The sequence below is a fragment of the Nicotiana tabacum genome, chromosome 6 (assembly GCF_000715075.1).
Source record: "Nicotiana tabacum cultivar K326 chromosome 6, ASM71507v2, whole genome shotgun sequence".
Lineage (NCBI taxonomy): Eukaryota > Viridiplantae > Streptophyta > Magnoliopsida > Solanales > Solanaceae > Nicotiana > Nicotiana tabacum.
The window spans coordinates 200,280,092-200,424,270 of NC_134085.1; the positions used below are offsets into that span (position 1 = coordinate 200,280,092).

The 144,179-nt window shown below is 37.8% G+C and overlaps 8 protein-coding genes and 1 non-coding gene across 10 annotated transcripts; 4 read left to right on the forward strand and 5 right to left on the reverse strand.

The window, feature by feature from the left end:
* Positions 1-16,822: 16,822 nt before the first annotated feature.
* TRNAD-GUC (transfer RNA aspartic acid (anticodon GUC)) lies at positions 16,823-16,894 on the reverse strand. Its single transcript has one exon. It is a non-coding gene; the product is annotated as a tRNA-Asp (tRNA).
* A 1,143-nt stretch (positions 16,895-18,037) lies between these two features.
* Positions 18,038-28,480, reverse strand: LOC107824673 (protein CASP). Its single transcript, XM_016651470.2, has 19 exons — positions 28,127-28,480; positions 27,301-27,411; positions 27,012-27,190; positions 26,271-26,420; positions 24,892-24,980; positions 24,679-24,788; positions 24,391-24,485; positions 24,121-24,176; positions 23,454-23,619; positions 22,620-22,712; positions 22,025-22,153; positions 21,707-21,826; positions 21,372-21,452; positions 19,811-19,918; positions 19,535-19,678; positions 19,353-19,454; positions 18,852-18,931; positions 18,368-18,460; positions 18,038-18,245 (listed from the first exon to the last, which is right to left on the reverse strand). The coding sequence occupies exons 1-19, from the start codon at positions 28,215-28,217 to the stop codon at positions 18,185-18,187; spliced, it is 2,058 nt and encodes a 685-aa protein (XP_016506956.1). The 5' UTR covers positions 28,218-28,480; the 3' UTR covers positions 18,038-18,184.
* A 1,482-nt stretch (positions 28,481-29,962) lies between these two features.
* LOC107824674 (uncharacterized) lies at positions 29,963-32,296 on the forward strand. Its single transcript, XM_016651471.2, has 4 exons — positions 29,963-31,244; positions 31,364-31,435; positions 31,579-31,788; positions 31,965-32,296. Exons 1-4 carry the CDS (start codon positions 30,248-30,250, stop codon positions 32,051-32,053), a joined length of 1,368 nt encoding a protein of 455 aa, XP_016506957.1. The 5' UTR covers positions 29,963-30,247; the 3' UTR covers positions 32,054-32,296.
* Positions 32,297-33,387: 1,091 nt separating this feature from the next.
* On the reverse strand, positions 33,388-86,512 carry LOC107772888 (DENN domain and WD repeat-containing protein SCD1). Of its 2 annotated transcripts, none has more exons than XM_075256423.1 (31): positions 86,042-86,512; positions 85,856-85,949; positions 85,130-85,331; positions 84,070-84,211; positions 83,861-83,961; positions 82,814-82,877; positions 82,395-82,508; positions 77,953-78,173; positions 77,763-77,817; positions 77,597-77,680; positions 76,814-77,009; positions 76,577-76,706; positions 76,422-76,485; positions 76,291-76,335; positions 73,518-73,593; positions 73,321-73,394; positions 73,182-73,232; positions 72,597-72,754; positions 71,786-71,833; positions 71,223-71,280; positions 71,013-71,096; positions 69,663-69,924; positions 69,384-69,583; positions 68,761-68,825; positions 68,481-68,604; positions 67,920-68,101; positions 67,301-67,372; positions 67,057-67,217; positions 66,876-66,917; positions 35,147-35,355; positions 33,388-33,718 (listed from the first exon to the last, which is right to left on the reverse strand). In XM_075256423.1, exons 1-31 carry the CDS (start codon positions 86,213-86,215, stop codon positions 33,623-33,625), a joined length of 3,648 nt encoding a protein of 1,215 aa, XP_075112524.1. In that variant the 5' UTR covers positions 86,216-86,512; the 3' UTR covers positions 33,388-33,622. The 2 variants fall into 2 exon arrangements, with proteins under 2 accessions (XP_075112524.1, XP_075112525.1); XM_075256424.1 differs by having other exon boundaries at positions 69,693-69,924; positions 86,042-86,499.
* On the forward strand, positions 41,374-43,201 carry LOC142182260 (uncharacterized). Its single transcript, XM_075256425.1, has 4 exons — positions 41,374-42,212; positions 42,332-42,403; positions 42,547-42,756; positions 42,933-43,201. The coding sequence occupies exons 1-4, from the start codon at positions 41,450-41,452 to the stop codon at positions 43,019-43,021; spliced, it is 1,134 nt and encodes a 377-aa protein (XP_075112526.1). The 5' UTR covers positions 41,374-41,449; the 3' UTR covers positions 43,022-43,201.
* On the forward strand, positions 48,492-50,319 carry LOC142182261 (uncharacterized). Its single transcript, XM_075256426.1, has 4 exons — positions 48,492-49,330; positions 49,450-49,521; positions 49,665-49,874; positions 50,051-50,319. The coding sequence occupies exons 1-4, from the start codon at positions 48,568-48,570 to the stop codon at positions 50,137-50,139; spliced, it is 1,134 nt and encodes a 377-aa protein (XP_075112527.1). The 5' UTR covers positions 48,492-48,567; the 3' UTR covers positions 50,140-50,319.
* A 1,826-nt stretch (positions 86,513-88,338) lies between the features above and the next one.
* On the reverse strand, positions 88,339-93,126 carry LOC107772859 (uncharacterized). Its single transcript, XM_016592324.2, has 12 exons — positions 92,700-93,126; positions 91,922-92,165; positions 91,111-91,223; positions 90,835-90,914; positions 90,542-90,684; positions 90,319-90,398; positions 89,605-89,709; positions 89,339-89,521; positions 89,078-89,170; positions 88,802-88,941; positions 88,652-88,718; positions 88,339-88,566 (listed from the first exon to the last, which is right to left on the reverse strand). The coding sequence occupies exons 1-12, from the start codon at positions 93,096-93,098 to the stop codon at positions 88,462-88,464; spliced, it is 1,752 nt and encodes a 583-aa protein (XP_016447810.2). The 5' UTR covers positions 93,099-93,126; the 3' UTR covers positions 88,339-88,461.
* A 1,663-nt stretch (positions 93,127-94,789) lies between these two features.
* Positions 94,790-100,110, reverse strand: LOC107772911 (aluminum-activated malate transporter 9). Its single transcript, XM_016592373.2, has 6 exons — positions 98,872-100,110; positions 97,590-97,727; positions 97,216-97,485; positions 96,949-97,085; positions 96,716-96,862; positions 94,790-95,964 (listed from the first exon to the last, which is right to left on the reverse strand). The coding sequence occupies exons 1-6, from the start codon at positions 99,374-99,376 to the stop codon at positions 95,224-95,226; spliced, it is 1,938 nt and encodes a 645-aa protein (XP_016447859.1). The 5' UTR covers positions 99,377-100,110; the 3' UTR covers positions 94,790-95,223.
* Positions 100,111-110,029: 9,919 nt separating this feature from the next.
* LOC107772880 (non-specific lipid transfer protein GPI-anchored 10-like) lies at positions 110,030-111,191 on the forward strand. Its single transcript, XM_016592343.2, has 3 exons — positions 110,030-110,502; positions 110,593-110,667; positions 110,766-111,191. Exons 1-3 carry the CDS (start codon positions 110,154-110,156, stop codon positions 110,912-110,914), a joined length of 573 nt encoding a protein of 190 aa, XP_016447829.1. The 5' UTR covers positions 110,030-110,153; the 3' UTR covers positions 110,915-111,191.
* Positions 111,192-144,179: the final 32,988 nt, after the last annotated feature.

Sequence of the window (144,179 nt, forward strand, 5' to 3'; positions counted from 1 at the left end):
GAACTTTCACGGAGTTGGGAGAAACCTACACCGCTTTGTTCCACAAGCTGAGGCAATTGGGTTTGGTTAGTCCTGTCCAGACTCGAGAACCAAATCCCCCACCTCAGAATTTGGATCGATCAATAAGTTGTGAATACTGCTCAGGGATGCTCGGGCATGACACCGAGAAGTGTTGGAAGTTAAGGCATGCCATACAGGATCTTATCGACACCAATAAGATCGAGGTCCAGACACCAGAAGCTCCTAACATCAACCAAAACCCACTGCCAGCGCACCACGAAACTCACATGATTGAGTTGGTGTGTGAGGGAGGAGAGTTGAGAAAACCCTCACAAACAGTGATGATGATCCAAGCCGCCCCGAAAGAAGTCTCGACCAGTGGAAGGACGAGTGTACAGTCGCAGGGAGAAGGCGTCAAGCCGATAGTGATATTGGGAAAGAGCCCGTCCGCCATAACAAGCAAACCCGATCCAAGCAAGTTGGTAATATCAGGAATCCCCCCACACCGATAGTCGTGTTAAAAGGGGTATGTAGAGAACTGGTGACCATAAAGCCTGTGGTCCAGCTGCCGATGATTGACAGCAGGGTTGTGCCTTGGAAATATGAAAAGGCGGTGGTGATGTACAAAGGAAAACAGGTGGAAGAAGTCAGTTATGAAGCGCAAGGGCTGACTCGATCAGGTCGATGTTTTGCTCTGGTGGAGCTAAGAAGAACCAACCCAGTTGCAACCAAGAAACCTGTGTCCGAAGAAGAGGCTGAAGAGTTCCTGAGGAAGATGAAAGTACAAGACTATTTTGTGGTCGAACAGCTGAGAAAAACACCGGCCCAGATCTCACTGTTGTCATTACTGATCCATTCTGAGGAGCATCGTCGGGCCCTGTTGAAGATATTTAACGAAGCTCATGTACCCAGTGAGATTTCTGTAAACCACCTGGAAACCATTGCCAGCAAGATTTTCAAGGTGAACAGGGTAACATTCTCAGATGATGACCTGCCGGTGGAAGGTACGGAGCATAATAAAGCTCTATACCTAGCTGTCAAATGTGAAGACTCGGTGGTAACTCGAGTATTGGTGGATAACGGCTCAAGCGCCAATATTTGCCCACTATCTACCTTGAACCAGTTAAAGATCGACCACGGAAGGATCCACAAGAACAGTATCTGTGTCCGAGGGTTTGACGGAAACAGAACAGCTACTGTAGGGGATGTTGTACTTGAACTGACCATTGGTCCGGTCCTGTTTACCATGGAATTCCAGGTGTTGGACGCCACAGTATCTTATAACCTGCTGTTGGGACGACCCTGGATTCATGCAGCCAAAGCGGTGCCTTCCACCCTACATCAGATGGTGAAGTTCGAGTGAGAAAGACAAGAGGTCGTGTTACACGGCGAGGATACAACGTGCACCATGGGCGGAACCATTGTACCTTTCATAGAGACCGCTGATGACAAAGGTCCTTGGGTCTACCAGATTTTCGATACAGGGTCGGCCAACAAAATTTCTGAAGGAGAAATCATCCCGCACCCTAGGGTAGCTGCCGCAACAGTCATGATGGTCTCATAAATGCTGGGTAATGGATTTGTGCTGGGAAAAGGCCTGGGAGTCGAGCTTCAAGGGATTGTCCAACCTGTCTCCCTTCCTAAAAATCTGGAAACTTTCGGAATGGGGTTCAAACCAACCGCAGCAGATAGGAAGCAAGCGCGAAAAATGAAGAAGAGGGTCTGGTTTCTGCCTAAACCAGTGCCACGCCTCTCAAGGTCTTTTGTCAAAGCAAGTGCTAAGGGGTCACCGGTCCCAAAGATTCTAGGACCTTTGATCGGTATAAATGAAGACCTGAATCAGAGTTTTGAGAAGCTATTTGCGGATGTCAGTATGGTGGAAGCTGGAGAAGGTTCCAGCAGAGCAGAGATACAGTTTGTGGGGCCTGAGGCCAAGACCAACAATTGGACAGTTACTCCTCTTCCTGTCCGAGGGGAGTCTTGGTAGTAGGCTTTGATTTATGTTTTGTGTGTTTTGTTTTGTCCGGATTATTCAAGGGTGTAATCAAAATTTTACTTTCGTTTTTGTAAAAGTGTGAACCCTTTTATCCCGCAAGTTTAATAAAGTTCTTTTCTTTTGTCCCATTTTAATTTTGTTTTGTTCTTTTTCTTTCTGAACAGTTCTCTTTTTACTGGTTCTAATGACATGGCATGCACAGCGGATCTTCGACCTAGTCTAATAAATCAATCTGAATCCGACTCAATGATGCAAGAGGTCGTTTGTGACGATGAATCTGAATGCGACGAAGGGGGAACCTTCGAAGAGATAAACCGAGAACTGTGCCAATTTGAAGAGAAACCCAAGCCTAACCTAAATGACACTGAGGCTATGAATCTAGGAGACGCTGATAACGTCCAAGAGGCCAAAATTAGCATCCACATTGAGCCGAATGTCAGAGAAGAATTGATCAAAACCCTCATGGAATTCAAAGATGTTTTTGCATGGTCATATGACGATATGCCTGGATTAAGCACCAATTTAGTGGTTCACAAATTGCCCACTGACCCAGCATACCCTCCGGTCAAGCAAAAACTAAGGAAATTTAAAACAGAAATGAGTGTAAAGATCAAAGAAGAAGTGATTAAGCAGTTACAAGCGACGGTCATTCGGGTCACTCGATATCCCGAGTGGTTGGCCAATGTGGTACCAGTCCCAAAGAAGGATGGAAAAATCAGGGTGTGCGTCGACTACCGCAACCTCAACAAAGCAAGTCCCAAGGACAATTTTCCGTTACCCAATATTCATATCCTGATCGATAATTGCGCTGGGCGCGAGATCGGATCCTTTGTGGATTGCTATGCGGGTTATCATCAGATCCTAATGGACGAGGAGGATGCTGAGAAGACAGCGTTTATTACGCCATGGGGAACCTACTGCTATCGGGTAATGCCGTTCGGGTTAAAGAACGCCGGGGCAACGTACATGCGAGCAATGACTGCCGTGTTTCATGACATGATACACAAAGAAATCGAGGTGTACGTCGATGATGTGATCATCAAATCTTGGCGTCAGGAGGACCATGTGGCAGACCTAAGGAGATTTTTCCAAAGACTCCGAAGGTATGATATCAAGCTTAACCCGGCCAAATGCGCATTCGGGGTTCCATCAGGAAAGTTGCTAGGATTCATCGTCAGTCGATGGGGGATTGAGTTAGACCCATCCAAAATTGAATCCATCCGAGATTTGCCACTGCCAAGGAACAAAACAGAGGTAATGAGTTTGCTGGGTAGACTCAATTACATCAGCAGGTTCATCGCTCAACTCACAGCAACTTGTGAGCCCATATTTCGGCTGCTGAGAAAGGATGCTGCGGTAGGTTGGACGGCAGAGTGTCAGGAGGCTTTCGACCAAATCAAAGGGTATCTGTCTAATCCACCCGTATTGGTCCCGCCTAAGCCCGGGAAGCCCCTAATTCTTTACCTGACGGTCTTGGAAAATTCATTTGGTTGTGTATTGGGGCAACATGATGACACAGGAAGGAATGAGCAAGCCATCTACTATCTTAGCAAGAAATTCACAGTACATGAGGTCAAGTACACTCAACTCGAGAAAACATGTTGCGCCCTAACTTGGGTAGCTCAGAAGTTGAAACACTACCTGTCTTCGTATACTACTTATCTCATATCCCGTTTGGACCCATTGAAGTATATCTTTCAGAAACCTATGCCCACGGGAAGGTTGGCAAAATGGCAAATTCTGCTCACAGAGTTTGATATCGTCTATGTAACTAGGACGGCCATGAAAGCCCAGGCGCTGGCAGACCATTTGGCAGAGAATCCCGTTGATGAAAAATACGAGCCCTTAAGAACGTATTTTCCTGACGAAGAGGTAATGCATACAAATGAGTTGGAATTGCCTGAGGAACCGGGTTGGAAGCTTTTCTTCGATGGAGCTGCAAACGCGAAAGGGGTTGGAATAGGAGCAGTACTCATTTCTAAAATAGGACGGCATTATCCTGTTACGGCTCAACTACGCTTCTATTGCACCAACAATATGGCCGAGTATGAGGCTTGCATTCTGGGTCTGCGCTTGGCTGCTGACATGGATGTCCAAGACGTCTTGGTCTTGGGAGACTCGGACCTCTTGGTACATCAAATTCAGGGTGAATGGGAAACACGAGATCTAAAGCTCATACCATACCGACAATGCTTGCATGATCTGAGCAAGCAATTTCGATCGGTGAAGTTCAAACACATCCCGAGAGTTCACAATGAGGTTGCGGATGCCTTGGCCACCTTAGCATCAATGCTGCACCACCCTGACAAAATGTATGTTGATCCTCTGTACATCCAGGTCCGCGATCAGCACGCCTACTGCAATGCCATAGAAGAAGAAGCCGATGGCGAACCCTGGTTTCATGATATCAAGGAATACCTTAGAATGGGGATAAATCCAGAACATGCCAATGGAGAACAAAAAAGAGCCCTTCGGCGTTTGTCGAATGGTTTCTTCCTTAGCGGAGGAGTATTGTACAAAAGAACCCCGGATTTGGGATTGTTGAGATGCATAGATGTCAGTTAAGCAACGACGGTTATGGCAGAGGTACATGCTGGAGTTTGTGGGCCACACATGAGCGGATATGTATTGGCAAGAAAGATCCTTCGAACAGGGTGTTATTGGCTCACCATGGAACACGACTGTATCACTTTCGTGAGGAAATGCCATCAGTGCCAGATACATGGAGATTTGATTCATTCTCCGCCAACAGAGTTACATACGATGTCAGCACCCTGGCCGTTTGTGGCATGGGGCATGGATGTCATTGGGCCCATCGAGCCGTCAGCATCCAACGGTCATAGGTTCATTCTAGTGGCCATTGATTACTTCACCAAATGGGTTGAGGCTAAAACCTTCAAATCGGTAACCAAAAAGGCAGTGGTGGACTTTGTTCATTCCCATATCATCTGCAGATTTGGGATCCCAAAAGTGATCATCACGGATAACGGTGCAAATCTTAATAGCAGCTTGATGAGAGAGGTATGCCAACAATTCAAGATTACACACCGCAATTCCACCCCATATCGTCCCAAGGCGAATGGAGCAGTCGAAGCAGCCAATAAGAATATCAAGAAGATACTGCGAAAAATGGTGGAAGGGTCCAGACAATGGCACGAGAGATTACCCTTTGCTTTGTTGGGTTACCGCACTACCGTCCGAACTTCCATAGGCACAACTCCTTATTTGTTGGTGTACGGAACTGAGGCCGTAATACCAGCGGAAGTCAAAATTCCGTCCCTCCGAATTGTCGCTGAAGCCGGGATTAATGATGATGAATGGGTCAAAGCTCGATTGGAACAGTTGAGCCTGATAGATGAGAAAAGATTGGCAGCAGTGTGCCATGGTCAGCTGTACCAGAAGAGAATGACAAGAACATATAATAAGAAGGTGCGCCCCAGGAAGTTTGAAGTAGGGCAGCAGGTATTGAAGAAGATCCTCCCACATCAGGTCGAGGCGAAAGGCAAATTCGCCCCAAATTGGCAAGGGCCTTATATCGTGACCAGAGTATTGTCCAACGGTGCCTTGTATTTGACAGATGTCGAGGGTAGATGTGTCGACATGGCTATCAATTCAGACGCAGTAAAGAGATATTATGCGTAATTTCTTTAATTATGGCAATTTTGGTTTATTTGTTTGTATTTGGCATTTATTGGATAACGAGATGACGGAGGCAATTCTTTCTTCTATCCAAACACTTTTAACCCTTGCTTCCCCCTTTGAGCCTTAAGTTATTCTTTCATACCCTTCTTTTGGAATAACTAATGGAAAAGACATGAAAAAAAATGAGAAAAAGAAAAGAAAAAGAAAATGAAAAGAAGGAAAAGAAAAAAAAAGATAAAATCATAAGAAATACAAAACCGTGGGAACTACGTTTGACCTGATTCCTCAAAGAGGATACGTAGGCGCCTCACGGCTCGGTCATAGTATGCATCATAGTGAATATAGGATGCATAATGTACATAGTGTGCATAATAGGCACAGTGCGCGTAACGCACATAGCGCAACATAAGTGTAAAAAATAAATTCCCCAAGCAAGAAAACTGGGGCAGTAATTATGTTTTAAGTTCCAACAAAGGTTTAATTCCAAAAGTTGTAGCACATCACCCATCAAATTATTTTCATTTTTATAGACTTTCTTTAACCCCACACCAAAACCAACATCAACGTCCAAAAGACCCCCCGATCAATATCCAAGAGATGCCAAGTCAGGCAAATAAGGCCGAGAATAATACACCGATCCACAGCAAAGAAGAGATCATAAGACCGGGATTGAATTGATGGTCAAAGGGGTCTCCAGAAGAGAGGGTCGTATCGATAACACCCCGATTCTTCAATAAAGAAATAAAATGAGAGAGTCTTATCGGTGAAAACCTTCACAGGCACCGAAAGGCGACGTAAGATGAGAGATATGAAATGAGAGAGTCTTATTGGTGAAAACTTTCACAGGCACCATAAGGCGCCGGGAGATGAGAGAAAAGAGAGAGTCTCATTGGTGAAAACCCCTCGAAGGGCACTGTGAGGCGACAAGACAGATCAACAAAAAGCGACCACATTCGCAACGAAGTGGACAGTCATTTATCATCCCCAGCAAGTCAGACCATCGGGCAAATCGATTGATACAAATAGACTGGGTCGGGAATCTATGGTGCACGTCATGATCACGAGGACCAGTCATGTCCTCCAGATAAGTTCTTCTGAGTTTCTTCTCCCACCAAATATTGGTTCAGAAAGATTTTCTCCTTTTCTAGCTTTTATTTCTCTTCCTAAAATTTGTCTTGAAAAGGATTTTTCAAAGCTTACTACCAGAGACCGAAGGGGAGTTCATCCAATACAGAATAACACAAACAGTCTTAAAAGCCGGCCCTAGGCAATGCAATAATCGTGCCTCACAGTTTTGGAGGAAGTAAGCTCCAAAAGGAATGGTTTCGGGAGTAAAAGCAGATTCCCACAGCATGTGCTTAAAGAGAAAGCAGAAAAGGGAACAAATTGAAAACCAGCCCCAGCAGGCTAGAGACCCCCAGCAGGCAATTTTGTCCACTCCCCAATTATGGGGATATAGAGCAAGGAAAAGGGAAGAGAGGAAAAATCATCCGCCGGAAGGGCACCCTCTACCACCACGATTAAAACTAATTAAATCCTTTTGTCTGCTGCAGGAAAACAAAGGATTGATGATGGCAGCAAGATGCAACGCCAGGAAAGTCACCAAAAACCGGGGCAGAAAATTTTCTGCCAATTGTCAAAAAATTTCTCGGAGGAACGAGGGAAACAATTTCAATACGTTTAAGTTCTAGGTCGCCCACCAGTATAATGCAGGAATACATTTAAGTTCTAGGTCGCCCACCAGTATAATGCGGGAATACTTTTAAGTTCTAGGTCACCCACCAGTATAATGCGGGAATACTTTTAAGTTCTAGGTCGCCCACCAGTATAATGCGGGAATACATTTAAGTTCTAGGTCGCCCACCAGTATAATGCGGGAATACGTTTAAGTTCTAGGTCGCCCACCAGTATAATGCGGGAATACATTTAAGTTCTAGGTCGCCCACCAGTATAATGCGGGAATACATTTAAGTTCTAGGTCGCCCACCAGTATAATGCGGGAATACATTTAAGTTCTAGGTCACCCACCAGTATAATGCGGGAATACGTTTAAGTTCTAGGTCGCCCACCAGTATAATGCGGGAATACGTTTAAGTTCTAGGTCGCCCACCAGTATAATGCGGGAATACATTTAAGTTCTAGGTCGCCCACCAGTATAATGCGGGAATACTTTTAAGTTCTAGGTCGCCCACCAGTATAATGCGGGAATACATTTAAGTTCTAGGTCGCCCACCAGTATAATGCGGGAATACTTTTAAGCTCTAGGTCGCCCACCAGTATAATGCGGGAATACTTTTAAGTTCTAGGTCGCCCACCAGTATAATGCGGGAATACATTTAAGTTCTAGGTCGCCCACCAGTATAATGCGGGAATACGTTTAAGTTCTAGGTCGCCCACCAGTATAATGCGGGAATACGTTTAAGTTCTAGGTCGCCCACCAGTATAATGCGGGAATACATTTAAGTTCTAGGTCGCCCACCAGTATAATGCGGGAATACATTTAAGTTCTAGGTCGCCCACCAGTATAATGCGGGAATACATTTAAGTTCTAGGTCGCCCACCAGTATAATGCGAGAATACGTTTAAGTTCTAGGTCGCCCACCAGTATAATGCGGGAATACATTTAAGTTCTAGGTCGCCCACCAGTATAATGCGGGAATACATTTAAGTTCTAGGTCGCCCACCAGTATAATGCGGGAATACATTTAAGTTCTAGGTCGCCCACCAGTATAATGCGGGAATACATTTAAGTTCTAGGTCGCCCACCAGTATAATGCGGGAATACATTTAAGTTCTAGGTTGCCCACCAGTATAATGCGGGAATACATTTAAGTTCTAGGTCGCCCACCAGTATAATGCGGAAATATATTTAAGTTCTAGGTCGCCCACCAGTAAAATACGGGAATACTTTTTAGCTCTAGATTTTGGAATCAGTAACCCCAACTGAAGACGGAAGGTTACAACAGAGATCCTCCAAGCAGGAAACAATAAAATCCCCAGCGCCAAGAAGCAGAAAGCTGCAAAAGCAAGCGCGCGATTCAAAAGGAAGAAGGAACGCGTCTCAGAAGAAGCAGTTTGGGAGCGTTATAGCATGCCCAATATAACAATTTTGATGAAGAAAGCCATCCCACTGAATAAACCATTGAAAGGTTTAAAGAAGAAAGCCATGTTCCCAGCAAATCAAGCAAAGTGATGAAAACCGGCATTCAGAAAAGGCGAAGGACCAGCATCATCTCCCAAATTCACAAAATAAGGGCATCAGAGGAAAGCGTTAGCCGACAAGAAAGCAAGGCAACAAGAACAAGTTGAAGATAGATGAGATCTCATACTCTAACTTAGCTTCTTGTTTTTCCTTTCAAGAACAATATAACAAAGAAATCATGTGAGCGGTAGCATCCTACAGCAGCATGCAACAGCGCACAACAACAGCCAGCATTACAGCCACACGGTAGTCCCAGCTACCAAAGCTTCCCGAACTACATTGACCTGATTCCTGTTCAGCCCAGGATATGTAGGAAACCTCTGAAGCAAAGGTTTGGTCAAATCTTTTTCAAAAAATGCTTCACACGGAGTACTCAGACAAGCAAAAATCGCCCGCTTTGTCTTTGCGCGAAAACCCTTCGTGTCTTCGGGCAAAGAGGGGCAGCTGTAAGCACGTGATTTTTGCTCCACGAGCAATCACTCCAAAAGAAATCAAAAATAATAAATGGCATCGCGGTACAATTTTCACGGGACATGTGCTGCTAGTCATTTGTTGTTCGGCCCGTGTTGCAATTAATCTTACAAAAAACACAAAAAAATAAGAACGCCGTGTGTAATCATGCCGTAGTCCGGTTTTAAGAGAAAATTCACAAAAAATATGCAGCTTTTACTCTAGGCTGTGATTTAACCATTTTTAAAAAAATTCTAATATGTGTGTTTATTGTTGTAGGTGTTACCCAATATGTGTGTAGGTTCATTTTAATCATTTGCATTGTTTTTAGGAATTTTTGGTTAATTTGTTGAAATTAAAAAAAAAGGAAAGGAATCGGTTTGGACCCCAAATGAGGCCCAAAGCCAATGCAAGACCAAGCCCAACCCAGGCTGCCCCAGCAGGACCCCAAACGACATCGTATCAATACCCCTGTTAGAACCGTTGATCTGACTCAAACGAACGGTCCTGATCAGGCCACTCATTCAACCCCAAACGACGTCGTCTTAGGAAATTGATCTGAGCCGTCCAACCCCTTGATCCAACGGACCTAGGCCATTCCCCCTAAACCCGTCAAATTTTGACCCGATCCAGCCTTACCCGGTCTCACCCACTATCAAACCCAAAATGACACCGTCTTCCCTAAGTGAATAGATCCTGGCCATAGATCTCATTTGATCCAACGGCCAGGATCTAAACCCCTAGATCGTATATAAGCTTTCTATCGTACCCCACGCCCCCTATTCGAACCCCCCTCCACTCATCGTCTTCACCAAACACTGAACCCCCCCGCCCCCCCGAACCCTAGCAGCCGCCCTAGTCTCCCTCGCCATTAAAGCCGGCGGCATGAACGCCGGTGACCACCTCCTGAACACCCTAAGACCCCCTCACTCTCCTGAACATGGATCTGTCACCCCCTAGCCTCGAATCACCTTCCTTCGTCTCGAATCTTCATTTGAAGATTCGAGTCGAACCCGGAACTATACCAAACCACCCCATCTTCATACCAGACACTCCCCTGACCCTCCTCGTGACCAAACCAAGCTTGGTTTGGTCCGAATCTACCCACAACTTCTAAAAAACCAGATCTGAAAATCCAGACCTCAGAACACATGCACCTGGGGAATCCGGCCGATGTTGACAGGGGTTTGAGGTCTAATGGACCTTAACCAAGGTGTTCTCGTGTGAGAACACCCTGATTAAAGTTTGTTCGGCCTCAAATGGTCGAAGCTAAGTTGAATTTGGTTCAGTTTAGTTTAAACTTTTTCAGTAAGTTTTCCCTTTCTTTGTTTTAGTTTTTGATTGAGTTGTTAGCATGCTTTGTTGTGACTGTGTGTTATTGTATGATGTTTTTCTTAATTTCTTCCGTCTCTGTCAAAGACCTTTTATTTGGTCGTTTGATTTTCTATGTGTGTTCTGAATGTACTCTGTGATATACATGCTCGTTAATTAGATTAATCGTCAAATAAGTTAACTCATATAGGTTCCCAGTAATTGAACAAAGATATTTGAAGTCATTCGGGACCCTGTATGTGTAGTTTATATGAGCGATTGATTATTACCTATTATAATTAGTATAGTCGACTTGATAAATGTCGTCGATTAACTCCCTACGACTGAATGTTCAGATATGCTAATACGTACAACCTCACATGACTGAACAAACCTGTATTGTGAAATGAATATTGGACATTATCTGTGAATGCTAGTTTGTAACTGCATTGTAAAAACGATTAAAAGAATCAGGCTAGGGCAATTCTGAAATTGAACTTTCAGAAGTTCAAAATGCCCTGATGCTATGATGGGTTTAGGGCAGTAATAATCAGGGTTTAACAGGGGTAGTCTGGGGTTTGAAAAGGACAGAAAAAGCTTAGTTTAAATGAGCTGACAAGTAGGGTACTAAATTAGGATTAAACTAATGCCAATGGGGAACAAGACACAAGAGTATGGGTTTAAAATGAATACTAAAATGAGCCCATAATCCTTGATTAAAGAATAAACCAGGCGTGGGGAACAAATGGCTGGCACCAAAAGATGCTTAGGCATGGGCTTAAAGGGAATGGGCAGTCTGCAAGTGGGGGGATCCAGGCAGCTTAGCTGCACTGGGTCGTTTGGCTTATAAATAGGCCATTTCATAACTTAAAAAAGGGCTAGAAATTTGAGTCTTAAGAGAGGTCTTGTGAGTTTAAAGAAAACTGAAAACATAAGGAAATTTCTAGTAAGTACTGTAATCAAACACTGTCTGAAAGCTACATAAGGGTTCGTATTGGTCAAGCTGTCTTGGCCAAGTTCTGTTGTTTGCACTGATTGAGCTGCTTGTGATTGTTGGACTGCTGGTGTTGCTGCATAGAACACTCTGTTACTTCTGTTTGTTTCATTACTCTTTCTAGGATTACTTGTTTGGTGCTCGACCATCTGCTGTTTTTCTTTGTTCTGGAAATTGTTGCTGGTTGTCTATGGACTGTGGAAAACACTTGTGATTGTTGGTTTGTTGCTGTGTTGTTGCTGTGTATCTGCTGTTGCTGTGTTTACTGCATACTGCCCAGCTGATCATTCCTTTCTTCTTTGTCCTCTATACCAGGTACACAACCAATGCACTATCAAATGTAATTGGAACATTGAGCATGAATGCAAAAAGAAAAGACCTGAAGTTGACTTTCATACATAGATTGTTATATTAGATATCATGTACTGTATGATAATTTTCATTCCTGTGTTGATAATAGAAGCAGCATTGTATGCCCAGTGTATATCAATATAGATTAGCTAAATGGTAGTTTACATATGTATGCTGATAGGTGAAAATATTCTCAATGAAATAGGTTGCATCTCAGACTTAGTTTTACTTTGTAATATGTGCTGTAATGTATGCCAAGCATGAAAACTGTACATCATTGGCTAAGTTCTTCCTCTTCTGATTAATGGTCTCATATAACTAGTAAACCACATGTTAAGACAAAGAACACAAAACTTGCAATCTCAACCTCATGAAGGTCGAGCCCAGGTCAAAACAGACCAAGCAGGCCCGCATCGAACAAGCAGTGGCCCAGGTCTGGCCCATCACGCATGGGCCGGATTTGGGCCCGTGATTATTTGCTCGGCTGACTGTGCACGCATCCTCGTTTCTGAATTTTTTTAAGCATTCTGAATCCTGCTATAAATGACCTGCAAGCATATAATTAACTAGGACTATCTCCGCTTTCAATTGATAGAGACACATGCGACAAGAAACGTAGTTGTTACAGGATATCCTTTTAAAATAAAGACGAGATGAGCCTCGACAAATAAAAACGCACAAGCTACGGGGCCCTCGTTAAATGTATATTATCGAAGCATTCAGTTTCCAGGACGGGTCGTTTAGCAAATCTCACGGCCCTCCCAGAATAATAACGCGATAGTCTCTTTAAGCGCGTACTTAATAATGTTATCTTCTTAAACTCGGGTGCACACTTATGTGACCCAAATCCAAATCTCAACGGAATCGAAATGTGTCTCTAACCACGGGTACATTGATTGTGGCGTGGTCTGAGATGCATTTCCATGACGTTGCAAATTCTTTTCATAAGGAATGAGACGAGCCTCGACAAACAAAGATGTACAAAGTGCGGGGCTCTCTAAATGTATATTAAGCGCGCCTTTAATAATTTATTTTCCTTAACTCGGGTGCACATTTATGTGACCCAAATCCAAATCTCAACCGAGTCGAGATATGTCAACAATCACGTGTACATTGATGTAACGTGATTCGAGGTATGTTTTCACGACGTTGCAATTCCCTGTAAAAAATAATAATAATTATGAAAGCAGTTAAAAGATAAAATTGGCACATAAGTTCATATTTGTATAAAATCAGATAATCAAGTCAAATATAACAGTTGAGCGACCGTGCTAGAACCACGGAACTCGGGAATGCCTAACACCTTCTCCCGGGTTAACAGAATTCCTTATCCGGATTTCTGGTACGCAGACTGTAATATGGAGTCATTCATTTCCTCGATTCGGGATCAAAATTGGTGACTTGGGACACCCTAAACCTCCCAAGTGGCGACTCTGAAATAAATAAACAAATCCCGTTTCGATTGTCCTTTAATTGGAAAAAACTCTCTTGCGCCCTCGCGGGTATGTAAAAAGGAGGTGTGACACACCCCAATTCCTTGTTGGACCAATTTCAGAGACTTAGGCTCTCTTTCTCAAGAAGGACTAAAGTCAACTAAACACAAACTAGTATTTGCAACCACTAATTTAGCGATTAAACATGAAATTAGTTCAAATATCAAACACTCATAGACAATCAAGCATCAAAACACAAAATCCATCAATTACCCATACTAGGGTTGAGCCACAACCCTAGCTTATGGGTCTAGCTACTCATAATTAGAGAAGAAAACAAAGAAATAGATGAAGAAAAACTCATATTAATTAATTGCTAAAATAAACTAGAAGATTCAATGTTGAAATGAAGCTAAAATTTCTCAAAATAGCCAAAACTATCGAAGTCACGAGCGCAACTCAGTACAAAATCTATCTGATGACCTAAAAATGGGAAAAGAAGCTATTTATACTAAGTCGAAAAATCTGGACAAAAATACACATGCGGGGCTAGTGCAGACCGCACAAAATCATGTGTGGTCGTACTAGGGCTCTGAACTTGAAAATCCAACTCTGTGAACTCGGGCAATGCGGACCGCACAGAATAGAGTGCGATCGCGGTGTCTTCTAGTGCGGTCCGCATGAAATGGAGCGCGGACCGCATTGGCTTTAATCTCCAAACTAGCACTTCTCTGATTCTTGGTTCTGCGGACTGCACTAAGTCGAGTGCGGCCGCAATGACTCCAATATGAACCGCATTAAATCTCATGCGGCCGCATTGCCTGCTGGCCTGGAAATCAAACTCTCTGAACCTCACTTGTGCGGACCGCACAAAATGGTGTGCGACTGCATTGGGCCTATTTTGCTTGAGCTTTGTCTTGTCTTGGTACTTGTGCAAGCTTCACTCCTTTTTGAGCTGATCTTTGACATCTTGTCACTTTGTTGATCAAACCTGCAATCAAGCACAACTTGTGAGCCTGTTGGGACTATTTTTACAAATTTCTAATCAAAACATAAGCAAGAAGGAGTATAAAATGTATCAAAATCTCTGGTTATCACGAATTAATGAGATAAAAACAAATTTAAATTTAATAGTAATACAAACATACCTGCGCCTGTGAAAGATCCACAGCACCCGTTGACGATGAGCCATAACTCAGCCGGCGCCCACCATCCACATCTCGGGTCGATCGATCCTCAGCAGCGGTCGATGGGCCTGAAAAGAAATGCTCCCACTCTCCGGTAATGCTCATGCCCGTGATCAACAATTGATCTGACGGGGTCACCTGCAATGCTGCCGCAGTCAGTGCCAGCTGAAGGATGTACGACGACATGTTGTTGGGATGCTCATCTGGCTGAGGGAGGTAACCCGGCAGATCAGCTCCAACATCCTCATCAGGTGGCTCAACAGGTGCCTCAACGCCCCGTTGATGGGGACCACCTCCTCGTCGGCCCCCACGACCCCGTGAGGCACCCCTGCCTCGTGGGACAGCCCTGCCTCTTTGTCCTTTCGGTCGTGGGACAAGCCTACTTCGATAGTAGTGCTCTAGCGCCACATAAGCAGGGACGTGCTCTAAGCGCTCGTCCTCTCTGGCTCAATGCAGTGTCCGGGCAACCACCTTTGTAACCTGACGCCCATACTCTTACAAAGCGACCGCAGGATCGCCGACATGTTGTTGCATCTGCAGTCCCAACTGGTAGACTAAATGTAGACCAATAGCCTGCAAAACATGTAAAATATAAATTACAGAATGCTATATCACAGTTATAAGTAAGAATACCAAATAACATACCAGTGCCTCGTGCCTCCCGGCATATGGAACGTACCGACCGCCAGCTCGGTGAATGGGGTTCCCGATGAAAAGTCGGGTAACGTGCGGTACCAGGGCATATAATCATGCCCAGTATATTATACTGGAGTATTTTTCCAGATTTTGAACAGTGTTTTCGTTCAGATTATCTTTACATGAAAAGTGGCTAAATTTCGATTACTTTTGAAACTGTGGCTATTTTTGAATGACCACTTATAATCTGGTTATTTGTTAATTTCTCCCTCATATTTTACATAATTTAATTGCGAGGGTGAATTAGCTGTTGAATCTTCTAATCAAAAGGAAAGATCACTCTAATTCCAACAACTAGTGGATGAAACTTTTCACTACGTCAATAGTACTGAACCCCTGTCTGGTAAAAGAGCCAAAAAGGAAGGGAAAAAACATGTCCCACGCCCCCACCTACACTACTGTCGTGACGAGTGTCGAGCGCTCTTCCTTATCGACAAATCTGGCACTTTTAAAACCCGTTTGGACATAATAATTTTTTTTATTTTTTTTTTCGAAATTAATATTTGATCATAAAAATTTTAATTTTTTATTTGAAGATGAATTTTGGAATTTTTCGAAAATTTGAAAAACTCAAAAAAATTATTTTTTAAAATTTTCCCTCAAATCACTCATAAAACTTCAAAACAGCCCAAAATTATATTCACCTCCAAATACAAATCTAATTTTTAAATTCCATTTTCACTTGGAATTTGTTCTTACTTTTTTTTTTTTGAATTTTTACCATTCTTATGTCCAACACCCACTTAGTCTAAATTCTCGAGCACTAAATCCTCACCGACAGCAAACCTTTTTCCAACAAATCCAACTAAATCCTCACCGATTCCCTACATAGATATCTAGTTTAATAGGAGTACTATAGAAATTATACCAATATAACTCGAAGAGTTGATGCAATACCAATTCGTAAAAGGGGAAAATGGCAGCTCATGTGAGTGGTGACAGGCATTAAAAATGTGAGAAACGTGATAGGCGGGACTACTCACCACTGTACTACAAACGACTTGGCTGTGAATGGCGTCATACTTTTCGAAAATTTGAAAAACTCAAAAAAATTATTTTTTAAAATTTTCCCTCAAATCACTCATAAAACTTCAAAACAGCCCAAAATTATATTCACCTCCAAATACAAATCTAATTTTTAAATTCCATTTTCACTTGGAATTTGTTCTTACTTTTTTTTTTTTGAATTTTTACCATTCTTATGTCCAACACCCACTTAGTCTAAATTCTCGAGCACTAAATCCTCACCGACAGCAAACCTTTTTCCAACAAATCCAACTAAATCCTCACCGATTCCCTACATAGATATCTAGTTTAATAGGAGTACTATAGAAGTTATACCAATATAACTCGAAGAGTTGATGCAATACCAATTCGTAAAAGGGGAAAATGGCAGCTCCTGTGAGTGGTGACAGGCATTAAAAATGTGAGAAACGTGATAGGCGGGACTACTCACCACTGTACTACAAACGACTTGGCTGTGAACGGCGTCATACTTTGCTGTATCATTCAATTTTATCTGGCATCGCCGTCAAACAAATGTTAAAACCAAAAAAGTAACGCCGTTGCCGGGGATCGAACCCGGGTCACCCGCGTGACAGGCGGGAATACTTACCACTATACTACAACGACTTTGTTTAAAGGATTGTTTAGTCATTGATATTAGACAATGTCTTTACATGATTCCAAACATTCGTGTATGCTCACTTGCCAATTGTGCAGAATGGTGGCAGTAAGAGTTTTGTTTCTTATTTTTCGCTTTTTGTAATTAAGCAGGGGTATACACTAGTACAAGTAGCAGAAACTTTTTGGTAGGCTAGGCTCTCACTCTTCTTAGTTCTTACCTCCTATTTAAGTGACTCGATCCTAAAATAGAGAAATGGCATAGCGCTATCTTATTTTGCCCGACTTTTTTCCCAACATTTGCTCATCTCAGAATGTATGAGTTGAAATAACTTTTTTTTTTTTTTTTGGGTAATTAAGTCGAAATAACTTCTATTACCATTCGATATCCACCTTATATTCATAGTTTTGACCAATTTTAAATTAAGGGTATCGCCGGAAACATCCAAGCTACCACCAAGTTAATTTTTCTCATCCAACCAAATTAATTCAGTATCTACAAGACTACAAAATAGAAAGAAAGAAAGATACCGTTAACACAAGCTTAGCACTTCAATATGATAGCCAGTGAGAAAAAGCGTATCAGATTGGCCCGGAACTGAACTGCTGACCTAAAAGAAGATACTACATATTCCAAACCGTACCCAAGTTGAGATCACGAAATATCAACCACCCAAGCACCGACTATGATAGTTTCTTCACGTTTTGCATGGAAAGCATTTTCCTTAGAAAATTAGTTTCTAATATTAAGTTGGATACAGATTAGGTTAAATATGATAATTGTACAAGCTATAAAGTAAGATACGAGGATAGTCTTTTGCTGATATTTTCAGATACTGATCAGTGTTGGTAACAAAGTATAAATGTTGAATGCAACATGGGAGATTGAATAGAGCAGAAAATTTTTAGTTAAAATAAAAAACTTCCACCCAAAAGTAAGAGGAGCCATTTTCCATTTTAATGAAAACAAATTCCTCAGAAAATATTTTTCAAATTCAAGGCAACTAAACACTTGAAAACATTTTCAGGGTAACATTTTGCAAAATACCAAATTTATTTGCTCCATGTGCCTTTCATTTTTTTTAAATGCACGAGAGTATCACGTGGAAAGAAACAACACTAGAGAGCAAGAAGAAATCCGCTGTACCAGGATTTGGTAGTTTTTTAATGCACAATCAAACTTGAATTAACCAATTAATGTGTAATTTTTAACCTATACATGTTTATACAGAGCTCCTATGTTTCCCACGTGATTGCAAGGACTTAAAAGACTCAAAATTTTGACATATTGAAGAGGACCTATAGGGCATGAGGAAGATTGATAGTCTTGTCTCCAACAAAAGATTCTTCAGATCCATGGCTGCAAAAAAATCAACTCAATCTAATAAACAACCACCTTATGGATCATGAATTACACCACAGAAACAATAATGATATTTCTTTTTTATAATATAGAGAGTGGGGGTGTCCATGAGGTTTTACCTGAGGTTACTCAAAGCTGACATCCTGTATAGGCAGGTGAACACTAAAATGTGCAACCCAATGGTGTAAAAGAATGCAAAGGTACGGGCATATCTGCAACATGAAATTTTGCTTCACTTCATTACATGGCATTCAAATGCTGATTTTAATACAATCACATTTCAACTGTGAATATGGTCTTAAAATATTTCCTCTTTCCCCACTGCTTTAAAACCCACGAAGAGGGGAAAATGGCGTATAATGAAAGTAGTAGTCATATAAAAATTTTGTACACTTTATTCCTGCTGAATCTAAGAACAACACTATTTTATATATTTACCTTTTAAATGATATAAAATGTATGAGACTCAAATCTACTATTAATACCATCCAGGATAAAACCGGTGACAACAATCAACAATGACACCTAACTTTTTCCATAATGCTCATCATAACTTACGAGTGTCGAGCTAACTAAAGAGGAAACATAATAGTGGAAGCTTACTTGTTACCAAGAAGAAAACGTCCACTACTGAGAGTAATCTTGTCTCTCAAACCCAGATCCTTGTATCTCTGGTCTCTTTCCTATTATAGGCAAAAAGATTTGATAAGATGCGGACCAACAACCTCCAATAGCATGAGTAAAATGGGTATGATCATGAACAGATAAAGAAATGGAAACAAGGGACATACAGAAAATTAAAGGGAAGCTATTGCACGGACTAGACAATGTAAATGTTGGGAAAGACAGAAAGATGAGAACATATAGAAACAGTTTAGAAGTTGGAACTTTAAATGTTTGGCAATTTTTGTGATGGGACATTAAAAATAAAACGCAAAGGAAGCTGCTCTCATCAATTTAAATGATTCTGAAAGCTAATTCAGAGGCCTCAAATGAATGGACTTGGCAGATGGAGGCAAGTGGAGCAACTAAGTTTTACTAACACCAGCCTAACCGTGCCCTCTGGAAAAAAGACTTGGAATTCAATTAAGATGTGAAAGAAACCTTCTTTGAGAATGCTGCAAATGGATTAATATCATCCTCATACATCTTCTTGTATTTGGATTCCACATCTGAGCTGAAACCACTTTCTAGGTCTTCTGCATACTGAGAATGAGAAGGCAGCATTTCAGAGAAAAAGAAATTGAAGCAGACTGTGAAATCAACAATAAATCCAGGTAGGTCACCTTCTTTGATCCTCTTGAGATCACTCTCTCAGAATTATAATCCTGAACATAACGGATCTTTCCGTAAAGTTTGACATTATCTGCTTTTGTTTTTTCGAGTTCTGAGGTCAACACCCCTATCGTCTCGTTCAGCCGTCTAATTTCCTAGCAAGATTAAGAATTACAAGCTAATGACTCTTGTAATCATAAAAGATAAAATAATCTGTGGTTTTTGGAAGGTGGGTGGAAAGATAGAAGTAGAAATCATTTCAATAAGAAAGGAAAAAAGAGTGAAACCTCCTCAGTTTCCTGCAAGCGAGTCCGGAAGCGATCTCGTTGGTTGCAAATCACCTTAAGCATAGAGTTTTGATCTTGGTCTGATGAAACATGCCTCTGTTCTGCATTCTATTAAATATATGTTAATATTTTTTTTTTGATAAGTAAATATGTGTCAACTTTTAGAGAGCTCATACTCATAAATTATAGCGTTTTAGAACTTGAAATGCATGAATCAGAAGCATCGACCCTTTGGAAACACAATCTTACACGTCAATAGATAACTCGAGGAAATTATCCTTTGTATGATGGTTATCTATGATACCCAACAAATACTCTTTTCTCCACTCTTTAACAGATTTCATTCGTTTTTGTTGATCACTAACAGATGTCATTCATTTTCATCAATTGGATTCTTATTTCATTTTGTTTTAGATTGGTTTATCATCGCTTGTTCCTCTGCCTAACAGAGGTGGATCTCCAAGGTTACTGCAAGACTACTAATGGAGGTTATGCAATCCTTTGGAGGTAACCATATACAACAACAACAACAACAAAAAACCCAGTAATTTCCCACAAATGGGGTCTAGGGAGGTAAGAAGTATGCAGCCTTACCCCTACCCCTACCCCTGGAAGGGAAGAGAGGCTGTTTCCGAGGGGTAACCATATGCATCAGTCATAAAAAAGCAGGTTTCGTTGTTCGGTGACTAGTTCCCCAAAGGAGTCTCTTAGAGGAAATAGGAGATGTGATGGTAGGAGTTCACAATTTAAAACTTTTATCTGAATCCATATTGATCAATATCATATTCCATTTCTTCAGAAAGTTGGCATAGGGTGGCTTCTTTTGTGGGTCATGTTGGAATGAGAAATCAAACATGCAAAATGTTGGGAGATAGGTCAGCTGTTAAATTAGTAACAGATGTGATACGCAGAACTAGGCCGGAGTTATACTATCCTGCTTTCTCAGGTACCAGAAAGAATACGCATCGACCTATTTTTTGGATTGAAGGGATGTCTTGAACTACTGACATCAAGTTCAATCTTAACCAAGTTGTGTTTTTGTTTTTTAACAGTTTGTCATCTTCTTAAACAGTAATAAATCTGTTCAAATGATACTGTTGATGTAATCTGTTGTGCAGTTCTCAATCCCTTACCATCCGCTTAAAAGATCACTTCAGGGGATCCCTTTAAGGCAGATTTCTCAACCACTACTACATGACTCGCACTCCTTAAGTTAAACAGATAATGTGATTGAGGCCAAGCAATAAGATTAGACTGAAATATTAAACGACAAACTGGTAATTTTAAATTTATAGCAATTTCTGAAAGATCCAAGTACTGGACTGCTGGAGTATGCTATGACATGGCCTTTATTGAAACCTTTAGGCTGAGGGGTAAAAGGGAGAAGATCACCTGCTCAACTATATGAAAGAATTGAACCTTTAGAAAAAGGAAGGTAAGCCACTTGCAGAGAGAGTTGACAAGATGCAGGAGCAAGGCTTAGTTCAAATAGTCTATATATAACCTTTCTTTCTAGGGCAGAGACGAAAAAATAAGGAAGCAAGCAAAGACCAATATTCACCTCAGATGCCTCTTTTCCTCCAGACTCTGACAAATCCCAATCATCAATTAGAGTGTTTTTTCTGTCTTTAGAACTATATCCCTGCAATAGCAACAATAGAGTTCTCTGAAAAATATAATTTACTAAACTACACTCAATTCTTTACAAACTAATAGAAAAGCAAGCAGCAATCACTTGGGCAAATTTAAATCTAAATAAATCCTGTTTCTGGCACATCATGTTCAATCACCAACATGCAAAAGTAACACTATTATATCTACCACAATATATAATGCAATATTTACATCCAACAAACCTGGGTTTGGGAGAATGGGAGGGGAGAAAACTGCACAAACCTTTAGAATATCATCCTCTAACTTCTGTACTAATCGTTGTTGTTCGTTAAGCTTTGCAGTTAATTCTACAATCTTGGCTTCCGAAGAGTCCAATGAAGACGTCCTTTCAGAAAGTTGGAACTGAAATCATAGAAAGAAGTTAAAACAACATGATTCATGATTGATAAATTGACTCCTCAGATACAGACACTATATGATAATCAAATAAACATAATTTATCTCTGAGAGCATTACCATCTAAATACATTCAGATTTTTCCCATAATTATTCATGACAATCAAACATATAGTTGGGGCATAATCACTACTTGCAAGTTACCTTTAACTGTGTCAGCTCATGCTCCATTTTCCGATTCTTATCAAGAAGTAAGGACTCAAGTTTGCTCATCTCTTCTCCACTGGTAGCAACTTCCCAGTCTTCGGCCTCAATTGTATTGTAACCCACTGCCTACTCAAAGCAACAAAAGGATTACAGTGGAGAATGTAGCAATGACATTCTTGAGCTAGGTAGTGAATCATGGAGAGACCCAGTTCCAAACTCAAAGATGAATAGAAGCAAATGAAGCTGGATATAGTGGAGCAAATTGATGTAGTCATGTAACGCAGGGAAGAAAAAGGAAACAGTCTCTCTACTCCTTCGAGGTAGGGGTAAGGTCTGCGTACACACTACCCTCCCCAGACCCCACTAGTGGGATTTTACTGGGTCGTTGTTGTTGTTGTTGTATGTAACACAGGGAAGAAAAAGGAAAATGAAGAAAAGAGAAAAGCAGTCAATATCTTATATGTTGAGAAATGTGTTTAGAGATTTCTTAGGCTATCTTGAGAAGTCGGAAGTTCAACGAAAACCAAAAATTAAAAGGACTTGTAAAACCTACACAAAATCGAGTAACTGAAGCATATTGAGTGAGAATAACCTGTAAGATTTTAACTTTCTTCCTCAAATCATCAATCACCTTTGTTGTTGGCCTTGTTTGAAGTTCCTTCTTCAGTTCCTCAAGAGCAACTTCCTAGGGTAGATTCAAAAGCATGATTAATTGGGGGAAACGAGAAAAAAAGGCCTTAAAAGAGAGATTGACCAACAACACAACTTGATGCCTATTATAATATGTATAATAGAATAGTTGCAGCAACTTATCAAAGTTGAACCCCTGAGCCTTCAGAGTGAAACTCAGCATAAGTGCTCCTAGAGGAGCTGAGTCAATTTGAAAGGCATAAATACCTAGGACTGCTACTAGTACTTTACGCAAGAAATGTGAAGTATATCTCAGAGCACCTAAATTACTAACACAAAAATAGATCAGAGGGGATAAAACATAAAGGAAAAAAGTTTTACACAATATCCAAATATTGACAATGAACGTCTATCTTATTCCCCAATGTGGAAAGTAGGAACATTATTCAAATTGGTCCCACAAAAATTGGTATAAAACAATGAACATGTTCCAATACATTAGGAAGTCAGTTGGAGCATTTTTTTTTTTTTTGATTTTGCACCGGGTGTCCGAGTCTCTAAGAGCCCCGACTAATCCCGGGGGTGCGCAGGCCCTCGGCAAGGAGTTTCCCGCAGGTGCACCACGGTTAATTCAGGTTTTACCCAGTCCGATGGCCCTGAGGAAGGTAACACTATGGTCAAAGAAAAGCAAACCAGTGAGGAAGGTAACACTATGGTCAAAGAAGAGTTGGAATTTTTCTATATCCTCAGTACATTTTTAGTTGACAACTATTACACTAGCACCAAAGGAACATACCTTTTCATTAAGCAGCGCATTCAACCTCTTTATCTCATTCATGTGCTGTTCTCGCTCATTTGATAAGGCGTTCTCCAAATTATGAAGTTCTGTATTTAGCTCAGAAATGATCTTCTCCTTGGCAATCAGAGAAGTCTCAAGAGCACTATTTGCATCCAAATTATCGCTGAAAGTGAAGCGGTGAAGACATTCGACCAGTTACTTTAACCTGTTTACCAATGATAGACATGTTTTGGAAGAAAAAAGAACTACAGAGAAACAAGATGTACTATATAAATGTTTGTCATAGATCATAGTTCACACGTTAATACATTAAAAGGTTTAAGTGTGAAATGATTGCTGTAATTACACTTTTATACACTATTCTTGACTAACCTAGTTTGCTCTAGAGTATGCCATACAAACTCTCACACTTCGCCTTCCTCTTGTTAAACTGCATTGCTCTAGTCAGATATGTAAACGGAGCTTTTAACCATTTTAATTTTCATGAGTAATAAACTTTCTCAGAACCAGTGTAACAAGCTAAGAACATCGTTCACCAGCCACAGATTGATCAACTGGATGTCAAAGCATGTCAGGAGATGGTTTTCGCAAGATATATATTTGCAGTCACATACATATATGGCTGAAGGAGATAAAACAAATTTGTTAAGACAAGGAACTTAACCTGTTCTTGTGATCATTATCTTCAGTTGCCGTCTGTAACTGTGAGCGCAACAATCCCTGAATAAGCCAAAGCATAATATTATTAATCAATCCAAAAAGAAAAAATTCACTACGATTGTGCCGTAAGATCTTATGGTTGAGCTGACTGAGTCTCCGTCGAAACAGAGTGGAAAAGTGTCCACAGCTAAAATGCTTGATATGGAATTTAAAGTGAAGCAATATACCACAAAAAGAAGAAAAATTGAAACCAAAGATAGTTAGATCCTATTACCTTTTCTCTTTCAAGACTAAGAAGGCGAGTCTGAGCCCGTTCAACTTCATCCATTAACAAGCTGACTTCTGATTGCTTTGCTGCCCTCTCTCCCTCTATTTGAGTACAAATGAGTTAGTCCAGCTATTTATTAAGGTATATATTTAGCCAATAAAACGAGGGGAAAAAAAGAGAGCAGTTCCAAATCCTGAAACCGAACTTTGACTAGAAAAAAGAGCTGCACGCTTTCAGATTAGCATAATACAAATCAAAGAAATAAACAGACTTATGGCTAGATGAATATAACACCTGATTGTGCATGGACTTCAAACAACTGGCTCTGCGCAAGTTCATGCAACTTTTGCATGGTCGAAACACTTTCTTGAGCTTGCCGTAATTGATCCTGCAATAGTTGTTCCCTGCATCAAATAGAAGACTGCAAATCATGATATTCCTATTCCAGAAGGAAAGATATGACACCAAATACTTATTCAAAGATAGATGTGAAGCTAAATGTAACACCTTTCTTTTAAAACCTCAAGAGTTTTCTGGTTCTCTTCTGCCAAACTGCGTTGCTTAATTTCCACAACTTCCTTGACTTTCTCCTCCATCTGAACCACAAAAAGGACATATTAAGGATCAAGCCAAATGAAGCTGGCTGCTATGTACTCAGATTCACAACATCAGATGGTACTAAGAAGATGCGCTTTTCTTTATAAGCCAGCACTATAGAGAAAGTCCAACATCGGAAAGTGCAAAATTCTAACTCAAACCACACTCCCCATCCTATGGGAAAAAGACCCAAAAATACAGGAAAGGAAAAGGAAGAGGAAAAGTAATGTGAATTATTACAAAGATAAAAACAGGAAAGTTATGTGCATGAAAATTAAGCAGAAATCATATTCTTAGCTTCACCTTGAATACCACTCTCAAAGGGTGCTGAGAAGCCACACTAACTCTTACTCAGGCTTAGCCTCCTTATTTTTGTCCCCTTAGCTCAAGTTAAACTCAATGGTTAATGAGCTTATTGAGCTGCCTCTATGTTTCATTATTAGATATTTATATGGTGAAATGAACTGACTAGTTTCTCCAATCAACTCACGAAACCTAGCAGACTCCATTTATGTCTCAGCTGCATGTCTCTGGTTACCTCCAGTCTCTCACACATTAAAAAAAAAACTGTCTCTCTGTTACACTCTAACTTGCTTGCAAAACCACTTCATCTCCCCCTTCAAGGCCACTTGCCACAAGCCGCAGTAAACCATCTTCAAGAACGACTCCTGGGCTTCTAATTTAACTGTATTCAATTTCCCAAGTGCTGCAGCACCATCATCATACTCTTGTGACCATTATTAGAAAGCAACTGAAGTTCTCCATTAGACACACCAAATTTGGGACTCTGACTAGTTTCAGATGCCAATGATGGATATTTGGTACTATCAGCAGTTCAAATTTTGAAACAGAATAAAAGGCCTTTCTCTAGGTTTTATTTATTTATTTATTTTTGTGTGGGGATAATCCTTTCTAGAGTTGAATCCTAGCGAAACGTGGAGCTACTTGAGAAGATTTGTGGGTTTGAAAAGTAAAAGCTAGCAAAGCCACAAAGCTTGAGCTTCCTCTTTCTTTTCTTTTCTTTTTCTTTTCCTCTCTCTCAGAGTGAATTTTAAGTAGAAGCTAACGGTGGTTCCACTGATCCACTCAGCATAGTTCAAATCGTGTCATCTCTACTTGTGTGGAACTTTTACAAAGTAGAGAATAAATATAAGCAACAATTCACATGGTAGGGATTGCACATCGAAGTAGTGAACTGGGTGACTGCAGTAATAATCAACAAAATTACTGTCAATATGCAAGTAGCAAACATACGCATGTGTGGCACATATGTATATATAAATACTGGCCTGCTGTTCTAACTGACGGCAACGCTCTTCAAGTCTTCTTATTGTTGCTTGTTGATTTTTCAAGTGAGTTGCCTCCATGCGAAATTCTTCAAGCTCAACCTTCATTTTTCGATTCTCAGATTCTAATTCTGATATCTTTGAATCCTTTTCCTGCATAAAGTTTGAACAATCAGAGAAAACTTAAAAGTAAATAAACTGAAGCATCCCTGAATGCTTTGTGCACAGCACCCTGAAGATTTATTTAATTGAATTGTGTAGCCATCATTTAAGCCATTAAATACTGTTTCTAAAACATTTTTCTGGATAGTGTCAATTCCAGCATTTAAAACTGTTAGCCACCAGAAATACTTCAGTATCCCAAGCCCCACTCGACATGATTGTTATGCCACTGAAAAAGTTTGTGCAATAAGATAGTCGCAAATCCTCTTCCTACACATACTTAGCAGTTACAGTTTAGTTGATCTAAGATGGAAACATATAACCAGCCTACAATTTAGTATTTGAGAATCCAAAATCACGGACCACTAATCCACTCACTGCAAAATGCCATGTGACAATAACTTAAATAATTTTAGCTCAATCTAGCCATTTTTAGTGGCCAGCAGCGAGCACCAGTACAAGCTCTAACAGTATATTGTTTCAAAGATTGATCATCAAACTCTAGGAGTTCTTTCAAGAGCATGAAGTTTTTCATTTGCGCAAGCAAGGGATAAGTGATTATAAATCCAGCATCGTACTTACAGCAATAGAAGCAATAATCGGGTAGGGATCTGGTGCCTCATAAAGTTTCTGATAAATGTTAAGAAAAGCATTTTCCCCATATTTTGCTCTCTTTGTAAGATTGTCAACCTCTTCTTGATAACCCTTGAGCAAAGAGTTAAATAAGCTCAACTTTTCTTCTTTTGAAGCCTTTTTAAAGTCTGCCAAGAGGTGCACGAACATGTTTTACACAAACAAAAAAAGTAAAAGTAATTATAAGGATTTATAATGGTAGTGCAGTATCAGCTCAATGGAAATGCATGTTTAGTACCTCGAGTGCTCTCCGCAAGTTTCCGGCGGTTCTTCTGACTGATATCTTGATTTTCAGCAATTCTAAGACCTTGTTCATCCAGTATACTCCTTTCTTTCTCTAAATCAAAGTCTGTAAAATTTGTTTTTTTGTTGAAAACGAAAACCAATATGCTTAAAATGCATCTTCAACTTTATCTTCTCTTAGACCAAATTAAAAATAGTATGCAATGAATATCATTACACATAACAATACAGCAAAAACTAAGCCTCAGCGCCAAAATAATTGGAGTCATTTGAAAAACTACATCATGGAAATCAGAATGAAACATACAAAAGCAAAGTGAACATTTTGTTTCAATGAATTCACTTCATCACCAGCAATCCAAAATCTAACTAAGCACCTGAGTTTTTCCCCTCCCTCTTTTTATCTCTCTGTTCCAACATTCTACTGCGAATTGCAAAGGAGCTTGAGTGAAAAGTAGCCAAAAATCCGAGTATTATAAAAATTCACTTCATCACTAGCAATCCAAAGCTGCCTAGGATACTTAGGTTTTTTCGCTTCTCTCACTCTATCTCTCTGTTCCGACATTTTACAGCAAATTGCAAGTGAACTTGAGTGAAACAGTAGCTAAAAATCCGAGCAGCATATCAAGTGAACTACTGATTTTATAGAAGAAACGCGAACTTTCTCTTGACTAGTGTTAAATTCCTTTCACAAGACAAGTGCGAAGTCAACTAATCCTAATTGAAATTAATTTGACGATAATCAACAGCAAAACCTAGAGCCGGTGATATGCATCATAAATAAAAGGAGTTTAGGGGATTATTGCATCGGAAAAATGTACCTCTCCAGTAGGTAGAGACAGCGGCAAGGGGAGTAGAAGAAGACGTAGGTTTTGCCTTATCTCTCTCCGATACTCCTTCCTGGGGATCCATTGTTCATTCAAACGCTTATATGAATTGTCACAAATTTGCTATGTACCAATCCGATGCAATGCTATGGAGAAAATGTTGAACTAATTTTTTGATAGATCAAAGATCTTAAGCTTTCAGTTCCAGAGTTAGTTCGATCATCTTGTTGCCGCAGAAAGCAACGAAAGTTTAAAGGAGAATGCCGTTCTGTTATATATAGATTGCAATTGGAAAATGCACGTACAATCGGTACAGAATGAGACTTATAAATCGCAATGCATAAACACAGCTTATAAATTGCGTTTCTCAAATGCGATTTATAAAGCGATTTAAAATCGCCAATGTCAAAGCACCTTCTAAATTTTAATGTTCCACTTATATGTTAGGGTTGGAATTTGGAATCACACGTACTGCAGTAATTACGTGGAATAGTAATTATAAAGATCTATTTATTTATTATTATATAATTACAATATAATTTTCAATGTCATGATTGATTATACAATTGTAATTACATAATAGATACTGTTTGTTATAAAATAAAGTTTAATTACAGAACACTAACGGATCTTTTTTAGATTAAAAAAATAAATAGACTTTAATATGTGACAATTATATATGTATATCAAACAAAAAAATGTGTGTGCCTAAAAATTATTAAATATTATTTACGGCGGAAATATTTGGGATGTAAACTTGACACTTTTGTTTAGTTTCTCTTTAAACTTTACGTGGTCTTTAATACCTCCTGAACTTGAAAATTTGATAGTCTTGACCCCCGTAGATGTTGATGTGGAAAAGAGCATGGATACACTCTCATTTAGGCACGTGGGAGGGAAGAATAATCGAAAAATTAGCTTCCAAGTGGGGTATTATTCAAATATTAATTATTACATAATCAAATATAGTGACTTGTTTGTTCTAATTGTATTTCTCGTTGTTTCTTCTTAATATACATTGCAAATTTTATCCCAACTGTAATTTTTTAGACAAAATGAATATATGTTTCAACTATGTATTTCTTTTCTCTTTCTTTCCGGTCCAAATCTACAAAAGTTAGTTGAAACTCTATTTATTTTAGCCAAATAAAAAAAAAATTTAGCCAAAGTAATAAAGTTTAAATGGTGCGTACAGAGTGCTCACCCGAAGGGCAGAGACTGTAGCGGCTGCGAGTGGAACGGGAAGCCTACTGGACGCGATTCAACTAGCAGAGTGAAGACTTCTTCCGAATGACATAATTATAGACACTACATTCCTCGATCTTCGAAGAAAACTTGGAAGTTCCATTGCTTGGTGCTTCATAAGAGTACAAATAATATAGACAAGTAACTGACTTTGAAAAAAGATGCTCGCATAGCGTGTGATGGACCAAGTCTTTGGTTTTACCAGATTGGAGTTGTCATCCTGCTGGAAGAATCTGGAGTACTGAAACTCCTCGAATTGACATGATTTCTTGGCACTGTCTCTAAGGTAAACCATGTCAAAGTCGTGCTGGTTTGATTATTATCGCACATTTTGTTAAGATCCACTAGTTATAAGAACATTCAAAGAAAACTGATAACGTTGACCGCCGTGTACATCCAATATGAGTATCTTATTCGTGGTTAAGCTGTAGAAATTTGGAATGACCGGAGGAGATCAAACAAGGGTTTAACATGTAAAACATGTATTGTTCACACGTTGCGTAAGAGCATAAGTTAGAATTAGCAACTAATTAAATAATTAGCTTCAAATTTGTAAATTAATAAATTGAGCCTTCTTACATTTAGAATCTTCTCACGATCTCCATAGTCCATACATTCATAAAATAGAGGAACGTGGAATTAACATGACCCTTGCCAGCCGAATGTCACCAAAAATAAACAAGACGCCTACTGGGGGAATTCCACATACTTTTCCCATAATCTTTTTAATTTTTATAAAGAATCTAAGATCATACTTGTGCTGTTAACCCAAGTCTTTGCTTCCATTAATAGTCAGTCTTCTATCAACTCAAATGATCTAAACCTCAAGTGCTCTCTCTTATTTCGTTCCACAGAGAGAGTAAAGAAGAGATGGGACGTATAGGTGCAAACACCATTCATCAGTTCCAAGTTCAAACCCAAAATGATCAGCACCAGCTGCAACCTCATCAAGAATACACTTCTCAAGTAGTAGAAAGTTTTGATCATCAACAAGCAGAGACCATTGAAGAAATGCCTCCACCATCCACTGAGCTTTTCCATGAAGATCTTTATCCAGAAGAAAGTCAAAATGAGCCATCAACATTTGCATCACAAGAACTGACAATGCAACAAGATTCAGTACAACAACAACAATCTGTACTGCAAGCACCTCCCTCATCATCCAAGCAGCCAACAAGCAGGCCCGTGACCACACGGTTCTCTCAGCAAAATGGAAAGACTCAAAGGCCTAGGAAGCAGCCTCAGCCCCAATCAGCGACTCTAAGGTCACAGCTACAACCTAGCCAACACAACAGCTTCCCTGTTCACGATCCTCAACCTCAAGCAGAAGCCTTTCCACCACCTCAGTCTCAACCCCTGCCACATGCCTTCCCACCTGCTCAAGATTATTATGAGCCCCACGTCTTTCCTCCTACACAGGAAGAAGCGCAAGCATTTCCCCCAACTCCTGTACATGCCTTTCCTCAACCTCATGCTCAATCTGTGCCACAGGCCTTCCCTCCTGCTCAGGACTGTTATGAGCCACATGGATTTCTTCCTAATCAGGAAGAGAAGGAAGATTTTCCTCCAACTCCTATTAAAGCACATGCCTTTTCACCACCTCAATTTGATCCCCAATTCTTTCCTCCTCAGGCTGAACCACAATCCTTTGTACCTCAAAATCATAATGTGCAAGCAAGTACTAATTTCCCACAACCCAATGGGCAGTTTTTCCATGCGGCCAACGGTTTAGTGCAGGGCCCACAAGGGATGCCGCTGGTATCTCCCATGCCACAGACTTTCATGACGGGAATCCCTACAAAGCCATTTCTCCCAACTGAATCTTGGAAGACTGGATTGTTTGGTTGCATGGAAGACCCCACAAATGGTAAACAATTTTCAATCTCCTTATTTCATGCACTTAAGCACATACAGACAAAGGAACGTTCTATTCTTTTACACAAGTAAAAGTTTCCATGTGATTTACTAGCTAGTGCAAACTTTCAGCTCTCATCACAGCATGCTTCCCCTACCTGACATTCGGACAGATTGCGGAGATTGTAGACTCTGGACAAACTAGTAAGTAATACATAGATAAGAAAACAAATGAAAATGCTTACACTTCATAGCAGTTTTGTCCTTTCTGAATTTTCTTTACTTTCAGAAAAATCTTTTATTTAACTCTCTCTCTCTCTCCTTGTCTATCCTTTTGTGTACTATAGCTTGTACCACTAGCGGCTTGATCTATGGGGCGATATTCTTTGTCCTAATGCCTTGCATAATGTCATGCACCTATCGTACAAAGTTGAGGAGCCAGTATGGGCTAATTGAATCACCGGCACCCGACTGGGTAATCCACTGCTTTTGTGAATGCTGTGCTCTCTGTCAAGAATATCGAGAGCTTCACCTAAGAGGCCTTGACCCTTCAATTGGTACTTCTACTTTCAACCTTATTTTATTTCTTTTTTCTCACCATAATTATTAAGTTGATAGGTCAATTGTATTATGGTCCTTATCTATGAAATCATGAACAGAACCATTCTTTTTTTGGGTTTCGCTATTATACTTGTCGTAGTTCTGATTGATATGGATTGTTCTTCATTGCCAGGATGGCAAGGAAATCAGGCTTTAAAACAGAACATACAGCTGCAACAAGCTACTATGCTCCCTCCAATTCACCAAACCATGATGGGATGATTAATTTGCCAGAAACTAAGTGTTTACATTGTGCTTCTCTCTAAATTTTGTTCTGTCTTTTTTACTTTATAGATCTTTGTTTGTATATTGCTGTGTTCCTCTATAATTTGTAATACCCCAATGAGAAAGAGGAAAAAGTAACCAACACTGTTAAATGTTCAAATGTTTCTAGTATTTTCATCGTGATGAACTAATTTTATTGCAACGGAACTTTCATGGCTCATCAGATGGCAACATTAATTCCCTTATTGAGGTTTGATAACGGTAGCAAGGCTAGTTTTAACCAAGTACTTTAATTAGGTTCACATTCCACCGGTAAACTTTACCTTATACATGATACTATATCCACTTATGAGGATAATTTTGATCTCTTTCCTCGTAGGAATTGTCTTGTGGTAACTAATACTCCCTCCGTTTCAATTTATGTGAAACTATGCGCACGAAGTTTAAGAAAAAAGAGAAGACTTTTGAACTCGTGGCGTAAAAAGTAGCACATATATTTTGTATGGCTATAAAAACATTGCATGACGGTAAATTGTTTCCAAATATGGAAAGAGGTCATTCTTTTTTGGCAGAGACTAAAAAGGAAATAAATTCACATAAATTAAAACGGAGGCAATAATACCATTGTTTATAATTCACTATAACTCTCAACCGATGGGGTGATGCACCTGCCAAACATTGTGGTGAAAGATGGAAAGAGATCATTTTACATAATTACTGTCAGATCAATTCCCATTTATTCTGTAATGAAAAAAGGAACACGTTCCCCAGTATCAGGCGACACCCTATGACCAAAAGTTACCAACTCAGGGCAATGACCTCCATCCCACTACAGACACCTAAAATGCCAGATCATATTGGTTCACCCTAATACTTCAGTGGTTTAAGCCCGGATCATATTGGTTCACCCTAACACTTCAGTGGTTTAACGATCTTGCATCTAAGATAAAACGGGACTAAGCAAGCTGCCAACACCATCGGATGTAAAGAGTTCAAATTGGAGCTTTCCACCTTAGAGAGAAGCCTCCTGATCCGTACGTCCAATGAACTAACTTCTCCACACCACCTGTTGGCTCCAAAGCCATGATGGTTCATTTCTTCATTATATTATATATTCTTTTGGTAGTTTACTCTTGAGAACAAGCTTGTTGCTTTATGGCTTTTAATCATTTGTATCGATTTAAACACTAAGCCTACCTCAACAAAAAAATTGTTTAATGTTATAGGACAAAGCAAAAGAAAGATGCTCGGCTTTAATTCCATAAAAAGTCACAGAAATTGTTCTTTGTAAAAACTTATAAAGATGCCCCTATAAATTGATCGAGCTAAGATTTTTGAAAGAAACATCTCTGAAACAGATTTTATAACTTAGACAAACGTTCAAGAATACACGAGCTTGTAACAATTAATACAAGATACATGGGCAATGCATGTATTTAGTGGCAAGCTGAACAAAATAGAGCAAACTTGTACATTTAATCCTCTAGCAAATGGAGGTCACCAGCCCAACCACAAGCCTTCTTGATCATCCATTGAAACCGTCAAGGCAAGTAGAATTATAAAAACCTAGATGTTTATCGTAGCATCCCACAGTCGAAGCAACCCATTGCGTCCACCACTACAAATCCTTTTCCTTTCAAGGTCAGAGGCCACACATCGTACCTGAAGATAAAAGATGATGGGATCAAAACTTGGAGAAAATGTTACATTATTTAATACTGCAGCTAATCTTTTGCAAAGCAGCAGGGCAAGGCAAGAAATTTTTTAGAAAAGAAAAACTAACAGGAAAACTGGAATAGTGGAGACTGAAGTTGTCATTTCTGACAGGGCAAGGCTAGATTTGGTCAACTGTGCAAACAAGGCACATGATGGAAGCAAAATGATTTTGGCAAAACACAAGCCCGTAACCTTCTTTTACTAAACAAAGAAGCACCCTTCTCCAAGGAGACCCCCATCTGACCTCTTTCAAAATCAACTGAAGCCTTATGAAAGAGAAGATGCAGGATACGAAATACAGGTCTAGTACTTTACTAAGCCACCAGACGTATCCTGCATCTTCTCTTTCATAAGAGAGGAAGAAAAGGAATCAGATGTATGCCCTTACAAGTCGTACCATACACTATGAAGGAAACGATTGCTAGAGTTGAGGAAAGAAGACCCATCCCCCCGCCCCCAAACCCAAATGCAGCATAAGAGAAAGAGCAGGGTGCAATGAAGAAATCATTATTTTAAAGAACCAGTTGGGTTAAAGATATATCTGCATGTAATAGAGTAAGAGTGATCACAGGTCAAAGTGAAGCTTACATAGTGCCATATGATAAAGTGAATAAGTACAGGGTACTGAACTACTGATCAATCTAATATTTCACGAGCATAAGTAATCATACATTGAGACTTGAGTACATATGTTGAACTGATGAAGAAAGTGAAATTATCAATATTCTTGAGATTATTTGGCCAAAGAAGATGGGTGCAAAGTTTAGTTGTTCAAAATGTTTCTAAACTGTTTATTCTCATCGCATTTCAGAGGTCACCACAGCAAACATACATGTTACTGTAATTCTCATTTACAGTAAAGAAATTAATCATCTGTATTATTTGCTCCTATTCATTTTCAAAGATCACAATGCAACCACCCCCAAGTATCATTCTATCATGTGCGAAAGTTCAGTTGTTCAAAAGCTCTGTAACTTGTTCATTCCCATCGCATGTCATGTCTTTGCTACCACAGCGATCATATTCATTTTCAAAGATCACCATGCAACAACCCCCAAGTACCCTTCTTTCATAGAAAGAGTATCTAAACAAGTCAAGGATTACAAGTCCCAGCAACCTACATGAAGGGCATACGAGATTACATGGATCAAAAGAAAAAGAACAGCATGCTTAGCTGGTGATTAATATCACTAGCTAGCAGCTCTTGTGGCTGAGAAGTCAAGAATTGGACTCTTGCTTTCCTAGTAAGGCTTAATAGTGAAAAAACCTGAACCCCGTTCTCTCTTATAGAAGGGACTTAATGATGCAAAAACACACAAATTTATTGATGTGTTGGTGACATAAAAAGGCTCTGGATTGGTACAAAAAACATACCATTGCAGCTGTTTTCTGAGGTGTTCTGTAGAGCTGCCATCCAGCAATCTTTGAACCAGCACTAGAGAAGCCACCTAGTCTCTCTTGAGGACGGTGAAAGAGGGACATTGAATTATCGGCTGCCCCTACCCCTAACCAGTGTTCCCCGGCATCAATGGACAATATTGAAGCAGTATGGATAGTGACATTCTTAATGCACTTTATGCCACCTACATACAAAATAAAAAGCTTTAGTTAGTCAATCAACCAGTTCATCGTCCACTCATCCCTGTGGACAAGAAGAAAGTTCACTAATGTCAACCCTTATCAACAATCACACCAAACCTCAACTTTCCAGCAAAACATGAAGCATATTGTTCATAAAATAATGTGTGATTGTGTTACTTGACAAATTCTAAAACTAATAGCACATCTGACAATCAATATTAACAATGGCATCCAGAAAAGAAGTAAAACCCCATCCCTGTACAGAGGACTCTAAGGTCAGGTTGCTCAAAGGGACATGTAAAATCTGATGTGTTAACCATGACACTTCACAATCAGTTCCAATTCATGGAGCAAGAGTTCTCGGGGAGCTCTGGGTACATCGAAATATCAAACTTGTGGCATGACAACAACAACAACAACAATCCAGTAAAATCCCACTAGTGGGGTCTGAGGAGGGTAGTGTATACGCAGACCTTACCCGACCTCTAAGGGGTAGAGAGGTTGTTTCTGAAAGACCCTCGGCTCAAGAGAACACAAAGACAAAAGCAGACTATTAGTATCACCACAGAAATCATAAGAAAAATAGGAACAACATGAAATCCAGAAGAAAGATGCAAAGCAAAACCGATAGCTAGTAAATAGGTCCTGCACTAAAAATAGTAAGACACAACATTGTCACTAGTTATCTTAGACAAAAATCATATCAGACTAGTCTCACAAAGGTATTAATAAGGCAAGACTCAACTACCTCCTAATCTATAACCTTAATACTCGACTTCCACAACTTCATATCAAGTGTCATGTCCTCGGAAATCTGAAGCCTCGTTATATCATGCCTGATCACCTCTTCCCAATACTTCTTAGGCCACTCTCTACCTCTTCTCGTTCCCTCCACAACTAGCTGCTCACACCTCCTTACTGGAGCGTCTGGGCTTCTCCTCTGAACATGCCCGAACCATCTAAGTCTCGCTTCCCGCATCTTGTCATCAATGGGAGCCACGTGCACCTTCTCTCGAATATCATCATTCCTAATCTTATCCATCCTAGTGTACCCGCACATCTACCTCAACATCCTCATTTCTGCTACTTTCATCTTCTGGATATGTGAGTTCTTAACAAGCCAACACTCAGCCCCATACATCATGGCCGGTCTAACCATCGCTTTACAGAACTTACCTTTGAGTATCGGTGGCACTCTCTCGTCACACAGGACTCCAGATGCTAACCTCCACTTCATCCATCCTACCCCAATACGATGTGTGACATCCTCGTCGATCTCCACTCCCCCCGGGATAACCGACCCAAGGTACTTGAAGCTGCCTCTACTCGGGATGACCTGTGATTCAAGACTCACATCCACGCCCACTTCCCTCGGGTCAACGCTGAACTTACACTCCAGGTATTCCGTCTTCGTCCTGCTCAACTTGAAACCCTTAGACTCAAGAGTTTGTCTCCGAACCTCCAGCCCCTCGTTAAGACCGGCTCACGACTCATCAATCAGAACTATGTCATCGGCGAATAGCAGGCACCATGGCACCTCCCCTTGAATATGGTGCGTTAACGTGTCCATCACCAAGGCGAATAAGAACAGACTGAGTGCAGAAACTTTGGTGTAACCCCATTACAACCGGAAAATGGTCAAAGTCGCCTCCTACTGTCCTAACCCGAGTCTTAGCCCCATCGTACATGTCCTTAATCGCCATAAGGTACGAGACCGACACACCTTTTGCCTCCAAACATCTCCAGAGAACTTCTCTAGGAACCTTGTCATACGATTTTTCTAGGTCAATAAACACCATGTGGCATGACAAGACAACATTAAATTGATGATAGCCTTTTGTTGTTCTGATAAGAAAAAATTCATCATGGGTTGATTAAGAATTATATTATGAATTCAAATTCTTTATGCTTGTACATGGTATTCATTGACCTTGAGAAGGCTTATGACAAAATCCCAAGGGAGGTGCTATGGAGATGTTTGGAGGTTAGCGGAGTATCGATAGCGTACATTAGGGTGATTAAGGACATGTACGAAGACTCGGGTAAGGACTGCGGGAGGAGACTCGGAACATTTACTTGTGGAGATGGGGTTGCATCAGGGATCAGCCCTTAGCCCATTTTTGTTTGCCCTAGCGTTGATGTGCTGACACGACACATACTGAAAATGTTGGTTTAGGTTTAGTCAACAATGGCATGCCAATTGGAAGAGTTGGTGTGGATACTAGGAGGAAACTTCCTCCTTTGATGTCACCAATGACATCAAGAGGAGGTCTTTACCTCTATAAATAGATGCACTCCTTCATTTGTAGAAACCATCCCAAAGAAAGAACAATCAACAAAGGATGGAACTTGGAGGATGTGCGTGGATGACACCTATAGAGTTCATTTACAACTAACTTTGATAACCAGATTGGGTATGGGCTTGAAATTATTCTAAGGGGAAGGTGTTAGGCACCCCTCAGGATCCACTAGTGTGGTTCCCGGCCAGATAGTTTTTTGTGAATTTGTACAATTAGCAAGTAAATAAATAAAGGCATCAAGTAAGAGGGGATTTAAGTTAAACGCAAAGCGTTTGATAACAATTATTGAAAGGCGAGGTTTGAAAAAGTTATAAGCTAGAAACCATCCCAAAGAAAGAACAATCAACAAAGGATGGAACTTGGAGGATGTGCGTGGATTGTAGAGCAATCAACAAGATTACGGTAAAGTATCGCCACCCTATTCCTCGTCTTGATGACATGTTGGATCAATTACATGGATCCAAAATCTTTTCTAAAATTGATCTAAAAAGTGGTCACCATCAGATTCAAATGAATCCTGGAGATGAATGGAAAACTGCTTTTAAGACCAAATATGGGCTTTATGAGTGGTTAGTTATGTCTTTCGGCTTGACTAATGCACCTAGCACTTTCATGAGATTAATGAATCATGTTTTTAAGGATTTTCATGAAAAATTTGTTGTGGGGTACTTCGATGATATCTTGGTCTTTTCTAACACTTTAGAAGAGCATGTAGAACACCTAAAACAAGTTTTTGAAGTTCTTCGAAAGCAATTTTTATTTGCTAATCTAAAAATGTGCACTTTTTATGTGGATCGTGTGATTTTCTTGGGTTTTGTAGTTAGTTCTAAAGGAGTTGAGGTCGATGAAGAGAAAATGAAAGCAATAATAGAATGACCTAAACCTAAAAGTGTAACTGAAGTTAGGAGCTTTCATGGACTTGCTAGTTTTTATAGGAGGTTTGTGAGAGACTTTAGCACCATTGCTTCTCCTTTAACTGAAGTTATTAAAAAGGATAAGATTTTTAAATGGGAAAAAAACAAGATGATGCTTTTAACTTGTTGAAAGAAAAGTTATATTCTGCTCCGTTGTTATTAATCTATGTTGCTCGAACTCTCCAAAAATGTGGCAGGATACGTGTCGGATCCTCCAAAAGTAGTGCATTTTTAAAGGATCCGACACGGGTGCAGCTACATTTTGGAGAGTTCGCGTAACATAGGTTACAATTGCCTGATTTTTCTAAATCTTTTGAAATAGAATGTGATACTTCTGGCAAAGGAATAGGTGTTGTTTTGATGTAAGATTCTAAGCCTATTGCCTACTTTAGTAAGAAGTTGAGTGGAGTCACATTGAACTATTCCACTTATGACAAAGAGCTATATGCTTTGGTAAGGGCTTTAGCCACATGGCAACTTTACTTGTGGCCAAGAGAGTTTGTCATTAAAACTGACCATAAATCCTTGAAATACTTGAAGAGTCAAGGTAAGCTTAGTATAAGACATGCTAAGTGGGTTGAATTCATTGAAACTTTTCCTTATGTAATTTCTTACAAACAAGGGAAAGAGAATGTTGTTGCTGATGCACTTTCAAGAAGGTATGTCTTAATTTCTACCCTGACTTCTAAATTGATGGGTTTTGATCAAATCAAGGAACTTTATGCTAATGATGTTGATTTTGGCAAAATTTTTGCAGATTGTAAGTTAGGTCCTTTTGAGAGGTTTAACCTCCAAGATGGGTTTCTCTTTAAGGAAAATAAGTTGTGTATCCCTAATTGCTCTTTACGTGAAGTATTTGTACGGGAAGCACACTGAGGAGGACTTATGGGACACTTTGGAGTCCCAAAGACATTAGACATACTTGCTGAAAATTTCTTTTGGCCTGGAATGAGAAAAGACGTTGAAAGAATGTGCACACGGTGTTTGGAATGTAAACAAGCTAAATCTAAAAGTGTTACCACATGGTCTTTACACGCCATTACCTGTTCCTACTTCACCTTGGATTGATATTTCTACGGATTTTGTGTCAGGTCTGCCTAGAACAAGGTATGGTAAGGATAGTATATTTGTTGTGGTAGATAGGTTCTCCAAAATGGCTCGTTTTATTGCTTATTTAAAGACTAATGACGCTTCACATGTTGCTGATCTTTTTGTAAAAAAAGTTGTCAAATTGCATGGTATACCTAGAACTATTATTAGTGATAGAGATGCTAAGTTTTTGAACGCAAGTTCTATAGTCTTGACAAGATCAAAGTAACAACGTCTTGATTTATGGAAGAAATCAAACGCCTTTACTTAAAAAGCAAATCAAAACAATAGTTGCATTTTATTATTAACAAAGGAAGGGGAGATTACCCAATTACACATAAGAGAATCTCTCTTAACTCTACTCACTATAATGTATTGTATTATTTTTTTTTGGGATGGTTTCTACAAATGAAGGAGTGCATTTATTTATAGAGGTAAAGACCTCCTCTTGATGTCATTGGTGACATCAAACTACCTTCTCTTGATGTCATGGGTGACATCAAAGGAGGAAGCTTCCTTCTAGTATCCACACCAACTCTTTCCACCAACTCTTCCAATTGGCATGCCATTGTTGACTAAACATAAACCAACATTTTCAATCTCCACCTTGGTTTGCGTTTCGAGCGTGCATGTGAACAACTCTGGCCAAAATTTCTAAGCTTACTGGGCAACCCCGTTGTAAGAAACAAGAAGAATCAAATCATTGTTGAACATACCACCTCCACCTAACAACTGTTCTCTTCGGAGTTACATCAATTAATGCACACCCCCGCCAAGTCCTTGCAGTGTGCAAACTTAGCGAGCGAGACTATCTTGGTCAACATGTCTGCAACATTATCGTCTGTGATAACCTTCACGACCTTGATAGTTCCCTCTTCAACAACATCTCGAATAAAATGAAATCTAACATCAATGTGTTTAGTGCACTCATGAGATCTTTGATTTTTCATTAGATGAATAGCACTCTAACTATCATATCTAAGAGTTGATTCCAGCTGAACCAAACTCAATTCTGCTACTAAACCTTTCAACCAGATAGCTTCCTTCACCGCCTCCGCGACTGCCATGTATTCTGCTTCTGTCGTAGACAAAGCGACAATCGACTGCAGAGTCGACTTCCAACTAACGGCACTGCCAACGGGGGTAAAGATGTATCCATTTGTGGACCTTTTTCTGTCAAGATCTCCTGCATAGTCAGAATCCACATAACCGAGAATTGAAATAACTCCAACACTTTTTCGAAAGGTCAAACCAACACTAGAAGCTCCCTTGAGATATCTCAATATCCACTTGACAGTTTCCAAATGCCTCTTTCCTGGACCGGGCATGTATCTACTTACCACACTTACAGATTGAGCAATATCTGGACGTGTGCATACCATAGCATACATAATGCTACCAACTGCGCTTGCATAAGGAATCTTTGACATATGCTCCACCTCATCCTCGAACTGAGGCATTTGTAACTTGAAAGTTTAAAATAAGGAGCTAATGGTGTACTTACAGGCTTGCACGTATGCACATTGAATCTTTCGAGAACCCTTTCAATATACCTCTTCTGAGAAAGATGTACAACACCGTCTTCTCTTGAAATCTCCATACCTAGGATTTTCTTTGCAGCTCCTAAATCCTTCATGTCAAATTCCTTACTCAACAGTTTCTTCAAAGCATTTATCGTTGTAATGTTGTTAGCAGTAATAAGCATATCATCAACATACAACAGTAAATAAATCATTAAGCTACCAGAAGAAAGTCAAAATGAGCCATCAACATTTGCATCACAAGAACTGACAATGCAACAAGATTCAGTACAACAACAACAATCTGTACTGCAAGCACCTCCCTCATCATCCAAGCAGCCAACAAGCAGGCCCGTGACCACACGGTTCTCTCAGCAAAATGGAAAGACTCAAAGGCCTAGGAAGCAGCCTCAGCCCCAATCAGCGACTCTAAGGTCACAGCTACAACCTAGCCAACACAACAGCTTCCCTGTTCACGATCCTCAACCTCAAGCAGAAGCCTTTCCACCACCTCAGTCTCAACCCCTGCCACATGCCTTCCCACCTGCTCAAGATTATTATGAGCCCCACGTCTTTCCTCCTACACAGGAAGAAGCGCAAGCATTTCCCCCAACTCCTGTACATGCCTTTCCTCAACCTCATGCTCAATCTGTGCCACAGGCCTTCCCTCCTGCTCAGGACTGTTATGAGCCACATGGATTTCTTCCTAATCAGGAAGAGAAGGAAGATTTTCCTCCAACTCCTATTAAAGCACATGCCTTTTCACCACCTCAATTTGATCCCCAATTCTTTCCTCCTCAGGCTGAACCACAATCCTTTGTACCTCAAAATCATAATGTGCAAGCAGGTACTAATTTCCCACAACCCAATGGGCAGTTTTTCCATGCGGCCAACGGTTTAGTGCAGGGCCCACAAGGGATGCCGCTGGTATCTCCCATGCCACAGACTTTCATGACGGGAATCCCTACAAAGCCATTTCTCCCAACTGAATCTTGGAAGACTGGATTGTTTGGTTGCATGGAAGACCCCACAAATGGTAAACAATTTTCAATCTCCTTATTTCATGCACTTAAGCACATACAGACAAAGGAACGTTCTATTCTTTTACACAAGTAAAAGTTTCCATGTGATTTACTAGCTAGTGCAAACTTTCAGCTCTCATCACAGCATGCTTCCCCTACCTGACATTCGGACAGATTGCGGAGATTGTAGACTCTGGACAAACTAGTAAGTAATACATAGATAAGAAAACAAATGAAAATGCTTACACTTCATAGCAGTTTTGTCCTTTCTGAATTTTCTTTACTTTCAGAAAAATCTTTTATTTAACTCTCTCTCTCTCTCCTTGTCTATCCTTTTGTGTACTATAGCTTGTACCACTAGCGGCTTGATCTATGGGGCGATATTCTTTGTCCTAATGCCTTGCATAATGTCATGCACCTATCGTACAAAGTTGAGGAGCCAGTATGGGCTAATTGAATCACCGGCACCCGACTGGGTAATCCACTGCTTTTGTGAATGCTGTGCTCTCTGTCAAGAATATCGAGAGCTTCACCTAAGAGGCCTTGACCCTTCAATTGGTACTTCTACTTTCAACCTTATTTTATTTCTTTTTTCTCACCATAATTATTAAGTTGATAGGTCAATTGTATTATGGTCCTTATCTATGAAATCATGAACAGAACCATTCTTTTTTTGGGTTTCGCTATTATACTTGTCGTAGTTCTGATTGATATGGATTGTTCTTCATTGCCAGGATGGCAAGGAAATCAGGCTTTAAAACAGAACATACAGCTGCAACAAGCTACTATGCTCCCTCCAATTCACCAAACCATGATGGGATGATTAATTTGCCAGAAACTAAGTGTTTACATTGTGCTTCTCTCTAAATTTTGTTCTGTCTTTTTTACTTTATAGATCTTTGTTTGTATATTGCTGTGTTCCTCTATAATTTGTAATACCCCAATGGGAAAGAGGAAAAAGTAACCAACACTGTTAAATGTTCAAATGTTTCTAGTATTTTCATCGTGATGAACTAATTTTATTGCAACGGAACTTTCATGGCTCATCAGATGGCAACATTAATTCCCTTATTGAGGTTTGATAACGGTAGCAAGGCTAGTTTTAACCAAGTACTTTAATTAGGTTCACATTCCACCGGTAAACTTTACCTTATACATGATACTATATCCACTTATGAGGATAATTTTGATCTCTTTCCTCGTAGGAATTGTCTTGTGGTAACTAATACTCCCTCCGTTTCAATTTATGTGAAACTATGCGCACGAAGTTTAAGAAAAAAGAGAAGACTTTTGAACTCGTGGCGTAAAAAGTAGCACATATATTTTGTATGGCTATAAAAACATTGCATGACGGTAAATTGTTTCCAAATATGGAAAGAGGTCATTCTTTTTTGGCAGAGACTAAAAAGGAAATAAATTCACATAAATTAAAACGGAGGCAATAATACCATTGTTTATAATTCACTATAACTCTCAACCGATGGGGTGATGCACCTGCCAAACATTGTGGTGAAAGATGGAAAGAGATCATTTTACATAATTACTGTCAGATCAATTCCCGTTTATTCTGTAATGAAAAAAGGAACACGTTCCCCAGTACATAATTTCTGTAATGATTCAAGACTCACATCCACGCCCACTTCCCTCGGGTCAACGCTGAACTTACACTCCAGGTATTCCGTCTTCGTCCTGCTCAACTTGAAACCCTTAGACTCAAGAGTTTGTCTCCGAACCTCCAGCCCCTCGTTAAGACCGGCTCACGACTCATCAATCAGAACTATGTCATCGGCGAATAGCAGGCACCATGGCACCTCCCCTTGAATATGGTGCGTTAACGTGTCCATCACCAAGGCGAATAAGAACAGACTGAGTGCAGAACTTTGGTGTAACCCCATTACAACCGGAAAATGGTCAAAGTCGCCTCCTACTGTCCTAACCCGAGTCTTAGCCCCATCGTACATGTCCTTAATCGCCATAAGGTACGAGACCGACACACCTTTTGCCTCCAAACATCTCCAGAGAACTTCTCTAGGAACCTTGTCATACGATTTTTCTAGGTCAATAAACACCATGTGGCATGACAAGACAACATTAAATTGATGATAGCCTTTTGTTGTTCTGATAAGAAAAAATTCATCATGGGTTGATTAAGAATTATATTATGAATTCAAATTCTTTATGCTTGTACATGGTATTCATTGACCTTGAGAAGGCTTATGACAAAATCCCAAGGGAGGTGCTATGGAGATGTTTGGAGGTTAGCGGAGTATCGATAGCGTACATTAGGGTGATTAAGGACATGTACGAAGACTCGGGTAAGGACTGCGGGAGGAGACTCGGAACATTTACTTGTGGAGATGGGGTTGCATCAGGGATCAGCCCTTAGCCCATTTTTGTTTGCCCTAGCGTTGATGTGCTGACACGACACATACTGAAAATGTTGGTTTAGGTTTAGTCAACAATGGCATGCCAATTGGAAGAGTTGGTGTGGATACTAGGAGGAAACTTCCTCCTTTGATGTCACCAATGACATCAAGAGGAGGTCTTTACCTCTATAAATAGATGCACTCCTTCATTTGTAGAAACCATCCCAAAGAAAGAACAATCAACAAAGGATGGAACTTGGAGGATGTGCGTGGATGACACCTATAGAGTTCATTTACAACTAACTTTGATAACCAGATTGGGTATGGGCTTGAAATTATTCTAAGGGGAAGGTGTTAGGCACCCCTCAGGATCCACTAGTGTGGTTCCCGGCCAGATAGTTTTTTGTGAATTTGTACAATTAGCAAGTAAATAAATAAAGGCATCAAGTAAGAGGGGATTTAAGTTAAACGCAAAGCGTTTGATAACAATTATTGAAAGGCGAGGTTTGAAAAAGTTATAAGCTAGAAACCATCCCAAAGAAAGAACAATCAACAAAGGATGGAACTTGGAGGATGTGCGTGGATTGTAGAGCAATCAACAAGATTACGGTAAAGTATCGCCACCCTATTCCTCGTCTTGATGACATGTTGGATCAATTACATGGATCCAAAATCTTTTCTAAAATTGATCTAAAAAGTGGTCACCATCAGATTCAAATGAATCCTGGAGATGAATGGAAAACTGCTTTTAAGACCAAATATGGGCTTTATGAGTGGTTAGTTATGTCTTTCGGCTTGACTAATGCACCTAGCACTTTCATGAGATTAATGAATCATGTTTTTAAGGATTTTCATGAAAAATTTGTTGTGGGGTACTTCGATGATATCTTGGTCTTTTCTAACACTTTAGAAGAGCATGTAGAACACCTAAAACAAGTTTTTGAAGTTCTTCGAAAGCAATTTTTATTTGCTAATCTAAAAATGTGCACTTTTTATGTGGATCGTGTGATTTTCTTGGGTTTTGTAGTTAGTTCTAAAGGAGTTGAGGTCGATGAAGAGAAAATGAAAGCAATAATAGAATGACCTAAACCTAAAAGTGTAACTGAAGTTAGGAGCTTTCATGGACTTGCTAGTTTTTATAGGAGGTTTGTGAGAGACTTTAGCACCATTGCTTCTCCTTTAACTGAAGTTATTAAAAAGGATAAGATTTTTAAATGGGAAAAAAACAAGATGATGCTTTTAACTTGTTGAAAGAAAAGTTATATTCTGCTCCGTTGTTATTAATCTATGTTGCTCGAACTCTCCAAAAATGTGGCAGGATACGTGTCGGATCCTCCAAAAGTAGTGCATTTTTAAAGGATCCGACACGGGTGCAGCTACATTTTGGAGAGTTCGCGTAACATAGGTTACAATTGCCTGATTTTTCTAAATCTTTTGAAATAGAATGTGATACTTCTGGCAAAGGAATAGGTGTTGTTTTGATGTAAGATTCTAAGCCTATTGCCTACTTTAGTAAGAAGTTGAGTGGAGTCACATTGAACTATTCCACTTATGACAAAGAGCTATATGCTTTGGTAAGGGCTTTAGCCACATGGCAACTTTACTTGTGGCCAAGAGAGTTTGTCATTAAAACTGACCATAAATCCTTGAAATACTTGAAGAGTCAAGGTAAGCTTAGTATAAGACATGCTAAGTGGGTTGAATTCATTGAAACTTTTCCTTATGTAATTTCTTACAAACAAGGGAAAGAGAATGTTGTTGCTGATGCACTTTCAAGAAGGTATGTCTTAATTTCTACCCTGACTTCTAAATTGATGGGTTTTGATCAAATCAAGGAACTTTATGCTAATGATGTTGATTTTGGCAAAATTTTTGCAGATTGTAAGTTAGGTCCTTTTGAGAGGTTTAACCTCCAAGATGGGTTTCTCTTTAAGGAAAATAAGTTGTGTATCCCTAATTGCTCTTTACGTGAAGTATTTGTACGGGAAGCACACTGAGGAGGACTTATGGGACACTTTGGAGTCCCAAAGACATTAGACATACTTGCTGAAAATTTCTTTTGGCCTGGAATGAGAAAAGACGTTGAAAGAATGTGCACACGGTGTTTGGAATGTAAACAAGCTAAATCTAAAAGTGTTACCACATGGTCTTTACACGCCATTACCTGTTCCTACTTCACCTTGGATTGATATTTCTACGGATTTTGTGTCAGGTCTGCCTAGAACAAGGTATGGTAAGGATAGTATATTTGTTGTGGTAGATAGGTTCTCCAAAATGGCTCGTTTTATTGCTTATTTAAAGACTAATGACGCTTCACATGTTGCTGATCTTTTTGTAAAAAAAGTTGTCAAATTGCATGGTATACCTAGAACTATTATTAGTGATAGAGATGCTAAGTTTTTGAACGCAAGTTCTATAGTCTTGACAAGATCAAAGTAACAACGTCTTGATTTATGGAAGAAATCAAACGCCTTTACTTAAAAAGCAAATCAAAACAATAGTTGCATTTTATTATTAACAAAGGAAGGGGAGATTACCCAATTACACATAAGAGAATCTCTCTTAACTCTACTCACTATAATGTATTGTATTATTTTTTTTTGGGATGGTTTCTACAAATGAAGGAGTGCATTTATTTATAGAGGTAAAGACCTCCTCTTGATGTCATTGGTGACATCAAACTACCTTCTCTTGATGTCATGGGTGACATCAAAGGAGGAAGCTTCCTTCTAGTATCCACACCAACTCTTTCCACCAACTCTTCCAATTGGCATGCCATTGTTGACTAAACATAAACCAACATTTTCAATCTCCACCTTGGTTTGCGTTTCGAGCGTGCATGTGAACAACTCTGGCCAAAATTTCTAAGCTTACTGGGCAACCCCGTTGTAAGAAACAAGAAGAATCAAATCATTGTTGAACATACCACCTCCACCTAACAACTGTTCTCTTCGGAGTTACATCAATTAATGCACACCCCCGCCAAGTCCTTGCAGTGTGCAAACTTAGCGAGCGAGACTATCTTGGTCAACATGTCTGCAACATTATCGTCTGTGATAACCTTCACGACCTTGATAGTTCCCTCTTCAACAACATCTCGAATAAAATGAAATCTAACATCAATGTGTTTAGTGCACTCATGAGATCTTTGATTTTTCATTAGATGAATAGCACTCTAACTATCATATCTAAGAGTTGATTCCAGCTGAACCAAACTCAATTCTGCTACTAAACCTTTCAACCAGATAGCTTCCTTCACCGCCTCCGCGACTGCCATGTATTCTGCTTCTGTCGTAGACAAAGCGACAATCGACTGCAGAGTCGACTTCCAACTAACGGCACTGCCAACGGGGGTAAAGATGTATCCATTTGTGGACCTTTTTCTGTCAAGATCTCCTGCATAGTCAGAATCCACATAACCGAGAATTGAAATAACTCCAACACTTTTTCGAAAGGTCAAACCAACACTAGAAGCTCCCTTGAGATATCTCAATATCCACTTGACAGTTTCCAAATGCCTCTTTCCTGGACCGGGCATGTATCTACTTACCACACTTACAGATTGAGCAATATCTGGACGTGTGCATACCATAGCATACATAATGCTACCAACTGCGCTTGCATAAGGAATCTTTGACATATGCTCCACCTCATCCTCGAACTGAGGCATTTGTAACTTGAAAGTTTAAAATAAGGAGCTAATGGTGTACTTACAGGCTTGCACGTATGCACATTGAATCTTTCGAGAACCCTTTCAATATACCTCTTCTGAGAAAGATGTACAACACCGTCTTCTCTTGAAATCTCCATACCTAGGATTTTCTTTGCAGCTCCTAAATCCTTCATGTCAAATTCCTTACTCAACAGTTTCTTCAAAGCATTTATCGTTGTAATGTTGTTAGCAGTAATAAGCATATCATCAACATACAACAGTAAATAAATCATTAAGCTACCAGAAGAAAGTCAAAATGAGCCATCAACATTTGCATCACAAGAACTGACAATGCAACAAGATTCAGTACAACAACAACAATCTGTACTGCAAGCACCTCCCTCATCATCCAAGCAGCCAACAAGCAGGCCCGTGACCACACGGTTCTCTCAGCAAAATGGAAAGACTCAAAGGCCTAGGAAGCAGCCTCAGCCCCAATCAGCGACTCTAAGGTCACAGCTACAACCTAGCCAACACAACAGCTTCCCTGTTCACGATCCTCAACCTCAAGCAGAAGCCTTTCCACCACCTCAGTCTCAACCCCTGCCACATGCCTTCCCACCTGCTCAAGATTATTATGAGCCCCACGTCTTTCCTCCTACACAGGAAGAAGCGCAAGCATTTCCCCCAACTCCTGTACATGCCTTTCCTCAACCTCATGCTCAATCTGTGCCACAGGCCTTCCCTCCTGCTCAGGACTGTTATGAGCCACATGGATTTCTTCCTAATCAGGAAGAGAAGGAAGATTTTCCTCCAACTCCTATTAAAGCACATGCCTTTTCACCACCTCAATTTGATCCCCAATTCTTTCCTCCTCAGGCTGAACCACAATCCTTTGTACCTCAAAATCATAATGTGCAAGCAGGTACTAATTTCCCACAACCCAATGGGCAGTTTTTCCATGCGGCCAACGGTTTAGTGCAGGGCCCACAAGGGATGCCGCTGGTATCTCCCATGCCACAGACTTTCATGACGGGAATCCCTACAAAGCCATTTCTCCCAACTGAATCTTGGAAGACTGGATTGTTTGGTTGCATGGAAGACCCCACAAATGGTAAACAATTTTCAATCTCCTTATTTCATGCACTTAAGCACATACAGACAAAGGAACGTTCTATTCTTTTACACAAGTAAAAGTTTCCATGTGATTTACTAGCTAGTGCAAACTTTCAGCTCTCATCACAGCATGCTTCCCCTACCTGACATTCGGACAGATTGCGGAGATTGTAGACTCTGGACAAACTAGTAAGTAATACATAGATAAGAAAACAAATGAAAATGCTTACACTTCATAGCAGTTTTGTCCTTTCTGAATTTTCTTTACTTTCAGAAAAATCTTTTATTTAACTCTCTCTCTCTCTCCTTGTCTATCCTTTTGTGTACTATAGCTTGTACCACTAGCGGCTTGATCTATGGGGCGATATTCTTTGTCCTAATGCCTTGCATAATGTCATGCACCTATCGTACAAAGTTGAGGAGCCAGTATGGGCTAATTGAATCACCGGCACCCGACTGGGTAATCCACTGCTTTTGTGAATGCTGTGCTCTCTGTCAAGAATATCGAGAGCTTCACCTAAGAGGCCTTGACCCTTCAATTGGTACTTCTACTTTCAACCTTATTTTATTTCTTTTTTCTCACCATAATTATTAAGTTGATAGGTCAATTGTATTATGGTCCTTATCTATGAAATCATGAACAGAACCATTCTTTTTTTGGGTTTCGCTATTATACTTGTCGTAGTTCTGATTGATATGGATTGTTCTTCATTGCCAGGATGGCAAGGAAATCAGGCTTTAAAACAGAACATACAGCTGCAACAAGCTACTATGCTCCCTCCAATTCACCAAACCATGATGGGATGATTAATTTGCCAGAAACTAAGTGTTTACATTGTGCTTCTCTCTAAATTTTGTTCTGTCTTTTTTACTTTATAGATCTTTGTTTGTATATTGCTGTGTTCCTCTATAATTTGTAATACCCCAATGGGAAAGAGGAAAAAGTAACCAACACTGTTAAATGTTCAAATGTTTCTAGTATTTTCATCGTGATGAACTAATTTTATTGCAACGGAACTTTCATGGCTCATCAGATGGCAACATTAATTCCCTTATTGAGGTTTGATAACGGTAGCAAGGCTAGTTTTAACCAAGTACTTTAATTAGGTTCACATTCCACCGGTAAACTTTACCTTATACATGATACTATATCCACTTATGAGGATAATTTTGATCTCTTTCCTCGTAGGAATTGTCTTGTGGTAACTAATACTCCCTCCGTTTCAATTTATGTGAAACTATGCGCACGAAGTTTAAGAAAAAAGAGAAGACTTTTGAACTCGTGGCGTAAAAAGTAGCACATATATTTTGTATGGCTATAAAAACATTGCATGACGGTAAATTGTTTCCAAATATGGAAAGAGGTCATTCTTTTTTGGCAGAGACTAAAAAGGAAATAAATTCACATAAATTAAAACGGAGGCAATAATACCATTGTTTATAATTCACTATAACTCTCAACCGATGGGGTGATGCACCTGCCAAACATTGTGGTGAAAGATGGAAAGAGATCATTTTACATAATTACTGTCAGATCAATTCCCGTTTATTCTGTAATGAAAAAAGGAACACGTTCCCCAGTACATAATTTCTGTAATGATTCAAGACTCACATCCACGCCCACTTCCCTCGGGTCAACGCTGAACTTACACTCCAGGTATTCCGTCTTCGTCCTGCTCAACTTGAAACCCTTAGACTCAAGAGTTTGTCTCCGAACCTCCAGCCCCTCGTTAAGACCGGCTCACGACTCATCAATCAGAACTATGTCATCGGCGAATAGCAGGCACCATGGCACCTCCCCTTGAATATGGTGCGTTAACGTGTCCATCACCAAGGCGAATAAGAACAGACTGAGTGCAGAACTTTGGTGTAACCCCATTACAACCGGAAAATGGTCAAAGTCGCCTCCTACTGTCCTAACCCGAGTCTTAGCCCCATCGTACATGTCCTTAATCGCCATAAGGTACGAGACCGACACACCTTTTGCCTCCAAACATCTCCAGAGAACTTCTCTAGGAACCTTGTCATACGATTTTTCTAGGTCAATAAACACCATGTGGCATGACAAGACAACATTAAATTGATGATAGCCTTTTGTTGTTCTGATAAGAAAAAATTCATCATGGGTTGATTAAGAATTATATTATGAATTCAAATTCTTTATGCTTGTACATGGTATTCATTGACCTTGAGAAGGCTTATGACAAAATCCCAAGGGAGGTGCTATGGAGATGTTTGGAGGTTAGCGGAGTATCGATAGCGTACATTAGGGTGATTAAGGACATGTACGAAGACTCGGGTAAGGACTGCGGGAGGAGACTCGGAACATTTACTTGTGGAGATGGGGTTGCATCAGGGATCAGCCCTTAGCCCATTTTTGTTTGCCCTAGCGTTGATGTGCTGACACGACACATACTGAAAATGTTGGTTTAGGTTTAGTCAACAATGGCATGCCAATTGGAAGAGTTGGTGTGGATACTAGGAGGAAACTTCCTCCTTTGATGTCACCAATGACATCAAGAGGAGGTCTTTACCTCTATAAATAGATGCACTCCTTCATTTGTAGAAACCATCCCAAAGAAAGAACAATCAACAAAGGATGGAACTTGGAGGATGTGCGTGGATGACACCTATAGAGTTCATTTACAACTAACTTTGATAACCAGATTGGGTATGGGCTTGAAATTATTCTAAGGGGAAGGTGTTAGGCACCCCTCAGGATCCACTAGTGTGGTTCCCGGCCAGATAGTTTTTTGTGAATTTGTACAATTAGCAAGTAAATAAATAAAGGCATCAAGTAAGAGGGGATTTAAGTTAAACGCAAAGCGTTTGATAACAATTATTGAAAGGCGAGGTTTGAAAAAGTTATAAGCTAGAAACCATCCCAAAGAAAGAACAATCAACAAAGGATGGAACTTGGAGGATGTGCGTGGATTGTAGAGCAATCAACAAGATTACGGTAAAGTATCGCCACCCTATTCCTCGTCTTGATGACATGTTGGATCAATTACATGGATCCAAAATCTTTTCTAAAATTGATCTAAAAAGTGGTCACCATCAGATTCAAATGAATCCTGGAGATGAATGGAAAACTGCTTTTAAGACCAAATATGGGCTTTATGAGTGGTTAGTTATGTCTTTCGGCTTGACTAATGCACCTAGCACTTTCATGAGATTAATGAATCATGTTTTTAAGGATTTTCATGAAAAATTTGTTGTGGGGTACTTCGATGATATCTTGGTCTTTTCTAACACTTTAGAAGAGCATGTAGAACACCTAAAACAAGTTTTTGAAGTTCTTCGAAAGCAATTTTTATTTGCTAATCTAAAAATGTGCACTTTTTATGTGGATCGTGTGATTTTCTTGGGTTTTGTAGTTAGTTCTAAAGGAGTTGAGGTCGATGAAGAGAAAATGAAAGCAATAATAGAATGACCTAAACCTAAAAGTGTAACTGAAGTTAGGAGCTTTCATGGACTTGCTAGTTTTTATAGGAGGTTTGTGAGAGACTTTAGCACCATTGCTTCTCCTTTAACTGAAGTTATTAAAAAGGATAAGATTTTTAAATGGGAAAAAAACAAGATGATGCTTTTAACTTGTTGAAAGAAAAGTTATATTCTGCTCCGTTGTTATTAATCTATGTTGCTCGAACTCTCCAAAAATGTGGCAGGATACGTGTCGGATCCTCCAAAAGTAGTGCATTTTTAAAGGATCCGACACGGGTGCAGCTACATTTTGGAGAGTTCGCGTAACATAGGTTACAATTGCCTGATTTTTCTAAATCTTTTGAAATAGAATGTGATACTTCTGGCAAAGGAATAGGTGTTGTTTTGATGTAAGATTCTAAGCCTATTGCCTACTTTAGTAAGAAGTTGAGTGGAGTCACATTGAACTATTCCACTTATGACAAAGAGCTATATGCTTTGGTAAGGGCTTTAGCCACATGGCAACTTTACTTGTGGCCAAGAGAGTTTGTCATTAAAACTGACCATAAATCCTTGAAATACTTGAAGAGTCAAGGTAAGCTTAGTATAAGACATGCTAAGTGGGTTGAATTCATTGAAACTTTTCCTTATGTAATTTCTTACAAACAAGGGAAAGAGAATGTTGTTGCTGATGCACTTTCAAGAAGGTATGTCTTAATTTCTACCCTGACTTCTAAATTGATGGGTTTTGATCAAATCAAGGAACTTTATGCTAATGATGTTGATTTTGGCAAAATTTTTGCAGATTGTAAGTTAGGTCCTTTTGAGAGGTTTAACCTCCAAGATGGGTTTCTCTTTAAGGAAAATAAGTTGTGTATCCCTAATTGCTCTTTACGTGAAGTATTTGTACGGGAAGCACACTGAGGAGGACTTATGGGACACTTTGGAGTCCCAAAGACATTAGACATACTTCCTGAAAATTTCTTTTGGCCTGGAATGAGAAAAGACGTTGAAAGAATGTGCACACGGTGTTTGGAATGTAAACAAGCTAAATCTAAAAGTGTTACCACATGGTCTTTACACGCCATTACCTGTTCCTACTTCACCTTGGATTGATATTTCTACGGATTTTGTGTCAGGTCTGCCTAGAACAAGGTATGGTAAGGATAGTATATTTGTTGTGGTAGATAGGTTCTCCAAAATGGCTCGTTTTATTGCTTATTTAAAGACTAATGACGCTTCACATGTTGCTGATCTTTTTGTAAAAAAGGTTGTCAAATTGCATGGTATACCTAGAACTATTATTAGTGATAGAGATGCTAAGTTTTTGAGCCACTTTGGCGTGTATTTTGGGGGAAGTTAGGCACTAAATTGTTGTTTTTTATTTCTTGTCACCCACAAACTGATGGACAAACTGAAGTAGTTAATAGAATCTTAGGAAACATGTTGAGGGTTGTTTTGAAAGGTAAATTAACTTCATGGGAAGATCACTTGCCTATGATTGAATTTGCTTACAATAGAACAATCCATTCTTCTACGGGTATGTCTCCTTTTGAGGTTGTTTATAGCTTTAATCCCTTTACTCCACTTGATTTATTACCATTACCTACTAATGATATTGCTAATCTTGATGGTAGGACAAAGACTGAAATGATGAAAAAAATTCATGAGCAAACAAGATTTGCAATTGAGAAGAAAAATAAGCAAACTTCCTTGAGAAAGAATAAGGGTCGAAAACAAGTTATTTTTAAACCTGGAGATTTAGTTTGGGTTCACTTTAAAAAGGAGAGATTTCCTTCCAAAAGGAAGTCAAAGCTGCATCCTAGAGGAGATGGTCCATTTCAAGTCCTTGAAAGGATTGGAGACAATGCTTACAAGCTGGACCTTCCTGGTGAGTTTCAAGTTAGTGCTACATTCAATGTTGCTGACTTGTCTTTGTTTGACGTAGGATCGAATCCTTTTCAAGAAGAGGGAAATGATAGCATCACTGATAAGGATAGAGTTTTGGAGGCTCCAAGAAGGCCATTTACAAGATCTCAAGCTAAAGAATTGCAGACTAAGGTTGCTGGACTTCAATGGCAAATAAAGAAGCTTCTAACTATAGAGGAAGAGCTCAAGCCCAAAGGAGAAGAATTGTCTAAGTTTTACAATTATTTGGTGGCTCAAATTGAAGTCCGAGAGAAGGAAGATTGGGTCACTCAAATCAGCCCTTGAAGTCCACCAAATGGGCTCAAAATGAGCTTAAAAGAGGTCCAAAAGGAGGTGTTACAAAAGGAGCCCAAACCAATGCCTCAAACTAGTTGTTTTAAGGCCTAAATCTGCCCCAAAGGGTCTTGGCCGCCCCCACCTAATTTTAATGACTTTTCTTACTCTTTAGCAACCACCCTACCTAATTGTAATGACTTTGTATGCCTTAGCAACCACCCTACCTAATTTTAAGGACTTTTATGCCTTAGTACTCCTATAAATAGGGAGTTCTTCTCGTTCATAAGACACTACATTATTGATTAAGTATATCACCTTTGAGAGTTCCATTGAACTTTTATTACTTGTGCTTTGAGATTTATCTTTCAACCTTTACTAGTACATAGTTCAAGGTAGTAAGATTACTTCTCTTTTATGATATCTTTGGTTCCTTTGTGGTATTCTTAGAAGGCGATTAATACTAGTTATTAATTGTTTTCTCAAGTTACTAGTAAAGCGATCAAGATCCGAATCTATTGTTTTGATTTGCTTTTTAAGTAAAGGCGTTTGATTTCTTCCATAAATCAAGACGTTGTTACTTTGATCTTGTCAAGACTATAGAACTTGCGTTCAAAAACTTAGCATCTCTATGACTAATAATAGTTCTAGGTATACCATGCAATTTGACAACCTCTTTTACAAAAAGATCAGCAACATGTGAAGCGTTATTAGTCTTTAAATAAGGAATAAAACGAGCCATTTTGGAGAACCTATCTACCACAACAAATATACTATTCTTACCATACCTTGTTCTAGGCAGACCTGACACAAAATCCGTAGAAATATCAATCCAAGGTGAAGTAGGAACAGGTAATGGCGTGTAAAGACCATGTGGTAACACTTTTAGATTTAGCTTGTTTACATTCCAAACACCGTGTGCACATTCTTTCAACGTCTTTTCTCATTCCAGGCCAAAAGAAATTTTCAGCAAGTATGTCTAATGTCTTTGGGACTCCAAAGTGTCCCATAAGTCCTCCTCAGTGTGCTTCCCGTACAAATACTTCACGTAAAGAGCAATTAGGGATACACAACTTATTTTCCTTAAAGAGAAACTCATCTTGGAGGTTAAACCTCTCAAAAGGACCTAACTTACAATCTGCAAAAATTTTGCCAAAATCAACATCATTAGCATAAAGTTCCTTGATTTGATCAAAACCCATCAATTTAGAAGTCAGGGTAGAAATTAAGACATACCTTCTTGAAAGTCTTTCCCTTGTTTGTAAGAAATTACATAAGGAAAAGTTTCAATGAATTCAACCCACTTAGCATGTCTTATACTAAGCTTACCTTGACTCTTCAAGTATTTCAAGGATTTATGGTCAGTTTTAATGACAAACTCTCTTGGCCACAAGTAATGTTGCCATGTGGCTAAAGCCCTTACCAAAGCATATAGCTCTTTGTCATAAGTGGAATAGTTCAATGTGGCTCCACTCAACTTCTTACTAAAGTAGGCAATAGGTTTAGAATCTTACATCAAAACAACACCTATTCCTTTGCCAGAAGTATCACATTCTATTTCAAAAGATTTAGAAAAATCAGGCAATTGTAACAACGGAGCAGAACATAACTTTTCTTTCAACAAGTTAAAAGCATCATCTTGTTCTTTTCACCATTTAAAAATCTTATCCTTTTTAATAACTTCAGTTAAAGGAGAAGCAATGGTGCTAAAGTCTCTCACAAACCTCCTATAAAAACTAGCAAGTCCATGAAAACTCCTAACTTCAGTTACACTCTTAGGTTTAGGCCATTCTTTTATTGCTTTGATTTTCTCTTCATCAACCTCAACTCCTTTAGAACTAACTACAAAATCCAAGAAAATCACACGATCCACATAAAAAGTACACTTTTTAAGATTAGCAAATAAAAATTGCTTTCTAAGAACTTCAAAAACTTGTTTTAGGTGTTCTACATGTTCTTCTAAAGTGTTAGAAAAGACCAAGATATCATCGAAGTACACCACAACAAATTTTCCATGAAAATCCTTAAAAACATGATTCATTAATCTCATGAAAGTGCTAGGTGCATTAGTCAAGCCGAAAGACATAACTAACCACTCATAAAGCCCATATTGTCTTAAAAGCAGTTGTCCATTCATCTCCAGGATTCATTCGAATCTAATGGTAACCACTTTTTAGATCAATTTTACAAAAGATTTTGGATCCATGTAATTGATCCAACATGTCATCAAGACGAGGAATAGGGTGGCGATACTTTACCGTAATCTTGTTGATTGCTCTACAATCCACGCACATCCTCCAAGTTCCATCCTTTTTTGGTACCAATAGGACGGGAACAGAGCAAGGGCTGATGCTCAATCTCACAAAGCCTTTCTCAAACAACTCTTCAACTTGCCTTTGAAGTTCTTTGTCTCTTCTGGATTACTCCTATAGGCTGGCCTATTTGGGATTTGTGATCCAGGCACAAAATCAATTTGATGCTCAATGCCACGTAAAGGTGGCAATCCATAGGGAATATCTTCTGGAAAGTCATCTTCAAAATCATGCAAAAGAGAAGAAATACTACTTGGCAAAGAAGAAGTTAGCAACTCGGAATTAATCAAAGTTTCTTTATAAGTAAGTAGTATTATGGGCAGCCCCTCTTTTCTTGCATTTAAACACTCTTTGGATTTTATATAGAAACTGTCTTTTTTTCTTTCCTTAGCCTCTATCTTCTAACCAAGACTGTCTATTTTTTCATTCGAACCACTTTTTATCTCTTTTCTCAAATTGTTGCACTCTCTCTCTTTCTTTCGGCCATCTTTCCTTTTTTCTAATTCTTGGCCTCCTTTCTTTTCTTTTTCCTCAAGCTCACTTTTTATTCCTCCCTTGGTTTTCCCATAATCTCTTTTGATCTTCAAACACTTGAGAAGGAGATAAAGGTGTGTTAGCGTAAACGTAAAAGAAAGAACACAAGATTTAACGTGGTTCGGATCAAAATAATCCTACGTCCACCAGAGAATAGTTGCATTTTATTATTAACAAAGGAAGGGGAGATTACCCAATTACACATAAGAGAATCTCTCTTAACTCTACTCACTATAATGTATTGTATTATTTTTTTTTGGGATGGTTTCTACAAATGAAGGAGTGCATTTATTTATAGAGGTAAAGACCTCCTCTTGATGTCATTGGTGACATCAAACTACCTTCTCTTGATGTCATGGGTGACATCAAAGGAGGAAGCTTCCTTCTAGTATCCACACCAACTCTTTCCACCAACTCTTCCAATTGGCATGCCATTGTTGACTAAACATAAACCAACATTTTCAATCTCCACCTTGGTTTGCGTTTCGAGCGTGCATGTGAACAACTCTGGCCAAAATTTCTAAGCTTACTGGGCAACCCCGTTGTAAGAAACAAGAAGAATCAAATCATTGTTGAACATACCACCTCCACCTAACAACTGTTCTCTTCGGAGTTACATCAATTAATGCACACCCCCGCCAAGTCCTTGCAGTGTGCAAACTTAGCGAGCGAGACTATCTTGGTCAACATGTCTGCAACATTATCGTCTGTGATAACCTTCACGACCTTGATAGTTCCCTCTTCAACAACATCTCGAATAAAATGAAATCTAACATCAATGTGTTTAGTGCACTCATGAGATCTTTGATTTTTCATTAGATGAATAGCACTCTAACTATCATATCTAAGAGTTGATTCCAGCTGAACCAAACTCAATTCTGCTACTAAACCTTTCAACCAGATAGCTTCCTTCACCGCCTCCGCGACTGCCATGTATTCTGCTTCTGTCGTAGACAAAGCGACAATCGACTGCAGAGTCGACTTCCAACTAACGGCACTGCCAACGGGGGTAAAGATGTATCCATTTGTGGACCTTTTTCTGTCAAGATCTCCTGCATAGTCAGAATCCACATAACCGAGAATTGAAATAACTCCAACACTTTTTCGAAAGGTCAAACCAACACTAGAAGCTCCCTTGAGATATCTCAATATCCACTTGACAGTTTCCAAATGCCTCTTTCCTGGACCGGGCATGTATCTACTTACCACACTTACAGATTGAGCAATATCTGGACGTGTGCATACCATAGCATACATAATGCTACCAACTGCGCTTGCATAAGGAATCTTTGACATATGCTCCACCTCATCCTCGAACTGAGGCATTTGTAACTTGAAAGTTTAAAATAAGGAGCTAATGGTGTACTTACAGGCTTGCACGTATGCACATTGAATCTTTCGAGAACCCTTTCAATATACCTCTTCTGAGAAAGATGTACAACACCGTCTTCTCTTGAAATCTCCATACCTAGGATTTTCTTTGCAGCTCCTAAATCCTTCATGTCAAATTCCTTACTCAACAGTTTCTTCAAAGCATTTATCGTTGTAATGTTGTTAGCAGTAATAAGCATATCATCAACATACAACAGTAAATAAATCATTAAGCTACCAGACATCTTCTTGTGATACACACAGCTATCAAATGCACTCCTTGAGAATTCATGTGTAGTCATGAATGCATCAAACCTCTTGTACCACTGTCTAGGGGATTGCTTCAAACCATACAAAGACTTCTTTAGTTGACATACATGATCTTTTCCCTCAGCTAGGAAACCTTCAGACTGATCCACATAGATTGTCTCTTCTAGATCACCGTGTAAGAAAGCAGTTTTGACATCAAGCTGTTGAAGCTCCAAGTCAAATTATGCAACCAATGCTAGTAGCACGCGAATTGAGTTATGCTTCACAACTTGAGAAAAAACCTCATTGTAGTCAATTCCCTCCTTCTGACTGAAACCTTTTGCAACCAATCTTGCCTTGAACCTAGCATTTTCCACTTCAGGAATTCCCTCTTTCTTTCTGTAGACCCACTTGCATCCAACTGTCCTCTTCCCTTTTTGTCTTTTCACTAAGACCCATGTCTGATTCTTGTGAAGAGACTCCATCTCTTCATTTATGGCTAACCGCCATTATGCAGCATCTTTGCAAGAAGTTGCTTCAATATATGAGGAGGGCTCCAGATCCTTAACCTCTTCTTGTGCAGCTACGAACGCATATGCAATCAAGTTTGCTTGATCTATAAGGCGTTCCGGTTGCTGTGTCTGCCTCTTCCCCCTCCCCTTCGCAATTGTGTATGGTTCATTGACAGCAAGTTCTTCAAGGTCTACATCTTCTGACTCATCTTTAATCTGAGTCTCTTGATCCTTTTCCTTGGCAAGCTCCACCTGAAGCTCCACCTGCTCGTTGTTCTTGTTTCCTAAAAACTCCACGAAAACTTTACGGGGATCAAGTATAGAGGATTCATCGAAGGTGACATCTCTACTAACTATAAATTTGAATAAAGACAAACACCAAAGTTTGTACCCTTTTACTCCATCCACATACCCTACGAATATGGCCTTCTTAGCCCTTGGTTCAAGCTTTCCTTCATTAACGTGATAATAAGCTGGACACCCAAATACTCGTAAGTATGAATAGTTAGAGGGTTCACCTGACCATACCTCATTCGGAGTCTTAAAGTCAATTGCCGATGCTGGAGATCGATTGACAATATGAGCAGCAGTGTGAACTGCTTCAGCCCAAAATACTTCGGACATTTTGGCTTGTAAGAGCATACAACGAACCTTTTCAAGAAGAGTTCTGTTCATTCTCTCGGCAACTCCATTCTGTTGTGGGGTATGCTTGACAGTCCTATGTCTTGAGATCCCATGAACCTTGCAGAATTCATTAAACTCTTCCTTGCAAAACTCCAAGCCATTGTCTGTGCGAAGATACTTGATTTTCCGCTCCATTTGATTTTCAACCAAAATCTTCCACTCTTTAAATGCTTCAAAAACATCACTTTTTGCCTTAAAAAAATGCACCCAAACATTTCGTGAGAAATCATCAATAAAAGTGAGAAGATACCTCTTTCCGCCTTTCGATGGAAGTTTAGAGGGACCCCATAAATCTGAATGGATGTAGTCTAGCACTCCCATTGTCTTGTGTTTGCCAGTGCTAAAGCTGACCTTCTTTTGCTTCCCTAGAACGCAGTGCTCACAGAAGTCAAGTGTGTTGATCTTCTCACCTTCAAAAAGGTTACGATTGCTCAACATCTCCAGTCCACGTGCGCTCATATGACCCAGTCTCATGTACCATAGTCTTGCCTTGTCATCATTAGATAACTGCACTATAGATGCATTTGCAGAGCCAACAATAGTGTTTCCGGCCAATGTGTAAAGGCCGATCTCCAGCTTGCCTTTCAGCATGACTAAAGAACCTTTAGTCACTTTTATAGTTCCTACTTTGCTCATGTACATGTAGCCTTGTTCATCCAGAGTACCCAGGGAGATCAAATTCTTCTTCAGATCAGGAGCATGACAGATTTGTGTAATAGTCCTCACGACTCCATCATGGCAGCGAACCCGAACTAAGCCAATTCCAACTATTGCACAAGTTGCATTATTGCCCATTACTACGGTTCCTCCACTTTTCTCATAGCTGCTAAACCAGTTTTTTCGGAACGTCATATGTAGAGTACAAGCAGAGTCTAACACCCATTTGTTTCCATAACTACTATTATTACACGATGTTGTTAGTACATAAGCATTATCATAATCATGTACCTATTCAACTGTAGATGCACTCGCCTTTTCCTTGGAGTTTGACATTGGGCAATCTCGTTCAAAGTGTCCCTTCTTGCCACAACTCCAACACTCTGTATTCTTCTAGTTCACACGAGACTTTGATCTGTGCTTTGATTTGCTCTTTCCCTGTTGGCTAGTCCGGCCTCTCACAAAGAGCCCACTTGCCTGGTCATCTGTCTTCTTCAATGTGCCTTCGCACATCACTAGAGTTAAGTGCTTGCCGCACTTGCTCAAGCTTGATAGGTTTTTTGCTATACATCATTGAATTCTCAATATCACGATATTCTGAAGTAAATGAAAATAGCAAAGCACATACAAGCGTCTCCTCTTCCTTTTAATTCCTGCAATCTGTAAGTCCATGACAAGTTTATTGAACGCATCTAAATGATCTTGTAACGAAGTACCTGACCCCATCTTAAATGTGTGAAGACGTCGTTGTAACAACATCCTTGTTGTCACTGATCGGTCTTGGTATATCCCTTCTAACTTTTCCCATAACTGTTTGGTCGTCTCTTTGGTACCCGTACTCACTTCACAGAGCACGTTAGGTGCAAGGGATAGTTGGATTGCACTCAATGCATCCCCTTCAATCTTCTCATTGTCGGGAGCTGATATATCATATTGAACCTTCCCTCCACAGTAATGCCATCATCTAGATCTTCCAGATATTGAAGTACGTCCACTAAATCTATCGATTTCAAACTTCATGGAACTCATCTTTGCTTGTTCTTTCTCCTTGGATCGTTAAAGAATCATGTAGCTTTAATACCAATTGTTAGCGTAAATGTAAAAGAAAGAACACAAGATTTAACGTGGTTCGGATCAAAATAATCTTACGTCCACCAGAGAACAGTTGCCTTTTATTATTAACAAGGAATGGGAGATTTCCCAATTACACATAAGAGAATCTCTCTCTTAACTCTCTACTCACTATAATGTATTGGATTATTTTTTTTGGATGGTTTCTACAAATGAAGGAGTGCATCTATTTATAGAGGTAAAGACCTCCCCTTGATGTCATTGGTGACATCAAACTACCTCTCTTTTTTTCCTCAAGCTCACTTTTTATCTCTCCCCTTGATTTTCCCATTGTTTCTCTTAATCTCTTTTGATCTTCAAACACTTGAGAAGGAGATAAAGGTGCAAGAGTAAATTTCCTGCCATTTAGTTCAAGAGAATATCTATTCTTTCTTCCATCATGAAAAACATTCCTGTCATACTGCCAAGGACGACCCAGTAAGATATGACAAGCTTGCATAGGTATTATGTCACAAAGAATATCATCCTCATATCTACCAACATTAAATGAAATCATGCACTGTTTGTTTACCTTTAGTTCACCACTATCATTTAACCATTGGAGTCTATATGGAGTAGGGTGTTTCATGCATGCAAGTCCCAATTTTTCCACAAAGTATGAACTCACCACATTAGCACAACTACCACTATCAATGATCATAGAGCAAGTTTTTCCCTTTATCCCACACCTAGTATGGAATATATTCTCCCTTTGTTCTTCACTATTGCTTGCCAAATTGATAGTCATAATCCTTCTAACTACCCCAATCATGCCCTCATTAGGTAGTTCTACATCATCTTCATCACTCACATCTCCCTCTTCTTCTCCCTCACTTTTTCACTCGCATATCCTCCATCTTCTTTTAGAATAATGTTTCTTCTACTTGGATATTCATGCATCATATGTCCCCTTCCTTTACATTTATGACATTGAATAGAACTAGAAGGTGTAAAAGGTTTAGGGTTAAAGGTTTTACCTCCCTTTTTGTTCTCAAATTTACCTTTTCCCTTGTCTTCTTGAGGTCTAGAAGAACTCTTCATCTCATGATTTGGCCATGGCTTCTTGGACATGGTGCTTGTCCGACCTTTCCACGAGCTAGCTTGCTTTCTTTTATTTTGATTTTCTACCTTTACAGACAAATCAACTAATTCATCTATTGTTACATATTGTTGTAATTCTACTGCGTCAGCTATTTCCTTATTTAAACGAACCTAGCCATTATAGCCTCTTCTTCCTCCGTACAATTGGCTTAGATCATAGCCATATCCATAGCCTTAGAGTACTCATCCACAGACATGGACCCTTGCTTCAATGTTTGAAGACGTTGATGTAGTTCTCTTTGAAAGTGTGATGATCTCTTCCTCATTACCATCTTCATCTCAGCCCAAGTAGCAACGGGTGCTTGTCCTTCTTGCAATCTGTCCCTAGTAAGCTTTTTCCACCAAATAGCAGCATAGTCAGAAAATTCAACAACGACAAGTTTAACTTTCTTAACCTCAGAGTAGTTGTGACAATCAAAGATGGCTTCAACCTTTCTCTCCCAATCAAGGTACAAGTCTGGGTTCCTTTGTTCCCTTGAATGATGGCATCTTCATCTTCATACTACTTATATTGTCATCTTTTACTCTACTTCTTTGACCCCTCATATCTCTTCCCACCCTATCAAAATCAATATTATTAAAATCATCTATAAGGTTTTCTTGATTTACAATGGGAGCATGGGGTACATTTCTCCTAGCTTGGGGCCTAACATAATTTTCCGTCCTAAAGTTCAGCTATTGTATCATTTTAATCAGCAATGGTATCCCTCATTTCTTGGAGTTGCAAATTCAATCTTTCAAATTGTTGATGCATAGCTTGCAAGGTAAAATCATTTCTTGCTTTGATTTCGGCTTCTTGGAGAACCCTTCGTTCATCATCACTACTACCTGGTACGCGACATCTTTAAAAAAAAAATTGTATCACACAAATTAGCTTCTTTTTTATCTCAAGGGAGCTTCTAGTATTGGTCTGGCCTTTCGAAAAAGTGCTGGAGTTATTTCAATTCTCGGTTATATGGATTCTGAATATGCAGGAGATCTTGACAGAAGAAGGTCCACAACTGGATACATCTTTACCCTCGTTGGCAGTGCTGTTAGTTGGAAGTCAACTACACAGTCGATTGTCGCTTTGTCTACGACAGAAGCAGAATACATGGCAGCCGCAGAGGCGGTGAAGGAAGCTATCTGGTTGAAAGGTTTAGTAGCAGAATTGAGTTTGGTTCAGCTGGAATCAACTCTTAGATATGATAGTCAGAGTGTTATTCATCTAATGAAAAATCAGAGATTTCATGAGCGCACTAAACACATTGATGTCAGATTTCATTTTATTCGAGATGTTGAAGAGGGAACTATCAAGGTCGCGAAGGTTATCACAGACGATAATGTTGTAGACATGTTGACCAAGATAGTCTCGCTCGCTAAGTTTGCACACTGCAAGGACTTGGCGGGGGTGTGCATTAACTAATGCAACTTCGAAGAGAACAGTTGTTAGGTGGAGGTGGTATGTTCAACAATGGTTTGATTCTTCTTCTTTCTTACAACGGGGTTGCCCAGTAAGCTTAGAAGTTTTGGCCAGTGTTGTTCACATGCACGCTCGAAACGCAAACCAAGGTGGAGATTGAAAATGTTGGTTTATGTTTAGTCAACAATGGCATGCCAATTGGAAAAGTTGGTGGAAAGAGTTGGTGTGAATACTAGGAGGAAGCTTCCTCCTTTGATGTCACCCATGACATCAAGAGAAGGTAGTTTGATGTCACCAATGACATCAAGAGGAGGTCTTTACCTCTATAAATAAATGCACTCCTTCATTTGTAGAAACCATCCCAAAAAAAAAATAATACAATACATTATAGTGAGTAGAGAGTTAAGAGAGATTCTCTTATGTGTAATTGGGTAATTTCCCCTTCCTTTGTTAATAATAAAAGACAATTGGTCTCTGGTGGACGTAGGATTATTTTGATCCGAACCACGTATGTTCTTTTACGTTTACACTAACAATACTTTTACGTTTACGCTAACACATACATAGTACTGATTGACGAGACACGAGGCGGTGTTACGCTAGGTTGGAAGTTTGGAGACAGACGCTGGAGTCTAAAGGTTTCAAGTTGAGTAGATCGAAAACTGAATACTTGAAGTGCAAGTTCAATGATGAGGAGCATGAAGAAGAAGTGGAAGTAAAGATTGATACTCAAGTGATTCCCAAAAGAGATAGTTTCAAGTATCTTGGGTCTATACTCCAAGACAACGGGGAGATTGACGAGTATGTTACTCACCGCATTAGAGCTGGTTGGATGAGATGGAGGCTAACTTCGGGGGTTTTATGCGATAAGAATGTGCCGCCTAGACTTAAGGGCAGATTCTACAAGGTGGTGGTTAGACCGTCTATGTTGTATGGAGCTGAGTGTTGGCCCGTCAAGAAGTCCCATGTCTAGAAGATGATTGTAGTTGAAATGAGTATGTTGAGATAGATGTGTGGACATACCAGAAAAGACAAGATTAGGAATGAAGTTATTAGGGACAAGGTGGGAGTGACATTCGTGGAAGCCAAGTTGCGGGAATCGAGGCTGCAATGGTTTGGGCATGTGAGGAGGAGAGACATAGATGCCCCGGTCAGGAGGTGTGAGAGGTTGACCATGGCGGGCTTGAGGAAGGGCAGGGGTAGGCCAAAAGTATTGGGGAGAGGTGATTAGGCAGGACATGTCGGTGCTTCACCTAACCGAGGACATGACTAGCGATAGGAAGACATGGAGGTCGAGGATTAAGATGGTGGGTTGACAGATAGTTGTGAGTTTCTCCTAGGTTTACCAGTAGTACTAGTAATATTCTTGTTATTGGTTGAAAGATACTTCCTTCTAGTTTGTTATTATATTTGGTACTTAGCAACCACGTCCATTGTTTTTGACTATTGTTACTGAAAATTGTTGTCCCCTGATTGTTACTATTTGATGCTACTTTTTCATTATCATCTTTTGTCTCCCTCTTCTTTCTTTCTTCCCCCTCTTCTTCTTCTTCTTGGACAGAGAGTTACGATTCTTTTGATAATAAAGAAAAGAAAAGGCTAGGTCCAGTTGTACAATCATTAATATTACAGTGGAAAAATCTCACATTTGAAAGAGACATGCCATTAATTACTTACAACATATTAGCATCTAATACAGAAGTACAGAACAACGAATAAACCAGCTAAAGCGTAACTCACAATGCAAAAAGCGATGGGCGATCTGTCTGAACAATTTGATTTTCCAAAAGCCATCAGGGAGTCAGATGTTTTTTACAAGTATTTAGGAAGAAGGGAAAAATAGAGTCACTATGACGAAATAAACTACAATGGATGGATTCACATGCAATTCAACATTTTCTCTGTTACGGGACACTGCAAATCGCCAATTGTACATTAAGCCAGGGATAGAGCGAATCATGCAGAGGAATTAAAAAATCAACTTACCATCATCATTTTCCCAGAACCTCAGGAGACCATCGCTTGAACCTAAGAATATTTTTGCCACGCATTAGGACGTACTATTCAAGATTTTACAATCAACAACACTGATGAAAAATAATAATTCCCTGAGAAACAATAAAAGGAAATTCACAAATAGAATACTGCTTTATTTACTGGTCATGACCTGTTATTATCCCTTTATCTGATGAAGAATACTCCACACATAGAATTGGACCAGCATGGCAAGCTAGCACTGCATCACATTGTCCTCTAGAAACAGACCAGATTCGTGCCGTCCAATCATCACTACCTGTTATCACCGTGTCTCCCACCATTCTAATTGATCTGTTTCAAACTACACGTTCAATTAATCATCATAGAGACGTGGCATAAAAGGAAAAAGATAAAAACTCTTAACCTTCTCTGACCTTATCCATTTCGTATGTCCCATAAGCTTGTGCATTTGCCTCCCAGCACGAACGTCCCAAATGTTCGCAACCCTTTAAACGGAAATACACTGCAGTCAGGCTTGTGCTAATACAATAACGGGTCATTTGATTCACGGATTAGTTATGCAAGGATTATAATGTAGGGATTGTTATGTGGAGAATAATGTTGCATGGATTGCCATGTGGTGAATAATGATAAATTCAAGTCCTACTTTAATCCTTCTTTTTAGATGCTCCTATCCACGTATTGCTAATACACATATCCTTATTCCACATTCTATAATATATAAAAGTAATACACAGATTCCAGCATAAGTTATTACATTATTAGTAATGCTCGTTTGATTCTCAATTTGAACTCCATATAAATTTTGAATACAAGAAATAAAACACTATGTTAGTCCTGTGGAGATTACTATAGTAACACAGAGTTCTATACCAGGTGCAGAATTTTATACGTAGATTAGTTTTCCTTATCCCTCAAAATTAATGACCCCTAAGTATAACATTTTTAGTTACAAAATGCAGTTTTTACATGATGTCTCAGATGAGCATAATGAACAGCTCGTTTAAAATACAGCTGATAGAAGTGACATACGCATCTCTGCCTGCAGCAGCTAAGACTCCCGTAGAGTCGTCATACTCCATGCAAAGAACAGCGCCGGAGCAGCGGCCTACCGTAGCAACACAAGTATCTGTTCTTACATCCCACATCTTTACAGTCCCATCATGGGCAGCTGTAAGGACTCGTTCACCTGAAAGCATGCGCACATAGCTGACCTACAAAAAGAGATAATGATTTGGCACAATGATGAGATCACCAGAAGGGTTATATTACGTGACATCTACACGTTGTACACTGAAATAATAAATGTAAGTGGACATCTTAATGAGCTGCTTAAGAAGAAATAAGCAAAAATTGTTGTTAGAAAGTGAAATGAAAAATCAAAGCCCATCAAACAACTTAGTTTCCTGCTTACTCTTCCTTAATGTTTAAATTATATACTACATTCTGCACTTGCTCATTGCGTTTAAGTCACCAAAATAAAACAACTTGCCAAAAGGCAAGCAAACAAACTGCCACATCAAAGAGACATTCTCTACTGGATATCGAACAAATGGATAAGAGTAAATCCAACATGAAGAGATTGAATGAAACCTGTGCATTGTGGCCCTTCAACTCTTCAAGTAGTTGAGTTGTTTGTTTATCCCATACAAGAATAGAATGGTCATCGGATCCTGATACAACCTTCCCTCGGTCAGAACTTATTGCCCTTACAGTCCTAGAAAGAAAACAGATGAAAAAATTATAGAAAACAGGAAGAGAATACATTTAACTTAAAATGGTGGAAAATGAAAGAGATGATGCCACTTATATGTCAGTTGAAAGCAATAAGCTAATTACCAGCAATGAGAAGAAGAAAGTGCATATGATTTACCTTGTGTGCCCTTTCAGAGTAGCCCTAAGTTCAGCACCACGAAGGCTAGGATCCCAGATCTTAACCTGCAAAATTTTGCCAGAGCAATAACTAAGACGGCACATGATCACAAACACGTGAATATGCTACTGCTGCTCTCTATCTCTAGAAGATAATCATGTCATACAGCAGGTAACTCATCTATTTATTGACTTGTTTCTCTTCAATGTTAGTTTTCCCATGTTGCTAAGAGAACATTAAATGCATGTAATTCTAGCGTGAGGGTAGTACCAATTGGTTTGATAATAGAATATAGACAGTGTGTCCGCACGCATCGTGTGTGAGTTGTGGGGGGTGGGGGGGGGGCTATGCAGAAGGAATGGAGATCATTATCATCACATTATGGCTTACTATCAAACCAACTAGTTGGAGTCAGCTCTATGTGTCACTGTATCTGTTCTATCGGGTCCATATCATTCCAATATTCATAAAGAGAAATTAGGAGTTTGCTAAAACTAGAAATTCGTTATCTCATAACTAAATAAAGAAAGTATTGGATCTTACAGCATAAGGAACAAATTGAACCACGACAAAGGTAATCATAAGCAACCATCCAGACTCAATAACTCTTATTATATCTTTACCGTACAGTCTGTGCTTCCACTAATAAAGAAACCGGCATCCTCTCGGTCACCAACTAAATCCCATACTTCTCTTTTCGTCACACAATGTAGAGCGGTAACTGCCCCATTATGACCCCTTAGAGTACGGATGCTGGTTTGCAGTTTCTTTTGTCCAGCTGCTGACAGATCTTGTTTTCGAGGAGTCCCATTCTCGCTTGAATCTGAAATTAGTAGACAAACAGATCTCAGCAAGCAACATTGAGGAAACATATTAGGTAAAACAGAACAAAAACTACATGCCTAAAGTGCTATTATCAGAGGTCCACTTGCCAACGCGACTGAAAGACTTGGCTCTTATTGATGTATCCCTGGTGAACATGCTCTGTACCCAGCTTCTTCCGATACCAGATGCTTCAGCAGGTTGTTGAGCATCATCAGATGCATCCTGTGCTCGTGGGGACGGCAATCCCAAGGTAGTTGCGGATTGTAACTTAACTGAGTGGATTCCCCAGTAACCAACAAACATATGCCGGACATGTGACAAATATCCACGGAGTTTTATCTGACAAAAAAAATTAGAAAAGTAACAAATTAAGAAAGGAAGTTCAGCAACATGGAAGTTCATTATTCAATCTTTTAGGACCCTTTCCTTTTCTCCTTTTTTTTCCTTTCCTCGAAGATTAACTTGTTCTAAACATGGTGTCAAGTGCTTTGAGCAATAAACATGTTTAAAGCATGCAAATGCTACCAATTTTTACTAATATGGACTACAAGGCTGTAAATGGACAATGGAAAATGATGTAGTCCAGAAGGTCAGCATAAAGTAGAGCACATCATCTTCCACAGCTAAAACATACTTCAATGATTCTCATAATGCACGTAAAAATAACATAATAATCAGTGTGACAACAAGTGATTAATAGTAAGTGTTAACTATGACAAATAATCTATAGGTTAAAATCAAATGAAAAGTTAGACAAATAATTCATAGGTTAAAATCAAATGAAAAGACAAAAAACTATGTCAGTCCAGTCACAGGACTCCTGAATTCTGGATGTGATGTCCAGGATAAAAGGGAGCTAACTAGCCTGTCTGTTGTTTTTTATAGTTGGCTGGTATTTAAAACGATAATGTTTTACGTCCAAACACCACCAGATAGGTAGTCACAGAGATCCAAACAAGTAATTTAGGACAGAACGGCAAAATATGAAAGGGGTTATATGTCGAATATAAGAATGGTTTAGAGTGGAGATACGCCACAAAATAAGCATGGGCCTTCAACAAGGCAGATTGGTCACTGCAGGAAATGGAGGCGTGGAATATATTATCGGTTTCTCCTTTTATAGTTAGCAATGAGGGACTCAATGTAGTAAAGAGCATTCAGCAATTCACTTGGAATTTCTAGATTTATTAGCGGCTTGATGTTTTTATATAGCGATAATAGGTGTATAATTTGATAACAGCAAACCATGTGAGATAGATTAACACAACTATAGCAAGAAACAGATAGAAATATCATAGGCAACCTTTCATTTTAACAAGCCATAGCAAACATTAACAAGGTAAAACTACAGAAACGCCTCTACAACGTTACAGCAAAAAGGAGAGAGGAGGATGGGGGCATATAAGGAAGAGTCTAATGTAACTCACAATGTGCTTATACCCAATGTTATTTTTTCCAGCTATTGTTTCAATCATGTACCATGCATCAGTGTCATGAAGTCCAAGGCCAGCCTTCAGAAAAACAAGGGAAGAGAAACCAATATTCAGAAGAGTAATTATCATCCCAAAGGCAACAGATGTGTGACAAAGAAAACGGGTGGAACAACTTTCTCCTTTCCAATGAGGGGTAATCTGTACCATGTGAGTAGCCACAACAATGAGCTGTGTTGTCACCAATGTAGCATAATTGGTTGACCTGACACAAAGAGAACATAGATATGAATATGATTGAAAATCTGTGTATAATTGAAAATGGCAGCACAAACAAGGCTTAGAGACTTGTTAAGGACGGCGATGCGAAGCCCATGGGACTGCATTGCATGTGGGGGAGTAGTGTGTAAGCAAGGGTTAATCCTTTTAAAAGTATTATACCACTCAAACATAGGGTTGGAAAATGTCTCCATGAGTTTCATGTTATGTGCTGAAACCACAAAAATGTACTTTAACACATAAGAATGTACACCAAGAAAAATGCAACCATAGCTGATATCTAAGATGCAATTCAGTTAATGACAAGCTGTATTTTTTGTAATCTACATGTCGCATTCTAGCTTCAGTAATTCATTTAGAGAAATCAAATTGACAATCCAAGTAACTGTAATTGGAAAGGAAGACAAGGTAAGGCTTGTTAATATACCAAAATGAGATATTTCAGATAACATGGGTGTAATAACCTTAACACAGAAAAATAAATCGCTTACTTGCTAGAATAACGGTCCAGTAGACAATCAAAGTATCCTTCCCAGAAACTGCAAAATGAAGGTGGAGATGTCAGTCGAAACCTCACGCGGATTCCTCAAGCAAGAAAAACAACTTTGAAAGACAATCAAAGAATATATGAACCTCCTCTTAGTTCCGCATAATTACCAGCACACAATTCATAAAGACACCCTTGTGGTAGAGGCATAGTGATTACTAGGAAAAAGGACAAAGTTCTCCCTTTAACCATTGTGATAGGTTTAATAGCTCAAAATCCCAATTATTAGTTCGGAGAAACTTATGGAAGCTAAATTTTAAATCCAATCAATAAAAGCTAGTTGCGATGATTGAAATAAATTTTAAGCTGAATATCCTAAAGAAAATATGAAGGAAAGAGCTTGGAAATTCAAACATTTTTGTAGGGGTAAATTCCAGAAAGAATACTTTGACGAGAAATAAGTCATTGGGCTGTTGAACAGAATGCAACCACACCGGAATGATGGTACAAATCCTCCAGCTTTTCATACTTTTTGAGAACTTCCAGCTACTAGGCCCTTCTCCACATAAATATCAGGCTTTTGTTTGCGACAGGGTTCGAACCCGTGACAGCGCCTAACCCACACAACACACGTCACACTCTCACCACAAGACCAAACCCAAGGGGCCTGTGATTGGTCATATATTGAAATGTATGATCTTATTGTTACCTTAATTGTTCCGTGTAATTTAACATGACACCAGAAAAACAGACATCAACTTATGACGTATTTTTTGAGAGATCAACTTATGATGTATTAGGTGACAGAAACACACCGTAGCTCCTCCCAGATAGAAAGAGAACGAAGATGTCGCTGAACATAGTCTGAGACATTGTTCATATCCTTCTTGTACATTTCTGCAGAAACTTCCAGGGCATCTCTGACGGTTGCCATGTCATTCCTAGATGTAGCACGACTAATTGCTGTTTTCAGCTGCAATTGTATGAGAGTATATGTTAGGCAAGTTGAGTCCATGAAATCATGAAAATCCCTGTTGAGCTCTTGGCCAACTTGTTAAAAGAGGGAATACTGAGGCTTGTAGCTTGTGATATTTCTAGTGACAGGTAAGGAGTCTGGCAATAAAAAGGTCATCTCAGAAGGAAAAACCGAAGAAATTGTCAGCAGTATCACTCAAAAGTAGGAATTACAATTTGCAAAATAAGTCACTTTGCGAAGATAATTATTTTGTCATCAAAGTATACTGATGATTTTCCCAAACGAAGGAGTAGTCTGCAAAAGCTCATTTGCTTTCTTCTCCCCTTTCTTTTGATGTATGTGTGTGTGTTTGGGGTTGGGGTTGGGGGGGGGGGTCTCAATAAGTTCAATCAAATGAATAATAGCAGTTAAAGTGTCAATTTACCAGTTCTTTCACTGCAATAAACTGCTCCTCTGACAATTGACAGTTCAAACCCTATGAATGTGTTGAGAGGGGGGGCAGGAGTCAGTGCACAAAACAAGTCAAACTGATTGCATAACAATGCTTATTTGAAGCTACGTACTGAATGAATGTGCTCTCTTATACATTCAACGAAGCCACTACCGCCAATTCCTTCTGCATCTGACTCAATCAATGCTGATAAGAGAACAAAAAATTTCAGCCAATTATCCAGTTCTTCTTTTGCTAGGACAGTAGGATATAGGTGACACCAGCATTAACCATGAAAGCCAATAATTCTGGGATAATATTGAAAAATACCAAGGATGGTTCCATATTCAAAGGAGGAAAGAGGATCATCAGTTTGTCCCAAATTCACAAGGCGTACCCACAATCCCTGCGTAAAGGAAAAGCAAATGCAGATATGGAATCAAAGGTCTATCTGAGAAGTTTCTTTTCTTTCATCAATAAAGTAAGAGGCATCCACGGGGCCACAAGAGTGCAGGCACATGTACAGAGCAGACAAAAGATACCTAGATCCTTTTCGAGCATCGGAATCGGGAAAAAATTGGCAAGAAAGCTAAATATGATAATCAACTGTATTACCTTACAAGAGATCTCTTTTAAAGCCAATAAATTCCCCATGTAAAGTTGGTGCAAATTTTTGTTGCACCAGACAGAAAGTCAACTAGAACCAAAGACTCAAAAGTTGTTGAAGCACACATCCTTGCCTTGGGATGCCCAGAAAATTAAGAGATAAATAGGGTTGATACACACTATCCATCTACTGGAAACTAAATGGATTTTTAAGTTGCATTGTCAAACTAGAAGAATTGGCTAGTAAGAAATTAAGAACATTTTTTTTACAAGGTATAAGAAATTAAGAACATTAACCGCTCGTTTAACTTGTCGGCATTTGAAAAAGAGTTATGCCAAAGTCTAACGGAGAATTGATGGCTTGTGGGAACACCATGGGAGATACTGCTAAGCAGAAAACATGGTGGAGAACAGCACCTGCTTGTAATTGGTGAACAATTTGGAAGGAAAAGAACTCAAGACGCTTTAAAGAAAGTAGCAGCCATATCAGAAAATCAAGATGACATGTCTTCTTTTATTTTATTTTTGGTGAAAATGAGATATCATTGAAGAGGCAGAATCTATTAGACATTACTGAATCTGTGTAAGAAGATTAAGGATTACTTTTCCTTTGCTTTTTGAACTCTAAATATTGTTCTCAGCAGTCTTTGTGCTGGAGATTTATAATACCACTGTTACCTTTCTCAAAAAAGAGAGGACAACCTTAGGTATTTATCGATTGGAAACTCGAAGTATTTTTTGAGAAACATTAAAAGACCACTAGGAAACTAGAGAAGCTACAAATACTAGAAAGTTCAGATAGCATCATTTATTAGGAAATGCTATGTAAAATAAAAGAATAAATAACACTACTATTTGCAACTCCTAAGAAATCCAGAAAACACACAATATGATCAAAGTTATGTGACGACCATGAGTATTTGGTCTCTCCAGAAGAATGTATAGACTTCACCCACCTTGTCAAATAATAAGTGTAGAATCACCTGCCTTAAGCTGTTGTATCGTTGGCTAACAACTGCATATCTTTACTAGTCAAATAAGCTTTTCAAAGTACTGAATCTAATAAAAGATCATGCAATTTAAAGCCAAGCAAGGAACGTATATCCCTAGTGCATTATTTTCAGATCTAATTTAAATACTATTTGGAAGCAAACAAACCAGATCACATGCAACACATCTTTAGTTTTAACGTGAAGAGGGAGCTCTAATATAAGTGGACTTAATAGCACGGCTTCAATTTCTTTTTCTTTTTCGAATTACCAAGAAATCAGCTGTTTCAACTTTGAAACTCAGGGATAATGGGCCTACCCCTCTACCCTTCTCCACTTAAGTCAATAGACTTGGTGCAAAAACCAGGTTTTGAACTTGTGAAGTGCACCTACCACTTATTAACTTTTGCTGTTGAACCAAAGGCCTGGGGGCAGGACAGCTTTAATTCCTTTTTTTAAACCTTTTTGATAATATTTATTCTGTACTTATTTTATACAAACCTTTATCTCTAGTGGAGGATAAGTGGACGAACACCAATACATTACATCACGAGTTCAGGAAGAATCTGTGTATGAAAGATAATAGGAAATCAAATATGATCAAACAGCTAAAAGGCAAGTTCTCTATATGATTGTTTGCTGTTCACTATTACTCTGGCTAATATCAGCTATATGTACATGCCGTAACGATAGGATGGGTACAAACTTACAGTCATGCCGTAACAATAGAATGGGTACATACTTGCAGTCATGTAGCTTTCACTCCTCCAGTTCTCTTAATATTAACTTATTATAACAAAAACTACTCACCATCTGAATGAAAGGGCACTGATTATCTACCCAAGAAGATGGAGATGCACAGGTAGGAAAAAGGGGCTTGAACTATTTCCTTTCATATGTAACAAAGTGAAAAGCAAGGAGCAAGACAGCACTAAAAAACAGCCTTTCCTACACTACCGGATTTGAAAGAAACAATGAAACAGACAATGTAAGTGCAAAGCAATGAACAACACAGCTGACAAACCAGCCTTTTCCCCTCTTCCAGATTTGGAAAACAAAAAAACAGATATCATTTTCATCAAATCCTATCAAACAACATTAAAGGACGCATAATTGCTTGTCACAGAAACTAAATAGACATGCCACTATCTTCCTTACCCTACATCCTTTTGTTCCATGATCCAACTTTATAGTAAAAATAATAAGGAATTTAAGGATAAAAACAGATGTTAATAGCTTCCACTTTAATGAACATCCGATCCATGTGGAACAAGTCAAGATGGAAGTAATATTAAAGGAAAGGCAAGGCAAATTATCAGGAAAGATGAGCTCAAAGCATGAGGAATAATATTGAATTCTAAACTACCCCTTACTGGTAGTGCTTCTGCAATCTTCATTTTAGACGAATCTGATACAGATATACTATACAACTGAAGAGAAAGAATACTATAAAAGGAAGCATCTGATAAAAAAGGATTGGAGGATTTAAGGTTAACAAAATACTTCACCTGAAGCTTAACTTTTATGTCCAAAACCATACGTTCTCTCTCTGCCTGTGAGGAAGGAAAAAAAACCAACTAGGTTGAGAGACACGAAATAGCAAATCACAGAAATCACAAGCAAAATATAGGAAACATACAGCTCGCTCTCTGGGGCTTAGACTTTCGGCCTTTGAATCGTTACCAGCAAGTACTGAAAGTGAACTGATGTAATGGAGGGAATATTAGTTTTAACTATAAAACGCAGAATTACAATAACATCCAGATAAATACCCGCATAAAACATAAGACATACCTAGGAGTATGCCTTCCAGAATATTCAAGCACTCCACTTGCTGCTGCTAGAATCTGCTTCCTCTTTTCCTCTTGCTCTTCTGTTCTGACATTTGCAGGAAACCTGTCATAACAGTATTTGGCACCTGATCCTAATTTTTTGGAGGAAAGGAGAATTTACATCAGTGGTGTATCCATCCTAACAATCATATGTTCATCAGACATGATTCAGCCGCAACACGATAATAAGAAAAGATACCTGAAATTCCCACACCAGGATCAGATATAGTTATGATCTCTGCCTCTGCCATAAGTGAAGGAAGAACTGAAAGAGGATTTTGACCCCTGCCAATTGCATCTTGCAACTTATCTAGGAGATTATAATTGTTTTCGTCAGAACCAAGACCTCTCTCCAAATAATCCAAGAAACCCTGGGAATCTAAAAACTGACTTATCTGTTGGAAAAATACAAAAAAAAAAAAAATGAATTTGGTGACACTAGAAGCAATAACCATACAGAAACCACGTGGAAGTATAGGTGTATGTGTGCGTGTGTGTGTAACATACAGATATATAAGAAATAAAGCAGGTGGGTGAGGATAAAACTTTTTCATTACAGGTCGAGCTTCGACAAAGCTCATCATGTTCATCCTTACTAATATCAAACCAATAGGCATACAAACAAAAAGAAAATGAAAATGAACGTTGGAGTCTCCTTACTTCTCAGTCCTAAGCTAAGTCTTCCCTATCTCGTCAAAATATTAGCCTTCAATGTATTGATGAAATTGTAATGCACAATCAATATTATGTGATTTGCAACTAAAATAAACCGAATCCCATCAATATATATATATATATGCGTGTGTGTGTATGTATAGGAACAACAAATAAATATTATCGTCAGAAAATCCATCATACATTCTGGCAGGCCCTCTTTGATATGTTGATACCTGTAAATCTTATAAAGGACCAGATATTTATACTACAAGCAAGTTAAATAATCTGTATGTCTACAAGCACAAGATGGGTACTTCAACATCACCATTGGATCAAGTGGCTGGTTTGTTGACCGAGAGCGCTTCTTCAGAAAAGCCTGAGAGTTGAAGACCTGTGTTGCAGTATTTTCCTGAAATAAAGCAATGTCAAATGTTATATTCAGTTGTACCTTCATATCAATCAGTTAGGACTTAGGAGTATAGGCTTCTTACTATGAAATTGCGGTAGCCACTAAGTATTGATGCAAAGAACTTTAAGAATGTAAATCTTCAATGAAACAAAAAAAATAGAGGCTTAATATGTTAGTTTTATATGAAACCGTAACATAGCAATTTCAAGTATCCTCCTTGAGAGACAAACAAAAGCAACCACAGAAATTGTAAAACGGCACATAAGAATCACCTAATTTGGAGGTCGTGTTCTTGTCCCCATGGTCTGTTGCCACCTCGTGGGTACTGATCTGAGACATTTCCTTGAGTAGCCTTCATTTGGTCTATTCCAACAACATTTGGATATAACAACTTCATAATCTCACCACGCAGTAAACTATATTCTGGCTCTGGTATGGGAGGAATCTCCTCAGTTGTGGTAATGCGATTATGCTCAAGGTCCACAATAACTACCTAAAACATCAAAGGAAGCACAAATCAAAAAGTTGGATAAATGGTAAATTATGTAAGAAGCACTAATGCAGCTGCAAGATTCAACATGATACTGAAGCAGACTCTAATTCACCACTGTTCAGTAGGTACACCTTCATCTGTTTGAAAAGAAAGTACACCCTATTTAATGGCCAAGAAAACAGTATGGGGCCAAACCTAGGAACCAACCGCAGCCTTCAAAACTCGGGTAAAAGAGCCCGCCCCTCTACTCTTCTCCACTTAAAAACCAGGCTTAGTTCGTATGGAACAGGAGTCGAACCTATGACCTAAATCACAAGTCCCTCAACATTTCCTACTTGAACTAAGCCCTAGGCTTGGTAAGTGAACTCTTATTTAACCACTTATAGCACATGCATCATTCACCTTCAAAGAAAGATAACACACTTAGAATTCTTTTTCCTGATAAAGTAATGAAATTTTATTTATAAAGGGCACAAATTATCCGTATATAAGTATATGCCAAAAAGAAGAAATAACACAATTGACTTTAATGTCCAAGAGTATCATTTATCCTGTTAATGTGGTACCTCACTTGGAGGAGCTGGCTGATATTATGTTCTGCACCACAGGATCATTTCCTACTACCTACTTAGGTCTGCCTTTGGGTGCTAGACACAGGGCAACTGATATTTGGATTGAAAAGTTTGAGAAAAGATTGGCATCATGTCAGCAACAGTACCTTTCTTTTGGGGGTAGATTAACACTCATCAGTAGTGTTTTGGATAGTATACCTACCTATTTTATGTCCCTATTCCCAATCCCAATCAAAGTGCAAAAACAACTAGACAAAGGGTGTGTTTGGTATAACGGAAAATGTTTTCCGTGGAAAATGTTTTCCAAGAAAATGTTTTCTTGGAAAACAAGTAGTAATCTTATTCATTTTCCGGTGTTTGGTACGCAAATTAAGGAAAATGATTTCTCAAGAGTATTCATAAATAATTTAGATATAATAAACATGAAGTCATAAACTTTCAAACCAACAACCTTCCGGACCCACAAATTTCATAAACTTTCGAACCGCTGAACTTTCAAAATCGCGGAATTTCGAACTCATAAACTTTATAATTTCTAAACCCGTAACCTTCCAAACACATAAACCTCTGAACTCATAATTTTGGAACTTGTAATATTTTGAGCCTTTAAACCGATAAATAAAAAAAGTAAAACTGAAAAATATATTTAAAAAATATTTTTTTGGGGGGGGAGGGGAGGGGGCGGGGCAGTAAAACGAAAAAAACAGAAATTTAAATTACAAAAAAAAAGTAAAAAAAAATTATGGGGGTGGGGGTGGTGCAGAAAAATGAAAAAACAAAAATTTGAAATTGCAAAAAAAAATTAAGGTAAAAAAAATTATTTTTTTTGCGGGAGGGGTAGTAGGGTGGGTGGTAACAGAAAAACTGAAATTTGAAAAAAAAAAACCTTTTTTTGGAGAGGGGGTAGGGTTGGTTGGTAAGGGCGGGGAAGGTTGAGAATAAGCTTTGGAAAATGTTTTCCCTTCTTTTGATAAGGAAAACATTTTCCTCTAATTGGAGGAAAATGAATTGATAAGGAAAATGTTTTCCAAAACATTTAAGCCAACCAAACATGGGAAAATTGGAAAACATTTTCCGGAAAATGTTTTCCTTCATACCAAACACACCCAAACTCAGAAGATCTTTTCTATGGGAGGGTAACAGTAAAGAGCATAAGTTTCACTTAGTCAAATGGTCCAAAGTTATAATGCCCAAAACACTTGGGGGCCTTGGAGTTAAAGATCTGGCACTTCACAACAAAAGCATGCTTATGAAATGGCACTGGAGGTATAACCAGGAGGAAGCTGGGTTCTGGAAAGAAATCATCCAAGCAAAGTATGGGACTTCTGGTCACTGGTGCACTAATATGGTTAGAACAACATATGGAACTGGGCTGTGGAAGAATATCATGAAACTTTGGGAGGATTTCTCAAGAAACACGTCACTGCAAGTGGGAAATGGTGCACACATCCAATTTTGGAAGGACAATTGGTTGGGGAACACTACACTAAAGGAGGTCTACCCAAGAATATTCCTAATTGCAACCAATCCAGACTGTACTATTGCTCAAAACAGGGAGGACAATACATGGAATCTAAACCTAAGAAGGGATCTTAATGATTGGGAGATAGAAGATCTGACTTCACTTTTTGGAAGCCTGCATAACATCATAGTCGCCATCCAGGGAAGAGACAGGCTTAAATGGGGCAACAACAAAGAGGGCACTTACTCCGTCAAAGCAGGCTACTCCCACTTGAGCTCCAATAAAGAAATGATTGATCAATGGCCTTGGAAATTAATCTTGAGAACTAAGCTGCCACCAAAAATTATCTGTTTTAGCTGGATCACTCTAAAGGGCTCTTGCTTAATTAATCATTTGTTTCTTCATTGCTCAGTTGCAACAGACATGTGGAACATGTTCCTAGCTCTTTTTGGTGTACATTGGTCTATACCATGCAATGTCAGGGAGGCTTTTGTGAGTTGGTGCTCATGGAAAGTTGATAAAAGCATCAAAAGGATCTGGGCTATGGTTCCTGCTTGTATTTTGTGGTGTATATGGACCGAAAGGAATCAGAGATGCCTTGATGGGGTCTCAGCTGCCAATCATTCGCTTAAAGCCAAATGTTTAGTTAGTCTTTTTAGTTGGGTTAATCTTACCCCAGTTATAACCCTGAATCCTTTTTGGAATTTATCAGCTCATTAGTCTTATGATAGATCCTTGGTTGATATTTTTGGGCTGATACTTTCTGTTTGTTTGTAACATCTGCATCTTCTTGATGCCTTTTGTTAATAAAATTCACTTACTCATCAAAAAAAAAAAAAAAAATTGACTTTAACAACCTACTAAAGTGGCTTCAAGGCTAGATTAGCTGGAGTAGCTAATTATTTCTATCAGTACTATCCAGATTGATTATGTTTCTTGTGTATATATCTCTAGAGGAAGAGTCCAATCTAAAATCCATCATATCCGTTTATCCTATATCATAAGGTCTATTGTGGTGCGTCGATCCGCAGAGCTCTTAGTGACTCTTTTAACCATAGTTCCCCGCCAAGATAAGGCTGTCAAATTTTAGAATCACCCTCGAGGGAACTAGATGTGTGTTCTGGACCTGATACTCACTGTATATGTCTTTGAGAAAAGGCACATGCAGAAACCACTCAATTTCTCTTTGTGAACACTTCGGCATAGATCAGCAGAATGAAACTATTAGTTTATCAGATATGTTGTCAACGTTTTTTCCTCTTTTAAGAAAGATTTTGTCAATGTTTGAAGAACTTATGTGTGTAACTACAACAAGACAGCCTGAGATCAAGTTAATCCAGTAAGAAGCTAAAGATGGAGCTCCAAAAGGCATGAGTACAAAAACTGTGATAAGTGATAACAGCAATCAGCATCATGACGAACCAACAGGTGACATCAAATTTATTCTAGAAATGGCCTTAATATTGCGCCATCAAAATCAAGAAATTTCTTCATTCTATAACACTGATGAAATGCCAAAAATACCTACCCTACCACACAGAGAAATACAACCTAATAAAAAGACAAGTGAGTTTAGGAGTATGTTAGAAGAAAGTCGTTTAGAATTACCAAGCAATAATTCCTACCTAGTACCTATAAAGCTTGGATCTGCTTCGACCTTGCTCATACTGGCTCAGGCTTGGCATATCTGAGCGCAAGCAAAACTTTAGTAAAGTAACTCCAGCCTGGAAACTAGCTGGATTCACACTATACCACTAAGCCAACCAATAATTTCCCCGACAATGTCTCACATATTCATATGCAATAAACTCATCAAACTACCATTACTATCCAAGCAGATATTTTTTTAAAATGAACTATCCAAGCAGACATTGCTTCAGAGATTTCTATGCCAGACCTTAAAATCTCATGAGACACTTCCTCTTTTACTTAAAAATGAAGAAAAAAAACATCGAAGAACAATGCCATCTTTATATGAAACTAAATACAGGTAGCACTTTCTTGGTGCTGGTTCATTAATAGAATTACTTTACTATCAAGAAAATAGGTAGCACATTTACCACTATATATCATCAACATTGACGACCGTTTAATCTAAAAATGATAACTCAAGTTATCTCATTATTAAATGAAAAAATAAGGAGAGCTAAGTGTCTAAGTTAGCTTATAAGCATTATGTGAACTTACACCATCCATCGTAAGCCCATAGGTATCCACGCCAGAGTGAAGGCCCATCATGTAAGGCGTAGGAGCATCAATATAGTCTACTCCACTGAAAAACAGCAATGGAATGTAGACATGCTTCAGCACAACAAACATCAGCAAATCAGATGACAGTCCATGGAAACCTCAAAACATAATAAAGCCCCTGTAGCATAGGGCATAGTAAATGTACATACATACACATTAATAAACATATATATGTATTGACGTACATAAATACACACCTATACACATATAATTTCACACACACACACACACACACATATATATATATATATATATATATGTGTGTGTGTGTGTGTGTGTGTGTGTGTGTGTGAATTGAAAATGAAATCACAAGCCATAGATCCCAAAAATATTCAATAAACCAGTAAAAAACTCACCTGCCACCGAAATGGATAAATTAAATGGCATATGGCTTCTGAAACAAGTGTTAACAGAGAATACCTGCAAAATCAGTTAATTAGAAATTAGGAAACATGAGTTCCAATAGTATACAATCAGCTACAAAAGGTTAGTTGCTTGGGTGTATTTGCAAAACCTTAAAAGCCAGAACTGAGAAGACCACTAAACAGAGAAGCTGAAAGAAAGTTGAATCCAATAACAACTATCGTGAAGCACCTAAAGTAACCAATTAAGGGGCTTTTTAGCACTAAAAAAATTGAGGACTAGGGACATAGAATCTAAAATCTTGGAAGCTTATTGCAGCATATAATACTTTGCATCTCCAAAAGTTTTTAAGAAATACATCAGCTCTGCTTTCCTGCTCCAAAGTTTTCAGCTTTATTGCACACACAATTACATTTTCTTAATAAGGTTATAGAAACAAGTTATAAGCCTGCTTCATTTTCGGGAACGCCAGATTTAACAATTCACAGAGTTATTAATCTTTTTCCATTAGTGACATTACCAACATTTTCAATATAAAGTTGTTAAAAGATACTGCTCAATCAACAGAATAAACAACTGCAAGCTATATGAAGTAGGCTTTGCTAATATTAATGATTATGCCCTTTCTAGGCACAAGATAAAACAATTCTCACATCATGTATGTATCAATAGAAAGAACTGTGTCAGAATTAGAGCTGACTATCTAATTCTTTTTTATATAAGTAATCACATTTTATAAATGGTATAACAGCATTATGACAGTGCGCTAAAAAGTACAAAGTGTCCCCCAATCATAACATGGAATCTACATCCTACCAAGGCCATGTTGCACCAAAAAGCTAGAAAAGAGCTAGGTGTCTAATTCTTTAAGCTGCTAAGATAGAACCAAACTCGGCAGAGGCTTCAGTGCACATGTCATTTAAAATGTAAGTTATGCACAAGAAACAGGAGAGGATACCAACAGCACTATATATAAATAGAAGAAATTAAACAAATTTACTTATGTTTCTTCCACGAGCTAAAGAGCAATTAGGAAATACATGTTCGATCGAAGCAAAATCCTTCTCTCAAGCAAAACAGCTGTAAATAACTGGATTACATTGTCCACATCCAAACACTGAAGCAAAGGCTGAAATGATATCTGTCATCAAGTGAAACATAGTCAATCCTTTATTGAATTTGAATCAACCATCGAGTGAGACACCTTAACAGGCGAAACTGTCAAGAAGACAAATGCGCATAAACATACATCGGCATGAGGAAGGCCCTCCTTTGGTGGAACTTCAACAGAGAGCAGGCTGTTCTCAATAGCAAATAGCACCCTATCCTTTCCAGGTGTAGGCAAAGGTACATTGGAGACTGAATATGCTATAACATCCCACAATGGCTTGCTGAAATGTTTGCAGAGCTGACAACATTAGTGCACATGATGATAAAATGGAAATTCCGCTTTCATTTGAAGTATAAAATCTTAAAATTAGGAAAAAACAAAATGCAAAAAACCACTTTCCGTTACTAACCATATATTTACTGGAGTCGGGTATGAATCAGAAGCTATATAATTATTATTCTAAATCATGTGTTTTTGCACATGCAAGAAAAGGAAAAATACAATCCTTGAAGGTAGAGAAAGGGGGAGGAAAATAGGTGGACCCAAGAAAAGAACTATTTTGTGCTCTCTCCGCTCACTTCCTCTTTCAAGTGTGAAACCAAAGAAGGTAGAGAAAGTTTACCCAATCCCCTTCCTTTCCTTCCTTCCTCTAGTTGACAAGCATAGGGTAAATACGGACTTCTGATCTTCTCTTTAAAATGTAACCTCACGAAACAGTAGAAGATTTCCTAAAGAAACACTTTCGCCCCTTTGGCTTGACATGCTAACAAGTTATATATTATCTCCACAAAACGAGGAACAATTTTTTTATCGCAATTCATATCTGACCCGACCATAAGTTATTGGAGCAATTAACACTTGCTTTACTGGTAACATTTCCTGTCAGTCTTTATACTGGTATCACGGTGGAAAAATTGAGGTGTTGAAGATAGGAAAGTGATTCAAACTACTCTCAAGCTACTAAGATCGGGAACTGGTCACTCAGGGAGAACAGAGAAGATGTTGTCCTAGTTTAAGGCGGGAATATTGGTGAAAAATAATCTTTAGGCCAGCTTATTCTTCATTCATAGGAAACAAATTGCTGACTCGCTGGGAGACCTAAATATAAGGTATACATTTTCATCATTAATAATCAATGTGCAATATATCTGTCAATTACTGATTACCATCATAACCAGCAAAGCTTTTTAATCCATACCTGCTTCCAGAGGAGGAAAAACAAAGCACAAAAATCTCCTCCAGTGCATCTCGAAGGATTCCAAAACTGGGAGAACGTGAGACAAGACAGATGCATTTGTCAGCATATGAATTTGCAGGAATGCGGTAAGCTTCAGCAATATCCTCGCAAACAGGATCCCGAAATGCGATGCAGCTGACGTAGATCTTTGACCCATCACCCTCTGTAACCAGTATCACTCGCTAGTCACAACCCAATAAAGGAAAGAAAGCGGAAAGACTAAACTGGCAACAGCAGAAGGCAAAGAAAAAGAGACTAATCTTCCTTTCAATAAGATGACCTTAAAACAATAGTTGAACTAAATCACTTTCATTAGTAATAAGGACATAATGTTTTTTATGACGATGGTGTGCGAGCCAGCTTGCGCACACCTCGACTATTCCACCGGTATCTGCCACCTCCCGCCAGCACAGGTGCCAGATAAATCTGTCCACCGGCCTTAGGTAGATGGGAAGAAATAACCTAGTGTTTTTTTACTCTGCTGGGATTTGAACCTAAGGCCTTGTGGTTCTCCTCCCACTAGGCCAGACCCTTGGGTGCAATAAGGACATAATGTTTTATCAGAAGATCAACAATAAAGCTGCAAATCCCTACCAAACCAAGTATAAGTATGTTGAAGGGATTTTTATACAGTCGATTTCATCCAAAAAATCAAGTGAAGATACTATATGAAAGCTAGTAGCGTACCAGTCAAAACAATAGGATAACTCCTGGGAAAAGTAGATGGATCATTTGAATCAAAACCCGACCCGTAGAATTCCACACCAGCTGGTAGAACACACTGCATTCCAAGTAATGCTAAAATAACTTGTACTGCAAGAAATAAATATCCTAAACATTAAATGCAAAGTAAAGGGGAAATAGAGTACTTACAGTAGGGAGTTGAGGGGGAGGGGGAGGGTAGAGAGTGTGATTGGAAGGAGGGTACTGATCAAGAAGAGAAGGCAAATACATAACCCCTGAGCCATGGTACCCTCTGTTCCCATCCAAGGTCCGAATCTCTGGCCCGATACCACATACTACGAAGTACTCGAAGATCCGAGCCATTAAACGGATCCCAATGCCTTTCTCCTTCAGATGAGAAAATGTTCAAGATTATGCATCAACTCCGATCTGATAACGGTTGATACATTGGAATCGTTTGATCTGATAACGGTTGATACATTGGAATCGTTTGATTTGAAGTTGTCAATTTTCCAGTCAAAATCTTGAACAAGAAGAAGAATGTTGAACACCACAATTGTTTTGTTTCGCTGTTGTTGGCCTGACCCCTATTGGTCCCAGAGAGCGAATTCGACTCAAATTCTTGGGGGGTCAAGACTCGAGATTTGTCAAGTATGTGGCCCTCTCAACCCTATATAGTTTTTGCATTTGTACCGACTAACCAGTACGCGTCTACCTTATTTTACCGCGTTGAATGGGCTATTATTTAAATACTATTAGTTTAATTTAACCTAAAGAATTTTTTACACTATGACCTCCAATATGTAAAAATTATTTTTATATAATATTTAAGTTAAAATCTATACATATTTGAGTGTTTGTTACTCCATTTTTTACATTTTTATCCTATTATTATTTTTATTTAATCACGTATAACTAATTTATCTCTAATTTTCTCAAATAGCCTTTTTCGAGCCCACTTTTTCTATTTTGTCCTTTTTTAGAAAGTTTTGCAAATGTAACATACTTCACGGACGAAAGAATGAAAAAAAAATGCTATTTGGAAACTTTATCCTTAACTATTGGTTTAAAATTTTATGACTGGTAGTGTAATTTGTTCTACAACTTTAATTAGTGATCTAATGTTTTGTCTACAAATACAAGAGAGTAGAAACTGGTCTAAGTTTAGTTATAAAGGATAAAAATCAAGTAAGTAACTTACTACTGGAATCAAATATTAGAAGGAAACAAATTAAGAAGTATCAAAACGCAATCACTGTGGATTCAATTGTTTCTTTTACTGAAACCAACATAGAGAAACTGCAGACCTGTGGTTATTGGCATGGCCATTTTCAAAACAAATTTTGTACTCAGCATACCTGCAACCAAGCCAACAAAATCATCCAATGTTCGACTCATTAGTAATCCACAAGTCTACTCAGTACTCATTGTCACTGGCTTTGAGTTCTAGTATCTGATGTAGAATTGCAGATATGCAGAATGAATCAGGTAGGAAAAACACTGCATAAAATGCAGCACACTCTCGTGTCCCAACAGCAAGAAGCCAAGAAATCAGGAACCACCAAAACATAGCTAACCAAAAGTTGTTGCTTGTCAGTATATACACAACACTCGCAAAATAGTACATACTCGTTTGGCAGTTCAAGAGATTTTCTATTCTAATGCCTACAAAATGGCAGGAGAATGCAATATCTGATATCTACATTTAGGGTGTGTTTGGTATGAAGGAAAACATCTTTCGGAAAATGTTTTCTAATTTTCCCATGTTTGGTTCGCTTAAATGTTGTGGAAAACATTTTCCTTATCAATTCATTTTCCTCCAATTGGAGGAAAATGTTTTCCTTATCAAGAGAATGGGAAAACATTTTCCAAAGATCCTTCTCAACCTTCCCCACCCTCACCAACCCACCCCACCCCCTCTCCAAAAAAAGGTTTTCTTTTTTTTTCAAATTTCAGTTTTTCCGTTACCACCCACCCTACTACCCCTCCATTCCCTCCCCCGAAAAAAAAAATTTACCTTAATTTTTTTTTTTTGCAATTTCAAATTTCTATTTTTTTATTTTTCTACATCACCCACCCCTACTCTCCCCCCACCACCACCACCAAAAAAAAAATTTAAATATATTTTTCAGTTTTAATTTTATTATTTATTGGTTTAAAGGCTCAAAATTTTACAAGTTCCAAAATTATGAGTTCGGAGGTTTATGTGTTTTGAAGTTTACGAGTTTAGAAATTATAAAGTTTACGGGTCCGAAATTCCGCGGTTTTGAAAGTTTAGCGGGTTGGAAAGTTTATGAAATTTGTGGGTCCGGAAGGTTGTTAGTTTGAAAGTTTATGGATTCATGTTTATTATATCTAAATTATTTATGAATACTTTTCAGAAGTCATTTTCCTTAATTTGCGTACCAAACACTAGAAAATGAATAAGATTACTACTTGTTTTCCAAGAAAACATTTTCTTGGAAAACATTTTCCATTATACCTAACACACCCTTAGACTACAAAAGCTCAGACGTTGCATCGCCATTCACCTTTATCTTCAGTATTCAGTATCAACAAGGAGAAAACTACTATTTTCGACGTATCAAACTCACTTAACTAGACATATATCACTGATAGATTGCCTGTAGGGCTTTGTTGGCAAAAAACCTAACATCAACATCCTCGTCCTGATTGAGTTTATTCAAACAAGGCCGGATTCTTTCTTCCACAACCTGCAAAGAGCAATGTTCATATCAGTGGAACGTTGTGTCAGAATTCTATGTTTGCAGGCAATGGTAGAACTACATTGTCACTTACAGATTGATCAACTATAGAAGCAAGAGACGGCAACACCTTTGCCACATTGAACCTGACATTAGGTACCCTGGAATATGCAAGTGTTAGAGCCGAGCCTTAACAAGTATCTTGAATGAATAGGATTTACGCATGAAGAGGTTGATAGTTAACCTGTCTGTTGAAGCAGCAAGTATAACTGGGAAAATTGTGGAAGTAGTAATCTCTAAGCCCACTACAGGGGCAAGAAGAGAAAGTGTGCGAAGTATGCTTATGCGATACTGATAACGTCGGTCATTAACCATGTCCAAAACCTGTAAAGAAGTGTTAGTCCAGTTGTCAAATGAAACAAAAGTCCTGGAATATGAAGTAGACAAAATTGCTAATATTTGACTGCTAAATTATTGCATCAGCAACAAGCGAAAAATCTGCAGTAAATGACTATAAAACCTGTGGAATTATATGCTCTAATGCCCATTCTGGACCAAATTTAACTGCGAGGAGCACAAGATTATTAGCTGCTGCAACTCGAACTTGGTGAACCTGCAAGTTGAAAAACAATAAGAAACATGTAAAAACATTATCCCAACTAAACTACAGACCACGACTCTTTCACCAAACAAGTCGTAAACAAGAAAGTTTATTCTTCACAGATGTTTGCCATCTAAATCAGCAGTAGACCTAATTAGAAAAAGAGAGCTTCAGGAATACCTCATCTGTTAACCATTGCATGCAAAGAGCACCAATTTTGTCATTGTAAAAGCTAACACCGAGCTGACTGGCCAATAGAGGGATGAAATTAATTAATGCAACCCGAACTCTCCAGTGTTTAGCCTCTGAAAGTTCATCAATAACTGACAGCAGTGATTGGGAAAGCAGATCAATTCCAATCACCTGTAAGAGAAAAATAAAAAGGGTATAGGTGGTGAGATTCAGACCATGCAAAGTAGTTTGAATACAGATTATAGATGGCTTACCTGGTTCACTTGATCAATCTTACTAATAATGTTCACACGAATTTGAGTGGACTCATCCTTTAGAAGAGTGAGGAATATTGGGAGAAGCTGCTCAACAGTTTGATCCTGCAATAAGAAGTACAGAAACAATAAGTTCCTCTTCGCGATATGATTGACTAAAAGCAGACTCAGACTTCCCAAAGCAAGTTAGGAGTATATTCACGAATTGCTTTGGCACGCAGCTCAAAAAGAAAGAGAGATATATATGCTACACAATCCAAAGTCAAACTAAAAGCCACACAGGCCGTGAGACCTAAGTAAAGCATAAGCTGCTTAAAATCTGATCAGAGAGGAATTTATAACTCTTTCCAACAAAACTGAGAGCTGATTTTCAAGAGACTGAGAGAAGTGAAATAAGTACAAGAGTTACAGCAGAATGTGGTGCCTTATCGAGCAAAATACTAAAGCATATTAGGAGGACAATTTTCTTGATCAGAAAACCATATTGAGACACATTAACATAACTAGAGACTCGTATGGAGAAAAGGTAAGCAAAAGGTTTTCTAAAAACAAAAGAAAAAAGAACAAAGCAGACATCATTTATGTTTATACTGAACCACCATGGGAAAGAACATGTTACACCAGGACAACAATCAGGAAAAAATTGATGATAGTTCTTAGTGCACGTACTGTGGTATTGAGAAACTATAGGCTAATATTGGCAAGGTTTTATACCTTTCCTAAAATAGGAGACAGTCCCATAATATCTGAAGCCAAAGCAAAACGAACTTCCTGGGATTGATCTAATGATAGTTACAGATACAAATTTTAAAGATCCTTTGAATGAGTAATAGAAAGTCCACAGAAAAGAATAATGAGAAAGCATACAAACTGAAAAGACCAAGAGATAGAGCATGATAATATAGCAAAAGACGAAACAAGCACCATAAGATTTAAACCTTGACACAAGGCAAGATATGCTGGACTGGAAGCTCAGGGCTCAATATCTGGAAAAACTTGGTGACTTTACCAGCTGCAGCTCTGCGGACGTCAGTTTCATTATCACGAAGTAGACGAACATATGCAGGGACCATCTCCGTCCTTCCAAATTTCACAACTCTCATAAGTTAGTTTTGGACAGAGGACACTTGACTAAAAGTTAAAACAAAAAGAGAGAGAACTAAAAAGTATAAAAGGAAAAGATTGGAGAAATGATCTTAACAGCATTTCAGTTCACAAATAACCAAATACCTGGTAGCATCTGGTCCAACTGTCTCACATAGTTCACAAAGTTGATCTGCAACCGTGTAACGAACTTGCCAAGAATCATCCTGTTAATGCAGATAAGCAGGTAATTTAAATAAGTTCTGGCCGCCAGTATCCAAGTGTAAACTGATAGAGCAAATTAGTGTTTGATCAAGGGAAAACACCATATCCATTTATATGCAAAGTTAATAAAATATAGTACATACATATAACAACAAGTCAATAAAAAAGTCATGTTGCAGATGTTTAGTTTAATTGAACCTGTGATAAACTAATTATGACAGGGAGAATCTCTGCTAGACAAACTTGTTGCACCAATAGCTTCCCTAAAACTGCACAATTCTTGACAGCCAATAGACGGACAGAATCTTGATCTGAATAGAACAAACACCCAATTTAGTCACAATGATTTTAAATAGAATAAACCAAATCTAGATCAACACTGAGATAGTGCCAACTATTGACTACTAGCAGACTTTCCGATATGAGAGCAAATCTAAAATAGAACAACTAAGGCTTGTCATCAGCACATAAAAATTGATCAGACTTTTTGGTACTTCTTTCCAGAATTATTTGAAGCTACCTTGAAGATCACTCCTCTTTCTGAACGAAAATTTGCACTCCCAAACTTGCATCAATATGCTCTTTATGCTTGTTTGACCTAGAATAGGGTGAGGATGAAGAGATAAATTGTATGCCTTGACTAAATTACATGCAATTTACTCTTTAGTTAACTTAGAAAGAGGGTTACAGCAACATCCTAATCGTAAATGTTCTTTCCTTAAACCTTCATTCATTTTATCTTGTCCTCCAACCTTACAAGTCAATTGAAAATTGATTGATGTAGGCCAACTGCTAGTACCAATTTTCTGATCTAAGGAGAGCCAATATGAAATATGCCTTATTAAGAATTCTCTCAATCAAATTGAAATACACTGTATAATTACTCGTGGTATAAAAGAATCAAAGCCAAGCAGAACCAAAAAGAATCCGCGACCAATAATAATTTTTTATCCAAATAAAAACTACTTTCAGAAAGCAAATAGAATTTGTTAAAAAGAGTAAACCATACCATCCTGAGTCAGATGCTTGAACATTGGCATGATGTAATTCATCAGGTAGGGTTGCTCAACAGTCTCAGCAAACTTTCCAAGATTTTTTGCAGCTGCTTTCCTTACCAAAGGTGTTTCATTGTGGCAAAGTTGGTTGTATAGAGTTCTTAGTTCCTCTCTTAAAGGCTCTGGGGCATTTGGGTAAGCAATGTGAAATAATCCGCATGAAGAACTTTGAGCAGTCCACTCCTTATCAGCCAGTTTCTGATTAGGCAAAACCAGGAAAAGAAGGATCACACATTGAAGATCACCACACTAAGTTACAAACTAATTAATAGATTAAAGGATGAACAAAGAAACTGCTAGCATAATAAAAAGAAGTAACCTAAGAAGAATTAGCTTAAGGAGAACTTCAATCCACATACATAGTTAATTTCAAATTCTTTATTTCTACCCCATCAACTTATGATACCAACTAATGGACATCTTCTCAGACATTCAAATGATCGATTAGGCACTTTTTTGTAGATAAGGTCACAATATATGTCGCACTAACTTAGCTTAATAGGTTGCGTTAACTCCATTGAATCAGAACCTATTATCCTTGAAATCATATTAGCTTTCAATCTAATGCATCTTTTCAGTAATTTCAAAGCGGAAATAACAAACCAAAAATAAGAAATAACAAGTCAGCGGCAGTTTGATATGCTAAACCTATATGAGATAATGAGAAGCCATTCTTAAAGATTTATGAGAAGTATATTGTTGTTGCAATGAAACATTGTCAAGTGTACTAACCTTCAGCAGTGGAATAAACGATTCGATCAAGTCTGGTTCCCTCATTTGAGATCCTATTTTGCACAATGACTCAACTGCTTTGTCCCTATCACAAGTCTCTCCAACCCTACAGAGACCTTCCAACGGCGGAAGTAAGACAGTAGCATATTCAACTCCTCCCACATATGGAATAAACACTCCCAACTGTTGAGCCATTTTAAGAAGAACTTCCTCATCATACTCGTCATCAAAATTCTCTCTGATATATTGAATGAACTCTGTCCGAGTTCTCTCCACACCAAGCGCACGTGCAATAGTAGACAGTTGTCGCATGGAATTCAATCTAAGATCGCTGTCTTCATTCATCAATTCATCGATTAAAACAGCAGCGAGAGACGCAGATTCGTTGCTCATAGACATGGTTGCTGCAGTGCCTCTGTGAATATCTCTCTCTGTATATATTCAGGAAAACTCAAATTATTTAAATCATACAAAAATAATCATCCTTTAAAAGAGCAACAAAAAGGATTTTATTCAAGAATGTTTTACCAGAAAGCAATTAATTAACCATTTCTGTAACTAACAGCCGAATGAAGGGAAAAGGGCAAAGGTGGGGTGGATTATGGCACTATTTTATACAAGAAAAAAAAGAGTAGAAAAACTATTTATTTCCCAGTTCATTTTATTAACTTTGATTTATCCACAAGATATTCATATCAAGTTCTTGATTATCTTGACGAAAAGAATTAAAGAACCCTCCTCTGTTACATAAAAGAATTCTTAGCTGCGGCCATATATAACAGATCTTTTGAAGTTGAAAAGTTTAAAGACATACGTAGGGGCCATCAATTACATAAAACTTACTAAATTTGAAGAAGATCACTAACTAAACTACATATTTAAGAAGCAATCATTTTCTCGGAAGCAATTAATGAAAACTGATTCTAATTAATGAATGAAGTTCAAGAACAAAATGCCAAATTATAACCTGGAACTTTTTGAAGATATCCAAGTGATTCAGATGAATGAAATTGACGAAAATGCATGAAAGTGAAAAATAAAGGATTCAGAAAACCCAAAAAATAATAGTAGAGCGAGAGATTGATACCTGTAAAACTATAAAACTTTGGAATGAAAGGAAGTGGTGGAAGTTGATCGGTGATCTCTGCTTATTTTGTTTTGGGATTTGTATCAGCTTTTTCAACTTTATATAATTTTGTTTCTCTGTGATTCTCCCGCCTTTAAACGATAGTTAGGTATAACCGTTTATTGTTTGAGTTCGTTCTTTTTCCCGGGGCGGTAGTGTAAGCCACGCGCACGTGATCAATCTAATTTTAAACTTTTTTATGCGAACAGATTAAATAATAACAATAGTTCTTTAACTTTTAAAAATTTAAGTATAATAGAAAACCTCTGATCTTTTTAACTTTTTAAAATTTATGTATAACCCCCAAAACTATACCTTTTGCTTTATTTAAACAACATTCTCGGGGCGAGGGGTTTGGCATTTTTCTTTATGTAAACCACCTTCTCGGGGCGAGGCGTTTAACAATTCGCAAGGATCCTGTATATTAATATCCAAAAATGAAGATATAGAGGAGGGAAGATATACTTAGTTGCGAAAGCTACGATTTGAACGTTATGAATTCAAGTCTCAGAATTCTACTATAGCCCTTCTATTGAGTTCGAATCTATTATTTGTGCTTATGTTAGTTGTATTTTTTTAACGCATATAATAGAGTTTGAACTAAGTTATTGGGTTAGGAATCTATTATTTGTGCTTATGTTAGTGTATTTTTTAACACATATAATAGAGTTTGAACCAAGCTATTGAGTTCAGGTGATACTTCACTTCATTAAATATAGTTAGGGTGCCATACACTAAACAATAACTTAGTTTAGTGTCCCAAGTATGCCAGTAACGTGCCTCATTACAAAATATTACAAATAAGACGGGAATATAATATTCACTTGTAGAATTCACCTTGGAATGTACGGAATACCGTTAAAACATAAGGTACAAATTATTGTAAGCAAGCAGATAAATACCAATAAACGTTCACAACCCCAGGTGAGCTGGAAGAAAAAATTTGGAAAAGCACCTCAATAGCTACATCATAAACTAAAATAATATACTTTTGCAGTGTATTTCAATATACATTTGTGCTGCCTACATTAACCGTTAGACCGTAAACCATTAGAACTCAGTATACTTGGCCAAAATTCTATGTCAATATATTTATAGCTAATGAAAACTAACATGCAGGAATAAGGACTTCTCTAAGCAAAACCCCAAAAAAGAGTTGTTGGTCATTGATCTGTCAACAATATTTGACCAACTATCATCGCGTACGTCAATGGTCATCCACAAGAAGGTTAAGACAGACTTCTCATCAGAAGTTCGAGAGTTTCAAAATCAGGATATAGTATGTGTTGCCTTTTCAGAGCCGATTCGAGTTCCCAGTTGTGGAAACTGCTACAAGATCTCCTCATGTAATAGTTTCAATGCTCTTCTGTCTTTGCATGGACAAGAAGGATTTGATTTCTAAACTAGTAAATCGCTCTCTCTTTTCGAGAACTTCATATATCCTCTCAACCTGGACCACAAGCCAACTCTCCCCGATGCTTCAGACAAATCCACCGGTTCCTTAAAGTTTGCTTTCTCACTTAATTCTTCGAATGAGTCTACTACGTTTTGAAGTCTTGCAACAAATTCTATGAGAAGGGAGGTGAACGTTGCTAAAGACAAAGCACTGGCACTTTCATACGTCTTTGATTCTTCTTCTTCTTTCTCCTCCTCCTCCACCTCCTTAAGTACATCATTAGCTTTAGGCAGTGTGTGTGCCGTCCGCATTTTTGGTTTCTCCACCCCATTTTCTGGGGTCACTCCTGCAGTTTGGTTGTTATTATTAGCCACATTAAAAGTCCTATTATCCCAACTCCTTGAGATATTGATGGAGTCAATGTCGATAACTGTTTCACTCTGAGATCTGTGATGTTGAAAAGAATTTCTGTCATCATCCATGCTTCCAAGCTCCTGTGGAATATCCACCACTATGGGTCGTGATCCGATTTCCCAGTTCTCTGCATTGACGAAAAGATAAGACTTCCGATCCACCTTTCTTTGCAACTCTTCTGCTGCTTCATGCACTTCATAGAGAATGTCTACTGACCCCAACTTCTCCATCTTTTTCACTTTTTCCCCAAGTTCTCTCAACACTTTGGCACCTGCTGTACCTACTCTCTGAAGCTCATTACGGAAAACCTGTCTTCTTTCAGCAGGAGCCTGCATATTAGAAATGTTTGGTAGTCATTTCAGCGATAAAAAGGTCAATGCATTACCAAATAAAGTGGTATAACTGAGACATCTGGGCATGCAAGCTCTTAAACTGAACTATATTCACCAATAAATAATGCATATCTAGCAGCAACTTAATTTTATTACTACGAGGATGATTTACAAGGAGAGAATACACGACAGGCTTCAGGCCTCCAGGGCCTAGCTCAAGTGGCAAAGGGTGGTGGATTTGTGTCTTAGGACACAGGTTCAAGCCCCCATACCATGCAAAGCAAAGCCTGGTATTTAAGTGGAGAAGGGTAGAGGGGCGGGCCCATTATCCACCGAGTTTCGAAGGCTGCGGTTGGTCCAAAGGATCGGCCCCAGCCGGATTTCTCGGTCATCAAAAAAAAAAAAAAAATACACGACAGGCTTCAGGCAACAGTAATACTTCAGAACATGTTCTGTCAGCCTCACTTTGCTCACTCATGCTGAAAGCACACGAAAATATTCCAACGTTTATTTCTTCTATCTTCAAACATCTCCTCGCACAGTTTAGTTAAAGGGAGAGTAAGTAAGGAAGGGGGTCCAGAGTCATTTTAGGAAAGTTCTCCGGAAGAGATTTGCACTGGCTAGGAGAATAAGTAATTGAGCAATAAAACAGGAACATGTTTGATGAATAAGGTTAGAGAATACTATGTGATGCACTTTACAAGCAAAGGGCTAGCAGGAAAGTTGGAAAAAGGAGTAGAATGATTACCTGTATTTCAGATAGTACACAGCCATGCAGTGCCATAACCATGAATGCACAATACCTTAATGCACCGCTAACTTTGACATAGTTTTTCCAAGGATATTTAATCATCTTATAAGGACCATGGGGTGGCTCCCAGATTGCAAATGCTACCTGTGGTATCAGAGTTAATTTAGGACATCCGCCTAGCAAAATTTCATAGAATTACTAATTCATGCTGCAAAAATGCTTAAGCATACCAGAGCTTCCTCTTGGCTAGTAGATTCTACTGCTGATCTGTAGCCATTGTAAACTGGATCATCATCAGCTTGGTAAGTAAGAATTTTTGAAGGGATCCTCTTATATTCGACACAGTTCAGATATTTACTGATACAACCTGCAACAATTTCCATTTCATCAAAAAGAGATAAAGGAAGTGGAGGGTTGAGGATCCTTTGAAACAATTTAATTCTAACATCCCATCTCGAGAACAGTAACGAGCATCTCAGACTCAGAGGTTGCATTACCTTCCAGTGAAGTAGCTACACTGATGAAATTCTTCGCCACTAGATTGTGAAGATCCTCACCAGCCCAGATGGGATAGACACATATGTTAACAGCTAAAGAAACACCAGCACCAAGTGCAATTAGCAGAAATCGACTTACAGCTGTATGAACAAATTCTCTAGTGTGATAACCAGATACCATGATGAAACAATACGTTATCAAGAATACTCGGAAACCATATTCATAGGGCTTCATTGGAGGGTACTGTTTTGCATAAGTAATAAAAAAACCTAGAAAACGGCAAACAAGCTGCAGTCAGCAAGGTACAAAGATAAAAAAGAGATGAACATCAGTTCATACATATTAGTCAAGAGTACTGACCGTAAAACCAGACCTGTTATGAATATACCAATGACTATAACAACTTCTTCCCAGTCTCCGGCCAACTGAGACAATTCAGCCATTCCAAGAGCAAGACCTCCAGCTGACAGTGTCCCGAGTCCACGATTAAATCCTTTGCTCAGAGTGGCTCCTGTGGACAGTTCATATGTGAATATGTATAAAAAGCTCCCCGTACAAAGCTATACAGAAAACAAAGAGAGCAGTAACCAGGGGTTGAAAGGCACAAAATGCAAACAGAAAATACTAACTATACTATGGGCAGATATTTGTGCCTAATGGGGTATCATGGTATCTAACGAGATTTCTTAGCTAAAACGCCTCCTGCTTGCAGTAATAGTAACCGCCAATGGAATACATTGCAAACACTAGAAAGAATAAAATAAAACACATAAAAACAACGGATTTACATTGGCAACAGGTTGTCCCATGCTTGTAAAACCATATATATACATAATTGGAAACATAAACAAGGAAGTTTTCTTTTGTTGAAGTGGTATATCTGCGCACTTGGAGAAAGAAAGACTGAATAACGACTGCCTAATACAAAACTGTGGTTAGCTAAACCCTCTTTTAGGGCCTCTTAGGTCAACCTCCTTGCATGAATCTTGTACAAATTACCACCTCCTCGATTATTCGTTTTATATTGAAATCATGATTAGTCCTTAGTAACCAAATAATAGAATAACCCAGTCATGCTTCCTTTATTAGTCATATCATTTGGATTATTTTATTTTCTTCATAAAATCTAGTAGTAACTTTTCTTGACAAGTAAATCGATCTAGTATATATGAATCATCCTGAGCATTACATATATATATCTCCAGAGGAGGATCCCCTCCCCGTCCGCACTCCTCACCTCCCTTCCCTACTCAGTTTTTCATAAGATAAGATTGTATTGGAAGAATATTAAAAAAAATTAATAGGAACATAGCTTATGTAAAAGGTCAAGCAAGTTGAGACGTTTCACAAAAAAAAATCATTATCGTCAATCTTTAATCCCAAAATAAAAATCAAATCAAAAGTTTGGCCCTACTTCTATCTTAGAAGGACATAAATAAAGTATCTATATTTTTATTCAAAAAAAAGACTTCTTCAGACTTCAGAGCTTTTAACAGCTTTTTTTCTTTACAGTTACAATTAGCAAACACAATCTTCTGTCGTACTACCAAATTCTCTTATGCCAAAATTCTTACGAAAGATTATATCTTTTGGGGCACACATTATTTAATTTACAATGACTACACAAAATTGAAGGGAAAAAGTATAAAACTTACCTATGCTGAACTCAAAAACGACGACGACAGTAAGAATAGCCCAAACAGAGTATCTACTGAGCTCTTCAACCGGTTCCTTAAAGAAAATTAACAAAGATATGAGCATTAAAGCCAAACCCATCTTTGCTGAGAATACAATCTTTCTCGGGTCGGATCGACCCATCTCCATCGCCTTCACGGCTACGCTGCTCCAATCCTTCCATACCTCTCTAAACTTTTCACGAAAATACGAAAAACACCCTAGATTTTCAGGGTAATCAAGAGTGTGCTTGAAACCAGGTAACTCAGTGTAATCACCGTTGCATGAGGAAAAAGGTCTTTCTCTTTCTCTTTTCTCTTCGAAACTCTTCCTAAACGACCCTAATTTCCTTGCCATTTTCGAATCACTCTTGCTTACGCAGTGTATTTCGATAATATAGGCATAGAAGTGAACAAAACTAACGAGTTGTGCAGAGAATGAAAAAGAATTGTTAGGTGTTGACAGTTTCAAGAGGCCGAAATACATAAGTACCAGCCACACGTATACTCAAATAACTCTTGCAACCTTTTCGTGGACAATAATAATATTACATGCAACCTTTCTAAAGTGTATCGAGTACACATCATTTTTGGTTAGCATATTTACATCCAAAAGAAACGCATGAAATTTGATTTTTTGCTATCAGATTATTTATTAAAGTGCCATGTGTTAAAATTTTATTTAATTTTTTTAATTGGGTCATAACCCCTTCGTCTCCAACCCTGCTTATTGTTTTGTTCCCACAATAAACTCACATTCAAACAGTCTAGTAGATCCAAATAGGAATAAAAGAGTATCAATCTTTGGATTTAACATCTTCACCCGTGTTTTTCTCCAACGCCATGGATTTATCAGCGAAACCCTCTTCTTTTTCGTCTTTTTCTGGTCGGCGATGAAGTTTTGCTCAAAAATCCAACCTGTGAAATAGTTTAGATTCTTCTTCAAGTTGAAAAAGAAAGAATTAATAAAAATGGGTGGGAGTCTATGGATTTTTTCTTGTGGGTTCTCTCTCCCATGGCTGCTAAGGTTTTAGAGGAGGATTCGTTGCATACTCTTGCTATAAATTAACTGATGCAAAATTGAAAACCTATTCCAATATCACCTAAAATAAAATAAAAGAAAATCAGTATTTTCTTAAAGAAAGGGAGAAGCAGAGTGTTTTACGAGGGGATTTTCCGATTAATCGGAGAGAAAAGTATGGTGGATATGCGGAGGGGACACTATCATCCCCAGAAAGTTGGGGCGGATTTAGGGGGCGCAAGGGGGTTCACCCGAACCCCCTTCGCCGAAAAAATACACTGTATATATAAGGCAAAATCTGTTTTTTACCTCTATATATTAAGTTTTGAACCCCCTTAACACAATCCAAAAGTGTAGTTTAGTGGTCAAGGAGGTTCAAAATCTATATAAGGTCATGAGTTCAATTCCCACTAGATACAATTTTTTTTTGAACCCCCTTCGTGGAGATCCTGCATGTGGTGAGGGTGGGGGTGTGGGAATTTGTTTATGATTTATTTTTTTTTGTTTACTTGAATATTATCAATTGGGATATAAATATATTTTTTTTCCTTGAGTTATGACACGTGTCGCAATTTAATTAGCGCGTGTGATGCAAGAGAAGAAGTGATCAAACATAAAAGTGGTGTGTCTTAGACACACTTTAAAAAGGTTGAGTGTGTAAGATAATTTTTATCCGTAAAAAGTATGTAACGGGGATTTGGGGACAAGCTAAGGTGGTAATCCATGTATTTCGCCTTTCAAGAGAGTATTACAACGTCGCAAAGGAGATGGTGATTGGTAGAAATCTTATTTAGCCGCGTGGAGATTGGTGGGACCGTCCTTTTCTTTTTCCAACGAATCAGATATGGGCTACTGCTGTGGGGCCCATCTTAAAAACAATATCTAAACATCTCGTTTAAATTAAAAAATAATCGGTAAATATATTATAATTATATTTTATTTATGTACACCAACTAAAAAAAAAAAATAGTACGTCGAATCAGCTGTTTGTGTAAAGATATCAAGTATCTATTCTTGTTTGTCTCCTATGGTCACTTAGAATTTAATAGAATTTTAGATTTACTGAGTGTAATTTTCAGATCTCTTATATAAAATATATGTCTTTGTAAAAAATATAAAACTAAAATTTTTTGTAAAGAATTACAAAATTAATTGATCCTAAAAGATTTATATATTATTGATGTAGTTTACTTATTGTAATAAGGTCATTTATCCATAACCCCATAGAGTAAGGAGTGGATCTGACCCTCGGTTGTTCCCCTTGAATTTTGTTTCCCTATTTTCTCCGCTACATCTTTTTAAGATAAAAGGAAAATTATGTATCGCAAAATTCAAATTCCAATAGGAAAAAACATGTACCATTGTATTTATATTGCTCTCTTCATATGATAACTGACTCAACACTAGTTAAAATTCTTTGTTTGTTTAAAATAGTTTTACGTTTTCAGTAAAATAATATTCGAGAAAAAAGTCATACTACATCAAAGGCAACATATAAATGATATCACTAACATGAATTTCAGTGCTAACAATAATGAATACTCACACCTTATAAATGATTGCTGGGCTATTCCTGTATCATCGCACATCTTTCATGAAAGTAATCAAGTTGGCGCACTTGGCTAAACAAAAAAACATAAGGAGACTACGTACCAACGAGAGTTATGACTTTCTTGTTCTTTTTACCTCTAATTGGTAGAAATGACATAGACAGCGGTTATAAAGGTTGCTACTTAGGAATTAGTCATTGTGTCTTAAATTTTAATTTTTTAGTTAAATTTTTCTGAGAATAAATTTTGTAGTTCAAATTTTCAGGACGAAATAAGTATTGCCAAATCTCTAAATATCAGCTTTAAGAATGGTTGTTCGTGTACTTCCCCTCTTATTGTATCTCAATGCTTAGGGAATTATATTAATTAGTTCCATGAAAAAACTATCAACACGCTCGTGCTTAATGTTTCAATATAATTTCTTTTGGAGCAAAGAAGAAATGAATAGTATAACAGCTGATAAAATCCTAAGCAGTGCAGAAAAAATACTCAATTAATTTTAACTGTGTTTACTATGTCATTATGCAATTGTACTTTGACTAATTGACCACAAAGCATCAATTTGATCACTGATAAGTTATGCTATTTCGTATTTTGATGATTTGCCAAACGTTCTCGAGAAATTAAATGTGGACCAGATGTGATCAGTACATGTAAGGAATCTGGTTCTCCGGGGAAATATCAATTCTAAGTTTGTCATCATAAAAAAGGGGAAAATTGATAAGTTATGCGTATTTTGTTTTGATGATTTGACAAACTTTATGAGAGAACCAGAAACAATTAGTTCCCTTACGTTCAGATTAACTAGTCAGATGTCTGGTTCAATTCTTAATGAAATCAGATAAGAGAACAACAGAAGGAACAAATAGGGATCAGTTCCTCTAGTCGTTGTATAGTCAACTCTAAAGCTGTAAAAGTTGTTGCACTGTACCGTCTGGCAGCAGCACAACCGTAGTTTGCTAAGACTAAACTAGTAGCTTGCTAAGACTAAACTAAAGGACACTCTGTTGTATCATCTTTCATGATCTCATACATATATTATCAACATGATGCAAGGAGTTTTACTCAACACTTGCAAATCCAAATATTCTCTAATTGCTAGTTACCACTTCTCTCAAGAACAAAGCTGCTACAACTTCAAGGATTAGATTCAGATAACAAAGATATCTTAAGTCCTTATGTTTATTAAGTCTTTGTCATATTGATGTTCATGTGTAATCCTATACTACTTTCAAGAAGTGTCTTTGTATGACAGATTTCAACCATTGTTTGGTTTGGTTTCTTCACTAGAGTTAGTCAGTGTTTGTTGCTTTGTAATTATTATAAAGAACTTGCAATAGAGTTATTGTAAGGGGTAAGTAATTAAGAGTTTAATTCCTAGATTGCAATAGGTTGTAATCTAAAGTTTGCTCGATTTAGTGGAGTTGAAATCCTACTAGGATCGATCGTGATTTTTAATCTCTTGAGCAAGGAGTTTTCCACGTAAATATTGCGTGTTCTTTATTTACTGCATATTTACTGTGAGAACAAATAGAGAACCTGGTTCCCTATATTGTTTGATTTTACTTTACTTTATTTACTCTGGGAACAGAGAGAGAACCTAGTTCTCTATATTGTTTGATGGACTCCTAATTTCTATCGATCACTTAAATCACCTTACTATGTAGAAAATAGTGGTGCCAAGTAACAAATTACTTTAGTGTGATAGTATCACCAAATTTCATAGATATTTATCCAAGACACATTTCAGTTGAATTTCAGAACAAGTTAATAGACAATTCGCACCATTTCTTTCTTCTTTTTTCAATATAATGTTTCATACTTGGCCTTTGGAGCATGTTGACAGCCAGTTGCAAGATGTTTGTTTGTTTTTACTTGGCCTCACTTAGGTTTATAATTTTCTTTATATTTATTACTTCTTCTGTTTTAATTTATGTGGTAAAACTATGTTGTAGGAGTGACGTATTTTATTATGATGGACTCTTGTCCAATACTTATAACATTTGAAAGCTCCTTATATGAGTATACTTTAATTGAAGCAGATGAAAGGTCCAAATTTTACTTCTTTCGTATTATTGAAAATTTCATTTTTAATATATGGAAAAAATAGATAGATCACCTTTAATCCCGCAAGTTCAATGATGACGTGCAAATACACCAAAACCTCTGAGAACACTCCTAAGTCTTAATGAAACAAAGAAGCACATCGACTTTGATTTTTTTGCGTATAACTTTTTTGTATCATCGGATTAAGATGACCGATAACAACTCTATTCGATAATCTATACTATATTAAAAGCATGAAGGCTTTTAGTGAAATGTCGTTCGCCTTTTTTACCCTTCTTAAATAAATTTAAATTGGATAAAATTGTAAATACAAATATAATTCTTCGTTGGAGAAAAAAAACCGTAAGCTAAAAAGGAAAAGAAAGGATATAACTAGGAAACTCCTTCTTTAATTAATATCCGTAACAAAGAATATTTAAAATTTAAACAAGAAAAATAAAATTGTCGTATGATAATAAAAGGGGAAAAGAATATTCGTAATAAAGGATGATTCAATTATAGCTTGCTAGAAAAGTCAAATTTGTTAAAGTTAAAACGGGAAAAGAATAAGGGATTCAGTAGGGAGCTTATTATTCTTTGTAAATGAAATTCGATTACTATTCCAATTTTTTATTCTACATTTTTTTAGTTTTCTATTCTTTATCACAATCTATTAATAATGTCAGATCTACCAAGATAAACTTGTCTTTGATTTGAGGTAAACTTTCTAACCTTTAGGGTATTATTGAAATTATGATAATATATGATCTTGAAGTTTTGTATTAACAAAAGTTCTTGTGATTTTTTAGATAAGTATACAGTTATCTGTGTCAATCAGCATGTCTATTTTTGTGAACATGTAATTTGTTATTTATGTGAGTAGGAAGCATAATTTCCGAGCTAGCATTGTTTATAAAATTTGATTATAAATTCTATTAGCTTCTCTATTTTCTATAAAAAGATCCATGTTCTCAAGCTTCGTTTTTTTTTCTTAAGTCCTTATCCTAAAGTATAATTTCTCTATTTTACTAATAAAATCTTAGCGTCTTTTGTACTATCTATGTATAGGATCTATGTTGCGTAAATATTATGCTTTTAAAATTATAATCACTACTAATTGTAATGTCAGCACAAATTGCTCATTGAGGAACAAACATTGACAGTTAGCAACTTACCATCATTGTAGCCAACCAGAATTTTGATACTTTCATCGATCAGGTACGTTGTTCTGCTTATTTCTTATAGTATACTCCGTATTTATTATATTTTTATTCTTCATCATAAATATTTTAGTGAGTATTTAATTTCAAGTTATAAGATATGGTGCCTAATTTTTCTGTTTGATTTTATCTTTTTTTCCTATGAGTTTTAAGTTCTTACGGAAATAGGGAGCACATCAAGTTAGGAATATTGTATAACATGCATTTTGTCTAGATTATGAGTATGAATTTTTATTTAAATGGATTTCAAATATGTTAATAAGTATATTTCTTAGCTTTTGTGCGTACAAAGGACTAACATCTGCAAAATTTTGAAATACCAACTTAGCTATTCCCGTACTTAATTGTACAATAAAGTAAGTACGGGAACAAACTGGAGAAAGAACTACTAAGGTGGATCTAAACTCCTAAATATGATTAACATTTAGCATTTTTAAAAATTTATAATTTTGATTATTTTTTATTTATGACATAAACATATTTAAAAATATGCTATTTAGGTTGTTTTTTAAAAAGTTTATTCTCATAAATATGAGGTACACGCTTAGCAAAATATAGTTCGTTTTTTTTACTCCTCAAAATAAAGTTCACACAGGGCATAATATATATTTGGTTATTTTTCTAATATTTGAGAATAATTATTTTTATTTTTTTTGCTATTTTTTTCTGCATATTATATCTTTTCTTACTTGAAGTAGAAAAATAGCAACAGTTTTAACCGACTAAACCTTTCTTAATATTTATGTGATCTTTAAATACGATACAAATTCCCAGTCAACAAAGATCTTAGAGTTATTCTATAATTCTATTAGTATTTCACTCCAGTTCAAATATGTCTCTGATCTCCCACCTTCAGGAAAATAGTCCTAATTCAGTTTTAATTCACTAAAAACTTCATATTCCAAAAGGAAAATATTAAATCTAGGTGGAAAAATATTAGAATGTAAATTAATCTTTTTTAAACCAACATATTAAAAATACTAGACATTAACCATAAGATTAGGTGTCTTTTAAAAGCTTAAAATTAGAATTTATTTTTGATATCACCAACTACTTATTTTACTTAAATTTACTTTGTATAATTTATCTCATACTATAATCTTTGAATATTACACCTCAATAATTTCAACAAGTAACTATAAAAACATAAGAGAGAGAGAGGTGTTTGGTTGTTGGCAATAGTAAAAAAAAAAACACGAATAGCTTTATTAATACAATATCCAAACTTAAATTTTACATTGATTTTTAGGCTTGAAAAATATAACTATAGTCAAATATTTAAAACTTGCAATGAGTTAATATTACTAATTTCAATCAACAAAAATTGAATCGTTTCTTTTAATAAGAATAAATTTCTTTTTCGACATCATATAAGTAAACCCTTTTTCGACAAGACTTTTAGATACAAAAATTAGATTTTTTTTTTATAGGAATAGCATTTGTGGTGGAAAAAATAAAAAATAATGCAAATTCGATTATAATATAGTAATAAGCATTAACTGCAAAATACTATAAAATTCTTGAATAAATTCATACATATAATTTCATATATGGAAAATTAAAATAAAAAAAGAATATATTAATTAAAATGTAGCGGTTGAATTCACTTTCTGTGATAGTAATTTATTTTTTTAATCAGTTGGAAATAGTTCCTATAGTATTTCTTATATATTAAAGAAATAGAACAAATTGCATTTTGCTCGAGAGCAAAAAAAGAAGAAGACGTTTTCTGCCAATTCAATGAGATGGTTAAGAACTTATATAGGGCAAAGTTTTATTTTCTTTGACCTAGCTAAATAGGATCAATAATTATCACTTTTAGAAACTTACAATTTTGAACTTTAACTTTATTTTATAACTCAATCATAATAATATAACATTTATGTAATTCTTTGAAATATTACTTATAGAGATATGGTAACACGCGCAACGCGCGTACTCTAAGACTAGTATATAAAATAAAGCAAATGCCTATTATAACAAGTTAAAATAAATTGGTATTATAAAAATTAAATACACTATCAATACATACAAGTTAAATCCACAATATAAATCAATAATTAGACAAAACGGAAAGATCTAAACCCAATGGGACTAGGCATTAATTAACAGAAATAAACAATAAAAGTGATTACAATTATGTTCTGATTAGCTGATAACTTGAAAGTACATGTGTGGTTGTGAATCTTGTGTTGTTACATATGTTTCTGCTTCAGTTTGGTTGTTGCATGAGCTTATTAAGGGAATTTGTTCTTCTTGTTTTTCGTCACTGCCACTTAAATCTTGTATCTCCAATATTTCAACCCTCCGATTTGTTTTCTTCCTTATTTTGATGGCTACATCTTGTGGTACAAAATTCCCACAAACAATTACTCTGCTATGATTTTTCTCTATGAATCTTGTCTCCAGCTCTACATCAATCCCCAATATATAATAGTGACGTTAATTCAGAATCTTTCTAATTATAAGTTTGATCAAATTAAGCTAGCGTTTGGACATAAATTTGGTTGAAAATTAAAAAAAATTTAAATTTATGTTGAAAAATAATTTTTGGAGATTAGAAGTTGTGTTTGGACATGCATCTTATTTTTTAAAAATGTTGAAGTTTTGTGAGCAAAAAGAAAAAAATCACCCAAAAATCGGCCCAAACCGATTTTTGGAACTTGAATATTTTTCTTTAAAATTTTTTTCAAAAGTAATTAAATTTCATAAACAAACAACGTTTTCAATTTATTTATTTTTTTGGAAAAAATTGTCAAAATTTATATCCAAACGGGAGCTAAGATTAAGGTAGCAGCTTTTAAGAATCTAATTAAGAAGCATAATTTACCTGGTATTGTTAGAAGTGCTCGACTTACTTTCATGTAACATCCTTTGCAGTCTATGTTAATCCTCATCACCATGCAAAACAACTGCATTCTTGAACATTCATTAGGCAGTGAAAACTTGCAATCAAAAATAAAAATAAAAATAAATAAAGGACAGGAGGCGGATGCAACCTCTGTTACTGAACGTAATATTTTGGACACCGAATATAAGTATATATGTGAAAAATTACTGAAATTTCAACAAATATTAAATTTTGAACCTATAGAAATACAATGAGTTCAGTACTAAAAAAATTAAAGATTAAACTTATCGAGAACCCTGGTGTATCACAATTAGAAAAAGAATTGTTACCTTCTGAGTCATGAAGAAGGACAATGTTCTGTTTCAGGTTGAGAAGGAGATGATGGAGTAGCAAGATTTGGAAAGATTATGGATTGTTTCATTTCTTTTTCAAGTCTTATTGATTGATTGGAATCTGATTCCTGCCTAATTAGCATTTGCACATGAGATTGTTAGTATCTTCATTATTCTTGACCTCTCCAATTTTTTTTATATAACATGCCTCGTGGGAAAAGCATCACTTTCTTGTTCTAAAAAGGCCTATGTTTGATATTAAAGGCATCTCTTTTTGTTGTCTAAATATTCCTATTCTATAGTTGAAACTCTTCCCATACCACACTTTACCTTTCTTCTCAAGAATCTACGTTTTGTTACCTTTTATTATTTCCTTAGCTTTTGGCAAATTAGCATAAACAGTGACTTGGAACAAGTGAATCTATTCTTGATATTTTTACATTATCTGAACTTTTTAAGTATTGGAATATCTTAGATTGGTGCAATCCACCTCATACTTGAAGTTTTCTCTTGAAACTGATTTCTTTCTCGAATAGACTTTCTTTGTCGAGGAATAATATGGGAAAAGCAAGCAGCTGTAATTATAAAACTCAGTCAAACCAACCAGCGGATTAGTTTCATGGAAGGTTATATTCAATATTTTGTTTACAACATCAAAATCAAAAACTTGATTTTTGTAACCGGAACATAACTATGTGTATGTCACAGAAAACAAAGCTACGACAGAAAATATCAAATCTGAGATGCACATTTATGATCGACATAATTTGAAAAAAGGTTACAAAACTTTGCGAAATAATTTTGTTTCTTCAAATGGTTGGATGCTAACATTCGAACATTGGCAAATGATACAATCTCCGTGCCAAAATTTTAAAGCATGCTGGCCAAGATTTTACTTAACAATAGTTATGGTGTTTTTTAGCATTCTGACACAAATCTTGACGTATCACCAGAATTTTTCAGCTCATTAGAATTCATGTTGCTTCAAAATTCTGGCATTTAAGGAAAATCTTACCCAGTGTACTTTAAAATTCTGGCGCGGCGCTATTTCCCGAAATATTTCTTAATGGGAACAAAATATAAAAGGTGATTTAAAAAAGGTTCATCCACCGTAATGTGAACCGACTTTCCTTCCCAACTCACAGACTTGCGTACTCTCACTATAACTAAACACAATTTTCGAACTTTCCATCTATGTGATCTTCTTATTTTTGAATAACAGCTTTATCAGAATCATTGAATCATATAACAAATATACTGCAGAAGTCCCAATGCAATACTTTCTGCAAAGGCTTCTTTCTTTTATTGTATTCTGCCCATGAAAGAAACTCATTTAAACCCGTAAATAACAGGCAGAGAGCTGCGTTTTTTAATTTTTCGTTTGAGGTCTCTCCCTTTTCCCCAAAAAAGGGCAATTTTTTTTTTTTTTTTTTTTTTTTATAAAAGTACCTCGTATATTTTTTATGCGATGTTTAAATTATTTTCACATCAGCATCTTGCGGCAAAATTCACTTGCTCTAGAGGCTGGATTGGGAACATAAAGCTAACTAGGATTAGAGTTCCTACCAAAGAAAACTAACACATTCTACTAGGAGTAACATAACCGTCTTTGTTATAGTACAAAGAGATCCAAGGTTATACATGGCGTTAATTAGGAGGGAATTTGAGTTATCATTATTGTAATAATCAATAATTGTTCTGTTGTCTTGAGGTGCAATGTATCGCCCACTCTTTTTCAATAATGAATGAACCCAATTGCTAATTATGAAAAAATAGTGTGTACTAATGATATATGCCACTATTTGGTTCTTAATGATGGTTTCTCAAATTGATGTTAAAAGAGACTAGTCTTTATCCTCTTTGTACCTTTACAACAATGAACAGTTTGTGTGAATATTGTCCTTCATCTTCAAGCTGCCTTTTTTTGTTCCTTTCTCAATGAAGATAATAATAACTAAAATAATGACTCATTTTCTGAATGATAAAAGCGTGGAACATTTTTATCATAACATTCGGCTCTTTGACAGGGGAGAAATTAATAATAAAATTTGTGTGAAATGTATTGGTAGTATGGTATTTCCACACACTATGCATGCTGCAGGTCACACTAAATTGATTCACTTTCTACATATAAGAGTCCATACAGTAAACATCCTCATGATTTTTCCTACCAGTAAAAAACCAAGTTCAGTTACTTATCCTAATTTCTTCAGTAAAGAAACAGAATACTAAAGGGTTCAGAACATGGCTTTTTCCAATTCCCTGATTTTTGTTCTTATTTTCCCCCTTGTTTTTGTTCTTGTACCTACCACCTTTTCACAAACCTTTGGCAACTTACCTGCGGGCCCCACCGTGTCATCGTGTGGGCCACTCCTGTTACAATTGGCTCCGTGTGGACCGTTCGTGCAAGGCGCGTCGCCCTCACCGGTTGAACAGTGTTGCAGTAACCTCAGGCAACTCTATAACCAGCAACCAGGTTGTCTTTGCCTCTTGCTCAATCAAACTAGCCTCAGCTCTCTTCCTATCAACACCACATTAGCACTTGAGTTGCCACTTCTTTGTAGCATGCATGTTGACAGCTCAACCTGTTTGGGTATGTAACAATAGAGATCAATGTAAGGAAAAATTATCCCTTCTTTAAAGTTTAATACATTATTGATTCATCCCATTTCTGTACTGTCAGTTTCTGAAGGATTGGCTCCTAATGCACCAACACCTCAAGTTTCCTTTGGGACAAAAAGCAATTCAACTGTTGCCGGTATGAAGTTTTGTAGAAATCCACATTCTCAACAGTTTTAAAAATCGATGTTGCTATGATCTGTTTAATGTTTTTGCCTTTCTTGTCTTGCATTTCAGCTTCGCCGATGCAGACAGTAGCACCTAAGACAACCAGCATTTTGGGATTTGGCTTTCACAACAGCTCTGCTTCTGCTGTAAACTTCAATGCGAAGGAGAGTTTGATGATCACAATGCTAACTTCTTGGGGTGCATTATTCTGGCTCTAACCGTTTCTATATTGTTGTGTCACGTCATTATTTGACTAAAAGTTAAGCTCAGACAAATGCATGTAGTTTACTGTTCTAACAAAGAAATTTTGAGATTTAAGACACTACAATCAATACAAGAAGTAGTAGAACTTGGGAAAAATGATGAATTAGGACTAAAAACTAAGAATTTTGCATACAGTAGACATGATATGTAGCAAGTAGAATGTGCTTCAGGCACACTTATTGTAACAGAAATGTTGTTCTATTATTGATTAGTTTGTCCACTCATTTTAAACTAGTTATTCCCCTCACCTTATTTCCAGAATCATATGCCGATTTTATAGCAGATTTTTATGCTCATATGCTAATTTACTACTAGCATATCGTTATGTCCTATACCAATGATTATGCCCAATAACACCTATGGACAAATATTCTACAAGTATTGGTGCCATATTCCCTCGAAGTAGCCTAGAAAAGTTCAGCATCTATTTATGATTTATCACATCAAAGAACAGGAAATTTTCCTCTTAGCCTTTCATTAGTGTAGCCAAATATTCAAATCTTTTTGCTGTAGCAAAATCTATCACTTTCCTTCATCAATCTCCTACAGCAAAAAATGAACAGCTAAGCCATGAGTCTGTTGAGGACTAGACTCACAGGCTCCAGCTGTTAAAAATTCACTTATCAAACTAAAAGCAAAATTTGTTTCGAAATCATCCAATGATTTATATTCTTTCAGCATGAAAGCTACAGTTTCCCATCTGGCAATAAAAGGTGTATCAAGCCCTATTCTCTTTCCACAATAGGCCACAATTTGCAGTGATGTACAAGATTCAATTTACTCATATGCTAGAAGTCTCAAAGATAGTAATATCAAATATGCTCAAATTTGAAGGAAAAAAAAAGGAACTGGACAACAACCATTTTGTGATCATACTTTTGATTCCTAATTCAAAAACGAATATCTGAATTCCTTACTTTCTCTGCTATCAATTGTATCGACACATGAATAGAAAGTCTAGAGGACAATTTAGTACTAGGAGCAAACTCAGTTCTACATTGAGGATTCTGTTATGGTCCATTGTAAGGCAAGTCCCACATCAGTCTTGTAGGTTTATATAGCCTTGGGCTCTGGGTTGTATCAGATTCTTGGCTGGAATATCTGTCGCACGTAGATATCACAATATGAAGAGTGAGAATCCTTCATTAGAAGTGAACTTATCTATTCCAAACTAGGTTCCTATTCTGTGTGATTTGACTAAAAAAACGTCTAAGTTAGACCCCTCCAGTTCTTCTAGTGATTGAATTGATTCCTTGTGCGGAGGAGTATCCTGGTACACAACGTCTCATGCAATTACTGTAGATAAAAGATGTCAAAATTAAACAGTTAAGAACCCTCTAAAGGAAATTTGAGAGATAAGATTAGAAGAAAGGAAAAGATGCACTAACATAGAACAAACTACAGTATTCTTGTGTACAAAAGTTAGGGAAATCAAACATGGTCGTGAGTTTACGTTTGAGAAATAAGAAATTCACTTTGAAGTCTGCAATTATTTGAATTGGTAGCTGGAAACCATCTATCAGTACAGCATGAGAACATTCTAGCGATGGTATGGTCGTGAATGCACTTGATATGCCTCAAAAACCAAAATAGAGCTACAACAGTAAATCTCAGAGTCCATTACTCAGATGGTCACTCAACTATTTGAAATTATCTATCAGAATCATCTTTCTTTCGTTTGTAACAACAAAGTCACTTAACTATGCCAATAGCACTCAGAAGGTCACTCAACTAGATTTCTCAAATTTTTGATCGGCAAATACCTTTTTACCCTCTAAATTATCAATTTTTATCTTCTTTTTATTTTTAGCTTTTTAATATAATAATTTATTTTTATCTTTTTAATTTATATTATGGACTTACCTTAGAATAAATAAATTTTATTTATAATTAAAAAATTTAAAATAGTATTTAAGCATATACAATGTTGGTATAATAAAATATTGAGCATTAGAAAGTTAATTAGAATAATTTGTTCGTAATAATAGTTTTGATATCAATAAAAAAACTCAAAAAATTATTTACATAAAGAATGAAAGAAAATAAAGTTTTAAAATATATATTCCATGCACGTACTATAGAAAATAATTATTTAAAATAAAAATATTTTTGTAACATACATTATATATTCTTGAATATTATGCTCAATTGTATTATTATTTCGACATTATAATGCTAGAAAAATAATTTTTTTATTTTTTATTTGTTAAAATAATATATTTTTGTTCTATAGGTAAGTCCATAATGTTGATTAAAAAGAGGAAAAAAAAAAAAGCCAAAAAAAAACATAAGATAAAAGTTGATAATTTAGAGGGTAAAATAGGTATTTGGCGATCAAAAGTTTGATAAATTTTGTTGAGCGACCTTCTGGGTGCTATAGGCATAGTTAAGTGACTTTGCTGTTACAAACGAAAGAAAAATAATTTTGATAGATAATTTCGAAAGGTTAAGTGACCATATGAGTAATGGACTCTAAATCTCAAGATAATCAACATATGCCCCGGTACTTTCAGGACATAACATAATCATCTAGTCAATAGTTTTGCAATGTTCATAATGTTGTCACGCCATAAGATCTGACAAACCAAGGTAACTCTAATCAAGTGACCAAGATTCTAAGGTTACTGATAAACAACCGCGTTGGCGTCCCTTATCCTAAACATATTAGTATTAGACGAAAAACAAAATCTAGGCATTTCATCAACTCTGTTGCATCATGAGCTAACAGACATCCTACTATCCTTAAATACTACTCGTCGATATATATAATGTTCCAAACACTCCTCATTAACAACGCCATAACAAAATCTGCTACAATCAACTCAACTCTGAATACAAATCTAGAATCACCGGGACACCACCGCTGTCTTTCCCTTTTTGGACAATTATTGCCATTTAAGAACGTGGAACTAATATGGTCAAATATATATAACATGCTATACAATATAAGCTAACTAGTTACATCTAAACTTTTGAGTATTTTAAAATTGTATTGCTTCTGAAAAGTTATACAGTTACGCTGATGCTGTTTTAACAGCTTCTATTTCATGCTTAACTATGATAGGCAAGTTTTGCCTGCAATTATTTCAGTTCATTCATATCAATCAATGATGTCACAGATATGTAAGAGTTAAGATAACGTGAACGATCTAAACATATGTCACACACAACATGGAAAGCATTCTTTATGTGTCTAATATAAAACTCCAACCTAACTTGCTACCGTTGTTGTCACGGAGGCATTTTTGTTCCGTCCAAAGTTACACCCGCACGGCAGTCAAGTTGCACACTTGACTCAGCCTTTCCCAACACTTAGCCAAATTTTCAGCAAGTTTGGCCTTAACGAATTTTTTGCAACAAATCTAAAAGAACACAAGCCAATACAGGAAAATCCCAACCCTTGTATTAATTTCGAAAATACACAAAGGAACCCTCACCTTGCTACGAACACAAGTCGTTCACAACCCACTTTTGACAAAGAACACAAGTCGTTCTTGGCCAACACTAAGACCTGCCCAAGTATAGCCTTACTCCCTTTTGAAACACTTTGAAACCCTCACGTTTCACTCTTGTTTCCCACTTAGAATTTCACACGAAATTGCACACTTAAAATCTGACTAAGTCCAAATGCCCTATTTATAAAACATAGGCAGTCTTTAGGACTTGATAGCACATTGATATTTGTTGTCTACAGCTTTTGCCACTTGTCGGGCTAAGACTAAATCAGTTCCTAACTTGTAGTTGACATCCCCAACTATTTAGGCCATGTTATGCACGAAATTATAATGGATACAAGCATAAATCAGTCATGGGTACAAGAGGTTATGAAAAGGTAACCGCCAAACTGCTTTGGCATATGCCTTGCATGTGCCGTTTTGACTTGGCCAGCTGATTCACGCCCGAGGTTGGCATTGCGCCCAACCTTGGCTCATTTTGACATTGCTCCGCACCAATGCCTTGCCCGCAATCCGCCGCCCATGATTTTGCCGCACACGCCCGACGCCACTGCCGCTCGCACATTGCCTTGGCCGAGTTTCTGCATTGCCCATGTCAACCTTTGTTTCCCTCGTGCCATTGCTTGTATTTTCCTTCACATAGACTTGCCTTAGCTATTGAAAGCCTTTGCCATCATTCTGCACTGCCGCTGTTAGCACGTGATTTTTGCCTCGCGAAAACTACTCCAAAATAAATCAAAAAATAAAATTAATTTCTTTTAGTGTGCAATTTTAGAAAATTATTTTGCGTTTATTAATTGTTTGTGTTTTATCCGTAAATGTTTGCTTTGTTATAATTAAACAAAAAATTAAAATAAAAATACATGTTTCATGCGTAGCTAGGATTTAATTATGCATTTAATAATTGAGTCAATTTAAAATAAAATCACAAAAAAATATGCATTTGTTCTGTTTTTAATGTTTCACTGTGTGATTAATTTTTATCTGTGTTAATGGTTATTAAAAGGTAATTAGTATTTTTGTAATGATAATTTTTGTTTTTATAATTTTTGATTAGGATTTTAAAAATTAAAAATAAAATTAGGAAATAGAAAATAAGCTTTAATTATTATAATTGGACCTGGATTGAAATCCAGACCCAAATAAAACAATTTTTCCCTTCAGCCCAATCCAGGCAACCGGTCCAATTCAAAGCCAAGACCAAACGACGACGTTTGGTCACATTTTATCAAGGACCGTTGGATCAAAGCCAACCAACGGCTGAGATCCCACGAACCTAACCCGTAATCATTACCCGATCCGATACCCGGTTCAACCCGTCCCCCCAACTTAAACCAAACGACATCGTTTGGTTAAGTGGATAAATCCTGGCCTTTCATTCTACTAGATCTAATGGTCAGCATCAACCCACCCCGTCCCTATATAAGTCCAAACCCCTACCCCGGCCCCCTAACTTAACACCCCACCTCTCCACTGTTCATCATCGTCTTCCTCAAACACACCCCTAACCCTAGCCGCCCTAGCATCCCACCGCCTGAAACCCGGCGGCAACAACGCCGCCGGTCACCAAAATAACACCCTAGACTCCTCACCACTTCCTCTACACAGATCTGACCTTAGTTTCCTTCGAATCAGACCCCAACTCTTCGAATCTTAAATCGAAGGTTGGTCTGAAAACTCAACCCTTTCCAATGGCTTCCAAAATAACACCACAGCTTCCCCTAAATTCCCTCACCACGGATCTGTTAGTTGCATGGCTCGAATCCTACTGGAACTACTCGAATCTTCATTTGAAGATTCGAGTAAAACCTGACCCTATCCCAACCTACCTCAAACTCACACCAGTTACCCCCCTGACCTCCCTCGTGCCTAGAATACCGTTGGTTTGATTCGAATCTACCCAGAAGTGTTCGGATTTAAAATCCAAGATCTGAAACCCTAAATTTTCCAAGATTGGAATCTTTTTCAATTCAGACGAAAGATTGAGGTTTAATCGACCTTAGTCAAAGTATTTTCAATTGAAAATACTTCGACTAAGGTCTGTTTGATTTCAAAAAGCCCGAACCCAAGTTGAGTTTGAGTCCGGTTGAATTTGAAGGTTCAGAGGTTTTTTTTCTGTTTCTTATGTGTATTCTACATGTATTCTATGTTTGTTTCATTAGTCTGTTTAATTTTTCATAATTTTCTAGTCAATTCTGTTATACTGTCTCATACTCGTCTATTTGATCCTAATTATACCATTGTTTCCGTCAATATGATTATTTACAATGTGTGTAATCGACTCGATTAAATTCGTCGATTAGTTATATTATGAATTCTCGTTTATGATAATACTGATTGAAATAATCTGCTTCTATAGATTGTTTGTTGACAATTGTTGTAGATAATCAGTTTAAATTAATACTCGTCAGTTAAATCACCCTTGTTTACATTTCAATGAGTCTGTCAAAATGAATGATGTGTATATGTTGATTTCTGAGCATTGAGTTTCAGGGCATTGTCAGTATATTGACAATGCTCCTGTGTTTGTTTGATTTTAGTCCAATGTTGAAATTCAGTTGAATTATTAGGCTGAATTCAGTATAATATTGTTGTGATGTTAGTTTTGAATTCAAGTTTACAAAGGTTGGTTAAATACAATTGTATTAGGAGGTTAATCCTAGGATTGGTTATAGCTGCTTAAACAGATTTTAAAATCTGTATTGTTAGATTCTGAATTTAGGGCAGTAATAACAGTAATTACAGTAGGATTTCTGGGGCATTTCTGGGACAGAACAGTAAGGGTAATGTGATAGTATAGTGGGCTGAAAGTGGAATGTTAATGGCTATAGTTTAATGAGATAATGGGAAACAAAGGGTAATGGGGCTGCTTAAAATCAGGATGAGATCATTTAAAGTATTCAAAAGCAGTTTTTAATGGAACTTTCTGATTTTAAAAGAAGAAGGGGGTCCAAGAAGCACTAAAAGGAAATAGGACAGACCTATATAAGTACAGGGACTGGAAATTTGAAAAGAGATCAGATTTTAAGAGGGAATTTGGAGAGAAAAAATCTGATTTGAAAGGCAGTTTTTCAGAGAGTTTTTTTAAGAGAGGCTGATTTTTAAAGCATTAGATATATACACAGAAATACATACACATAGAGAGAAATCTGGATAGAAGAAGAGAAGAAGACAGAAACAGAAAAATCAGAAATAGGAATCCGAAAGAGGAAGAAACTGAAATCTGAAAAAATGTTATTCGTCTAGAATCTGTCCGTTGTTTGTTTTGTGGATATTGTTCAGTTTGAATCTGAAATCTTTCTCTCAAGTTTCTGTCACTGTTCATCTGGGTTAACGGGTCTTGTTCAAACTTGCTGTATACTGCTATTCTGCTGAATTTGTTACCACTGCTACTGCTGAAATCTTAACTCCTTCTTCCTTCATTGCCAGGTACATATCTTTTAAAACCTATGTTGTGAAGGGTTTCAACATGACAATAAATAAAGTTTGAATTGTAATACTAGCTTCTATTCATTTGAGCTCTTTAGTTAAAAATTCAGCTTTGTTTCATGATTAAATAAGTAGTATATGTTGACGGGATGACTGTAAGTTAAATGTCATTTCTTGAAGTTGGTATAAATGTTGTAATAAGGTTGATTTCTAAATTTTCATTAACGGAAGATATAATTAAGTTGTCAAGGTAGTGAATATGGCATGAATGTTGGCCAATATTTAAATTTTTTTTTTCTTTTGGTGTTGTTAGCTAAGTAAAGAGTAATGTAGAAATATCAAGAAAACTACACTAGTAACATCTATTGTTGAATAAGGTAAAAAATGGTGTTGGTGTTGTTTTCATGTATAAGATAACAGATGTATGTATAACCACTAGTGAAAGTGATTTGATATAACTCGTTACGATGTTAGAATGTTATGAATGTTTCCGACACACAATTAGGTTGCATGTAAGACAATTTTATTGAATCAGGTTTGTATATTAATTCCTTTCTTATCAACTGGATGCCTATCTACCATCGTAAGTAGAATTAATTAAAATAATTTCGCCTATTAGATTAAAAATAAGTATATGAGAATGAGATGAGATGTATAAGCACGAATTGCAACATTTTATATCAATGGTAAGTAGAAATAGAATTTGTATTAAATCAAAATTAATGAAAATTCTTCAAAAATATCTCTTCCCTTTATAAATCATTTTTTTTAGTTTCATATGCAATTCATTTTTGGGTATATATATATATTGTATTTACGAGAAAAACGATATTCTTAATCATACTTTGTTTATTTTACTCCTAAAATTTGAATGGCTCGGAAGAATATAATTCATATGTGGAAATATAATCAGCTGTAAACATTTAATAGATTGTGAATTCTTTTCAAAGAATTTAAGGGCCTCTAAAATGGGAGTTTCTCATGATTTTCACATAAAAATGTATGAATATAATAAACAATTTGTGGAAAATCCATAATACCATTACAAATATTTGGCGCGATTAGGGATAAAAACCAAATTCGGATTATGCGTACGCGCAATTTCGAGCGAATATTTAAGAAAAGGATTTTTCCAAGGATGTTAAAATAATTTCATATAACCTGAGATGTGCAGTTCATTGTCTAAATACAAGGGTGATGATGTTCCTGATTTTAATTTAAATTTTGAACATATGATTTTTTAATAAAAACTATAACATGGACAATTTTATTGTGTACACGTATGCGTGGCACGATCCTCTGTAATTATAAAAGGTATATAATACGAATATACGTACCCGTAATTCGTCATATAATTATAAACAATAAACAGAAGCGGTGACAAAATCCTGCAATATAAATGTAAAAATCAAGATAAGCCAAGAATAAAAACAGTTAAGCGACCGTGCTAGAACCACGGAATTCGGAAATGCCTAACACCTTCTTCCGGATTAACAGAATTCCTTACTCAGGATTTCTGGTTCGCAGAATAACAAACAGAGTCATATTCTCCTCGATTCAGGGATTAAAAATTGGTGACTTGGGACGCCTTAAAATTCCCAGGTGGAAACTCTGAAACAAAAATAAATAAATCCCGTTTCGACTGTCCTTAAATTGGAGAAAACTCCCCACGCGCCCCGCGGGCGCGGTAAAAAGGAGGTGCGACAGCCGCATTTTTGCTTAGCCCACATTTGTTGCTGCCATAACCCGAAGTGCCCGTGCCACAGACTTTGGCGCGCATGCCATGCCATGCCGCCCAAACACTTCCCACACTGTCTTGTCAGGTCATTGCCAAGCGTGTCTTGCTTGTCCCAAGATCTTGGCCAATACTTGCCCACAACAGCCCTCATGACAATGTCTTGTCCGTCGCCCGCATGATCGTTTTGCCCGCACATAGGCCAATGACAATGTCATCATGCCCCAATCCTTGACACACCCGTGCCACGCCCGATGACAAAGAGTCAAGCCCTAACAAACCACTCGCACCCTATGAAATCGACGTCCTCGTCGAGCCAACTCAATTAATCATCCCCAAGGGGTTGTTGTCACACAACGCCCCTATTGCTCCATTCACATCTGCCACAATGGCATTTGGCTTCGCCCCCTGTTCCTATTTTTTCGCAGCCAACATATCATTCACCCTAGCCTGCACTGGACAGTCCTTCTTCAAGTGCGGTCCACCACAAGTAAAGTAGCCTTTGAACTCACCGCTCCTTTCCTTGCCGTTGTGAATCTCCTGTCTCATATTCTTGGCAAGTCCCTCATCTTCGGCAGCTTGGCCTTTCCCACTTTTCTTTCATTCCTTTGCTTTGTCTTTCCTTCTGTCGGACTTTGAATGCAAAGTTTCAGCATGGTTATCACCTATGTTTAAGTCATCCTACGCATCTGCCGCTACAATAGCAGTAGAGAGGCTTTGAACATTCTGCCTTCTCAACTCCAATTGCGCCCAACCCTTCAATCGGCTCATAAAGTAATGCAGCTTGTTTTCCTCTGCCATATTACTGACATTCAGCATCAAGGACGAGAATTCCTTGGCATACTCCCTTACCGTGCCACTTTGTTTCAAGCGACACAGTCCATCTCTTGCAACCCATGACGAGTTAGTTGGAAGGAATTGAGATTTTTATTCCTTCTTCAGCATCTCCCAAGTTCCAATCTTGGGCAGTCCAGCACTTTCCACTTCTACCACCCGTGTACGCCTCCACACTTTCGCATCATCAATCAAATACATTGGTGTGATCGTCACCTTTTCACCATCCGGCACACGAGCAACCTGGAAATATTGCTCCATATCCCACAAGAAATTTTCCAGTTCTTTGGCACTTCTTGCACCACCATAAGCCTTTGGCTCCAAAATCCTCAACTTTGTGCGTTCATCATGTTGATACCCCATTTTTCCCTATAATATTTTTAAAGTGTATATATACCTTCAAAACTATGAATTAGTATCAATTGATATTTTTTATAATTTTATATTTTTAAATTAATTTATTCTAATATTTTACTTATATAAATAATTACAAAATTGCATCACAAATGGCTCTATAATATTTTATTGATTTAATTTTGCTATTTATAGTCATATTAAGTTCAGGCTTGCCTACTGATTAAGCAGCATACATAAAAAATATGTTTCCAGTTTTGACAAATTTAGCACCTAAGGGTTGCCTAAGTGTAAAACAGTGTTCTAGTTATCAGAGTTACTTAGACAAGACTTTTGAATTGTATCGTTGTTCTAAATGTTCAAAATTCCGGAATTATCACCAGCACTAGAGATGCCTAAGCGGATGTGAATACGATCCTAGAAGCATGATATCTAATGCACAAAAATGCAGAATAAGGTATATGTAGGACCTGAGCAGGATTTCTAAATACATAAGTGTAAGCACGTGATTTTTGCCCTATATGAGAATTACTCCCAAAAAATTTAAAATAAAACAATTTTCCTTTGTGTGCAATTTTTGAATTTTCGTGGCATTTTTGGATAATTATTTGTATTTTTGTTTGTGCATGTTTATTTGTTATATTAATAAAAAATATAAAAATATGTCGCATTTGCATTTAATATTTAATTCTACAGTTAGGAGTAATTAAGTTTGTTTTACAAAATGAAAAAAAATCATAAAAATATGTATTTTGCATTTTTAGCATTTTACGTCCAAATTGTGTGATTTTATCGTTAATTGCTATTTAATTGTGTGTTAATTGTTATTAGGAGTTAATTAGTATTTTGAGATAATTTTGGGTTTTATAATTTAATCTTAGCATTTTTAGCTTTATTAATTAGGAAATTGAATAAATAGAAAAGAACAAAAATAGAAGAAGACCGGATTGGACCTTTTCTTCAATTTTAAACCACAGGCCCAAAGATACCCAATCTTCCCCTACGATCCGGTCCATTTCAAACCGGGTCGACCCAGTCCATAACCCAAAAAACCCAACACCCCTATCTCTCTATCTTTCATTTCACAAAAAACAAACCCAAAAGAAAAAAACCTAAGAACCTACCCGCCCCCTCCCTCTTCTTCTTCTCCAAATCCCTCCAAACCCTAGCAGCCATGGCTGCCTCCTCATCGTCACCATCACCTATGGCAACCATGGCTGCCTACCCCTGCTACATCATCTTCTCCATCGTCACTACCTGCTGTTGCCGCTGCTTCATCATCTTCTTCGGCACGCAGCGAACCAGTCCAAAACGAACTTCACCTCCGGCAACTATGGCTGCCTCCCCCGCGACTGCCTTCGAACCAGCATCCTACCGCTGCTGCTTCACCACTGTCACATCTACCAGCTCGTCCAAACAACCACTTTCATCTCCATCGTTGTCTTCTCCGATCCCGTCGACCAACGGCCCAACTACACTGTCACCCCAGCCACGACTATTTTTCTTCTTCATCGTCGCTGCTGCTCCACCTCCTCGTCCCAAACGACCAGCAGCTCGACCAGATTCACGATGCACGACCATGGCTGCCCGCATTGCCGCTGCTGCTTCATCCAGTTTCTGCAGCGTCGCCACTGCTGCTCCTACTACGTCCAGCCATGGACGAGCTGCAGCGTCGCTTCTGCTGCCTTCTTCTACGTCCAGCCATGGACGACCACCAAAGCTGCCCTCCGTCGAGCATGTTCATCAGTAGCAGCTGCTACTGCTTCACCGCCTCCTCGCCGCCACTGCGTCGTCTTCAAACGACACCAAACGACCATCTTCTTCGATCGTCCGTTCGTGGTCGTCTTCGGCGTCAAATTATTTGGGTGCGATAGTTGTTTCCGGGCATATTTGCTTTTGTTCGAGTTCGCCGTCGTTCCGATCCGGTTAGTGGGTTTAAGTTTCATTTCTGTCCGTATTTTATTTTGATATTCTCGGATCTGAAATCAGTAGATGTTTGATTCTTGTTTTTGTTCGTGTTTATCGTTTCTTGATTATTTCTTCAGTTTGTTTCATTTGTAATTGTTTATTTTTAATAAAGAAACTGTTAGTTTAATTATAATGTCGTTAGATTTAAGTTGAAGTTCAATTAATTATTTCTTCAGTTTGTTTTTATTCGTTTAAAAGGATTTAGTTTTAATATGGAAATATGTCGGTTTGATAACTTGAATACTTCGTCTTGACTGTAATATTGTTAGATCTAGTTTAAGGATCAATTGGTTATTTAGTTTAGTGATTTGAATCTGTTTATTTGTTCCGTTTAAGCTTAATTTGAATTTAAAAAAAAAGTGAATATGTTTGTTTGTTATTGTTGTTAAATCTGAAAATAGGATGTTTGTTAAAAAATATTGTTTAGTCAAAATAATTCCAGTTAATTCTTTGTTGTTCATCATTTAGTTTGAATTTGTATTAAAAATTGGTTATAGTTGCTATATTTTGGTTAATTGATTAGGTGAATTGGTTATAGCTGATGGGAGTATATTGGTAAATTACAGTACTTTCAGGGGTAAATTTTAATTTCGGTAAGGTCGGAGGGGTATTTTTGGAATTGAAAATTTGAACAATTATTAATCTGAGTGCTCCGTCCACTAGGCATTAATAATATTAAAAATAGTACATGGTGGGGGACAAGACATGAAGTAGTGGGGGTTGATATAATTGTTTAATATAATGGGGGACAAGACACAAGATAGTAGGGGAATAACTCTTTAGTTTAATATAGTGGGGGACAAGACACAAAATAGTGGGGAATAATTCATTTGTTTAAGGTAGTGGCGAACAAAACATGCAATCATGGGAATATTTCGGTTGAGTGGTTCAAGACAAGAGTCTTGTTATAAATAGAGTCATTCTTTGACACAAAAAGGGTAGGATAAAAGGAGACTTTTGAAGAGAGACTTTTGGAGAGATTTTTGGGGAGAGACTTAGAGGATAGAGAGACTGATAGAAAAAAAAGAAGTTAAGAGAGTTGACTGAATTTTGAGAAATCATAATTTGAGAGCAAAAAAAGAAAAACCAGCAGAAACTTTACTTAAATAATTTCAGGCTGCTTTTCCTTGAGTGTCATTTAAAAATCAGTAAACTACTGTGTCTTGTATCCGTCTCTCTTCTGCTTTGACTGCGATTGCATTCTGGTACTGTTGGTTTTTCAATCTGTTACTGGGTTATTCTACTGGTCGTTACTGGTTTTGCTGTGTTGCTGAACCTGTTTGCTGTGTATTTACACTACTGCTGCTTCCACTGATCTTCATCTTCTTTCTTTGCTTTCCAAATACCAGGTACACAAACTGATACACTGGTACATCTTGTAAGCTACTCGAAGCATGAATGCAAAAAAAATGGGAAAGATTTGAAGCTGTAGTTTAATGTAGTCTTTTCTTTCTTTTACTGACTGTATTTAGAACATTCTATGCGCTGCCCATGTAAACTCTTTAAATGACTCACTTTCGAAACTCAACTATAATAACTCGTGAGCATGTAAATAAATTAGAATTCTTTTTCTTTCATTATAGAGACAAACGAAATAGAAAAACATAGTCACTATAGGTCGATCCTTTTAAAACAAAAATGAGGCATGCCTTGCCAAACAAAAATGCAAATTGCGGGGCCCTCAATAATTGGTCATAATAAAATTCTTAGAATTTGGGATAGGCCGTTTAGCGAATTATTACGGCCTTCCTCAAAGATAATAACGCGTTAGACTTTTAGGCGCGATTTTAATTAATTTACATTCTTAAATTCGGGTGCGCATTTATGTGACCCAAATCCAAATCTCAATGGTGTCGGAATGTATCAACAACCACGGGTGCATTGATTGCGACGTGGTTTGAAGATCCATTTCCATGACGTTGCAATTCTAAAAAAAAATAATAAAAGCGGTTTAAACTTAATAAAAGCACACAAGTCATAACATGTATTAAAATCAGATATTTAGCAATTATAACAATTTAAGCGACCATTCTAGAACCACGGGATTCGGGGGTACCTAACACCTTCCCTCGGGTCAACAGAATTCCTTACTTAGAATTTCTGGTTCGTAGACTTCATTGGAAAGTCAAAGAATTTCCTCGATTTGGGATTCAAGATAAACCGGTGACTTGTGACACTAAAAGCCAAACCTTTCCCAAGTGGCGACTCTGAATTAAATAAATAATCTCATTTCGAATATTGTCACTTAAATTGGAAAAACTCCCTCACGCATTTATCCTTCGGGGTAGGCGCGCAAAAAGGAGGTGTGATAGCTCTGGCGGCTCTGCTAGGGAATACAACCCAGAATCTTTGGTTCAGGGTTTAGAATTCGAGCTTAGCATAATTGTTATATTTGACTTTATTATCAGATTTTTATTACATGTTTGGGCATAACGTGCTAAATGTTGTCTTTTACTGCTTTGATATTATCTGAACTGTATATAAACTGTGCCGAAACCCTTCTCTTCTTACCTCTGGGGAGGAGCTTGCTGGTCAAGACTCCCTATTCTGTTAGTGTCATACCCTGAAATAAGAAAGAGGCCGGACAAGTTACAAAGCCGGACGATCTCGCGGGTCCCCGGTACGTAGCCCCCTCCTCGACTCGAGTTGTCCGCTCGGGTACACAGTCTAGAACATATACCCAGGATGAACCTAGTATAACAAAACATCATGCCGGATCCCTAGTAGGAACGCTTATTTGCATCATGTTGCATTTGATATAGGGGACTCAACACAGGGGTTGGGTCCGTCTAGGACAAGCAACCCGAAATGAAAAGACCATCCTGCTGCATCCCGTTTGTTTTGCGCATTTATTTGCTTCAGATCTGCATGCTGACCGGTTTTTGAAAAGAGGAAAAGAAAATAGCAGTGTAGGGAGATAACTACTTATTTTTAGGAAAAAAAAAACCAATGTCCAAGTAGTGTCAAAACCCCGCCGAATTTTTTTTTTTGAAACAAAATTTGTCTTTTAGTTTGATTTATTAAAAAAATATAAAAAATAAATATATATAATGCAAAAAAATATTTCCTTTTAATCGCTCTCAAAATCCAAAAATAGTTGTTTAAAATTAAAAAACAAAATTCAAAATTCAAAAATATTTGTTCTTTTGTAGTATCTCTTTCATAAATTCAGACTAATAGTCCAAATATTTCCTTAGAAGATTTTTTTCAAAATTTCAAAAAAAAAGGTGAAAAGAAGTTAAAATTCAAAATATTTCTTTAGTCGTCGTTTCTTTTCAAAAAAAAAAATCGAAATCCAAAAATATTTTCTCCTTTTCTTGGTAAGTATTTCATTCGAAAAAAAGGGGTTAGTTTATTTCCTATATTCCTGATCGACCGAACTACGCGGGTCTGATTCTCACCGGATGTGAGATACGTAGGCAAACCTCATCAGTTCCGACCCCAATTTTCAAAAAAAAAAATTCAAAAATATTTTCTTCCAGTCCTTTCTTTGAAAATATTTCCTTAAAAGTTTTAAAAACAAAAAAAAAGTAGTTTTTAAACTCAAAAATATGGTTTCCTTCTTTCTAATATCTTTCATACAAAAAAAAAGGAAAAATCAAAATCTAATATACGGGTTTCCTTCATTCTGAAGTATTTTTCCAAAAAAATCCAAAAACTATCAGAAACAAAAAACCAGGAAAAATTGCTCTTTAGCTGTCTTTATTTTGTAAATATCCATAAAAACTTTGAAAATATGAGTCCAAATATTTTCGCTTTTCTTTAGAAGTGCTTTTGTAAATAAATAAAAAAAAACTCAAAAATCCAAAATATTTTCTTAAAAGTGCCTCTTTCGAAAATTAAGAGGCGACAACCAAAATCCAAAAAAAAAATTTTCTTTCTTATTTAGAAAAAGAAAGAACAAATGAAAATTCAAATAAAAATATTTTCTTTTTTACTTCTAAAATTCTCTAAGTTCCAATCAAAAGAAAAGGAATTTTTAAAAGTCTTTCTTTCAAAAAATAAAAATAGAGTCAAATTCAAAAATCAAAAAAAAAATATCCTTTTCTTCTTTTAAAGCAGTTTTTTTAGAAAAATCCAAAAAAAACAAAAATAAAAAAAAACCTTTATTCTTTTAAAGCATTTTTTTTTAAAAAAAAATTATTCAAAAAAAAAAGAGTTAGTTTACTTACTCTATTCACGATCTCCCGAACTACGGAAGATCTGATTCACGCGGGGTCATGATACGTAGGCAATCCCCATCGGATTCGATTATAGCCATAAAATAATTGAGTAAAAAATGAAAAAAAAGAGAAAAAATTAAAAAAAAGTGCCAAAAACAAAAAAAAGAGCGGCAAAAACAAGATCAAGAGTGGTTAAAGAGAGGCAGGAATAAAAGAAAAGAGGTACATAGTGAAAAGGGCTAGTTAAGGCCGGGATAAAACATGCAACCCGTTCAAACACATGGTAGAAGCGTTTAACTGTTTAGGTGCATTGCATCCCAACGTGCGATTTCCTATATGTTAAATGCCTCAAAACTAACAAGGTTGTGTGTGTGACTAAATTAGCCAGGTTCTGTTCAGGTGATTGGTTTTGTTGGTATGCGTTGATGAATGCGCAACCTTACACGCGGCCACAATATTATCCACAAAACTGAGCTCTACTTCCCAGAAATGTCCATCCTTACCAAGCTCCATATAATCCTCAATCAGATGTTCCCCGGTACAATCCTCGCCCAAGAGAGCCTTTCAAAAAGAATCAGTTCACCCCTACTGGTGAATCGTATTCAAGCTTGTTCCAAAAGCTGATTAGGCTAGATCTATTGCAGCTAGTGGACCAAATTCGGCTGAACCCCGAGTCCCCACCGCACTGAGCTGACACTATATGTGAATACCACTCTGGAGCAGTGAGGCACAGTACAAAGGACTGTTGGACCCTCAAAAGGGCAGTTGAAGATTCGATTGAAGCTGAAAGAATCATTTTTCGGGATGAAGAAGCTCCTGATGTGATGAACAATCTGTTGCCCGCCCACAACAATAGACCAATAGTCGAAATGATTTGTGAAGATGAGGAATTTGATCCGGCACTGAAGGCCATTACAACCATTGTCGAGATATAAGAAAATCCATAAAATGGTTGCCAAACATGAAAGTTTCCCATCAGACGGGAGTCTCGGTAGCCAGTCGTGCTATCCTTCCTGCATCCAGATTATCTCAGGGTGTGATCCAGATGTTTTACTTTATTATCTTACTTTCTTGTATAAACCCTTCTATCTTCAAAAAATTCAAAAAAATTCAATCAAAATAAAAAAAAATGAAATTAATATTTCACTGTCTAGGAATGTCTCTTCTCTTAATCTTGTCATTTTTCTTTCTTATTCTCTTTTCAATTCTCTTAAATGCAGATTTCAATAACACGACATGCTTGCGGACTTCATGTCCGGATCCTGAAAGATGTCAGACCTCGAAATAATGAATCAAGGATTAGATCGCAATGAAGACACGTTTAAGAAAATAAAACAAAGGGTTGGAAAAGCTGAAAGAAAATTGGGTCCAGATTGGAAAGGTACATACATTGCAACAAGAGTACTGCCAAAAGAGTGCGTTGTACTTGGGACACATCGAAGGAAATTCCCTTGAAATAACTGTCAATGCAAATGCAGTCAAAAAGTACTATGTTGGATCCTACATATAGTTCTAATATTTTCCGGTTGAGATGACGAAGGCTTTCATTCTCGCTACCCAAACACTATCAACCCTTTGCAAACCCATTTGAGCTGGTTACTCTTCTTTGATTACCCTCTTTGGAACCTGAAAGTATTATTGAAAAATAAAATGAAAAAAAAAAATTGAAATGAAAAAGAAAAAAAAAGAAGAAGAAAGAATTGGAAAAAATAAGAAAATATATATACAAAAAAAAGGAAGAAAAGATAATGAAAATGAAAAAAAAGGAAACGGGAAGGGAAGAAGAAAGAGAAAAACAAAGCAAATCAGAAAAACAAAATAAAATCAAAAACAAAATGTTTGCCTGAACTACGTCTGACTTGATTCCGAAAGGACACGTAGGCAGCCTCTCTCTGGGGTTCAGTCATACCAAAACAAAAATCCAAAGTCCCCCAGAAGTGAAACTGGGGCAAAAATTATAGTAGTTCGGCAATGATCCCGCCCAAAAGGTTCCAAAGTTGTAGTTCAATCCAAATTCTTTTCACCCCAAACCTTGTTCAAGTCCTTCTGATCAATCGGCAAAGCAGTTCAAAATGGGAGGATGGAGTTATTTGGATCTGATACAACAAAATGAGAGGAATAAAATGAGAGAGTCTTATTGGTGAAAACCCACACGGGTACCGTAAGGCGACGGTAAGGAGAGAAAATCAAAATGAAAGTCTTGTTAGTGAAAACTCACACAGGCACTATAAGGCGATGGTGAGAAAAGAAGTGGGGTGGGTCAGCTCGTGAAAACCCATAAAGGGTGCCCATGATCGAAAATAAGATCCTCATAGCCATCGGCATCAACAGAGTCCTGGCAAGGTTCCTCGGTATTCAAAGCAAAGTTATGATGAATTTTTGAGAGTCAGACGGTTTACAGAGATCAGGCATCCAGTCCAAAAGGCATGTCATGTTCATTGAAGTCCGCATGTACTCCAGATAAGTCCTTCTCTCCTTTCCCCGAAAGGGACACTTCTAGTTTTAAACTCATTCTCCATTCAATTTTTTATTTCTCTTTGAATCCCTTTTGGTCTAACACTATTCCAAAACCAAGACAAAGAAAGGATGGCAAGACTGATTTACAAGGCTTTCGTTTGATACACGCTAATATGCAAAAGGCACCCAGCCTCAGCAGGTGCATCAAGTCGACCTCGACTGGCCATGGCGGCCGATGCTCAGGAATCAAAACTCTTGGAAGGAGAAAATCAAATTAAAGCGCCTATAAAGGCAATTGAAGTTGAAAGGGTTGAGTTTCACATGGCTAATCGCCTCAGCGAAGTTGAAGAAACCAAGGTACCCCCAAATGCTCTAAAATTGAAGTTGGAAGAAAGAAGATAGAAAAGAAAGGCCTACAAAGGCAAAATAAAGTTGGAAGGGTTAAGTCCCACGCGATTAGCCACTGCAGTTAGGTTTGAGGTTCAAAAATTCCCTGGTGCTCCGAAAAAACAACAAATGATTGTCTTAAACTACGTTCTGACTTGATTCCGAAAGGATACGTAGGGAGCCTCTCTCTGGGGTTCAGTCGCACCAAAACAAAAATCCAATTTTTCCTGAAGTTGAAACTGGGGTAGATGTTATAATGTTTCGACCACGGGCCCACCAAATGGTTCCAAAGTTGTAATTTCATCCACAATTCTTTTTACCAAAAACCGAGTGCAAGTCCTTCGAATCAATCGCCAAAGGCGGGGGAAACCGAGAAATATCATTGTTGGAAGCTGATACATTCTAAAACTGAGAGAAATAAAACGAGAGAGTCTTGTCGGTGAAAACCTTCGGGCGCAATAAGGAGACGGGAGTAGAGAAACCAAGAATGAGAGAGTTCGTTTAGTGAAAACTCGCAAAAAGCACTATCGGGTGACGGTGAGAAAAGAAATGAGAGAGGTTGACTAGAGAAAACCCGCAAAGGGCGCCGTCATCCGAAAAGATGATTACCTCAGAAAGTTCTGGCAAGGTTCCCTGGTTTGGAAACATAGATCCGTTTTTTGGTTCATGAGGAAATGCAAGTTCATGAGGGTCGAGCATCCAGTCCAAAAAGCATGTCATGTCAATTTAAAGTTAGCATGTGCCTCAGATAAGTCTTTCTTTTCCCCGAAAGGGACGCTTCTCTTTCAAATTCGTTTCTCCGCTCTTTGTTTACCTTTCCTTGAATCCCTTTCGTTTTAACCCTAAATTCCAAAATGTGTTGAAAAGAAAAGGCAGCAGGACCGGTTTCACAGAGCTCCGTTTAGCAAGAAGTGAAGAAAATACCCCGCCTCAGTGGTGCGTCAGTCCAATCCCGACTGATCATGATGTTGATTGCCTTCAAAGTAAAGACAAAAAAAATATATCCCCAACGAGTCTGCCCAGTGAAAATCCCCAACGAGTCTGCCCCAGTGAAAATCCCCAAGTAGAATGAGATGGAAGAACCAAAGGCTTACACGGGCGAATCATCATGAAATCCGGAAATCCAAGTCTGATCAGTTTGAAAGGGGGTCGCATGTGAATCCAATAAATGGCGGAGTTTCTCAGCAGAAATGAGGCCGAGACCAAGCAATTGGAACGATCAAGGCCACCGAACCAACCACCGTTTTCAAAACTGACAATTGTTCTTTGTTTGGAGAATTGAAAAAGGTACAATCCAAAGCAACCGTGCAAGAAGCAGGTGAGACCAAAAGGGAAAAGAAATGCAAAGGTGCAAGAAACAGCTTTACAACAAGGAATCAACCCAAGAGGGAAGTTTCCCCCGAATTTTTTCCTGCATTTTTACTGAACAAAATAATAATAATAAAAAAAAAAACACAAAAAAAAACGAAAAAGAAAAAAAAAACGAAAAAGAAATAAGAAGAAAATTCCAAAAAAAAGGTTAGTTTAAAATCCCCAGTATCAACCTATCTTTATCAATATTAGGGCTCCAATCCCTAAGTTGAGATTTTAGACATAGGGCCTCCATTCCCTAGTCGCCTTTATCAATATTAGGGCTCCAATCCCTAAGTTGAGATTTTAGACATAGAGCCTCCATTCCCTAGTCGCTTTTACCAATATTAGGGCTCCAATCCCTAAGTTGAGATTTTAGACATGGGGCCTCCATTCCCTAGTCGCCTTTATCAATATTAGGGCTCCAATCCCTAAGTTGAAATTTTAGACATAGGGCCTCCATTCCCTAGTCGTCTTTTGCCAACATTAGGGCTCCAATCCCTAAGTTGAGAGCTTAGACATAGGGCCTCCATTCCCTAGTCACCTTTGCCAACATTAGGGCTCCAATCCCTGAGTTGAGCGATTTTCTTTTAGCCGACATTAGGGCTCCAACCCTGAGTTGAGCAATTTTCTTTTAGCCGACATTAGGGCTCCAATCCCTGAGTTGAGCGATTTTTCCTTCAGCCGACATTAGGGCTCCAATCCCTGAGTTGAGCAATTTTCTTTTAGCCGACATTAGGTCTCCAATCCCTGAGTTGAGCAGTTTTCTTTTAGCCGACATTAGGGCTCCAATCCATGAGTTGAGAAAATTTTCCTTTAGCCGACATTAGGGCTCCAATCCCTGAGTTGAGCGGTTTTCTTTTAGCCAACATTAGGGCTCCAATCCCTGACTTGAGCGACTTTCTTTTAGCCGACATTAGGGCTCCAATCCCTGAGTTGAGAAAGTTTCTTTTAGCCGACATTAGGGCTCCAATCCCTGAGTTGAGCAAGTTTCCTTTAGCCGACATTAGGGCTCCAATCCCTGAGTTAAGCGATTTTTCTTTTAGCCGACATTAGGGCTCCAATCCTTGAGTTGAGCAAATTTTCCTTTAGCCGACATTAGGGCTCCAATCCCTGAGTTGAGCAAGTTTTCTTTTAGCCGACATTATGGCTCCAATCCCTGAGTTGAACAATTTTTCTTTTAGCCGACATTAGGGCTCCAATCCTTGAGTTGAGCGATTTTTCTTTTAGCCGACATTAGGGTTCCAATCCCCGAGTTGAGCGATTTTCTTTTAGCCGACATTAGGGCTCCAATCCCTGAGTTGAGAGATTTTCCTTTAGCTGACATTAGGCCTCTAATCCCTGAGTTGAGCGATTTTCTTTTAGCCGACATTAGGGCTCCAATCCCTGAGTTGAACGATTTTCCTTTTAGCCGACATTAGGGCTCCAATCCCTGAGTTGAACGATTTTCTTTTAGCTGACATTAGGGCTCCAATCCCTGAGTTGAGCGAGTTTCTTTTAGCCGACATTAAGGCTCCAATCCCTGAGTTGAGCGATTTTTCTTTTAGCCGACATTAGGGATCCAATCCCTGAGTTGAGCAATTTTCTTTAGCCGACATTAGGGCTCCAATCCCTGAGTTGAGCGATTTTCTTTTAGCCGACATTAGGGTTCCAATCCCTGAGTTGAGCGATTTTCTTTTAGCCGACATTAGGGCTCCAATCCCTGAGTTGAGCGATTTTCTTTTAGCCGATATAAGGGCTCCAATCTCTGAGTTGAGCGAGTTTCCTTTAGCCGACATTAGGGCTTCAATCCCTGAGTTGAGCGATTTTTCTTTTAGCCGACATTAGGGCTCCAATCCCTGAGTTGAGCAATTTTCCTTTAGCCGACATTAGGGCTCCAATCCCTGAGTTGAGCAATTTTCCTTTAGCCAACATTAGGGCTCCAATCCCTGAGTTGAGCAATTTTTCTTTTAGCCGGCATTAGAGCTCCAATCCCTGAGTTGAGCAAGTTGCCTTTTGCAAACATTAGGGCTCTAATCCCTGAGTTGCGCCTTTTAGACTTGAGGTTTCCAATCCCCTTATCAATTTTGTAGATTTTTTATGGCAATTAACTCACGAAATTTTCCTAGTGAAACTGGGGCAGAAATATTTCGTTCGTTTGTTTGTTTTGTTGTCTGAGCAGGTCTGACCTTGAGGCACATGGATCGAGATGACCTACAGGGTGAGTTTCGATCCAGAATAAAGAAAGGAAGAAAAGAACAAAAAGAAGATGAGCCCAAATACTGGAACAAACAAAGTGCGGAGCGCTCAAAATCTGATTGAAGTCCTGAGCTCCGCCAATCCTGCTTCACTCAATGCTGCAAAAAATAAACAAGCACCTACAACTTGCAAGCATCAAGATTCAGATCGAAGTCTACAAGCAGAATCAGCTAAGACTCAAGATCAAGTTGCGAAAGAATTATAGATAGGAATCTTGTAACTAGTAGTTGATAGGCATAGCTAGCTTAGTTTTAATTCTCCTTTGGGGTAATAAGGAGGTCGGTAAAGCAGTAGTAACAACATGCAACAACAGTAACAACAGCATTGCAGTTCCATGGTAGTCCCAACTACCAAAACTTCCCGAACTACGTCGACCCGATTCCTGTTTAGCCCAGGATATGTAGGAAACCTCTGAAGCAAAGGTTCGGTCAATCTTTCAAAACAATGCTTCACACGGAGTATTCCAACGGGCAAAAATCGCTCGTATCCGCTCACTTTATCTTTGCACGAAAACTCTTCGTATTTTCGGACAAAGAGGGACAGCTGTAAGCACGTGATTTTTGCCCTATATGAGTATTACTCCCAAAAAATTCAAAATAAAACAATTTTCCTTTGTGTGCAATTTTTGAATTTTCGTGGCATTTTTGGATAATTATTTGTATTTTTGTTTGTGCATGTTTATTTGTTATATTAATAAAAAATATAAAAATATATCGCATTTGCATTTAATATTTAATTCTACAGTTAGGAGTAATTAAGTTTGTTTTACAAAATGAAAAAAATCATAAAAATATGTATTTTGCATTTTTAGCATTTAACGTCCAAATTGTGTGATTTTATCGTTAATTGCTATTTAATTGTGTGTTAATTAGTATTTTGAGATAATTTTGGGTTTTATAATTTAATCTTAGCATTTTTAGCTTTATTAATTAGGAAATTGAATAAATAGAAAGAACAAAAATAGAAGAAAACCTGATTGGGCCTTTTCTTCAATTTTAAACCACAGGCCCAAAGATACCCAATCTTCCCCTACGACCCGGTCCATTTCAAACCGGGTCGACCCAGTCCATAACCCAAAAAACCCAACACCCCTATCTCCCTATCTTTCATTTCACAAAAAACAAACCCAAAAAAAACCTAAGAACCTACCCTCCCCCCTCCCTCTTCTTTTTCTCCAAATCCCTCCAAACCCTAGCAGCCATGGCTGCCTCCTCATCGTCACCATCACCTCCGGCAACCATGGCTGCCTACCCCTGCTACGTCATCTTCTCCATCGTCACTACCTACTGCTGCCGCTACTTCGTCATCTTCTTCGGCACGCAGCGAACTAGTCCAAAACGAGCTTCACCTCCGGCAACTATGGCTGCCTCCCCCGCGACTGCCTTCGAACCAGCACCCTACCGCTGCTGCTTCACCACTGTCACGTCCAACAGCTCGTCCAAACAACCAGTTTCATCTCCATCGCCGTCTTCTCCGATCCCGTCGACCAACGGCCCAACTACACTGTCACCTTAGCCACGACTATTTTTCTTCTTCATCGTCGCTGCTGCTCCACCTCCTCATCCCAAACGACCAGCAGCTCGACCAGATTCATGACGCACGACCATGGCTGCCCGCGTTGCCGCTACTGCTTCATCCAGTTTCTGCAACGTCGCCATTGCTGCTCCTGCTACGTCCTGCCATGGACGAGCTATAGCGTCACTTCTGCTGCCTTCTGCTACGTTCAGCCATGGACGACCACCAAAGCTGCCCTCCGTCGAGCATGTTCAGCAGTAGCATCTACTACTGCTTCACCGCCTCCTCGCCGCCACTGCTTCGTCTTCAAACGACACCAAACGACAATCTTCTTCGATCGTCCGTTCGTGGTCGTCTTCGACGTCAAGTTATTTGGGTGCGATAGTTGTTTCCGAGCATATTTGCTTTTGTTCGAGTTCGCCGTCGTTCCGATCCGGTTAGTGGGTTTAAGTTTCATTTCTGTCCGTATTTTATTTTGATATTCTCGGATCTGAAATCAGTAGATGTTTGATTCTTGTTTTTGTTCGTGTTTATCGTTTCTTGATTATTTCTTCAGTTTGTTTCATTTGTTATTGTTTATTTTTAATAAAGAAACTGTTAGTTTAATTATAATGTCGTTAGATTTAAGTTGAAGTTCAATTAATTATTTCTTCAGTTTGTTTTTATTCGTTTAAAAGGATTTAGTTTTAATATGGAAATATGCGGTTTGATAACTTGAATCCTTCGTCTTGACTGTAATATTGTTAGATCTAGTTTGAGGATCAATTGATTATTTAGTTTAGTGATTTGAATCTGTTTATTTGTTCCGTTTAAGCTTAATTTGAATTTAAAAAAAAAATTTAATATGTTTGTTTGTTATTGTTGTTGAATCTGAAAATAGGATGTTTGTTAAAAAATATTGTTTAGTCAAAATAATTCCAGTTGTTTCTTTGTTGTTCATCATTTAGTTTGAATTTGTTGATTGAATTTGGATTAAAAATTGGTTATAGTTGCTATATTTTGGTTAATTGATTTAGGCGGATTGGATATAGCTGATGGGGTAGATTGGTAAATTGCAGTACTTTCAGGGGGTAAAATGTTAATTTCAGTAAGGTCGGAGGGGTATTTTTGGAATTGAAAATTTGAACAATTATTTAATCTGAGTGCTCCGTCCACTAGGCATTAACAATATTAAAAATAGTACATGGTGGGGGACAAGACATGAAGTAGTGGGGGTTGATATAATTGTTTAATATAATGGGGGACAAGACACAAAATAGTGGGGGAATAACTCTTTAGTTTAATATAGTGGGGGACAAGACACAAAATAGTGGGGAATAATTCATTTGTTTAAGGTAGTGGGGAACAAAGCATGCAATCATGGGAATATTTCGGTTGAGTGGTTCAAGACAAGAGTCTTGTTATAAATAGAGTCATTCTTTGACACAAAAAGGGGAGGATAAAAGGAGACTTTTGAAGAGAGACTTTTGGAGAGATTTTTGGGGAGACACTTAGAGGATAGAGAGACTGATAGAAAAAAAAAAGTTGAGAGAGTTGACTGAATTTTGAGAAATTATAATTTGAGAGCAAAAAGAGAAAAACCAGCTAAAACTTTACTTGAATAATTTCAGGCTGCTTTTCCTTGAGTGTCATTTAAAAATCAGTAAACTACTGCGTCTTGTATCCGTCTCTCTTCTGCTTTGACTGTGATTGCATTCTGGTACTGCTGGTTTTTCAATCTGTTACTGGGTTAATTTACTGGTCGTTACTGGTTTTGCTGTGTTGCTGAACCTGTTTGTTGCTGTGTATTTACACTACTGCTGCTTCCACTGATCTTCATCTTCTTTCTTTGCTTTCCAAATACCAGGTATACAAACTGATACACTGGTACATCTTGTAAGCTACTCGAAGCATGAATGCAAAAAAAAATGGGAAAGATTTGAAGCTGTAGTTTAATGTAGTCTTTTCTTCCTTTTACTGACTGTATTTAGAACATTCTATGCGCTGCCCATGTAAACTCTTTAAATGACTCACTTTCGAAACTCAACTATAATAACTCGTGAGCATGTAAATAAATTAGAATTCTTTTTCTTTCATTATAGAGACAAACGAAATAGAAAAACATAGTCACTATAGGTCGATCCTTTTAAAACAAAAATGAGGCATGCCTTGCCAAACAAAAATGCAAATTGCGGGGCCCTCAATAATTGGTCATAATAAAATACTTAGAATTTGGGATGGGCCATTTAACGAATTTTTACGGCCTTCCTCAAAGATAATAACGCGTTACACTTTTAGGCGCGATTTTAATTAATTTACATTCTTAAATTCGGGTGCGTATTTATGTGACCCAAATCCAAATCTCAACGGTGTCAGAATGTATCAACAACCACGGGTGCATTGATTGCGACGTGGTTCGAAGATCCATTTCCACGACGTTGCAATTCTATAATAATAATAATAAAAACGGTTTAAACTTAATAAAAGCACACAAGTCATAACATGTATTAAAATCAGATATTTAGCCATTATAACAATTTAAGCGACCGTGCTAGAACCACGGGATTCGGGGGTGCCTAACACCTTCCCTCAGGTCAATAGAATTCCTTACTTAGAATTTCTGGTTCGCAGACTTCATTGGAAAGTCAAAAATTTCCTCGATTTGGGATTCAAGATAAACCGGTGACTTGGGAGACCAAAAGTCAAACCTTTCCCAAGTGGCGTCTCTGAATTAAATAAATAATCTCATTTCGAATATTGTCACTTAAATTGAAAAATCTCCCTCACGCATTTATCCTTCGGGGTAGGCGCGCAAAAAGAAGGTGTGACAATAAGTATTACATACTTTCAGAATATGCAGAAGATATGGAAATGACCTGTTTATTACCGTTGTTTTTATCCTAAGGCAGGATCTCTAAGTGTACATGACAGCGCATAACATAACGGTAAAGTGCTAGTTATTAGCAGATTTTAACACATAATTTTGTAAGTAAGCACATGCTGAAACAATAAATATAGAAATCTAAGAGCATGATTTCTAATGCGTGTATGAATCCTAAGCATGGTTTCTATTGTGCAGTTAGGAATATGAACCTAATAATATGTTTTCTACCCTTAGCAACTATAGCATGCATATTTACCCTATCACTTTTCACTAGCCACCTCAATACTTGTTTACAACAGGTTATTACAGACCAACATTGAAATGAATTACATAAGTAGAAATGAAAACTGAGAAGTTACACTATAGAGAGCTTGATTAGGACTTCATCCCTGAGTTATGTAATAAATCACCTCAAGTGCCAAGATTGTTCCATAGTCTTTCTCATATCTGGGTGTGTCAGAGTTCCCTAAGGACCTCAAGGGATCTCGGGCAGTGCTCACACCCAGATTTCATAGCCAAGACAGAGTAAGTGCAGTGTGAAAAGGCTAGCTTTTATGTGTCCAAGTTCAGAGAGAGCGCAAGGGTCCCAAGGAAAGGCTCACACAAAAGGGGCAGAACCTAGTGGTCTAAGAGTATATGTGGGAATGCTTGACATAGATTTAAAAGAGTTGAATTGGAAACAGTTTTGAAACAACATGTTTGAAATAAGTTTTGGAAAAAGCAATAGAAGAGTTTGCCTTAGGGAAAACAGTTTTGAAAGGAGAAGGGAACAGGAGCAACAACAACTTGGAACAAGCCAGCACACACATAACAAATTTAAAGAATAGTATCATCTCAACATTCACAAGCAGGGAAATAAGGGGTTAGGGACATAGAGGGCCCAAATCAAAAACACATAAACATGGCTGAGAAGAGATGCATATAGACTAGCAAGTACAAAGAACAAGTAAGAACTGATTGGCCTTCAGGACACAAACAATTACTACTTCAAAGTGTTAACAAGAGAATCATGCTTGAAATTAGAATAGTAATAAGACATAGTAGTCATGTTAAGGACATGGGCCTACATGATTAGTCATGCCACTTAGTGTTAATCAAGTACATTAGGAGTCTATGATACTAACATGGCATACTAGTTGAGGGAAATAAACAAAACTCAATTAGACATGCTGATTACACTTCAACAAGAGAGGGCAAAACTTAAGCATGCTGAATAAAACAATAAACAAGAAGGGCAGTTAAACATATGAGCCATTAAATTAGTGCAGAAGGAGACATGGATTAATAGACATGGAGCACATAGAATTGAGTTTCAGTATTGAACTAGGAACATACCAGTTAAGGAAGTAAAGTGCAAAAAGTAAAGCAAGTAGTTTCCCACAGTCTAGCCTTGGCTTTCAGCCGGCTAGACAAGCAGTTAGCACAAGTATCAAAGAGAGAAGAGAGAGTTTATATGTGTGTGTGTGTGTGTTTTTGAGCTAATTGTTTGTGTGTTAAGACTGTAGAAGAGAGTCATTTATATAGTAGTTTGAAAACTGGTTCAAAATAAAGTAAGAATCAATTCTCAGTAATTATAGAACTCAGTATCAATTAAGAACGAAAATCAGCCAAGTATCCCTTAATTAAGGGAGTAATTTACCAACAGTAGAAAGCATGTAACAGATAAGGAAAAAATCCAAGTAACATAGGTACAGAATATATAAATTAGGGCTAGATACATAAGGGTCTAATTAAGAAAATAACAGTAGAAATCAATTAAAATATAGTCAATCCCATAACAAGGTAAGAAATAATTTTAAGGGATAGGAAAAAATAGCCGGAAATCTGTATAAGAGCATCAATACTGTAAATCAAGGATTTCAAGAATCGAAAAAATAGTACTAATATTAAGGGAAATAGTATAGACTTCCATGAATAAACCAATAAACGGACTACAATAAATCGGAACCCTTAATAAGACATCACTAGGATGAAATTCATAGAAATACTCTAACTAATCACAACATATCCATGAGAATCGCACATACAGAAAAATTGAATGAACGAACAGTAAAGACGAACTCAGAATCACAAACTAGAGCCAAACAAATTGGGGTTTTCAACGTAATGAGTCAGATAAAAATAAACCATTTAAACGTAGTAAAAATCATATGATAATACTGAAAATCAGAGGAGAAGTCATCTAAAAAAAAAGGTTAAGAAACCCTAGTCTTGAAGGCGAAGGGTTACTTTAGAGAAAATCAGAAAAACCCTTCGAGGAAAACAATAAAAGCTCATAATATACATAGATCTAAGATATATCTAAAATAAACCGAAGGATCTCAAGAGTTAGGGTTTCAGAGAACCCAGAGAAGATGGGAAAACCTTAGAACGTTATCGGTTTTAGCCGGAAAAGTCATGGATCTTACTCGAACAGCCATGGATGGCTGGAAAATGGCATGAAAGACCATGGATAGGAGCTGAACCGCTCCAGGTTCACCTGAGGACCTTAGGGTAGTGTCGAACCACCGTGGGGGTGAAGCAGGGACTAGGAGATGATGAGAGGCCATGGTTTCCGGTGAGGGAGGTGGCCGGAGAAGGTGGACAAGGTCCATTGGAGAGGATGGGAGAAGAGAAGGTTCTAGAGAGAACCAGAGATAGAGAAAGGGAGATGAGTATCGGTTAGTGAATGAGAGAATGAGGGTTAGGGTTAGTCTTAGTTTAATTATGGTAAGAGTGAATCTGGACCGTTGATCAAAATTGATCAACGACCAGGATTAACTCAAGTCTGGGCCGGGTATGGTTTGGGTTTGGGCTTGGGTCCGGTGGGTTTTTTAATTGGGTTGGGGGTCCGTTAGATTTAGGCTAGAATTGAAAGCCAATTTGGCTATAAGTTAAGTAGCCATTTTTCCCTATTTAGTTTATAAAAAATAGTAGATAATTTCTAAAAAGATAATTTAAAAATGCTAAAATGATTTATAATACATATTAGCAATTTAAAAATACAGGATCCAATTTTATGCATATAAAATATAATTAAATCTTAAAAGGGCTAATATTGCAATTATATACAATTTAGCTTTTAAAAATACTAAATGTAATTATAAATATATATAAAAATTAAATTAGCCATATTTTGGCATAAATATAGAAATCCAATAGATGAATTATCAAAACAATAATTCTGGAAATAATTATTGGGGATTTTATGGATTAAAAGGGAGAAAATAAATCAATTTAAAACCTTAAAATTGTGAAAAAAATAATAAAAACCTTGGACATGCTTATATATATGTGTGTGTATATATGCTATTTTGAAGGTATTTTGCATATTTAAAATATATAGGGAAAATTGGGTATTAACAGCTGCCCCTCTTTACCTGGGAAGAATGAAAGAGTTTTCGGGTAAAGAAATGATGGCCAATTTTGACCGAGCGAAATGTTTTGAGAAGTTTAGGCCGCACCCTGGCTTCTGAGTTGCCTACATATCCCTAGTTTTACAGGAATCAGGACGTATGTAGTTCAGGATCCAACGGTGGAGTATACTGATGAAGCTATTTCAAGAACGGATGCAACATCTAGGGTTGGGTGAGTGGAAGATTTACAGGAATGGTTAGGTTTGATATGGCTGAGGGAACTGGAGCGGGATCACTCCTGTTGGGATAGCCATTGCTCGCCGGCTTACCTGCAAATAGCAGCAATACAAGAGTATACTGTGCATAAATTTAAATATGATGCAAATTCCCGTTGGACCATGAATATTGTCTTCGGATGATGAGGATGATGTCCTAGGCCATGAAGCGTATGATAAGGGATTCGCAGGCCATGAAATGGTGTTCTCGGGCTATGAGGATGGTGCCTCCGAACCATGACACCTTTGAATAATGATATGTAAAAGATTGAAAGAGATCCTCGGGCCATGGCATGCAGTTCTCGGGCTATGAAGATGGTGCCCCCGAACGATGACGCCTTCGGATGAGTTGGCGATGTTTCAGCCCATGAAGGATGCAATAGTATGATGCGGACAAGACAAAGCTTAGTATTGCGAATTAAAGGGCAGAACTTAGCCCATAAGAGAAATGAGATAAATAGTGCTTGGATAGTGCTTAGGTTCGAAGAAAATTGGAGGCAGAGCTTAGCCACGTAAGGCAGAATGATAGCCTTATGCAAAGATGCGAATGCAGATGGAGGTAGAGCTTAACCTTGGAAGGCAGAATGGTAGCCTTATGCAAGTTGGAAGGTAGAATGGTAGCCTTATGCAATGCAGATGCAGATGGAGGTAGAGCTTAACCTCGGAAGGCAGAATGGTAGCCTTATGCAAGTTGGAAGGCAGAATAGTAGCTTTATGCAATGCAGATACAAGTGGAGACAACATTTAGTCTCGGAAGGTAGAATGGAAGCCTTATGCAGATTGGAAGGCAGAATGGTAGCCTTATGCGATGCAAATGCAAATGGAGACAACGTTTAGTCTCGGAAGACAGAATGGTAGCCTTATGCGAGAAATAAAATAACAAATGACAGTACAGTTTCCTTAGCTGATAGCAGATTGCGGCGTTGTGATTTCTCGGAGCATTGTGAAGTACGGAACATCACTGGTGTGTGCTGAATTCAAATGTTAGCAAGTCCAATGGTTCATAGAGTCGTATTCTTGAACAATGTTTGTTCCATGGGCGTACACTATGTTTAATGATTTCGTAATCCTAGTGCCTGCATCCAAAGAAAAATCGTGAGTTTTGTAAGGGGGAGGTTAGTTCGTATCCCCACTGGCTTTGCTTGATTTGTTTGACTTTGATATGGTGATCCTGTCTGTATCGTTGGCGTAGTGTTGCTAAACAAAACAGTTTCAATAATAATCATGCATGATTTTGTAAAAATATGACATAAATTAAAAATAGCTTTTAGATGAACTAACGACTGTGACGTGGTTCAGGACATTGCAACCTCTCTTGCTACAGAATTTTGAGGGTCCTCCTCAAAATTCTGCCCTAGTTTGATGGGTTGACGTTTCTGACTATTGCTCATGTGGTGATCGGCTGAAATTACTTCGGAATTTTTTGAGTCCTCCTCAAAATTCTGCCCAATTTCCAATTGCGGGGGGAAATAAAATTTTATTGAATTATGACCGAACCCATAGGGCTGCCTACGTATCCCCTCTTAAACAGGAATCATGTCAGGTGTAGTTCAATTTACATCATATAAGGAAAGCATAAAGATTACACATAGTAACGCTTGACTACATCTGAATTGATCGGCTTTGGCCAGACTTCTCCGTCTATTTCTGCAAGTATGAGGGCTCTTCCTGTCAAAACCCGGTGGACCATGTATGGACCCTACCAATTGGGAAAGAACTTCCCTTTGGCTTCATCTTGATGGCGGAAAATTTTTCTTTAACACCAATTTTCCCGGTGCGAACTGTCTTGGCTTAACTCTCTTGTTGAAGGATCTGGACATTCTATTCTGGTAGAGTTTTCCATGGCAGAATGCATTCATTCTCTTTCCATATATAAGGGCTAGTTACTCACAATGACTTTTTACCCACTCTGCGTCATCGAGCTCAGCTTCTTGTATGATCCTTAGGGAAGGAATTTCTACCTCAGCGGGAATGACAGCCTCTATACCATAAACCAGCCATATAGGGGGTTGCCCCAGTTGATGTGCGGACTGTGGTGCGATACCCCAGTAGAGCAAGTGATAACTTCTTATGCCACTGTTTATGCTTCTCTATCATTTTCCTCAATATCTTCTTGATATTCTTGTTGGCGGCTTCTACAGCTCCATTCATCTGAGGCCTGTAGGCTGTGAAATTCTTATGTTTGATCTTGAAAGTTTCGCACATAGCTTTCATCAACTCGTTGTTGAGATTGAAGCCATTATCAGTAATGATTGACTCTGGAATTCCGAATCGACAAACAATGCGATCGCGGATAAAGTCTGCCACGACTTTCTTAGTCACTGCTTGTGAGCAACTAATTTTTGACCATATTTGAATTTTCATACTTTTTTCAGTATAAATATTTTAAAGTCTAATTTATATATTTAATCTTTATTTTACCTTTATAGGTTTCACCTAAGAAAATTAAAAATCACAAAAAAGAATTATATTTTGCAAAGGAACGAAAAGTTTGAAAAACAAATATTGTTTCCATTTAGTTTAGTCGATTTCTATATTAGAAATTTCAACCAAATAAATATTGAATAGCTACTATATCTATTTTATTATTTTTAATTTAGTAATAGTAGTAGTATTTTATTTTATTTATTGATTATATAATTCCAAATCCTATACTCTCTCACGTGGTCTACTACCCTATTCCATCTCTTGTTCTTTAAAATTTCCAAAAAAATAAAATAAAATAATCTCTTCAATTCATCTCTACCATTTTGTAGAAGAGAATTTTTTCCATAACAAATTATGGGATATGTTTTTCAATTTAGTGGGACCATTTAGACTTTACCGACTTTTGGATTTACTCCCTCCCATCACGTTTTTGA

Bases quoted from the DNA above. Each gene is read 5' to 3' on its own strand.
- LOC142182260 (XM_075256425.1), top strand. From the start codon at position 41,450: ATGCAACAAGATTCAGTACAACAACAACAATCTGTACTGCAAGCACCT. The intron at 42,213-42,331 runs GTAAACAATTTT...GCAAACTTTCAG, and splicing joins CATGGAAGACCCCACAAATG to CTCTCATCACAGCATGCTTC. The intron at 42,404-42,546 runs GTAAGTAATACA...TGTGTACTATAG, and splicing joins TGTAGACTCTGGACAAACTA to CTTGTACCACTAGCGGCTTG.
- LOC107772880 (XM_016592343.2), top strand. From the start codon at position 110,154: ATGGCTTTTTCCAATTCCCTGATTTTTGTTCTTATTTTCCCCCTTGTT. The intron at 110,503-110,592 runs GTATGTAACAAT...CTGTACTGTCAG, and splicing joins TGACAGCTCAACCTGTTTGG to TTTCTGAAGGATTGGCTCCT. The intron at 110,668-110,765 runs GTATGAAGTTTT...CTTGCATTTCAG, and splicing joins AAGCAATTCAACTGTTGCCG to CTTCGCCGATGCAGACAGTA.
- LOC107772859 (XM_016592324.2), bottom strand. From the start codon at position 93,098: ATGTCTATGAGCAACGAATCTGCGTCTCTCGCTGCTGTTTTAATCGAT. The intron at 91,224-91,921 runs GTATGGTTTACT...TGTTCTATTCAG, and splicing joins CAAGCATCTGACTCAGGATG to ATCAAGATTCTGTCCGTCTA. The intron at 89,522-89,604 runs GTAAGCCATCTA...TTTCTCTTACAG, and splicing joins AGATTGATCAAGTGAACCAG to GTGATTGGAATTGATCTGCT.
- LOC142182261 (XM_075256426.1), top strand. From the start codon at position 48,568: ATGCAACAAGATTCAGTACAACAACAACAATCTGTACTGCAAGCACCT. The intron at 49,331-49,449 runs GTAAACAATTTT...GCAAACTTTCAG, and splicing joins CATGGAAGACCCCACAAATG to CTCTCATCACAGCATGCTTC. The intron at 49,522-49,664 runs GTAAGTAATACA...TGTGTACTATAG, and splicing joins TGTAGACTCTGGACAAACTA to CTTGTACCACTAGCGGCTTG.
- LOC107824674 (XM_016651471.2), top strand. From the start codon at position 30,248: ATGGGACGTATAGGTGCAAACACCATTCATCAGTTCCAAGTTCAAACC. The intron at 31,245-31,363 runs GTAAACAATTTT...GCAAACTTTCAG, and splicing joins CATGGAAGACCCCACAAATG to CTCTCATCACAGCATGCTTC. The intron at 31,789-31,964 runs GTACTTCTACTT...CTTCATTGCCAG, and splicing joins AGGCCTTGACCCTTCAATTG to GATGGCAAGGAAATCAGGCT.
- LOC107772911 (XM_016592373.2), bottom strand. From the start codon at position 99,376: ATGTATTTCGGCCTCTTGAAACTGTCAACACCTAACAATTCTTTTTCA. The intron at 97,086-97,215 runs GTAATGCAACCT...AAATTGTTGCAG, and splicing joins TGTAGCTACTTCACTGGAAG to GTTGTATCAGTAAATATCTG. The intron at 95,965-96,715 runs GTAATCATTCTA...TCTAATATGCAG, and splicing joins GTGTACTATCTGAAATACAG to GCTCCTGCTGAAAGAAGACA.
- LOC107772888 (XM_075256423.1), bottom strand. From the start codon at position 86,215: ATGGCTCGGATCTTCGAGTACTTCGTAGTATGTGGTATCGGGCCAGAG. The intron at 71,834-72,596 runs GTGTGTTTCTGT...TTCATTTTGCAG, and splicing joins TCTATCTGGGAGGAGCTACG to TTTCTGGGAAGGATACTTTG. The intron at 35,356-66,875 runs GTAAGTTGATTT...TTTTGTATGTAG, and splicing joins GTTCTGGGAAAATGATGATG to GTGGCATAAAGTGCATTAAG.
- LOC107824673 (XM_016651470.2), bottom strand. From the start codon at position 28,217: ATGGATCCCCAGGAAGGAGTATCGGAGAGAGATAAGGCAAAACCTACG. The intron at 26,421-27,011 runs GTAAGTACGATG...AACTTTATGCAG, and splicing joins CGATTATTGCTTCTATTGCT to GAAAAGGATTCAAAGATATC. The intron at 22,713-23,453 runs GTATGTTCCTTT...AATCTACCCTAG, and splicing joins ATGCGCTGCTTAATGAAAAG to GAAGTTGCTCTTGAGGAACT.